The sequence below is a fragment of the Convolutriloba macropyga genome, chromosome 7 (genome assembly GCF_964194025.1).
Source record: "Convolutriloba macropyga chromosome 7, txConMacr16.3, whole genome shotgun sequence".
NCBI classification, from domain to species: Eukaryota; Metazoa; Xenacoelomorpha; order Acoela; family Convolutidae; genus Convolutriloba; species Convolutriloba macropyga.
The window spans coordinates 16,211,106-16,355,284 of record NC_134474.1 but is presented as its reverse complement, the minus strand read 5'-3'; the positions used below and the strand labels follow the sequence as shown (position 1 = coordinate 16,355,284).

At 36.0% G+C, this 144,179-nt stretch overlaps 5 protein-coding genes across 13 annotated transcripts; 4 read left to right on the top strand and 1 right to left on the bottom strand.

Moving 5' to 3' along the window:
- Positions 1-65,109: 65,109 nt before the first annotated feature.
- On the top strand, positions 65,110-69,303 carry LOC142342644 (structural maintenance of chromosomes protein 3-like). Its single transcript, XM_075394088.1, has 3 exons — positions 65,110-65,216; positions 65,331-65,570; positions 65,651-69,303. The coding sequence occupies exons 1-3, from the start codon at positions 65,145-65,147 to the stop codon at positions 69,005-69,007; spliced, it is 3,669 nt and encodes a 1,222-aa protein (XP_075250203.1). The 5' UTR covers positions 65,110-65,144; the 3' UTR covers positions 69,008-69,303.
- Positions 69,304-71,277: 1,974 nt separating this feature from the next.
- LOC142342122 (F-box/LRR-repeat protein 4-like) lies at positions 71,278-75,395 on the top strand. Of its 2 annotated transcripts, XM_075393321.1 has the most exons (4): positions 71,278-71,518; positions 71,828-72,038; positions 73,690-74,006; positions 74,100-75,395. In XM_075393321.1, exons 1-4 carry the CDS (start codon positions 71,455-71,457, stop codon positions 75,293-75,295), a joined length of 1,788 nt encoding a protein of 595 aa, XP_075249436.1. In that variant the 5' UTR covers positions 71,278-71,454; the 3' UTR covers positions 75,296-75,395. The 2 variants fall into 2 exon arrangements, with proteins under 2 accessions (XP_075249436.1, XP_075249435.1); XM_075393320.1 differs by having other exon boundaries at positions 71,279-71,518; positions 73,690-75,395.
- Positions 75,396-77,186: 1,791 nt separating this feature from the next.
- Positions 77,187-77,720, top strand: LOC142342959 (nucleoside diphosphate kinase 6-like). Its single transcript, XM_075394639.1, has one exon. The coding sequence runs from the start codon at positions 77,187-77,189 to the stop codon at positions 77,718-77,720; it is 534 nt and encodes a 177-aa protein (XP_075250754.1).
- LOC142342643 (uncharacterized) lies at positions 77,614-110,524 on the top strand. Of its 5 annotated transcripts, none has more exons than XM_075394082.1 (2): positions 77,614-77,750; positions 108,961-110,523. In XM_075394082.1, the coding sequence occupies exon 2, from the start codon at positions 109,048-109,050 to the stop codon at positions 110,362-110,364; it is 1,317 nt and encodes a 438-aa protein (XP_075250197.1). In that variant the 5' UTR covers positions 77,614-77,750; positions 108,961-109,047; the 3' UTR covers positions 110,365-110,523. The 5 variants fall into 5 exon arrangements, with proteins under 5 accessions (XP_075250197.1, XP_075250202.1, XP_075250201.1 ...); XM_075394087.1 differs by lacking the exon at positions 77,614-77,750 and adding an exon at positions 78,607-78,682 and having other exon boundaries at positions 108,961-110,524; XM_075394086.1 differs by lacking the exon at positions 77,614-77,750 and adding an exon at positions 85,335-85,945 and having other exon boundaries at positions 108,961-110,524.
- A 346-nt stretch (positions 110,525-110,870) lies between these two features.
- Positions 110,871-134,250, bottom strand: LOC142342640 (short transient receptor potential channel 4-like). Of its 4 annotated transcripts, none has more exons than XM_075394076.1 (2): positions 132,536-134,250; positions 110,871-115,538 (listed from the first exon to the last, which is right to left on the bottom strand). In XM_075394076.1, exon 2 carries the CDS (start codon positions 115,091-115,093, stop codon positions 111,251-111,253), a length of 3,843 nt encoding a protein of 1,280 aa, XP_075250191.1. In that variant the 5' UTR covers positions 115,094-115,538; positions 132,536-134,250; the 3' UTR covers positions 110,871-111,250. The 4 variants fall into 4 exon arrangements, with proteins under 4 accessions (XP_075250191.1, XP_075250188.1, XP_075250190.1 ...); XM_075394073.1 differs by lacking the exon at positions 132,536-134,250 and adding an exon at positions 119,235-121,141; XM_075394075.1 differs by lacking the exon at positions 132,536-134,250 and adding an exon at positions 119,235-121,141 and having other exon boundaries at positions 110,871-115,535.
- Positions 134,251-144,179: the final 9,929 nt, after the last annotated feature.

Sequence of the window (144,179 nt, the reverse complement as noted above, 5' to 3'; positions counted from 1 at the left end):
AGTTAATATCTAAGCTTAAATGCACCTAGTAACAAAGTCAAAATCCAATCAGAGAAAACCTTAACTACACAAAATCAATTCTTCTCTACTACATAGCAGATGAGACTTTATTTTATTGAGACTAGGTAACAAGTTGACGAACAAGTAGCAAAAACAAGGCGAAAGTTAAAAATCAACCACTATTTTTTAAACCAAATTTTTACAAAAATCTATAGAACCATTAGCTTTTAACAAAAAGTTTTCATTAAATTTATTAAAATATTTAATTCAAAAATGATAGAATCTGTTTTTGGTTATTCTGAGCTACAAAAAAAACTAAAGATAAAGAAAAATTGAAAAAAAATATGAACAGTTTGCAAAAACACAAACTATTGAAGCCATTAAAGTCTTTCCCTGTTATCTGATCATTATTTTTTTTGTCAAAACGCTAATTCAACTATTTTGACTAAAATTTTTCTGAAAGATTAAGTTTTTTCACTTGGGCCTTAATTGAAAATCATTCGGATCTGTTATTACGGGAATGTGCTTAGAGAAGAGAGAAAGGTACACAAATATTGACCGCTGACAAAACTTTTATGAAGAGGCATATTGTTCAAGAAACAAAAAATGAGTTACGATTTGATATCAATAGCAACTTTAAAATTCAAACTACAAGGAAATTGTCGGGGCCTCTCAATGATGACAATTACATACAAGTTGACAAAAAGGACATTAAAAACTAAAAAGTTTTAAAAAATGTCTGAAAACAAATAATATCAAAATTTAAGACTATTCGCCATAAACTTACTGCATTGATGAAATTAACTCGTTCAACATTGTTAGAACCTCATGAGACCTTTCAGTTCTTTACGACTACATAAAGATTTGAAAACAGGCGAAAACAGCAAACTGAAAAAAAATTGAGAAATCTGTCGAAGCCAATACAAATTGAAGTATTAATCAAAAACTTTTTCATTTTCGAATGATTTTTAAACCAAAATGGGATTACTTTTGGAAAAAAATTAACTTCAAAAAAGCCAAAAAACATAATAAAATACATAATACCACGAAAATTTTTGAGAAAACTAGTAATATCAAAGCAATTAAATACAATCGCTTTCAACGGAATTCCATAAAAATTACATAATAAATTATACTTCGATGAGAAGGCAATAATTGGTTTCACTCTTAAATTATCAAAAATTCCTTATAAAAAGACGTTTGACTGTAAAAACGACAGAAAATACAGGGGAAATCAGTAAAATCAGCAGAAAGCAAAAAAAATCAGTAGAAAAGTGCGAGAAGACAGTGTCTAAATTTTCCAGTGCAAAATTTATTTACGATCTTTTGAATGTATTCAAAATGCCAATGACAATTGGTAATAATAGGATAATGCGATAAGATTACAAAAGGAGCAAAAACTACGAAAAAAAATAAGAAAAAATTTTGAACAAAAAAAATTAATTTTGTGGCATACAAGTCATAAAGACAATACTTAGAACACAAGACCACCAACAATATTAATTTTGTTTGCAGTAGAAAAAAAGCGGGTCCTGTTAACATTGAGACAGATTACCATTCACAGGAACAAGTTTAAGATCAGTTAGTCTTCAAAAAAAAGTTCGAAAAACTAATTTTAAAGCCTTAACAGCCATTAATTCTCCACTCAAATTAATACATAGGTTCGCCTGCTGCTCCTTAAGAAACCTTTTTTACTTTGAATCAACAAGTCTATGTCATGGGAATAGCAATTTTTATTGAAATATTCAATAGAAAATAAAAATTTCAATGAAAATTACGAAAACTCAGAGTCATAACCATAAAAAAGAGCGATTCCATAAAAACGAATTATTTGTTCATTGGGCATCATTTGGCAGTAAACGAAGTTTTTAATAACAGAACCAAGATTTGAAAAGTGACTAGTCTCTAAACGACTTGAAAAAAAAATTAAAAAAATGAAATTGTTTTTACAATATCAGCTGTCAAATAAAAGTCGAATTTTTTTGATGGTAAACATCCCTATGAGACGAAAACTACCCTTTTTATGTCTTTTCGTCTGTTAAAAGCACAAGATTGTTTCACTTGTTGCATACATAATAACTTTGAATTGCTAATTTTATTGAAAAATTCTCAATTTGAACAAAAAAAGGAAATGTGAACAAAGTGAACAAAATCATGTCAAAAAGTGATTGTGAGTACAGGGATTTTGTTTCAATCTTTTTATTGAATTGCATTTTATAATCTGTTTTGTTGCGGGTTGAATAAGTTTCTATAGCTCATTAACTGGTGCCTTTATCACACTCTTTAACAGCATTTAGCAGGATTAAATCAACCGCCTTCTCTAACCTCCATAGTAATGATAACTCTTCACCACCCAATCTGTTTTTGCGGCTATAAATCTGTCAAAATATTAAATTTTTTTATCCAGATTTTTGCAACGTTATATCCGCTAGTTTTTACTGTTACTTTACAAACACAAACTTTAACTATTTTTAAGCTCAATTTTTTTTTCAATATCAATAGCACAAAATGACAATTTTTCACAGGCTTTTTTATTTTCTCTAATCAAAAAAGCCCTAACCATTATTTTCATTTCAGCGTGTTTTCTTAAACGCTTTTGGAATAAAAACTATTCAAAAATCCTGGTTTTTGAGAGGTCGAATTGTAACGAAAAGTCTTCCCCGTCCAACCGTTTTCACCGATAAAACTGAAAGAACCGATTAGAAAGAAAAACCTTTAGAACATATCAAAAAGTCCTCGGATTTTTAAAGGGCCCAGGTGCTTTTTCCATTGCTTCTAATGTCCGTGGTGTTGTCAAAATAGGGACTTATTTGTGTGTTCAAATTTAATTACCACGACGGTCAGAGAGATAATTTTTTGTTTTAACGAGTGCAGTTTTTTTGCCAAAGACCTGAAGTAGCTAGTAATTGGTTTCACGCGAGCTTTCAATATTTTTTTTCTTAATTAATGATTAACATTTTTTAAATTTAAATTCTAGAACATAGTTTTGCTTCTATCAACAAGCTGTAACTGTGTTCGACCCCCATCGTCTACAGCATTGGGATTACTGCTTTACGCAGGGATTGCACTGCCATCTTTTCACTGACTTGCACTTTACATTTGTCCTCGCTGGCATGTTGGTTTAGTGTGACTGTTCGTTATCTGGTGCATTATGTAACTCTCTCTGTAAGACTGACCAGCTTTTTGCCTTCGTTGTCTGTTTCGGCACACCAATTTTAACGGCTGCTCTAACACCTATAGTAATGAAATTTCTACACTGCCCAAATTGTTTCTGCGTTAATTTTTACCGTTGCAATCAAACTTTAACCGTTTGTCACCACCTGGTCAATATCAATAGTTTTTCAATACCAACCATACAAAATGACAACATTTCAGAACTTTTTGCTGTCTTCTATTGAGAAAATGCTATGCTCATTGTTTTCATTTAAGAGTGTTTTTCTGAAACAATTGTGGAAACTATCCTGAATTCCTGGTTTTTTTAGAGTGCAAATTGTAACGACCACAACGGTTCCAACGATAAAATTCTTGTGTCCAGTGAAGTTTTTATTTGAAAGTGATAGGAGAGAGAAAGGTTCACGCCAATATTTTTCAGGTGTAGAGTATTTAATTGCGGCAAATCCATATTAAGTGTCACTGTAGTTTGTTCTCTTCCAAATCTGCACCTAACACATCTGTTTGTTGTTGAATGTGAGACACTTTGCCTTAAATTAGATTTTTATTGTGATAATTTTGCTAGAAAAAATCACATGCGTGAACTTTAAAATTTTTAATATAAGAAGTTTAGACCTGACGCAAACAACTCAAAACCACTTCTTTCCTTTTCTGCATTTGTCAAGCATACTTCACAATTCGTCAAGAGAGAGAGAGAGAGAGAGAGAGAGAGAGAGAGAGAGAGAGAGAGAGAGAGAGAGAGAGATAGAGAGAGAGAGAGAGAGAGAGAGAAGAAACGTGAAATTTAGTTTTTCCGTTTTTAAGCCCCGAAGAACCGATCTTTTGCCAAAAAAAATCTTGTCATGATGACATTTTAGAGGACCAAGGCATACAGCTTCAGAGAATCCGGTCTATTCAGTCCAAAAAAAACCTTTACCATATTGCCATTAGTTGTTGATTCATAGCATAACTGTTGATTCTAATGATCGAGGTAGGCTATCTTAACAATATATCTTCCGCCGGAGCATGGATTAACAGCGTCTATTACATTCTCCGGTCAACTGGAGCACACAAACCAACCATTTTTTAGTAAGGGAAAATTACTAAGATGCTATTAGCTGAGTTGTTGGGAGTAATGATGTTGAAAGCTACAGTGAGTTTGGAATTGAATGGAAGAGAGGAGCAGAACACCCAGAACGTATCGTACACCAACAAGTTTATTAACAACACCACTGCAACCTTAAGAATAAGCAGCTGGATATGAGCGATCAGCGACACGCACAAACCTACAGACATAAAAAAAACAAAATATCAAATTGTTTAATAACGTTAAAATGGCAAAAAAAGTGAAAAGTGGCCATAATCACCAAAAAGAGCAATGCTGCTCATAAAAAGAACAGTCTGAAATGTGGGGAAAATAAGAAAAAGGACAGCTGAGAACAGGCCACTGTAGGCCTGATGCTGTTCCGGTGCGATTACGCAGGAACCACAACAACAACAACAACAACAACAACAACAACAACAAAAACAACAACAACAACAACAACAACGACAACAACAACAACGACAACAACAACAACAACAACAACAACAACAACAACAACAACAACAACCATATTAACAAAAAATGTGGATAAGTCCTCACCGAACACAACTGGTAGGCTTTGCCTGTTTAAGCCTAATTTAGGAACTTTTCAGAATCAACCTGTTTTCAGTAGATATCACATAGTTTGCCTTAATTCATTAAATTTGAGCACTGATCGAACAAAAACTACCAAATTTTGTTGTAGTTGGATTTTTCAAATATCGAAGGCAAAAAAACAAGAATATTTGTCCATCTATTTCAACCAACCGTTAAACAAGTATCCGTTTATGATCGAAGTAAATTTCACAAAGGGATTAACTACTGAAAATTTAAGTCATAAGAGTCAGGAAGAAATATCTTGAGCCAAACGATTTACCCGAAAAAGCCCGAGCGATAAGTTCATTAGCAAATCCACAAAAACTAATTGGAATTATTGCTCTGTAAAAAAAGTTTTCAACCGAGCTAGATGCAGCACAAGGGATGTCCCTCTTCTAATTAGAATTGGTGTTCACAACATTAGAAACGTCATAAAAAGGGAGTGATTCGACAGAGTTGTCAGAGCCAAAATGTTGGACGAAGGGACAGTTGAAGAAACCGAGTCTCTGTAAATCAAGGGGCATTACCACGCTATTTTTAGCCACATTTTTGAGGTCTTTTGCGGACCTTTTTCTGATTTCTGAACGTTCCATTCAGGTGTGACTTAGAAATCCGATTTCGTTTTTGCACACAGGCCGTCTTAGGTGACAAAAGTTTCTGTTGAGTGCCTATTTAACATACCTTCAACCCTGTTTTCATGGGTAGGTTCTTTAAAATTGTGAAATGAGGATTTCAATAATGCAAATGAGAATATTTACCTCGGCGTCTCTTGTTTTGCTCATATTCACCAATTTTTGGAGTGCACTGTTCTTTCTGCAGAAGCAATGAGTGATATCAGAGGAAGTAAACTGAATGTTATGTTGCTCTGCTACGCATGTATAGAATACAGCAACCGCGATAATCTTGTCGGCTGCAGAACTTCTACTAATATGTGATTGACAAACTGAGCAAGAAACCATATTGCTGCAGAAAAAAAACGTGCAAAAAACCTTTGCCACAGTTACGCTACTAAAATGCGGGCTAAAAAAATTAAGATGATTCGGTACGGAAACATTAAAATCGAGAACAGTATTAGCAACATTATCATACTTGATCCAATATCGGTTATTGTCTCCACGACAATATGGCAGCAATTAATAACTTTGATCTTTCGGCGTTAATAACTTTTTATTAGTGCCTTTCTGAGAAAGATTCAGAAAGGCACTAATAAAAAACCAGGATCTTAGAAAAAAGTGCAAACTGATTGATGCGATTATTCAACGAGACCTAATAGAATTTAGAAAGTTAAATTTAATTAATAAGGGATTGAATAGTCCTACTGTTGACTAGGTGATCTGAAAATCTCTCAAGAATGCTTGTTAAAATTTATATGAACCCCTGATATGGTAAATGCAGTTCGTATTCCTCAGTTCATCGGTTCTTGTTCAAAAAAGAGCAATTCTGCTCATAAAAAGATCAGTCTGAAATGTGTGGAATAATAAAAAAAGGACAGTTGAGAACAGGCCGCTCTGGCCTAATGTTGATCCGCTGCGATTACGCAGGAACCACAATTATTATAAGTAGTAGTATAAGACAACTTGTCTCTGCAAAGTTTGGTTGAATGATGAAATCAACTCGTTGCTGCTAACTCTATAAAACTAAACAATTGAACTAAACCATTCAAAAAAATCATTAATGCACTGGACAAATTGACAAACAAAGACTAACATTTAGCAGTGTTGATAGCAATGCAGAGTCAAAAGGGGACAAAAAGATAAAACGAAGCATCAGAAATATTGCAGTCTACGAGCACCGGAGTTGTATTTAGTTTTGTAAAAAAAATTATCAGTATTTCTCCTGTTGTACGAATACTGACAAAAAAAAATAGACAGGAGTCCGGCAAAAGATTTCAGGAGAAAACCAATCTTTCGGCTGTTGTAAGCCAATCGAATCTAACAATCGAGCTGTGATAGTATTCCGCAAGTTTCTTCTGTTTATTGGATAGACAATGTTTATAAAAGTGTAGCAAAATGTTTTTGACATTTTTTATATTCCATTTTGGCTATGTTGATAGCAGCCTTTATTTGACCTCAGCGCATCATTCTGAAAAAAATTGCTTTCTGCGAATTACGAAGTCGACAAAAGGCAGACGAAAAGTTTTCGTTTGCTATACGATTTTTGTGGAGAATTTGCTTATGGGAACATCGTCTTGTTTTTCTTATTCACAGGAAACGACAACACACGATAGTGTAGGAGACATTTTAGAGGTAATTAAGTAGTCAAGTGGAGCTTATGGACGTCACTTCGGGGTCCAATTCTCTCTCTTTTCCTGATCATGCTTCAGCTCTGGTTTTATCATTTCCCAACTTATTCGCTGACGACATAAAGTTTTTGTTTATTGCAATATATTACTGAGATTTGCAAGACAATTCGCATTTAATATGGGTTTGTTTTCTATCAACTAAATTGAGCCTGCTGTGAAAAAAATGTTCCAAAATTACTTTCGAATGGTTACCACAAAACGATTAAACTTTTTGGAAAAAACAACGCAAGACTTTCTAAGACTCAAGAGTTCAGCCATCCGTTATTTTTTTATGTTAAAAGCATATTACAACAAGTTTGAACGCTTTTATTGGATCAAGTTTTTTTCCATTCTGAGATTGAATTTGCAACTAAACGTTAAAACATCTTCAAATTGGGTCTCTACAAATAATTTCCAATTTTCCTCCTACCCTATGGTTTTATGTGCTTGGTGATGTCTAAACGTGACATACTGCTTGTTCAAAATTTACAAATCAACGATATAAAAACGATTACCGATAGCAAAGAAATATTTTACATGAAAAAATTGCGACCGCTTAAACTTCTCGTATCCTTCATGCTTGCACAAATTAACAAACTTTTGTAGCTCACAAAAATATTCGAAGGCAGGAAATGGACGCTAACATTTTTTGTTGCCCAGGTGTACCACAGAAGAACATCATTGGCTGGCTAGGGAATAGAAAAGCAAATAAAAAAACGCCATGTATAAAATTGTTTTTTTTTTTGGAGATGAACTTATATCGCTGCATATTTTGAAAAACTGCATATAAAGGTAATGTGGAACTAAACTAAATTAAGATATTCTAACTACAAAAATCTGCATGTGGAAGGTAAATTGTGACTGCACCTTTGAAGAATAAACTGAATTTACAGCTGACAATACTTTACAAACAACAACAACAACAACAAAATTATGTTCTTTTGAAAAGCTAGAAAGAAGATTTGTTTGCTTCGTGAAAATAATTTTATAATTTTGGTTGCTTACCTCAATATTTCAACCAGCAATAGTTTGCACAAAGCATCTTTTTGCATTCCTCGACTTCTGAAGCAATCAATTGTGACTTTATTTTTCAACTGAATCGAAAAGGTTCAGGCAAAGCTAAAGCAAATTCGGCAAATATCGAATCCAATAAAAACGTAGATGTTTTCTGGTGCACACGAGGAACCCGCAAAATACTTTTGTTCTGCATTTTACCGTTAAAATTTAAAATTTAATTTGGAATGGAATCAGAACAATATTTATCCACAAGCTAGTTGTTTTTGAGCTTGTCAGTCTTCTAATTTTGAAGAATTTTTTGAAATTGCCCAATTTCTCATTTGACATACAATTTTTCTCATTTTATTTTCTATCTTTCAGGCAATTGACAGCATATACCAACCATAATGCACTATTTTCTGGAATCCATTTCAGTCAATATCTTAATAAAATGTTTTAATGATACGCTGAAATTTATCGACGCAAGATCTTTCAATGAAATAGGAAATTAAGCAGCTCTATCCCTTGAGGCACTGGGACATATAGCAGGCGGGAAGTTGTTGATGCTTCAAAGACAATTGATGTTAAAAATGGCGGCTGTCAGTTTGAATTATTCACCTTTGCCATTAGTTCCTTGTTTTCAAGAGTTTCTATCCCTTGTTTTATATCTTTCCCAAATGAGGTTTGTTCGTAAACTTTTCGTTTTTTGATCGACTTGAATTATAAGAAATGCTTTATGAAGATGTAGTGCACGTTGGGCACGTACCATTCAGGAATCACTATTGTTGTGGAAGACTAATTTTATTTTTTATTTAAAAAAAACTTTATATCTAGTTTTCTGGCTGGTTTCGATCTCGTCACTTTGCCACTATTTGAGCATTGACCTTCCATTTTATGAAAAAGGAATTGCCCATAACGTTGTTGTGACCATTACAAATTTAGTAAAACCATAGAAGATCTTTTTATAAGTTGCCCATCCAAAATTGTGTTTTAAAAGATCAGTTTGCACGTTAGTGCTTAAATCTCGGCAAGCACTCACAAATCGTGCTCGAAATTCTTAGACCAAATGTTCAAAACAAAAAATATATTGCTGCGTGTGTTTGTTTGATTTCAAGCTGTACAGCTTGACATAAATACCAGCTGATACCAGCTGTTGCTCAAAAATTCGCAAATTAAAGGAAACATTAATTTCCTGGTACGAAAAAATTGGCATGTCGATTGAACAACAATGTCGACTAGTAGCTTTCGTATAGAGTTTCGAACATTAGTTCACCTGTCCAAGCAACGTCATCTCTTAGTACCGTTCCCGATGAAATTAGAACCCATTGTTATCTTTTTCTGAAAACATACGCAGAGGAGTTCATGTTCCATATAGTGAAATTTAGAAATACTGTGAGAACATACAAAAAACATTGCCTCTGATCTTGTTAAATCTGAGTTCAGCATTAACATACAGTGTTAACAGTGTTTTACCGTCAAATTTGTAGTAGCCAAACCAGTCATGTTTTTCGATCTTTGAGATTATGTGGACACTTTTGAGAGAACCAAAAAAATTGCTTTCGGAAAATTGAACGCCTCATTTTTTTAATGTTGCAAAAATTGTTGATTTTGGCCATAGATCAAGTTGTTGACTAGAAATTACTGTAATTTTTTTAAAAATCCCCTCTGAATCAATAATTTTCAACTTCTTTTCAACTGATTTGGCATTCTATGGAAAACTTTTGCAATCTTAACCGAAATGAAAACCAATACAATTCGGCATTCAGAAAAAGAACTTCCCAAAGTTACGAGAATTTGGAGAATGCAAATTATACTGTGTACTCTTCAGGAATTGTTTGATTCAGAAGAAAGGCAGTTTGGTTTCGTTGTAATTAATTCAGACCAGAGAAAGCACCACAAAAATGTGGTCAATAAGATCTCTAAAATAACCTCATATTGTTCATTTAATGCGTTTTGGCAACAAAAGAGAACGTCAGTAAGATCTAATTTTATTGGGAACCATTTCAGAAGAAAACTTTGAGTGAAATTGTTTAATTAGCATTCTACCAAATTCTTTTGATCGAGAGAATAATTTTCAGTTTTATGTTCAATTTTTGAATGAGTGCTAATATCAATACCTCTATACCTCTATTTTTGGATCACAGAATTTGACGAAGCAAAAACAAACAGCGAAAAAATTGATGTTGTGAAGCTTAAAGCTGATAAATTTAATAATCAGACTTTCGAAGGTAAATTCAAACGTACAATCTATATCGCATCCAACTATATTCTATCAACGCAAAAGGCCAAAGGCCCCTCTCAATGGCCCGGCAAATCTAGCTCGATCTTTTTTAGCAGGTATTTTGTCTGAGTCGATTTTCGACTCAGATTGGTCACCGATACGTTTTCGAAACATAAAAATATTAAGCCTAAAAAGAGCGCAATCGATTCAGTATATTAGTAGGCTCAACGAAAATTATGTTTAACGAACTTTTTCCGAGCTTTCTATGCCAAATAGAACGTATTTTGTGTGCATTTAATCTTTTTGTAAGGCTTACATGGTTAAGAGATTATGACGTAATAAAGTTTCTCGCTGGATAGATTCTCGCTTTATTTAAATAGCTCTTTAAATAGACTGCTCATTTAGTTTACTCGGTAACATCCTCCGGCCCGGAAGAAAATGTTGGGAGGATCGGTACAAGCTTAACGAGTGGGCGGACGAGCGATCCGGATGACGTGCGTAAGACGGCGGAGCGGGCGACGCTGTCGGAGCCGTACCGAAGTTCCTCAATCCGAGCGGTTGGATAGTAACCCCTAGGGTTGCTTTCTTCAACGATCCAAACTAAATCACCGACCTTGAGGTGCTGCTCGGCAGGCGTCTGCCACTTAGATCTACGGTTCAACGCAGGTACATACTCCTTGAGCCAACGTGCCCAAATTGCATTGGCGTATGACTGTGCACGGGCGTATCGCTTACGATGATCGAACTCGTCGACGCCAACGATAGACGGAATTCTGGTTGCTTGGTTACCAAGTAGAAAATGATTAGGTGTTATAGCGCCTAGGTCGGACGGGTCGGCGCTTACGGGCGTTAAGGGACGTGAGTTTAGTGCGTATTCAACCAGACAAAAAGTAGTGTTCAACACCTCATCTGTGAGGCGACGCGTACCGAGGATAGTGTACAGTACTCTTTTAAAACTTCGAACTAGCCTCTCCCAGATGCCACCTTGGTGTGGCGCACTGGGTGGATTGAACCTCCACTTAATGCCCTTATGTGCAAGTTCGGTGGCAATGTTAAGCGTATTCCATTTTTCCACACATTCACGGAGCTCTTTCTCCGCTCCAATGAAGTTCGTACCATTATCCGACCAAATCATAGCAGGAGTACCCCGACGGGAGACGAACCGCTCCACTCCCATTACACAAGAACTAGTGTCCATGGACGGGACAACTTCAACATGGACAGCACGAGTAGTGAGACAAGTGAAGAGAAATCCCCACCTCTTCTCGGTAGTCCGACGAACTGTGACGTAGAATGGGCCGAAGTAATCAACCCCGGTGTTGGTAAAGGGAGGAGACTGGTATGCCAGTCTCTCCTTTGGGAGGTCTGCCATGATAGGTTGAATGGTTGCTGCACGGAACTTTCTACACAACACGCAGTTTGATTTGATGGAACGCAGTGTGGAACGTAGTTTTAGGATGGCATAACGTTCCTGTACCTTTGACCTTAAGTAATCAATGCCCTGATGATGGTTCTTCAAATGAGTATGCCGCAGAAACAGTTTAACAAAAGTATGACGCGCATCCAGCACGATAGGATGCTTAGTGTCAAAGTCAATTTCCACTAGCCGTCGGAGTCGACCAGAAGAACGGATGAGACCATGAGGCCCAATAAACGGAGTAAACTGAGCAATGCGGCTGCTCTTCTTAACAGATTTGTTGTCAAGAAGATCCTTTCTTTCAGTACTAAAGGACTCTTCCTGAACCAAGTACTGGAGATGACGCTCGGCTTCGTCAAGCTCAACAGGATCGGCTATGCTGCCGTCTACGGTACGGTAACTTTCATGAGATGGTAAAAGACGGAGCACATAGGCGGTGACACGCAGTAATTTTTGATAAGAACTGAACTTATCAAACGGGATTAGATTGATACTTTGTTCCTTAGGGGGCTTGGTTACGGATGCGGCTAAAGATGAGATGGAGTCATCATCTTGTTCCTTGGTTACAACGCCGAGTTTGATGTTATCAACGACGTCAGTATTTGGCACAAAAGGGAATTGCTTAGTTCTCAAGAAGTCAGGACCCCTCACCCAGCTACTTGATTGCAAAACTTCAGCGGACATGCCACGCGTGCCAGCATCTGCCGGATTATCACAAGTGGCGACGTGGTTCCATTGGTCAACGCTGGTGTTTTCCAGGATTTCACTAACACGATTTGCAATGAAGATGGGGTGTTTGTTTGTTGAGTTTATCCACTGCAAGACGATGGTACTATCTGTCCACATAAAGACTTTATCCACAGTAACCGTTAATGCTCGACAGATTTCCCTTTTTAAACGGGCAGCGAGGAGAGCGGCTTGTAATTCCAACTTAGGAACTGTCATTACCTTCATAGGTGCAACACGGGCCTTGCCCAAGACAAACGCCAGCTCTGTTTTAATCTCCCCGGAGGTGCAAGTTACTTGAGCCCTGAGAAAACCTACTGCACTGAATACGTCTTGCGAGCTATCACCAAACATGTGGAGTTCAAGATGTTGGAATGGTCCTGAAAAGTAACTTCTCGGTATAGTGATCTCAGCTAACCGCGGCAGTTCAACACACCAGGCAAGGAATCTGTCAACTGTGCCTTTAGGTAACTCGTCATCCCAACTTTGTCCATTGACACGCCAAATGTCTTTCAAGATTAACCGAGCACCAACAGTGAACGGTGCGACAAGACCAATTGGGTCGTAGACCTTTGACACAAGACTTAGGACCAAGCGCTGTGTTAAACTTTTCGTGATGGTGCTGTTAGTACCCCTGCTCACAACCAGAGTATCGTTGTTGTGATCCCACTTAAGCCCAAGCACGTGCATTGATTCCTCCTTGGATGAAACGATGACCTTCGGTTCAGTGGATTGAGCAGACCCATCAATTCGGTCAGCCAGATCTGGTACATTGCTTACAAACTTAGTAAGCTTGAACCCACCTAGATGGAGAAGATGTACCAATTCCTTCGACCTAATGAGGGCCCTCTCGGGGGATTCCACTGAGTCCAAGTAATCGTCCATGTAGAAGTTCTCAAGGACGGCTTTCGCAGCTTCTGGGTACTCCTTAGCATTATCGCGTGCCGTGCGCTGAAGTGCGTAGTTGGCGCAGGTGGGTGAATCTTTTGCCCCAAAGATGTGGCGCGTATACTGGTGTACCACAACATTTGATGTGGGGTCTTCCCGCCACAAAAAGCGCAATGATGGTTGATCACATGGCAACACTCCAACTTGGAGGAACATTCCCTCGATGTCGGCGGATACGGCAAATGGATGTTGTCTGAACCGTAGGAGTACATAGATTAGGTTTTGTAGTAGGTCGGGTCCGGTAAGTAATGACTTATTAAGAGATGCGCCATGGAATTTTGCTGCTCCGTTTAGTACCCTACGAACCTTACCCGGCTTGTTCGGGTTAACAACCGGATGGTGTGGTAGGTACCACTCTCGTTCCGAGCGACTTTCCACCTTATGAGCATCTTTGACCCTTACTACGTAGCCTTTGTCTAAGTCCTCTTTGATGGTATTCGAGTATTTTTCCCTTAATGTCTGATCTTTCGTTAGCCGCTTTTCCAAAGACTTTAATTGAACAAGTGCTGAGAAATAATTGTTGGGCAGTTCGATGTTATCTTCAGCCCATAGCATTCCGACATCGTACCTTTTTCCATTATGCACGGTGGTGTTTTCAAGAATTTCATGCGCACGTGCATCCGATGCGGATCGTGGGTCTACTTGCTTAAGTGCGCCGTACGACTCCATGTCGTACCAAGATTTTACCTGACTAGCGAGTTCAAAATCCTGCTCCAAATTAGCTTTGAAACAAGTCGAGACTAAACCTGAAGACGACGGTAGAGGGCCGCTTAGAACCCAACCTATGGGCAAGCGAACAGCGAAGGGCGAGGACTTCTCGTCGGCAGCGAAGTACTCTAACGGGCGGATGGCATGATACACATCCTGTCCAAGTATCATCTCGATGTTTGCATAGCAATATGTAACTGGGTCTAGAACTGCTAGGTGCGGGTATGTTTCCTGAAGTGCTTTAATGTTAATGACATCGGCGCCTACATTCAAATTTTCCTTTACGTAAGGGCTGACTTTAAATGGTTCAAATGCTTGGTTGTCGCGTGGTGTTACAATTAGTTCAACTAACTCAGTGTCTACGACCTCTTCGGTATTTATACCCTTGACTGTTAGTTTCAATGCTGTACCGTGCAAACCAAGTCTATTTGCAAGATCATTGGACACCCAAGAGTTACTGCAAGCGGTATCGCACTAAACTAAAGCCGTGGTATCTTTACCGGTAGAGCTCTTTAACTGTAATTCAGTCACCTGAAGGAGGCCTTTCACATTACTCACAGATGACAAAGTGGTGGTCTTGCTCGATGATTGGACACTAGGGAGTTTACTTTGATTTGTGCCAGCATTAGAATTACTGTTGTTGTTGTTTGGAGGTAATTTTGGTGGATAAACCCTCTCAGCTCCATGGAGAAGAGTATTATGGGAGCTGTTGCAACCGTCCTTTCTACATTTCCTGGGGTTTGGGCATTGCCTGAACATATGCTTTTCTCTCAAACATGAGAAACACAGTTTTGCTTCAGCCACTACCTTTGCTCGCTGAGTGGGAGACCTTTCTTTAAATACCCTACACTCCCAGATGCGGTGGATACCTTTACAAACAATGCAGCGAGGGGTTGCAGGCGTTGCCGATGTTGAGGCTGGTCTCTGAGTGCCCTTAGTTTGTGTGTTAGCAGCAAAAGTTCTTGAGGCTACTTTGGTCTTTACTACTGAGTTGGTGTTATCCTCAGTTCTTGCCTTCGATGAAGTTTGTTTCATTAAATCATGTGCCTCGGCCTTCTCCTTCAACCAATCGTTGAAGTCAAGGAGTGTTGGCTTAACCCAATGTTTCTTCACTGTGAAGAGTGACCAAGACTCTTTCAGATTGGGCGGCAATTTTTGCACAGCCGTGTTGAGAAGTGAGGCGCTCTTTAGGTCCGCGTCATATGAAAGTGATTTAAAGACCCCAACAAGACTGGAAATTGTTGCAGAATAGTTTATGATGTTGTCACTATTGTGCATCTTTAGTGGTGGAAAAGAGCTGAGTTTTTCTAAGTGTGCACTGACTACTGCCTGTGGTTGGCCAAATTTACGTTCGAGTGTCTTAAGTGCGTCCTTATACATTACACCGCAGTATGCGAACTCAGCGACGGCGGTTTTAGCTTTTCCAGTTACAAGGGTTTTTAAGTATGTTAACTTGACGTCATCAGTCAAGGACTGTGCGTCTATGGCGCTTTTAAATTGCCCGAACCATTCGTGCCACTGCAGGGGATCACCATTGTATTGTGCCAACTTCCACTCGGGCAGTGGATCGTTCTTCTTACAAGTAATTGCGTCCGCCAACTGCTTTATCAAATCCGCAGAGTCCAAAGAAGGAGCCGAAGGTGTGGGATGCGGCGGGCCACCCCAACACAACGGGTTTGGAACGGTAGCTCCATACGTTGGCGGAATGATCGGAGTGACAAAGGTGGGGGCGGTACCTGTGGAAGAACTAAATGGATTCGCTTGCATGAAGTCTGATGTTACGTAATTTTGAGCGCCTGCTGCTGCTGGTGCATGAGGGGAGCGGTGCGATGTAGATATATGAGGGTTGATTAACGGGGCCGGTTGTGCGGTGTATAGATTTGCAGATGTACGTACAAGTGGTAATGCATTTGGTGGGACTGCTGCCGGAAAACGCCAGACATTTGGATCTGGAGGAGCAGGAGGTGCATGGGTTATGGGTACAAAGTTTTGGGGCTGAAAAGTCTTTTGTGGAGGTGGTGGATGAATTAATTGAGGCACGAAATTGTTTGCCGAGGAAATGAATGGTGCAGGCGGAGAATGGGGTGACAGATTGACATTATTCGCCACGGGGTTAGTGGCTTGTAGTGGGAGTGCTTTAGGCGGGGAAGGAGGAAAGCGGAATGCTGGTGGGATTAGCGGAAAATGCGGTGGTGCGGGGTTTAGAACGGGGGATGGAGGGGCTGGTACATTTATGTGTGCTTGTTGCGGATTAAGTGCTAGCGGAGCATTAACAAGTGTGTTTAAAGGTAGTGAACGCGAAGGGCTGACTAAATTCAACTGTCCCGGCATGCTCGACCTGCGAGGGAATTGATGATCTAACTGTAAACCATCGAAGTGCATTGTTGCTTGAGACAGTTGTCTGGCTGTGTTTGGGGCGTTTAGTTGAGTTGGCATACCAAAGTTTATTGGTGGTGATGGAGGCGTATATTGAGGCTGTCGCTGCTCTTGCATGATGTTGTTTGCAACATGTGCATCATTGGTTACATTGGTTCCACTACTTGGTTCATGGACAGGGAGGTTGATGTTGGCCTCAACTTGACCATGTGTATTGAGATTGAAGTGTGAGTTTGGAAGTTGAGCTGAAGAAGGTCGGACAATTGCTTGGTTAGATTGGGCGATGGAACCAGAAAAGTGCAAACTCGGTTCGTTTGCAACATCTGCCATGTTCCCGGCTGGTGACGAATTAACCCAATCTTGAACAAGTTTCTTGCTCTTGACTGAACTTCTTTCCGTAAAGAGCCCACTCATTTTGCCTGTACCAGACCCGTCCGCTGATGATTTTGTCATCAACTCAATTTCCTCAAGGGCTGCAGCAGCTACTTCCTTGCGATGATCTTCCTCAAGCTGTTCAATTTCTAATTCCCGCAATTTCGTTTGTTTTTCAATTTCAAGACGTTGTCTAGCAATGCGGAGTTTTGCCTCATGTTGTTTCTCAAGTTCCTCCCTTTTTAGTCTTGATAATTCTAATTCTCGTTGACGCTGACTTGATCTTTTTGAGGAAGTCATATGTGAACCTGATCTTGATTGGTGAGAGGTATACAGCTCTGCTGTCTCTTTGTCATGGACCGAATTGATATACCCTCGAGCAGCAGCAATGAATTCATCGGTTTTCTTTGTTACAGTCTCTAACCATTTCTCAAGATTCTTACAGGCAGCGTCTGGATCTTCAGTCTTTTGTGCCAGGTCAAAGAGCTCTTCATTCTTATCAACTACTCTAGTAAAAGCGTCTTTGCACTTCACAATCAGACGTTCAATCTTAACTTTCCTGTCTTGCTTATCAACAGCATTGTTAATTTCCCCATAGATGTTATTAAGTTCAGCCTCTAATTTTGCTCTTGCACTATAAAGTCTGTTGAATTTGTCCTGCAAAGTTGTCATGATCTTAAGAAAAACAGGAACCACAAGTTTAATTTAGTACTATTATAAAGTACACAGACATGCAACAGCACAACACAAATGGGTTATACCGAACCCGTGTGACGGTTTGGCTAGCAAACCGCCAAAGAGCAAAAATGTTCGTCGAGTACAATAGTACCCGGCGAAAGAAAGAAAGAACGGTGCGCAGGAAGCGCAAAAAGGGACAGAACGGGAGACGGGAAGAGACGCCGAACGAATAACGCACGACGCGACGGGAAACCGGACGGACAAACGGGAGCGTCGGGCGAATGGCGCGCGACGAAGCGGGAAAACGGCGCGGGCGGGGCGGAAACGTCGGGCGGATGGCGCGCGACGAAACGGGAAAACGGCACGGGCGGGGCGGAAACGTCGGGCGGATGGCGCGCGACGAAACGGGAAAACGGCACGGGCGGGGCGGAAACCACAAGCGAGGAGGCGGGAAGATCGATGCTAGCAGACCACAGCAACAAACTCAACCAAACAAGCTAGCCGTAACTCCAGAATAAACTTAAGTCACACCCTAGAAAGAAGGAGAGGAGCTACTGCCAGGTAAACTAGCACAAAACATTATGGGGCTTTATCAACGGCATCAAAACATGAAACAATTTACGGCAACGGTGTAGTATAACCAAAGTCGAAAAGTCAGGAAATTTACTAGCCGTAACTCCAGAACAAACTTAAGTCACACCCTAGCAAACCACCCTACCCAGACAACAAAAAGGCATACTACGAAAATTAATAAAGCTACAACAAATTGCTAGGAAACAAGTGTGGTGAAAGTCACGAAACAAACCAGCCGTAACTCTAGAATGAACTTAAGTCACACCCTAGCAAGGAACGAGACTAAACAACAGACCAGCATACTAGCAGAACGAAATTTTACTACAGCAAAACTCAACATACTACATCATACAACAAATAAACGGGGAATGGAAAGAAACAAGAAGACACGGAAACAAAGAGGACGGAAATGGAAAATGAACCCAGATAACCTGCGGAAAACGGACGGTAGTGAATAACTCAAAATGGGGAGAGCGAAACGTTTAGTAAAGCGCTATTGGAAGGAATCAACCACAAACTAACCCGCGCAACAACGCAAGACTACTAGACATTTAGGTTATTAAAGGCTTGAGTAAGTTCCGCCTCCTCGTACGCATGGCGGTTGCGGAGCGTTTTTCGACGGCGCTTGGAAAGTTTTTTCGGTCGGGACCGTGTTATCAAGGACCGGAGGTTGTTCTTATGAGTTAAGACTATGGTCAGTGTTTTCAGCTCAAGCGCAGGCCTTTGGTGTAATGCTCTGTACTCTTTGAGTAAACTAAGATCTTTCTGTTTACGTGTAGACACAATGTCTTTCACTAAGTGTATAGTAACTAGAGTACTACGCTTGAGCTGATCAGAAATATCAGGAGTTCCCTCTCTGGGGCAATACAGTATAGCTTCTATGCGCTCCTGATACTTTTCAAGCACTTCAATAAGCTGCGAAGGTGTTAAAGGCTTATTGTTGTTACTGCGATGACGGGACAATGAATTGTTCACCACATCATGCCATATAACTAGCCTCTTTTTATCACGGAAGAAGTGACTCAATTGAAATTGCGCGGTTTTTCGGACTTTCAAAGCGTTAGGATTAAAACTCAGACCCGGTAATGCGTAAATTCCTTTTTTATAATGGTCTTGTAACGCTTGAGGCAAGGTTTTTATGGCGTGATGCAGTGAACTTGCAGCTAATATAAAAACCATATAATGTTTTTTACAACATAATTGACTTGAGCTTTGCTCAAACTCCGAACCTTGATCTTAAAGGCACGATTTTCACGAGTTACGAAGAATAAGCGCTTATTGTGAAAAAAAATCAGTTATCTTTTTTCTCTTTTCAAAATTTGAAAATTTCGACCAAACTCTAAATTCTACCCCTACCCTTTTTTATACAAATGTTCGATCTGCAATTTATCGACGCTCTAAATGAAGTATTGCAAACTTTTCTCAAGTTTGGTCAATTTTTTCAAGTTTTTTTTGCTACGCTTTTAAGTAAAGAACTGTAAAAAAAACCGCAATTTGATTATTTCTTGATTTTGACCAAAATTGTCAAAATCTGTTTTTTGTGAGAGGTGGGTTATCGGTGACCGGTGAACTGAAAAAATTTGTTATATGGGATAGAAAATGGGTTGGGGGGCTAGATTTGCCGGTTAGAACAAAAGTTTTCTATCAATATACAATAATAAACATTTGTGTTCGCAAGTTTTCCTTTGGAAGAGTCTTACAGTTTTTTTTCGATGCTGCGGTTTTGTTCTCTTCTTGCTGCTTCTCTCCTCCCATGTGCATTCGTCATGTTCTACTTCTGGTTGATTGTCCACAGTCAGGTGTACATTTCGAAATCAAATAAATCCACAGCCTCTTCGCTTCTGGTTTTAATTTTCCTCGAAGTAGTCTCTATTTATGAACAACACTCACCCCAATAAAAGCTTCTTCACTATTCGGGTTGAGTAGCGGTTGAAGTGGATTCCCGCCCCCTTTTGCTATAGGTCTCAGTGTGGTGCACAGGCGTGTAGTGTACAAAAGAAATCAAAGTAGGACAGAGCAGAGCTAAAGTAGGGAGGGTTCAGTTGATTTGACATGAATTTCGATCAACCAGGGCAATGGACGGGCATGCGGATAAAGCAGCGAGGTAATAAGAAAGCTAATATTAAGGGTAATAGTAGCGTTTTTAGAATTTCAATTGAACTCCTCCGATTAGAACTGGAATAATTCAGTCACTTTCCCAAGGAGAAAGCAGCTTCTACTCAACTAAAGTGGTCACAAACACGGGTTAAATTTGTACGCATGGATGGAACTATTTCTTCTATTTATCGAATTTATCACAACAATTAGGCTAACATGTTCATGAGTCGTAATGAGGTCGCGGTATCAGAAATAAAGCTGATAAATTTAATAATCAGACTTTCGAAGGTAAATTCAAACGTACAATCTATATCGCATCCAACTATATTCTATCAACGCAAAAGGCCAAAGGCCCCTCTCAATGGCCCGGCAAATCTAGCTCGATCTTTTTTAGCAGGTATTTTGTCTGAGTCGATTTTCGACTCAGATTGGTCACCGATACGTTTTCGAAACATAAAAATATTAAGCCTAAAAAGAGCGCAATCGATTCAGTATATTAGTAGGCTCAACGAAAATTATGTTTAACGAACTTTTTCCGAGCTTTCTATGCCAAATAGAACGTATTTTGTGTGCATTTAATCTTTTTGTAAGGCTTACATGGTTAAGAGATTATGACGTAATAAAGTTTCTCGCTGGATAGATTCTCGCTTTATTTAAATAGCTCTTTAAATAGACTGCTCATTTAGTTTACTCGGTAACAAAGCTCTACTCCCAATAATTGTAAGTAAAATTTTGGGTGCTAGCGATTTTTAATTCGCAAGCACCCAAAATCGAAAACTCCAGGCTTTTCAATTTTTAATTAAATTTGTGCAACTAATTATTTGAATTTTAAATCTCAGTTGTGCTGTTTTCAAAGGATATCTTCTTAGGAGTTACTGTTTTTGCCATATACTCAACAGAAGATTGTGAACAGCATTGTTTTTTTTTAATTTTGAAATAAACGCTCAAACAGAAGTAAATTTAGGAGATTGAGCATAGCAAAAAATCCGTCATCTTATTGTCATTGCGGCTTTTAAAAAGATTGGAAAGATAACATGAACGAAAAAATTTCTGCACACTCCTACATTGACAAACTTTCTGTGTGGCCCTGAGACATCTATCAGATCCTGACAATGTGAGTTGCTGAAAACTTAGAGCAGTAGTCGCCTCTATGAGATGGGAAAAAGTGCAAGCTTATATACGAACTAGGTTGCGCAACTGCGATAAATTCCTCAAAACGGAAGAGAGCAGCATTCTGTCATCCCTAAAATAAGAGACAAAAGGTCGCTGGAGATTTTATATCCGGTTTCAATTCTTAACAACATTAACAGGAATGAGCATTTACCCGATTTTGTTTGAAATTAATCTTTGATAAAAGATGCTGACATTCCTCATAAAGGTTCAAGATGCAATTGTAGAAAACTCATTGCCGTTTTTGTTTTAAAAAAAGGTGACATTTCGAGTAAGCACATTACTGACTAAATGTGCCATGAATTGAACTGCGAGAAAATCAGGCTGGGACCACACCTTGGTGCCTTCTTCAGCGACTGGAAAGATGCTTTCGGTTTCTTGATTTCTTGATCCCTTTTTGTTCAATGATTTGAAGATACGGAAAAAAAGGAAACAGGAAAACTTCACGAATCGCGGTCAGATGTCGACAAAAAATAGAATTATGTAAAATGAAATTAGGTATATTTTTTGAGGCAAACAAGTTCTCAATTTGACAGTAAGAACCTCTATTGATCAACTCGTATCAAAAACTCAAAAAAACTTTTCTTTGTATTAGTTGAAATGTGGCGCGAACAAAGAGACTTTTGTGTTTTTAAAAATATAGATTTAAGAAACGCCTCTCCCAAACACTTGGACAGTTTTGGCTGTTCCGAGTCACTGCCAACGCTAGATCTCTTTAAATCATATCGTATTTATCTAGTCTCATAGTGTATCAACAAAACAATAATATTACACACAAACATCAGTTGAGTAAAGTGTAAGACAAACGATAGTCACTGTTGTTAAAAAAACTGATATCGAATGCAGATGAGTCAAACTAACAACCTCGCTTCTTCAACTAAAACTCCCATTGAGACACCTGAGGTTATGCCCCGCCTAAGTGTCCTCAGGTCACCAATGCAGAAGAAGATGCTTCTTAGGAAAGTTAAGCTGGTTTAGATCCTTAGATATGATATTATGTTGGTGTTGTTTGCCTATAATTACAAAAAAAGCTTCGATGCCAGCAGTTTTTTTTTATTCTAATGTGCCAGCTCCAGCACTGAAGTGAGCAAAGATAAGTGAATAAAGGTAATTTGTTTGACTTCAATGTTTCTTTGTTCGTATATTTTTTTTATAGGTTCAAGATACTTGTAGGCTTCGCCACTATTTCTCAGCAATTTTCGACTAACAGTTCGAAAATTTTGACTGAAAGGTCGTTCCGGTGATCTCGGAGTCCAAAATCCGTTAGATTTCATCTCTTGTATCATCATCAGTAATTGTTGTTTTAAGAGCAAAGGCTTCCCCTATACTCGGCACCATTTCAAGTTCAACTTCGAATTGATTACTGAACTCACGTATCAGATTCACCAAAGGATTGCAAATATCCTAATGTACTAGGTGTCGGTATCTTTCTAGCGGTGAAGGGCGGATATGTGCTACAGTAAAATTTTCATTGCAGCGCATAATTATGTTATTTTCGCTAGGTCAAAACAATACCATTGAGCAATGCAATCACCAAACTACCTTTTGTTTAAGGTCAGAAGAACATTGCTCCAATGACATAGAGTCCAACCAGCTTGGTGCTCTTTTGTCACCAACTAATTCAAATAAGAGATTCTCATTCATATTAAACTCGTTCTTAAGCGTGTCCTTGCAATTGGTATGGGCTCCTTTTTAATTTAAAAATGATTTGTTGTTGCTTTAGTTTGAATTCGAACAAAGGTAGGGATTCAGGAAATGAAATATGAATTGATCGTTTTTTTAGAATGCCCTTCATTTTTAAGGTTGTTTACTTCAACTTCCTCTACACTTACCGAGAAGGTTATCCGTGTTTTTATTGTAAGCTTGATTTTTGTTAGTAGATATGATAACCGCTCATTGTTGCTTGACTTCTACATTAATTTTAATAAATCTTCGCTATCACGCGTTTCGCGAGCTAAGAAGGTCATTTTATGCTGAACCAATTCAATCGAGAATTTATGAACAATGTGAGGCATTTATATGAAAGGCCACCTTACTTTACAACAATTTTTGCTGTCTTTGTGATCTCTCTCACATTTTCTTTTAAGTATAGGAACGTGTTGCACGACCTTAATTCCTAATATTCTCACCTAATTCCATTTGGCCATTAGCGAAATTAAGGTGCGTTGTTTCAAAATTTCTTTAGTAATAACATGACACAATAATATGTCTGAAAGCAGCAAAGTCTTTTTTTATTCATTCAAAAGTCCAAAAGTTTTTTGAAGTTAGCAACAGAGCTAGCAGCCTTACCAACGTCTCCATACCACATTTGAACTGAGAAGCATTCGTTAGGATGCTCAGTTAATGGGATTAGGACAATCTCACACATCGACATTTGAAGTGGGTCAATTTGTGTCAACTTCAATGTACCTCGCTGAGAAACTGTTTTCTGTTTGCTGGCAAACAATTTTTATGGTTGTCGATATGAAATATATATGGAATGATAAGAACGGCAAAATTTCTTATTATTGCATTTTAAAATTTTTTAGACTTTTAATACGCATACGCAAACATACAAATTCGAACTCCGACACCATTAAAAACATTTCGAAAAAAAAACAATTTGGTATCTGAAATTTAGACAGAGTTCCTCGCCGCTCATTTGAATCTTGCTTGTTAAATCTGGACTGCTTGAGTCCTTTTTATTGTGAATCGTAAAAATGGACATTAAAAATTGAAATAATTGTTTTCATTTTTTTTCGAAAAACTTTTAAGGTTTTTGATGTTATATGATCATTAGGGTACGATTTTCGAAATCTGATATCTGATATTCAAATCAGATATCAGCCCAGTTATAAGCAAAAACTTTGCTTGTGGATTTTATAAAATTTGCATTTTGAATCAAATTTTAATTTTTCCTATATTTCAAGATTTCGGACAATTTTTCATTCTGTTTGAGTCTAACAATCGAAGCAATTAATTCTTTCAGTTTTAATTCTTTCTGACAGAGAACCAACACAATAATACACAAAAAACAGCCATATAATCCAAAAGAGGATCATTCAAGTTTATAGTTTTATTCAACGCCCGGCCCGCCAGCGTTCTCTTATTTCCAGGTTGTTTCAACCGGAACACTAGAAGTGGACTGTTTTTATGATTCTACCAGTAATTGAAAAAAAATTGGCGCGCAGATTTTGAAATGACCTATTTGGAGTTTTTCGAAAATTTTTCATTTTTGAAGTTTATGATGAGCAAAATGACCCTATACGTTTTTTGTGAGATCTGAAGAGATAGGCTTAACAAGCACCATTTTAGTTTGAATCTATTGATACCACATTTTGCGGCAAATAATAGGAAACTTGTCTTTTTTAAACTTTCTGATGTTTTTTTGCTGTTTGCCCAAAAATTGTGTAAAGTATATCAAAAAATGTGCCCCAATCTAGTAGAGTCTCGGAACTCAATTTGCAGTAGATTTTAAGATTTTTTGCTGTCCTTCCAATAGTTATGTGTATACTCTAATGAAATCGGAAATTTTAACAGATTTTTTCCGAAATGAGAAACAAATTTCCATAAAAAAATGACTTTTGTCAAATGAAGATTTCGAGTCAATAAAACAATTTGTCTATGTTTTTGCAGAAACGCACAAGGATAGGAAAAGATCGGTTCGAAGAAAAATTTCAAAATATATAAGGAATGAAAACCAAGTCTCTTTTAAAAAAAATTGATTAAAAAAATTTCTAAATTTCAAAAGGAATCTACGAAAATTGGATGAATATATAACAGTAAAGCGATCCACCAACTTTCGGGATTCAAAATAGTTTGTTTGTCTGATGCTAGAGGAGATTAAATTGCATGATATGCTCTGACACCAAAAAAGCTACCAAAAAACATTTATACTCACCCATTTGTACTTGCTGTTGTTTTACACAGTAACTTGCTATATAACAGCATATAATTTTTATTTGGCGGGCTTAAAAAACACTGGAGGGACAGAATAGATCCAGATTTTATCTATGTTTTTCAAAACTAATTTTGCTTGATTTAGTTTTCTTTTCATGAAACTGGTTTCTTACGTCTCCAAGGTTTTGAAAATACTGAAGTGGTTAGTTTTGATGAAATAAAAAAATGTACTTGCGGAGGATACTAGTAGGCTTCGCTAATACTTCTCAGCAATTTTCCGCTAGCAGTTCAAAAATTTTTCAAAACAAATGTCGTTTCGTTGATCTTAGAGTACACAACCCGTTAGTTTTGATATCTTGTATCATCATAAATTATCGTTGGTTTAAGAGCAAAAGCTTCCCCTATATTCGGCACGATTTCAGGTTCAACTTCGAATTGATGACTAAACTCAGTTATCAGATTCGACAAAGGATTGCAAATATTCTAATATACTAGGTCTCTGTATCTTTCTAGCGGTGAATGGCGGGTATGTGCTACAGTAAAATTTTCATTACAGCGCAATGCAATTACCATTGCAGCGCTTTACCATTGAGCAATGCAATCACCAAACTACCTTTTGCTTAAGGTCGGAAAAACATTGCCCCAATGACATAGAGTCCAACCAGCTTGATGCTCTTTTTTCACCAACTAATTCAAATAAGAGATTCTCATTCATATTAAACTCGCTCTTAAGCGTGTCCTTCCAATTGATATGGGCTCCTTTTTAACTTAAAAATGATTTGTTGTTGCTTTAGTTTGACTTCGAACAAAGATAAGGATTCAGGAAATGAAATATGAATTGATCGTTTTATTGTTTAGAATGGCCTTCATTTTTAAGGTTGTTTAGTTCAACTTCCTCTACACGTACCAAAAAGGTTATCTGAGTTTTTATTTTAAGCTTGATTTTTGTTAGTAGGTATGATAAAAGCTCATTGTTGTTTGAGTTCTACATTATTTTTAATAAATCTTCGCTATCAAGCGTTTCGCGAGCTAAGAAGGTCATTTTATGCTGAACCAATTCAATCGAGAATTTATGAACAATGTGAGGCATTTATATGAAAGGCCACTTTACATTACAACAATTTTTGCTGTCTTTGTGATCTCCTCACATTTTCTTTGAAGTTAAGAACTTGTTGCACGACCTTAATTCCTAATATTCTCACCTGTTTCCACTTGGCCATTAGCGAAAAAAGATGTGTTGTTTCAAAAAAATATTCTTTAGTAATAAAATGACACAATAATATGTCTGAAAGCAGCAAACTCTATTTTATTCATTCAAAAGTCCAAATGTTTTTTGAAGTTAGCAACAGAGCTAGCAGCCTTACCAACGTCTCCATACCACATTTGAACTGAGAAGCATTCGTTAGGACGCTCAGTTAATGGGATTAGGACAATCTCACATATCGACAATTGAAGTGGGCCAATTTGTGTCAATTTCAATGTACCTCGCTGAGAAACTGTTTTTTGTTTGCTGGCAAACAATTTTTATGGTTGTCGATATGAAATATATATGGAATGATGCGAACGGTAAAATTTCTCATTATTGCATTTTAAAATTTTTTAGACTTTTAATACGCATACGCAAACATACAAATTCGAACTCCGACACCATTAAAAACATTTCGAAAAAAGCAATTTGGTATCTGAAATTTAGACAGAGTTCCTCGCCGCTCATTTGAATCTTGCTTGATAAATCTGGACTGCTTGAGTCCTTTTTATTGTTAATCGTAAAAATGGACATTAGAAATTGAAAAAATTGTTTTCATTTTTTTCGAAAAATTTTTATAGTTTTTGATGTTTTATGAGCATTAGGGTACGATTCTCTTAAGCTGATATCTGATATTTAAATCGAATATCAGCCCAGTTATAAGCAAAAACTTTGCTTGTGGATTTTGTAAAATTTGCATTTTGTATCAAATTTTAATTTTTCCTATATTTCAAGATTTCGGACAATTTTTCATTCTGTGTGAGTCTAACAATCGAAGCAATTAATTTTTTCAGACTAATTCTTTCTGACAGAGAACCAACACAACAATACACAAAAAACAGCCATATAATCCAAAAGAGGATCATTCAAGTTTATAGTTTTATTCAACGCCCGGCCCGTCAGCGTTCTCTTATTTCCAGGTTGTTTCAGCGGGAACACTAGAAGTGGACTGTTTTTATGATTCTACCAGTAATTGAAAAAAAATTAGCGCGCACAATTTGAAATTACCTTTTTGGAGCTTTTCGAAAGATTTTTCATTTTTGAAGTTTATGATGAGCAATATGACCCTATACGTTTTTTGTAAGATCTTAAGAGATAGGCTTAACAAGCACCATTTTAGTTTGAATCTATTGATACCACATTTTGCGGCAAATAATAGGAAACTTGTCTTTTTTAAATTTTCTGAGTTTTTTTTTTGCAGTTTGCCTAAAAATTGTGTAAAGTATATCAAAAAATGTGCCCCAATCCAGTAGAGTCTCGGAACTCAATTTGCAGTAGATTTTTTGTTGTCCTTCTAAAAGTTAGGTTTATACTCTAATGAAATTGGAAATTCTAACATTTTTTTTCCGAAATGAGAAAAAAATTCCATAAAAAATGTCTTTTGTCAAATGAAGATTTCGAGTCAATAAAACAATTTGTCTATGTTTTTGCAGAAACGCATAAAGATAGGAAAAGATCAGTTCGAACAAAAATTTCAAAAAATATAAGGAAAGGAAACCAAGTCTCTTCTAAGAAAACTGATAAAAATTTTTTTAATTTCAAAAGAAATCTACGAAAATTGGATTAATATATGTCAATAAACCGATCCACCAACTTTCGGGATTCAAAATATTTTTGTTTGTCTGATACTAGAGGAGATTAAATTGCATGATATGCTCTGACATCAAAAAGTCTACCAAAAAATATTTATACGCGCCCATGTGTACTTGCTGTTCTTTTACATAGTGACTTTCTATATAACAGCATATAATTTTTATTTGGCGGGCTTAAAAAAAACTGGGGGGACATAATAGATCCAGGTTTTCATCTATGGTTTTTAAAAATGATTTTTTAAAGTTTCCTTTTCATGAAACTGTTTCTTACGTCATAAAGGTTTTGAAAATACTGAAGCGGTTAGTTTTGATGAAATAAGAATGTACTTGCAGAGAATACTAGTAGGCTTCGCTACTATTTCTCAGCAATTTTCCGCTAGCAGTTCAAAAATTTTTGAAACAAAGGTCGTTTCGCTGATCTCGGAGTACAAAGTCCGTTGGTTTAAGAGCAAAAGCTTCCCCTATACTCGGCATGATTTCAGGTTCAACTTCGAATTGATGACTAAACTCACTTATCAGATTTGCCAAAGGATTGCAAATATCCTAATGTACTAGTCATCTGTATCTTTCTAGCGGTGAATGGCGGGTATGTGCTGCAGTAAAATTTTCATTGCAGCGCATATTTATGTTATTTTTGCTAGGTCAAAACAATACCATTGAGCAATGCAATCACCAAACTACCTTTTCTGTAAGGTCGCTTTAAACATTGCTTCAATGACATACAGTCCAAACAGCTTGATGCTCTTTTTTCAACAACTAATTCAGATAAGTGATTCTCATTCCTATTAAATTCGCTCTTAAGCGTGTCCTTCCAATTGATATGGGCGCCTTTTTAAAATAAAAATGATTTGTTGTTGCTTTAGTTTGACTTCGAACAAAGATAGGGATTCAGGAAATGAAATATGAATTGATCGTTTAATTATTAAATACGGCCTTCATTTTTAAAGTTGGTTAGATCAACCTCCTGTACTCGTACCCAAAAAGGTTATCCGTGTATTAATTTTAGGCTTGAGTTTTGTTACTAGGTATGATAACAGCTCATTGTTGCTTGACTTCTACATTATTTTTAATAAATCTTCGCTATCACGCGTTTCGCGAGCTAAGAAGGTCATTTTATGCTGAACCAATTCAATCGAGAATTTATGAACAATGTGAGGCATTTATATGAAAGGCCGCTTTTTTATACAACAATTTTTGCTGTCTTAGTGGTCTCTCTCACAGTTTCTTTTAAGAAAAAGAACGTGTTGCCCGACCTTAATTTCTAATATTCCCACCTGTTTCCACTGGGCCATTAGCAAAAATAAGGTGTGCTGTTTCAAAAAAATGTTCCTGGGTAATAACATGACACAAAAACATGTCTGAAAGCAGCACCGTCTTTTTGATTGATTCAAAAGTCCAAATTTTTTTTGAAGTTAACAACAGAGCTAGCAGCCTTACAAAGTCTACATACCACATTCGAACTAAGAAGCAATCGTCAAAACGCGCAGTTAATGGGATTAGGGCAATCTCCCACATCGACGTTTCAAGGGTGTCAATTTGTGTCAACTTCAAAGTACCTCGCTGAGAAACTTTTTTTGTTTGTTGGCGAACAATTTTTATGGTTGTCGATATGAAATACATATGGAACGATGCGAACGGCAAAATTTCTCATTTTTGCTTCTTAAAATGTTTGAGACTTCTAATACGAATTCGCAAACACACAAATTCAAACTCCGACGCCATTAAAAAATATTTCGAAAAAAATCAATTTGGTATCTGAAAGTTAGACAGAGTTCCTCGCCGCTCATTCGAATCTTGCTTGTTAAATCTGGACTTCTTGAGTCCATTTTATTGTTAATCGTACAAATGGACATTAAAACTTGAAATAATTGTTTTCATTTTTAATCGAAAAACTTTTATCGTTTTTGATGTTTTATGAGCATAAGAAGACGACTTTTTTAATCTGATATCTGATATTGAAATCAGATATCAGCCCAGTTATAATCAAAAATAATGCTTGTGGATTTTTTTAGAATTTGCATTTTGTAGCAAACTTTAATTATTCCTACATTTCAAGATTTTGGACAATTTTTCATTCTGTTCGAGTCTAACATTCGAAGCAATTAATTATTTCAGATTAATTCTTTCTGACAGAAAACCAACACAATAATACACAAAAAATAACCACATAATCGCACAGACACACACATACACAACAAAAAAGAACCATTCAAAATTATAGTTTTATTCAACGCCCACAGCGTTTTCCTATTCTAGATTATTTCAACGGGAACACTAGAAGTGGACTTTTTTATGATTCTATTAGTAATTGTAAAATTGGCACGAACATTTTGAAATGACCTTTTTGAAGTTTTTCGAAATATTTTTCATTTTTGAAGTCTCATAAAGAAACTGACCCTATACGTTTTTTGTAAGATGTTAAGAGCTAGGCCTATCAAGCAGCGTTTTAGTTTGAATTTATTGATACCACAATTTACGGCAAACAAAAGGAAATTTGTCGTGTTTTTAAATTTTTCTGATATTTTTCTGCATTCTGCCTTAAAATTTGTTTAATGTTTATAAAAAATGTGCCCCTTAAAACTGAATCTTGTAGCGTTTCAGTAATTTGCAGTAAATTTTATGATTTACTGCTCTCCTTCTATGTGTTATGTTTATATTCCAATGAAATTGGAAATTTTAATAATTTTTTCCGAATAGAAAAAAAAGACTTTTTCCATTAAAAAAATTATATTTTGTCATATGAAGATTTCGAGTCAATAAAATAAATTGTCTCTGTTTTTGCAGAAACAAAAAAAGATGGGAAAAGATCTGTTCGAAGAAAATTTTCAATACATATAAGGAACGAGAACCAAGTTTCTTTTCAGAAAAGTGATAAAAACTTTCATAAACACCAAAATAAATTAACGGAAATTGGATTTAAATATGTCAGCAAAGCGGTTCGCCAACATTCTGGATTCAATTTATTTTTGTTTGTCTCATACTAGAGTAGATTAAACTGCACGATATGCTCTGACATCAAAAAGATAACCAAAAAATTTTTTTACGCAACCATGTGCACTTGCTGTTCTTTTACAAAGTAACTTGCTATATAACAGCTTATAAATTGTGTTTGGCCGGCTTAAAAACACTGGATGGACAGAATAGATCCTGATTTTATCTATGTTTTTCAAAACTGATTTTGCTTGATTTAGTTTTCTTCTCATGAAACTGGTTTCTTACGTCTCCATGGTTTTGAAAATACTGAAGCGGTTAGTTTTGATGAAATAAGAATGTACTTGCAGAGAATACTAGTAGGCTTCGCTACTATTTCTCAGCAATTTTCCGCTAGCAGTTCAAAAATTTTTGAAACAAAGGTCGTTTCGCTGATCTCGGAGTACAAAGTCCGTTGGTTTAAGAGCAAAAGCTTCCCCTATACTCGGCATGATTTCAGGTTCAACTTCGAATTGATGACTAAACTCACTTATCAGATTCGCCAAAGGATTGCAAATATCCTAATGCACTAGGTGTCTGTTTCTTTCTAGCGGTGAATGGCGGGTATGTGCCACAGTAAAATTTTCGAATATTTATGTTATTTTTGCTAGGTGAAAACAAAACCATTGGGCAATGCAATCACCAAACTACCTTTTCTGTAAGGTCGGAAAAACATTGCTCCAATGACATAGAGTCCAAACAGCGTGATGCCTTTTTTTCAACAACTAATCAGATAAGTGATTATCATTCCTATTAAACTCGCTCTTAAGCATGTCCTTCCAATTGATATGGGCTCCTTTTTAATTTAAAAATGATTTGTTGTTGCTTTAGTTTGACGTCGAACAAAGATAGAGATTCAGGAAATGAAAAATGAATTGATCGTTTTATTGTTAAATACGGCCTTCATTTTTAAAGTTGGTTAGATCAACCTCCTGTACTCGTACCCAAAAAGTTATCCGTGTTTTTATTTGAGGCTTGATTTTTGTTAGTAGGTATGATAACAGCTAATTGTTGCTTGACTTCTACATTATTTTTAATAAATCTTCGCTATCACGCGTTTCGCGAGCTAAGAAGGTCATTTTATGCTGAACCAATTCAATAAAGAATTTATGAACAATGTGAGGCATTTATATGAAAGGCCGTTTTTTTATACAGCAATTTTTGCTGTCTTAGTGGTCTCTCTCACAGTTTCTTTTAAGAATAAGAACGTGTTGCCCGACCTTAATTTCTAATATTCCCACCTGTTTCCACTGGGTCATTAGCAAAAATAAGGTGTGCTGTTTCAAAAAGTGTTCCTTGGTAATAACATGACACAATAACATGTCTGAAAGCAGCACCGTCTTTTTGATTGATTCAAAAGTCCAAATTTTTTTTGAAGTTAACAACAGAGCTAGCAGCCTTACCAAGTCTACATACCACATTCGAACTAAGAAGCAATCGTCAAGACGCTCAGTTAATGGGATTAGGGCAATCTCCCACATCGACATTTCAAGGGTGTCAATTTGTGTCAACTTCAAAGTACCTCGCTGAAAAACTATTTTTTGTTTGTTGGCAAACAATTTTTATGGTTGTCGATACGAAATACATATGGAATGATTCGAGCGGCAAAATTTCTCATTGTTGCTTCTTAGAGTGTTTTAGACTTTTAATACGCATACGCAAACACACAAATTCAAACTCCGACACCATTAAAAAATATTTCGAGAAAAATCAAATTGGTATCTCAAAGTTAGAGAGTTCCTCGCCGGTCAATCGAATCTTGCTTGTTAAATCTCGACTTCTTGAGTCCATTTCATTGTTAATCGTACAAATGGACTTTGAAACTTGAAATAATTGTTTTCATTTTTTATCGAAAAACTTTTATCGTTTTTGATGTTTTATGAGCATAAGAATACGACTTTTTTTAATCTGATATCTGATATTCAAATCAGATATCAGCCCAGCTTTAAGCAAAAATATTGCTTGTGGATTTTTTTAAAAATTAAATATTGTAGCAAACTTTAATTATTCCTACATTTCAAGGTTTTGGACAATTTTTCATTCTGTTTGAGTCTAACATTCGAAGCAATTAATTTTTTCGTGTTTTTAATTTTTTCTGATATTTTTTTGCAGTCTGACTTAAAATTTGTTTAATGTTTATAAAAATTATGCCCCTTAAAACTGAATCTTGTAGCGTTTCGGATATCAATTTGCAGTAAATTTTATGATTTACTGCTGTCCTTCTATGTGTTAAGTTTATATTCTAATGAAATTGGAAATTTTAATAATTGTTTTCCGAAATGAAAAAAAAACTTTTTCCATCTAAAAAATTTCTCTTTTGTCATATGAAGATTTCGAGTCAATAAAACAATTTGTCTCTGTTTTTGCAGAAACAAAAAAAAGATGGGAAAAGATCTGTTCGAAGAAAATTTTCAATACATATAAGGAACGAAAACCAAGTTTCTTTTCAGAAAAGTGATGAAAACTTTCATAAACACCAAAATAAATTAACGGAAATTGGATTTAAATAAGTCAGCAAAGCGGTTCGCCAACATTCTGGATTCAATTTATTTTTGTTTGTCTCATACTAAAGTAGATTAAACTGCACGATATGCTCTGACATCAAAAAGAAAACCAAAACTTATTTTTACGCAACCATGTGCACTTGCTGTTCTTTTACAAAGTAACTTGCTATATAACAGCTTATAAATTGTGTTTGGCCGGCTTTAAAACACTGGATGGACAGAATAGATCCTGATTTTATCTATGTTTTTCAAAACTGATTTTGCTTGATTTAGTTTTCTTTTCATGAAACTGGTTTCTTACGTCTCCATGGTTTTGAAAATACTGAAGTGGTTAGTTTTGATGAAATAAGAAAGTACTTGCAGTGGATACTGGTCAGGTTCGCTTCTATTTCTCAGCAATTTTCCGCTAGCAGTTCAAAAATTTTTTAAAACGAAGGTCGTTTTGCTGATCTCGGAGTACAACATCCGTTGGTTTAAAAGCAAAAGCTTCCCCTATACTCGGCACGATTTCAAGTTCAACTTCGAATTGATGACTAAACTCACTTATCAGATTCGCCAAAGGATTGCAAATATCCTAATGCACTAGTTTTCTGTATCTTTCTTGCGGTGAATGGTGGGTATGTGCTACATTGCAGCGCATATTTATGTTATTTTTGCTAGGTCAAAACAAAACCATTGAGCAATGCAATCACCAATTTACCTTTTCTGTAAGGTCCGAAAAACATTGCTCCAATGACATAGATTCTCATTCCTGTTAAACTCGCTCTTAAGCGTGTCCTTCCAATTGATATGGGCTCATTTTTAATTTAAAAATGATTTGTTTTTGCTTTAGTTTGACTGCAAACAAAGATAGGGATTCAGGAAATGAAATATGAATTGATCGTTTTATTATTAAATACCCCCTTCATTTTTAAATTTGGTTAGGTCAACCTCCTGTACTCGTACCCAAAAAGATTATCCGTGTTTTTATTTTAGGCTTGATTTTTGTTATTTGGTATGATAACAGCTCATTGTTGCTTGAATTCTACATTATTTTTAATAAATCTTCGCTATCACGCGTTTCGCGAGCTAAAAAGGTCATTTTATGCTAAACCAAAACAATTTTTGCTGTCTTAGTGATCTCTCTCACAATTTCTTTTAAGAATAGGAACGTGTTAAACTACCTTAATTCCCAATATTCTCACCTGTTTCCACTTGGCCATTAGCAAAAATATGGTGTGCTGTTTCAAAAAAATGTTCTTTAGTAACAACATGGCACAATAACATGTCTGAAAGCAGCAAAGTCTTTTTTGACTGGTTCAAAAGTCCTAATAATTTTTGAAGTTAGCTACAGAGCTAGCAGCCTTACCAACGTCTCCATACCGCATTTGAACTAAGAAGCAATCGTTAAGACGCTCAGTTAATGAGATTAGGGCAATCTCACTCATCAACTTTTCAAGGGATCATTTTGTGTCAACTTCAAGGTACCTCGCTGAGAAACTATTTTTTGTTTATTGGCCAACAATTTTGATGCTTTTTGATATGAAATAGATATGGAATGATGCGGACGGCAAAACTTCTCATTGCTGCTTCTTAAAAAATTTTAGACTTTTAATACGCATACGCAAAAACACAAATTCCAACTCCGACACCATTAAAAATTTTTTCAAAAAAATCAATTTGGTATCTGAAATTTAGACAGAGTTCCTTGCCTGGTAGAGTTTGCTACTGTTTCTGGGCAGTTTTTTGCTAGCGGTTGGAAAATTTTCGAATTAAAGGTCGTTTTGGTGATCTTGAAGTGCAAAATCCATTTGCTTTGATCTCTGGTATCATCATCAGTTATTGTTGATTTATTTGCAAAGGCTTCCCTATACTCGACACGATTTCAGAGTCATCATAACTGATGACTAAATTCATTTATCAGATTCGCCAAAAAATTGCAAATATTGTTATGTCTTAGGTGTCTTTATCATTTTAGCGATGAATGGCGGGCATATGTTAAAGTAACGTTTTCATTGCAGCGCTTAATGATGTTATTTTTACTGGGTCAAAACAAAACCGTGGAGCATTGCTTTTGGTAAGGGTGGAAAAAATGCTTCAATGACATAGGGTCCAAACAAATTGATGCTCATTTTTCACTAGCTAAGTCAAATAAATGATTCTCATTCCTATTCAACTCGCTTTAAGCGCTTTCCACCAATTGATATGGGGCACTTATTTAATTCAAAAATGATTTTTTTTGTTGCTTTCGGTTGAGTTCGATCAAAGATAGGAATCAGGAAATGAAATTTGAACTGATCATTTGTATGGTTAAAAGTGGCTTTTGCTTTTAAGATTCTTTAGGCCACACTATTTTATTTGTAACGAAAAGTCTATCCGGGTTTTTTTTGTATGCATGATTTTTGTTAATAGGTAATATAATAGCTCATTGTTGCTTGACTGCTTCATTATTTTGAAAATCTTTGTTAACACTTGTTTTACGAGCTAAAAAGATCAGTTTATGCTGAATCAATTCAATGGAGAGTTTTTAGACAACGTGAAACATTGACATGAAAAGCCAACTTATTTTGAAATAATTTCTGTTGTTTTAGTGATCTCTCTCAAAATGCTTTTAATAATTAGAACGTATTGGACTACTTAAACTCTTAACATCCCCATCTGTTTCCGCTTTGCCATGAGCAAAAATATGCTCTGTTGTTTTGAAAAATATGTGCTTTGGTATTAACATGGCACAATAAAATGTCTGAAAGCAGGGCCAACTTTTTTGATCTAGTCAAAAGTCCAGTCTTTGGCAACTGAACCAGCAGCATTGTCAACGTCTGCCTACAACTTTTGAACTAAGAAGCAATCGTCAAGAAGCTCAGTTAAGGGGATTAGGGCAATCTCATACATCGACATTTCAATGAGGTCTATTTGTGTCAAGTTCAAAGTACATCGCTGAAAAAGTATTTTTTGTTATTTAGCGAATAATTTAGTCGATATGAAATATATATGGAATCATTCAAACAGCAAAATTTCTGAATGTTTTTTTAAAAACCTTTTTAACGTTTTATAAAATGTTTAAGAATCTTGTAAAAGACCTTTTGCTCAATGTCAATTGTTCTAACGGTCCCTTTAATGGAATACACAATTACGCTACGCGGTCCTAATAAAATTGGATTTAATTAATCTAGAAAAGGTTGAGAAGAAACCAATTTGAGAACCGGGCAACAGGAAGCGCACACTAGCTAAGTGAAGCTCTTCTGAAATCTTCCACGGCATTTGTACCTTCAAATCTTAAACCTTATTGAAATCTCATATCTACGTCTTCAGGAGAACAGCACATGCAGTTCACAGTTCGAATTGTGAACTTTTAAGATTCATCTAAATTTTTAATGAGAAAGATTGAAATAAGTTCAGCTTTTAATAAATATTTGCAAATAGAATTAATAACAAACAGATTTCCCTGGCAAACTAATATCTGAAAGTCAAAATTTTTCAAATTGTGAGGAATAACGGTAAAAAACTTCACAAAGGAACTTTCTGTTAATGGCAAGTCTGATAACAGTGCCATAAATTTATAAAAAAAGTGACAATTTTTTGCAAGAACTCATTGAGAAAATCTCTTCGACAACAATGAGAATATTATTTAGAAGACGTCCAGTGCGAGTCCGTGTGCAGCACAAAAGATTTCAAAACACCTCTGAAGGTTGTCAAATCAAATTGCAAACTTAGTCAGAGAAACCGTTGAGAGAATCTGAAAGCGACTTATGGGCATTGGTGGAAATTACTCGTACTGGTTTCAACAAAAATATTGTCTTCATTCGTCGAACAACTTATTCACAAATTCTAGAAAGATACGAATAGATCATTTTGAAAGACGCAGACGCAAAAACTTACACCAGCATAAAAAGCATTTTTTACTTTTTTTCGGCAATGGGCTGATGCGCAAGGTTCGTCGTTGTTCATTTAGGCCGACCTGTCCCTTCAATTTATCCCAGGAAAAAACTAAGTGTTGAGTTTATGAAAAAGTTATGTCGGTAAATTTTTTTGGTTCTAAGTTTTTGAAATTTTCCGAAAACTGTGTAATTTTGTTACTTCAGGAGCATAATGAAGTAACTGATATTCGAAGATCTTACTGACATCCCAACATTGAGATTTTAAAATTCACATTTACGGTCTTGGACTTGTTTAGTGCCACAATTTCTAGCTGCTCGTAAGTAATTTTTCTAATTTTATCATTAGTCCTGACAGTTTTTGCACTCTACTTTTAATTGGGTCTGACTTTTGAAATAACTACAATCTCACATTAAATGTCTCTTTCTTTCATCGTTCACACACAGATTTAAAACACATTACACACACGCATACGCATAGATAAATCTACACAGGCCCCCACACACATACAAACGCGAACACAACAATTTAAACTCTGACACAAAAAAACTCATTAAAAAAATCGATTTGATATAGGGTCTTCTTGAGTCCATTTTATTGTTAATCGTAAAAAGGACATTAAAAATTGGAATAATAGTTTTCAATTTTTTCGAAAAATTTTTATAGTTTTTGACGTTTTATGATCATAAAAAGAACTTTTTAATACGGCAAATCTCATATCAGCATAGTTGTGAGCACATAATATTTGTTGTGGATTTTAGAAAATTTGCATTTGTTGTAGTAGCAAATTTTACGTAATTATTTCTAGTATTTCAATATTTTGGACAGTTTTTCACTCTTTTTGACTCTAATGTTTAAAGCAACTAACCTTTTCAGGATAAAAAAATCTTACAGAGAAAACCAACACAACAATACACAATAAACACCCAAACAACCAGACAGACACACACAAACACAGCATAAATCTGACTCCAAAAGAGAACTTTTTAAGACTTTCTTTTTAATATGTAATTTATTCAACGCCTGTCAGCGTTCTTTCATATCTAGATTGTTTTATGAGGAACAAAAAAAATGGATTTTTTAAATTTTATCCTTAATTGTAAGATCGACACGAAATTGTGGAAATGAACTTTTTGAAGTTTTTCAAAACATTTTTCTTTTTTGTAGTTTCATGAGGAAAATTAGCCTATACGCTTTTTGTAAGATCTTGGGAGCTAGGCTTAAGAAGCACCATTTTGGTTTGAATCTATTGATACCACATTTTGCCGCAAATAATAGGAAATTTGTCTTATTTGTTTTTATTTTCTCACATCTGCTTTGCAGCTTTACTCGAATTTTGTCTGATTTGTTTCAAACTCTTGCGTCCCAAAAAACTAAATTAGTAGCGTATTGGAACACAGTTTGCAGTAAAGTTTTTAATTAGCTGCTGTCTTTGTTTTGGTTATGTTTTTTTCCAAAGAAATGAAAAATTTTAATAATTTCTATCCGAACTGAAAAAAATTTCTTTAGAGAAATAGTCTTTTCTCAAATGAGGATTTTGAAACAATGAAACAATTGTTCTCTCTTCTTGCAGGAAAGAACAAAGATTGGAAAAAATTGGTTCGCAGAACAATTTCAAAGTATATAAGACAAGTCTTTTTTCAGAGAAATGATAAACAGTTTTCTGAATTTCAAAAAAACTATGAAAATAGAATTTAAAAATGGCAACCTAGCGATTCAAACAACTCTCTAGATTCAAACTTTTTCTGTTTGTCTCATACTAGAGGAGATTATATCCAACGATCTGCTGTGAAATGAATATAACAAAAAAATGTGTTTACGCACCCAGATGAACGTGATCTTTTTTGCATAGTAACTTGCTATATAGCAACATATAGTAGTAGTAGTAGTAGTAGTAGTAGTAGTAGTAGTAGTAGTAGAAGTAGTAGTAGTAGTAGTAGTAGTAGTAGTAGTAGTAGTAGTAGTAGTAGTAGTAGCAGTAGTAGTAGTTGTTGTAGTATTAGTAGTAGTGGGGGGGGGGGGCAAAATCCAACCTTTTCTCCACGCGGTGTCCCCTGGGTTAAGTGGTGCAGCAGCTGCCCGTAGGGCGGATGCATAGTACCACCAAGCTAACGAGGCAAGGGTCCTCTAGTTGGTGGCGCGACTAGTTGTATATTAGCCTGAAAACCCAATGCAATGATTTCAAAAAAAATGGTCTCGAGTCCCGGGTAAAGGGTGCGAAAAATTTCCCGTGGAATAGAAATCTCAGAATTGGAACCCTCAATGTCAGGACACTGGCTCAATCAGGTTCACTAGAAAGCCTGAAAATGGACCTGAAGAAGTACAATTTGGACGTTCTGGGAGTGCAAAAAACAAGACTGGAGGAGCAGGAAATAGATCTTGGCGACCACAAGCTCTTCCTCACTGACTCCTGGCTATCGACCGCAAAAGCGAGACAAGGAGGAGTTGGTATTGCAGTGACAAAAAGACTTGCCGGTAGCATAATTGAGCAGGTTGCTGTTAGTGAGCGATTGGCTTATGTGAAGTTTGCAGCTCAGAGACGAGCTAACCTTGTTGTGATTGTGTGGTACGCGCCTACAAATGAAGCTGACGACTTAGCGAAAAACAATTTTTGGAATCAGTTGAGCAGCTTGGTATCCAGTTTCAAACAAAAGGAGAGAGTCTGCCTTGTCGGAGACTTCAATGCGGAAACTGGTCAACAATCTGATCTCAACGTGCTATGCCGAGGCCCCATTGGAATGGGCGAGGAGAATGTTAACTCAGAAAAATTGTTGTCTTTTTGTGTCTCTCATGACCTGTTGATTGGTGGAACCTGGTGTTGACACCGGTTAGTGCACCGGTATACATTTAACCCACCTAATCAACAGATGCGAAAGAAAATGTTAGATCATATCTTATTCGGTTCGAGGCACAGGAGTTGTTTGCATAACGTTAGGACAAGAAGGGGAAAGATCACTCTCACCGATCACGAAATGGTCATTGCTGAAGTGCAATTCAAAGAAGTGGCACAGAAGCCACGCAGTCAACCAAAAGTTTACACTGCCAAGTTGCGCGATGAAGTCACGCGCGAAGCTTTCCGCGCAGAAGTGAAACGCTATTTGGATTAGAGCGATAATGTTGAAGGCGTAGAACAATCTTCAAATTTTCGACCGGCTCTTAATGCAGTGGCAACAGAACTACTCATCCCCGAAAAGCGTGTGCACAAACCCTGGATTACGTTTGAAACGCTGGCTTTGATTAGGAAACGGGCCGAGTTACAGTTGAGGAAGCATAGTAGCGCGGAGGCGATGCTAGTGTTCTCTAATTGCTGCAAAGAAGTATTAAAAGCGTTAAGATCTGACAAAAGACAGTGGCTGAAAGACAAAGGTGAAACAATACAAGATCATTCAGACAAAGGTGACCTGAAAGAAGTGTTTTGGGAGTCAAAACATTTATGCCGGAAGTGGAGTCCTCATATAAGTAAATTAGTTTCAACCACAGGAGAGCCTCTGAAAACAAAAGAAGAAAGTTTGGAACGTTGGACCGAGCACTTTAAGCATCTGTTAAATCCAGCCACGACATGCGCCAATTCTGTATTGAGCATAGTGGAAGCATCCGAGAGTCTTGAAATAGACCTATGTCCAATTCGGTTTGATGAAGTTCTATATGCCGTCCGTAAACTGAAAAACGGTAAAGCAAGTGGACCAGACAATATTTCTGTTGAAATGCTGAAGTCGCATAATGGAATCCCTGAAAGGCTGTGGGACATTGTCAATAAGTGCTGGACTGAAGAACATCTTCCACAAGACTGGAATTTAGCAGAAGTTGTCCCGCTATACAAAAACAGAGGAAGAAGATCTGAGTGGTGGGAACTATCGCGGAATTTTACTGCTCTCGGTACATGGAAAAGTTTTTGCATCAATCATCCTGAATAGATGCAAAGATGCACTTGATCAAGTGCTAAGAGAGGAACAATTCAGATTCCGAAAGAGCAGGGGCTGCACTGACCAATTGTTTGCGTTGAGGCAAATACTAGAGAAATGCATGGCCTTCCAAGTGGATGTAAGTTTTTGTTTCATTGATATCCGCTCGGCATTCGATTCGGTGGACCGCGAGATGATGTACAACACAATGAAAAATTACGGGCTCCCACAAAAAGTTGTGAATGTAATCCGCAACAGTTACGAAGGCTTCAAGTGCTGCATCAAGGCAGAGGGCGAGAAGGGACAGATGTTCGACGTAAAAACTGGTGTTCGCCAGGGTGATGTATGGTCGCCTATTCTCTTTGGCCTTGTGATAAACTATGTGTTGGCTAATTCAGTTCAAGGAGGAATCGACATTGGACGCTGTGTTGCTGATCTTGACTTCGCCGATGATGTTGCACTATTGGGCGTCTCTGATTCCGAAGTTCAAGCAAATCTACATAGAATTGAATATTTAGCCGAGGCTCTTGGCTTAAAGATCAATGTTGGGAAGAAAATGAAAAGAGGTGCTAAATGCGAAAAACCCGGAGCCAGTGTACCCATTGCTCAAAAGAACGTGAAAGTTCTTACAGGAAACAACAAAGGCCGTTTTGGGACTCTCATTGAGGCCGAAAACCAATACCGAATATTCATTGGCAGGGAGGTGCTGGTGGGCAAGAAGAAGAATGCGGGCTAGTTCGAGACACTAGCTGGTGAGAAACTGGAATTGAAGAGTTCAGCGGAGGCTGAGCTTGTGACCGTTAGCAGCGACGAGAGGTCAGTGGTTGCTGATCTAGTGTCTACGGCGAATAACAGATCATCTGCGGTCTCTGATGACGAGAGTTGTGTATGTTCAGGTTGTAAAAGTCGCTTCGACACTGCAAGAGGCTGCAAAGTGCATGAAGCCAGATTCTGCAAGTCTAAGAATTCGAAGAGTGTCAAAGACAGCGCGTCAAAGTTTGTTGGGCTAGAGAAAAGCATCATTTGTCAGAAGTGCACTAGGAAATTCGCGACTGTGAAAAGCCGGCGAATTCACGAGTCAAGATACTGCGGCAGAGAAAAGGCTGGAAGATCTCGCATTTTCTCCTGCAATGTTCACGATCGAAATGGAGTGGAGTTCGAAAATGTAGAAGCTTTCAAGTATCTCGGTTCTTTCGTGAGCTTGCAACATGGTGACCTAAAGGGAATCAGTGTCAAGCTGGCGGAAGGGAGACAGCGATTTGCGAGCTTTCAGAAGCTTTGGAAGAACAAACAACCTAGTATTCCCCTCAAATGCTAGTTATACAGAGCTCTTGTGTTAGCAGGGGTCTTATATAGCTCTGAAACATGGACCATGAAAAAATCAACGCAGCGGAAACTTGAGAGCTTTAACATCAGTTGTCTGCGAAGGATACTATGTCTTTCATATCTGGAGAGGGTGACAGATGAAGAAGTACTGGCTAGATCACGTATGTCGACACTTTCTGCAATGACCATGATTAAACGGTTGAAATGGTTTGGCCATGTCCTGAGGATGAATGACGATCGTGTAGCGTTCCGAGCCTTCACCTGGGAGCCGACAGAAAAATATCGCTAAACGAGCTCCAGGGGGTCAACGCAAGGCGTGGCTGGATCAACTTGAAGAATATTGCTCAAGGAACAACATGAGCTACATCACCTTACGACAGAAAGCGAAAAGAGAGTCTAAATCCCGCTTCAACAGTTTTGTTGAACAGCATATCCTGGCGTCAATAAACGCAAATAATCTCAAACTTATATGCATTTTATTAGCTTGTTTGTACTTATTGTCATTGTTCCTTTATTTTTTAATGGAATTTAAGTGTTCAAACATTAGTAGTAGTAGTAGTAGTAGTAGTAGTAGTAGTAGTAGTAGTAGTAGTAGTAGTAGTAGTAGCAGCAGCAGCAGCAGTAGTAGTGGTAGTAGTAGTAGTAGTAGTAGTAGTAGTAGTAGTAGTAGTAGTGGTAGTAATAGTTGTAGTAGTATTAGTAGTAGTACTAGTAGTAGAAGTAGTAGAAGAAGAAGAAGAAGTAGTAGTAGAAGTAAAAGACTCAATTCTCTATACGAGAAGTAAACGTTAAAAAAAGCGAGCTGGTACGTTAAGATCGGCAAAATTTACACAAAAATTTACACAAACGTAAAAATGTATGTGTTATCAATAGAAAAGGTATACAACTTAGCATTCGGATTTTTAGATACAGCGGTTCTGAAAAATATTAATGACTTGTCGAAGGAAATTATGCTGAGCTTTAAAAGCACATTAGCAAATTTCGGAACGAATGAAGAAATTAATGTGACTCTGAAATTTCCTTGTAGAAGGAAGGTTAAAAAGATAATGATTTGATGAACGTGAGGGTAAACAGTTAAAAGTGAGAGGGTTCTTTATATCAACTTTGCCATTTCACAGTTTTAATAATAAGATGAGATCTGTTTTTGTTAGTTGAAAGCATATACGGAGGAGTTTCAATTGTTTGAGTATCGCGTTGTAGCCATCTGCGCTTTTGATCCATTTCACCAGACAACACGCAGTTGAGTGATTGTGGGTGAAAGGACTTGTGCATAATAGGATTGACTGAATGAGTGTACTATAGAGAAGTTTTTTCCATTTTCTGAAACATTAAAAGAAACATTTCTTCTGAAAAAATGAAAGACATGAATTGATTTGGTTAATTTTTCAAAGATGTGAGTTTCCGCAGATAGATTTGATCTAATAATAAAACCCACGTGAGTAATTTGGCTCATCCAGGTGAGTAAGTCGTTACGCAACGTAAAAGGCGAATCAAATGTATAATTAAAGGACAGTACAGAACACTTGGACGGGAGGAAGGTTAGAATATTGGAAGACGCCCGATTAAAAAGGACATCCAGGCATCCAGATCATCATGCACTAGTTCTGGATTGGCAGATAAAAAAATCTTGAAGTCGTCACTAAAAGGAAAGAAATTGCTGCTTCCAAGGTTGTCGCCAATATCTTTAATGAACAGAGTGAATAGTAATGGCCCAATTACACTGCACTGGGGAACAACAGAGGTTACCTGAATCTCCGAAAAAAAGGAGAATCGAGTTTAACACATTGTCTCCTGTTGAACAAATAGGAATCCATAAGTGTCAGAAAGTCCATTTCAAAACCATACTTCTTTAGTTTTGTCACACGACTGGTGAAGTACAAAACTTGGGATTCCTTTAGAAGCCATTTCAAGGGAATTTTGACGCAGCTGGGATTTAATTTGAGCAGTTGTGAAAATGATGTCGCTTAGAACAATAATATTTGCAGTGTCAAAGTGTTGGTAACACTGTTTGCCGCTATAGACGGAGCCCAAAAATTTATTGAAAAAAGTTTGTTTACCGACAGCGGACGAAGACGATTCGTCGCCTAGATACATTGTGGACGGGTAGTTCTGGGTTGTTCTGAGACTTCTAAGAATCTTGAAAAACTCTTTCGGATTCTGTAAGTCCAATTTCTCAACGAATAAGCATTTATCAAAATCTATGGAATCCGCAACTTGTTTCTGTAGGTCACAGCACCGCAGCGAGCCGAGAATAGTCCATTTTGTCTCTACTTTTCTGATAGCTGTTTTCTGCATAATTAAAAGATGAATAGTATTTGAAGAGTAAAAACAGGTGTAGCTCAAGCGGTGGCAACGTTTGTGAGATAAAGCATGGGATAGGGCGTCCGTAAAAACAGAATATCATGCAAAAGAGTATATTTTCAAAAACAATGAAGTCCAGAAGTTGCTTAATAAAAAATTAAAATTTGCTTGAATGTAACTTGACTTGGAGAAACTTAAATTGGATTGTTAACTGGGGAGGATTGAGCTTCGTTGAGGTAGTAAAGATTAACGGGTAATGGTCAGAGAATGCTATCGCCAGTGTTTTGAAGGACAAATCTTCATGGTTGCTCCATATAAGATCAAGAATACTTCCTTTTGCGTCAGTTAATTTATGAATGAATTGATTATGACCGTGGTCGGATAAAATTTCCAATAAGATAGTTTCGAAGGCAGAAGAACTCGACATGCAACTCCAGTTTACATCATGAACGTTGAAGTCCCCGAGAAAGTAAATGATGTAGTTTTCGTCGAGGTTTCTGATCTTTGAGAAATCTTTGAAACTCTCATAATAGCGATTAACAACGGAGAAAAAAATTAAATATTCAACTCTATATGGAGAATTAGTAGGCTCATGTACATTAAAACAAAAAAGTCACGGTAGAACCGTCGACCAACGCACAACCAAGGGTAAAGTCGAATTCTTTTTCTTGCTATATCGATTACAACAATGGTGGTTGTTCCAATCATGGCATTTAACACACCCCCAAGGGCACCTTCATTCCTATCGCAACATGCAACAAAAGAGACATTTGAACCTAAAAACATGACAGTTTAGTAACAGGCTTTTTATCTCGGTTAGTCAGTTCTCCGAGAGTGGATCAAGTTGTCCCTCATAGAAAAGTTGTAAATTTTTTTATTGTAAACATTTCCCTCGATTTGCCCTCGTTTGTTATCATCTCATACGGTTTGGATAAATGTTTTTCTCGAGTTCTCTGTCGGAGGTAGAGAGGCATTTTTGATGTATAAAAGTATTTTTAACGATTTCAGGAGGTAAGAACGAGCAAAACATCTCTCCATAAAATAGCTGTTACGCCTTGTTACCAAAATGGGTCTGCATTTTCGACTTGCCTATGACATCGTAGGCAATGATTTGCCCACCCGTCTTATGTGTCTTATGTTTCTATTGTTTTTTAACCATATATGTTTACTAATTTGTTCAATGACCCCACTATCAGTATCCACTCTGCCGGCATGAGTATGACCATTGTCAGTAACACCTGTTATGACAAACTGAAACTCGTTTTCTAGTTTGATATTCCTGTTGCAGGTTTCATGTGATCAGTTAGCACTGTAGAAAAAGGATCATTTAAGGTTTTATGAAGCACGTCAGTAATACATGAAGTTATGGTGTCTGCAATTGAAGTTAAAAAAGAGGAAGGTAACTTAGCTCCGGGACTGTAACCAGAGCTCTCCAGGCAAGTGTCGCACGAGCAAAGATTGTTGGGTTTGCTTCGCAACCACTTCACGTCATCCACAGTCAAGGATACACACGCTCTGTGGTACCAGGTGCCACATTTTTCACAACTAATCGCTGTTGTGTCATCGTCCTTCACATTTTTCTTGCAACTCGAGCATTTGGTTGTTGTTATGCCAGCGGTCCGCAAATGTGTATACATTTAAAATATGAAACCACTTAATAATTTGGAAATGGCGGGCTTAAAATACACGGGGACAGAAAAGATCTAGATTTTCATCTCTGTTTTTCAAAAATGAGTAGTTGATTTAGTTCTCATTTTCCAAGAAAGTGGTTTTCTTACTACCCCAAGGTTTTGAAAATACGGAAGTGGTTAGTTTTGATGAAAAAAGAATGTTTGCAAAACTAATCTAACATTAAGAAAATACTTTTTCGCTTTTAGTCTTACATTTTCAAAGTTGATATGAACTTCTTTCGAGAAAATCTATGTTGCCTGAAATCTTTGGCTTAACAAAAAAAATTACGATGCAAATGAAAATGGTCTGTACATTAGTAACTAAGCATCAGAAAGCAGACGGATATAATTTTTTTGGCTCATGTCTTTTATTTAGTAGGCTCACGTACATTCAAAAAAAAGGTCACGCTAGAACCGTCGACCAATGCACAACCAAGGGTAAAGTCTAATTCTTTTTTTTGCTGTATCGATTACAACAATGGTGGTTGTTCCAATCATGGCTTTTAACACACCCCCATGGGCAGCTTCATTCCTATCGCAACGTGCAACAATAGAGACATTTGAACCTAAAAACATCTCCGAGTTATGTATGGCAGCGTGGAGCCTTGTTTCTGTCAAAAAGATCAAAAAGCATTGCTCCGATTTAATGGATTGCTTAAGGTTTAGTCTTTTTTTGCATATTATTGATTGATAGACAGTTTAGCAACAGGCTTTTTATCTCGGTTATTCAGTTCTCCGAGAGTGGATCAAGTTGTCCCTCATAGAAAAGTTGTAAATTTTTTTATTGTAAACGTTTCCCTCGATTTGCCCTCGTTTGTTATCATCTCATACGGTTTGGATAAATGTTTTTCTCGAGTTCTCTGTCGGAGGTAGAGAGGTATTTTTGATGTACAAAAGGATTTTAAACGATTTCAAAAGGTGAGAACGAGCAAAACAACTCTCCATAAAATAGCTGTTACGCCTTGTTACCAAAATGGGTCTGCATTTTCGACTTGCCTATGACATCGTAGGCAATGATTTGCCCAGCCGTCTTATGTGTCTTATGTTTCTATTGTTTTTTAACCATATATGTTCATTAATTTCTTCAATGACCCCACTATCAGTATCCACTTTGCCGGCATGAGTATGCCCATTCTCAGTAACACCTGTTATGACAAACTGAAACTCGTTTTCTAGTTTGATATTCCTGCTTTTCACCAGAGCATCCAGATAAGAAGGAAATGATTCGGTCATTGCAGTTTTAATGTGATCAGTTAGCACTGTAGGAAAAAGATCATTTAAGGTTTTATGAAGCACGTCAGTAATACGTGAAGTTATAGAAGAGTTGTAGAAGTTATAGAAGTTATAGAAGAGTCCCTCATAGAAGAGTTGTAAATTTTTTTATTGTAAACATTTCCCTCGATTTGCCCTCGTTTGTGATCATCTCATACGGTTTGGATAAATGTTTTTCTCGAGTTCTCTGTCGGAGGTAGAGAGGTATTTTTGATGTACAAAATGATTTTAAACGATTTCAAAAGGTGAGAACGAGCAAAACATCTCTCCATAAAATAGCTGTTACGCCTTGTTACCAAAATGGGTCTGCATTTTCGACTTGCCTATGACATCGTAGGCAATGATTTGCCCAGCCGTCTTATGTGTCTTATGTTTCTATTGTTTTTTAACCATATATGTTCACTAATTTCTTCAATGGCCCCACTATCAGTATCCACTTTGCCGGCATGAGTATGCCCATTCTCAGTAACACCTGTTATGACAAACTGAAACTCGTTTTCTAGTTTGATATTCCTGCTTTTCACCAGAGCATCCAGATAAGAAGGAAATGATTCGGTCATTGCAGTTTTCATGTGATCAGTTAGCACTGTAGGAAAAAGATCATTTAAGGTTTTATGAAGCACGTCAGTAATACATGAAGTTATGGTGTCTGCAATTGAAGTTAAAAAAGAGGAAGGTAACTTAGCTCCGGGACTGTAATCAGAGCTCTCCAGGCAAGTGTCGCACAAACAAAGATTGTTGGGTTTGCTTCGCAACCACTTCACGTCATCCACAGTCAAGGTCACACGCTCTGTGGTACCAGGTGCCACATTTTTCACAACCAATCGCTGTTGTGTCATCGTCCTTCACATTTTTCTTGCAACTCGAGCATTTGGTTGTTGATATATCAGCGGTCCGCAAACGTGTATACATTCAAAATATGAAACTACTTAATAATTTGGAAATGGCGGGCTTAAAATACACGGGGACAGAAAAGATCTAGATTTTCATCTCTGTTTTTCAAAAATGAGTAGTTGATTTAATTCTCATTTTTCATGAAACCGGTTTTCTTACTACTCCAAGGCTTTGAAAATACGGAAGTGGTTAGTTTTGATGAAATAAGAATGTTTGCAAAACTAATCTAACATTAAGAGAATACTTTTTTGCTTTTAGTCTTACATTTTCAAAGTTGATATGAACTTCTTTCGAGAAAATCTATGTTGCCTGAAATCTTTGGCTTAACAAAAAAAATTACGATGCAAATGAAAATGGTCTGTACATTAGTAACTAAGCATCAGAAAGCAGACGGACATAGTTTTTTTGGTTCATGTCTTTTATTTAGTAGGCTCATGTACATTCAAAAAAAAGTCACGCTAGAATCGTCGACCAATGCACAACCAAGGGTAAAGTCGAATTCTTTTTTCTGCTGTATCGATTACAACAATGGTGGTTGTTCCAATCATGGCATTTAACACACCCCCATGGGCAGCTTCATTCCTATCGCAACGTGCAACAATAGAGACATTTGAACCTCAAGACATCTCCGAGTTATGTATGGCAGCGTGGAGCCTTGTTTCTGTCAAAAAGATCAAAAAGCATTGCTCCGATTTAATGGATTGCATAAGGTCTAGTCTTTTTTTGCATATTATTGATTGATTGACAGTTTAGCAACAGGCTTTTTATCTCGGTTAGTCAGTTCTCCGAGAGTGGATCAAATTGTCCCTCATAGAAGAGTTGTAAATTTTTTTATTGTAAACTTTTCCCTCGATTTGCCCTCGTTTGTGATCATCTCATACGGTTTGGATAAATGTTTTTCTCGAGTTCTCTGTCGGAGGTAGAGAGGTATTTTTGATGTACAAAAGGATTTTAAACGATTTCAAAAGGTGAGAACGAGCAAAACATCTCTCCATAAAATAGCTGTTACGCCTTGTTACCAAAATGGGTCTGCATTTTCGACTTGCCTATGACATCGTAGGCAATGATTTGCCCAGCCGTCTTATGTGTCTTATGTTTCTATTGTTTTTTAACCATATATGTTCACTAATTTCTTCAATGACCCCACTATCAGTATCCACTTTGCCGGCATGAGTATGCCCATTCTCAGTAACACCTGTTATGACAAACTGAAACTCGTTTTCTAGTTTGATATTCCTGCTTTTCACCAGAGCATCCAGATAAGAAGGAAATGATTCGGTCATTGCAGTTTTCTTGTGATCAGTTAGCACTGTAGGAAAAAGATCATTTAAGGTTTTATGAAGCACGTCAGTAATACATGAAGTTATGGTGTCTGCAATTGAAGTTAAAAAAGAGGAAGGTAACTTAGCTCCGGGACTGTAATCAGAGCTCTCAAGGCAGGTGTCGCACAAACAAAGATTGTTGGGTTTGCTTCGCAACCACTTCACGTCATCCACAGTCAAGGTCACACGCTCTGTGGTACCAGGTGCCACATTTTTCACAACCAATCGCTGTTGTGTCATCGTCCTTCACATTTTTCTTGCAACTCGAGCATTTGGTTGTTGATATACCAGCGGTCCGCAAACGTGTATACATTCAAAATATGAAACTACTTAATAATTTGGAAATGGCGGGCTTAAAATACACGGGGACAGAAAAGATCTAGATTTTCATCTCTGTTTTTCAAAAATGAGTAGTTGATTTAATTCTCATTTTTCATGAAACCGGTTTTCTTACTACTCCAAGGCTTTGAAAATACGGAAGTGGTTAGTTTTGATGAAATAAGAATGTTTGCAAAACTAATCTAACATTAAGAGAATACTTTTTTGCTTTTAGTCTTACATTTTCAAAGTTGATATGAACTTCTTTCGAGAAAATCTATGTTGCCTGAAATCTTTGGCTTAACAAAAAAAATTACGATGCAAATGAAAATGGTCTGTACATTAGTAACTAAGCATCAGAAAGCAGACGGACATAATTTTCTTGGTTCATGTCTTTTATTTAGTAGGCTCATGTACATTCAAAAAAAAGTCACGCTAGAATCGTCGACCAATGCACAACCAAGGGTAAAGTCGAATTCTTTTTTCTGCTGTATCGATTACAACAATGGTGGTTGTTCTAATCATGGCATTTAACACATCCCCATGGGCAGCTTCATTCCTATCGCAACGTGCAACAATAGAGACATTTGAACCTCAAGACATCTCCGAGTTATGTATGGCAGCGTGGAGCCTTGTTTCTGTCAAAAAGATCAAAAAGCATTGCTCCGATTTAATGGATTGCATAAGGTTTAGTCTTTTTTTTGCATATTATTGATTGATTGACAGTTTAGCAACAGGCTTTTTATCTCGGTTAGTCAGTTCTCCGAGAGTGGATCAAGTTGTCCCTCATAGAAGAGTTGTAAATTTTTTTATTGTAAACATTTCCCTCGATTTGCCCTCGTTTGTGATCATCTCATACGGTTTGGATAAATGTTTTTCTCGAGTTCTCTGTCGGAGGTAGAGAGGTATTTTTGATGTACAAAAGGATTTTAAACGATTTCAAAAGGTGAGAACGAGCAAAACATCTCTCCATAAAATAGCTGTTACGCCTTGTTACCAAAATGGGTCTGCATTTTCGACTTGCCTATGACATCGTAGGCAATGATTTGCCCAGCCGTCTTATGTGTCTTATGTTTCTATTGTTTTTTAACCATACATGTTCACTAATTTCTTCAATGACCCCACTATCAGTATCCACTTTGCCGGCATGAGTATGCCCATTCTCAGTAACACCTGTTATGACAAACTGAAACTCGTTTTCTAGTTTGATATTCCTGCTTTTCACCAGAGCATCCAGATAAGAAGGAAATGATTCGGTCATTGCAGTTTTCATGTGATCAGTTAACACTGTAGGAAAAAGATCATTTAAGGTTTTATGAAGCACGTCAGTAATACATGAAGTTATGGTGTCTGCAATTGAAGTTAAAAAAGGAGGAAGGTAACATAGCTCCGGGACTGTAATCAGAGCTCTCCCGGCAAGTGTCGCACAACCAAGGATTGTTGGGTTTGCTTCGCAACCACTTCACGTCATCCACAGTCAAGGATACACACGCTCTGTGGAACCAGGTGCCACATTTTTTACAACCAATCGCTGTTGTGTCATCGTCCTTCACATTTTTCTTGCAACTCGAGCATTTGGTTGTTGATATGCCAGCGGTCCGCAAACGTGTATACATTTAAAATATGAAACTACTTAATAATTTGGAACTGGCGGGCTTAAAATACACGGGGACAGAAAAGATCTAGATTTTCATCTCTGTTTTTCAAAAATGAGAAGTTGATTTAGTTCTCATTTTTCATGAAACTGGTTTTTTCTTACTACTCCAAGGCTTTGAAAATACGGAAGTGGTTATTTTTGGTGAAATAAGAAAGTTTGCAAAACTAATCTAACATTAAGAGAATACTTTTTCGCTTTTAGTCTTACATTTTCAAAGTTGATATGAACTTCTTTCGAGAAAATCTATGTTGCCTGAAATCTTTGGCTTAACAAAAAAAAATTACGATGCGGATATAAATGTTCTCTACAATAGTAACTAAGCATCAGAAAGCAGACGGATATAATTTTCTTCGGCACAATTTTTGCAAATGTTAGTCATGGCACACTTTTGTACAAAGTGCACCATTGAATTAGTACATTTTTATTCCTAATTCTTATTGGATAGGAATGTTGTGAATTTCCTTATCTTTTGAGAATGTGAAACAATGTAATAAATTTTTTGGATAATTGTGAAATTAATGTAAACTAGTTTAATGTTAAAGTATTGAAGTTTGCATGCTGAAGTTTTTATTGGGAAAACTGCTAAAAGAAATTCCACCATCTGAAGTATGCCATACACTTGAAAGAATTGAATAACTTACAAAAAATGACAGAAGTTTTACATAATAAATTTAGACATTACTTGGTGACAGGAAAAGAGCAGTTAAAATGAAAAAGACAAGCAGTAAGGTTTTGAAATTAAAAAAGAATTTTGGAACGATTAACTTTAAGCACAAAAAACTGAAGGTCTCAGTTAATCATAAAATTGGGAACTACAATATTACGTCTAAAATCACTTACAAACAAACATTCATCTTGTCTATGGAAGACGAAACAATTTGCTGATTTACTTCTCAGATTTCAATTGCTCCAATTTTGATTATATTCTGGAAACAATTAAGTAAGAAAAGAAAACAATCATGCTCAATGCTGATCAAAGAATAACATTTTGAATTCCCATTTATTTACTCAAAAACAAAAACCGATTCAAAATTTGCATTAACCTTTTATTGTAATTTTCTAACTCTACTTGAACTAAATTACGTAATTTCAAAAAAAATTTTCAAAAAGAATTTTAGAACGATTAACGTTAAGCACAAAAAAACTGAAGGTGTCAGTTAATCATAAAATTGGAAACTACAATATTACGTCTTAAATCACTGACAAACAAACATTCATCTTGTCTATGGAAGACGAAACAAATTGCTGATTTACTTCTCAGATTTCAATTGCTCCAATTTTGATTATATTCTGGAAACAATTAAGTAAGAAAAGAAAACAATCATGCTCAATGCTGATCAAAGAATAACATTTTGAATTCCCATTTATTTTTTTCAAAAACAAAAACCAATTCAAAGTTTGCAATAACCTTTCATTGTAATTTTCGAACTCTACTTGAACTAAATTACTTAATTTAAAAAAAAAACAGAAAATTCAGTATCTCTTTTATTCAAAATGATTGCAAAACTATCTGATTTACTTCTGAATAACCCAAAATATTTGGATAATGATACCATCTACCCAATGAATTTTGCACTGAAAATTAATCAAGAAACCTGTACTTTATTATCAATTACATTCAACAAGGTTCTTTTTGTCATTACAATTATTTTTTCTCGAGACTTATTCAACAAAGAAATAATCTTTATTCATTCTCTTGATAAATCATCTTTCTTTCTTGCGATGTTTTTTACAAATACAGAAGTAATTCCTATCGATGACCTGGATCTCCAATATCTCCACTTGCAAAACTAAAATCTGACAACGAGCTGACGGACGTAGCGACTATGGCTAACGCCATCACAACAGCAATTCAAACTGGGTTAGCCGCAACACAGTCTTCACAATCTGTGATTCTAAGTCCATTTGAAGGAAAAAATACGGATGAATGATTTCCGTACTTTCAAGGAACAGATTACAAGCTCGGTTGCTCTGGCAAATGTTCCAGACGCATCAAAATTAGACTCTAAAGTTGCATTTGTCAGGTGGTGCCCTTGCCTATTATCTGGAACTCCCACATACGTCCAGAAATACATTTGACAAGGCCAACGGATCCTTGGAAACACGGTAATTGAGTCCAAACCGCATTGAACTTTTCAAACTCACATTCCAAGAACGTAAGTTTAATCAATCTCGAGAGTCAACAGAAGATTATCTTAGGGACATAACGCGTTTAGCCAATATTGCTTTTCCGGATGCAACAGGCGTTAATATATCTGCTGAACGTACCCGCCGAATTCGAGATGCATTCATCAGTGGAATGCCAAATTCAATTAGACTGAAGCTTTTGCTAGAACCTCACAATAAAACCGTGCAAGAATTATCCACATTTGACTCAAAACGACAAGCATTGCAAACTATCTTACCAGATGAGATGCCACAACTAAAGCTTTCAACAACGTCTCTCCGGCTTCATCTCAGATGTCTGATGCATTGAATTCAATAGTAAATACCAATAAGGAATTGATTAGAACACAGAAAAAAATGGGAAATCAAATGCAACATATGAGCTCTGCTTTTGGCAGAAACAAAAAAATCCGTGCTAATTGCTCATTTAATAACAATTGGGGCCAAACGAGAGGGTATCAACGCTCTTCATTCAATCCGCCCAATACAAATAATAATAATTTTGTCCGGGGTAACAATAACAATAACTATGGAGGACAGTTTACAGGCTACGGATATACACGGGGGAGATACAATCAAAATCAAGGAAGAAACAGATGTTACTTCAGAAATGTTTTCTGTAATCACTGCGAACAACCTGGGCAAAAACGAGTTGATTGCTTGTATAAACCACAACCGGAACGAGGGACAAACATACCATTTGACAAGTATATTCCACCAAAAAACTAAATGAGCCACATTATCTATTTTCCTTGGTTACTGCATGTCGCACGCGACTTACTCCATCTTGCGGTGAAAAGCTATTTTGTGTTCCAATCCTAGTCCAAAAATTTATTTTCAACGCTTTATTAGATACTGGAGCTTTTTCTAGCGCTATACATCTATTATTATTAAAAAAAAAATAGAATAAAACTCAAAACACATTTTGAATACAAATGGCCAATTCCCCTGTATCGTAAAAATGGCAGACGGAACAACTGCAAAAGTTATGCGGATGATCAGACTAAAATTTACCATTGGCATATCACAATTTGAAGAATACTTCTTGGTTCTTGAAAACCTGAATTCTCTGTTATTAGGTCTACCTTTCTTCCAAAAAAAGATATTCTCATTCACCCAAATAAGGGTCTATTATATTTACCAGAAATTACCCTATTACTAAACCATTCAGAAAATTTTTCCAAATCTTTGATTTTTCATAATATTTCAAAAGCATTAATTAAACCAAACCAACAGGAAGTAGTAGAATGTGAACTACTTCATCCCGCTCCTTCTTTCTCAAATTTATCAGGGGTTGTTGAACCTTCAACACAGTTTGAGAGCAAATCAGGTTTATGTATTATGTCATCAATCAACGAACTAAACGATAAGTGTCGCACGAAAATCGGTGTCATTAATCTTAACCCTCATAGTGTCACTATTAGTGCTAAAAATCGACCAGCGAAATTCATTATTTTGACACCAAAACAATCAGAATATCTCAAACCAATTCCCCATCAATACTAAATAATTCAAAATGCCCATCGCTCAATACATTTATTACAGATAAAAGCAATAATCATTTCAAAACCTATAATGATGGATATTGGTTTCCTACGCCAGAAAACTGTTCAAATCCGACGAAATTAACGGGCATTGAAAAACGAATCTATGATGCCCTTATAAATCTAAAACAAGACGAACTGTTAGATCCTACACTGAACAAAGACAATCGTGATCAATTCTTACAGAAATTCAATTGGACAAACTCTATTTCTTACAAGGAACAAAAAAAACAAAATGGAAAACTTATTAGTACGTTACCACAAAATTTTTGCACGTCATAGATTTGATTTGGGCAAAAATACAGACTCTAGTGAAACCTACTCCCGAACATGATCGACCAATTTATTCTCCTAATTCCATTACACCAAAACACTTACGAGATGAACTTATCATAGAACTGGCCCTAATGCAATATTATGATATAATCACATTACACAATTCAAAGTATTCTTCTCCGATTTTTGCACAAAGGAAAGGCAGTGAAAAACTGAGAATTTTAATCGACTTGAGAAAAAAAAACCACTTATTACAACATGATTATGTAAATAATAAATTTCCGATTCCAACAATGTACGAAGCAAGCGCACATTTATCAGGAAAAAAGATATTTGCAAAAATGGACTGTAGTCAAGCCTATTTCTCAATGCAAATGGCTGATGAAAGAAGTGTGCAATTATTAGCATTCAATTTCGGAAGACGAACTTTTGCATTCAAAAGATTGGCCCAAGGATTATCACGATCTCCTACAGACTTTAGTGCATATGTAAGCAAACATCTGCACCCGTGTGTTGCGGGCGACAAATGTTTTGTTTATTTCGATAATTTGGGAAACGGGGCCGTATATGGTTATGCACTTATCGAAAACTTAGAGCAAATTTTCCAAAAAATTTCTGAACTAGGATTTGAACTTTCCACTGATAAATGTGAATTTGGAATCCCCGAAATTCAATTTTAAGGCATACAAAAACTGGAGATGGATTGAAACCAAATGTTGAGAAATTGAATAAATTTATCAACTTGGTTAAAATGCCAAAGAATATCAAACAGACGCGACGATTGATTGGTTTTGCACAATATTTCCAAAAATTTATTCCCAGTTTAGCGGTCAAGTTACACCCTTTCTTTAAACTACTTCGTAAAGAAAGCAATTTCAGAATTGAATCCGAACACAAAACAAGTCTTGAATCGCTAAAGAAGGATATGTCTAATGCTTGTCTACTAACCTTGATATGGCAAAACCTAATTGACAATATGCTATAATATGCCACGCAAGCTTCTATGCAGCGGGATATGTTTTAATGACTGAAGACTACCACGAACACGCAGAAGATAATAAAATTAAAACATATGCGCCAGTAGCATTTGGCTTGCATTTATTTTCACCGTCAAAGCTTAAATTTAGCTTTTATGTTCCTTACCGTACAATATGCATTTGAAACATATGAACATTACATTTGGGGAGTATCGTCAAAACCAATTATTGTCCTAACAGATAACAAAAGTGTTACAAGATTCTTTCAAGCAAAGAAATTACCGGGTAACTTATGGAACTCTGTAGATTATGTTCTCAACTTTAGATTTGTTTTGGGTCATATACCAGGCAAAGCCAATGCCGCCGCTGACTACTTATCTCGAGTTCATATAAACCCGAATACAAAAATTTGAATGAAATTAGAAGACCAAATTTCTGTACTCAACATTGACATACAACTTTCCACTGCACCAGTGGATAACCACATTAATGTTACCATAGAAGAACTCTCTGCCTTTAAAGACGTCATGATTTCGTCTATGTCTATGACCAATCCACTTGATAAAATGGATATTAAAGGATGCCTCGATACATTAAACCTTGCAAAAGAACAACAGAAGGGCTCCAATATTTCAACTGCTGTAAATTGGATATACAATCAACTCAAACCAAAATTAATTGAAGGATAATATGATCTGCAAAAATATCTCAAGCATTGGAACAGACTACTACTAGAGAAGATAGTTCTCTATAGAAAAATCTTTGACCACTCTGGTCGAAATTACATTAAGCAGATCATTGTTCCCAAGCATTTTCGTACAAATTTACTTTTTCGCTTGCACAATAGTAAAATGAAAGGACACTTAGGCATTCAGAAAACAGTTAAAGAACTCAGGAGAAAGTATTATTTTCCAGGATTCATTGAATATTTAATATCATATATAAATATTTGCCAGACTTGCCTTCAAGCGAAATCGCCAAATCACAACAAAATACAGCTTCCACTTAACCCAGTCAACTCAAACACAAGCTTTCCGGCAGATATCATGCAAATAGATATAGTTGGGCCTCTACCAAAATCCGGTGGTTTCTCATATATCTTGACCGGAACGGACATTTTCAGTAAATACATGTTTGCCCAAACTGTAAACTCCATTTCTGCAGCAACCGTTACCAAATTTTTGTTTCAGTGGTTCCTTCAACATTGTTATATACCCCTACTAATAATTACAGACCAAGGCTCGCAATTTACTTCACAAATTTTACATGAACTAGCAGATCTGTTAGAAATAAAGTTTGAACATGCCACATTGAAACATGCACTGACCATTGGTGTAGTAGAAAGATCACCTGGGCCTCTGAAACGTTATCTAAGTATTTATGAAAATCAACTACAACATGACTGGCTTAAATATATTGACCTGGCAGTTTTCCAGAATAAAACAAGCTACCATACAACCAATGGCTGTCCGCCAAGTTTAATTTTCCATGGACAAATTCCTATTAATTCGATCGACTTGTGGTTTAACAAAAAATCCATTTACCATAAAAAGTGTAACATTGACTACATTGCCGATATTCAGATCAAAATGGCAACACTATTTTCACAAACTAAGGCATCCCTTGTGAAGTCTTTTCATAAATATCGCGATTATAATGACAAAAAAGCAACAGCAGCTCCGCTGAAATTGTATGAGTACTGTGTACTTTTACACCCAAAACTCTCCAACGAGCACGAAAAAATTAGTAATTTACAATATAAATGGTCAGGACAAAATCGGATTGAAAAAATCTTAACTCGAAGTAATTACTTAATTCGCAAAGTCAATACACTTCATACACAATTATCCACAGGGTTAGGATAAAACCAATTAAACCACAATTCCTAATTTCGGATTTGGAAAACATTGATGAAAAAAAATTGTTGAAGACCCATTTGTCCCAGAAAAACTCAGAGAACCACAACTCTTTGATAGTAGTCTTGATGAAACTTTATTTACTCCATTGGATGCGAGAGAGGTCCGCGTCGAATCTTATATCTACAATAAAACTGCACAGCCAATCGATCAACCTCAGCCTAACCTTCAACCAAAATGGATGCCCCAAATACACCAAATCCCAATGAAATATCCATTGAGAAAACTCCAACTACGATTTCAAGCTCTGACAGCTCACCAAATGAATTCCAAACACCGAAGTCCAAAACACCCAACCCTCTAAACAATGCGCCAACTCCCTCTACACTTCAATCTAGTGTTGCTATTTCGCAAGCAGGACCGAGTAGTTTTATGTTGAGTCCATCACAGATCGCCAGAGAACTAGCAGAACCAGCCGAAAAATCGAAAGTTGCAAAAGTTATCCGAGAAAAGAAGCAGGCTCGTGATCAAGCTCCAGCGCAACCGGTACTAATAACCAAGCCGACAGTACAATAAACAGAAATAAGGCCTACTAGAATACCAAATGTCAGCAATACAACATCAAGTTACATAAAAACAGCGAAAACAAACTCAATTCTTCCAATCGAAATAAAATCTAACAAAAGTTGCGAAACATTCAGAATATTGTTCTCAGTATACTACAAATATGGAAAATAAAACCATTCCAAATTGCCTTGCGGGTGTGGCATTACTTAACAGCATGACACTATTCAACACAACAAAATGAGATTAGAATTAATATAAGAAACATGCATGTTAGTTACTGAACAAAAGAAAATTTTCAATAAATTGCCAATTTCCTCAAAGCTCAAAAAAAATAAAAACTTTTAAAACCATGAATTAATTTGGTTGATTTTGTGATTACTTTGATATAAATTGTATGTAACTGTGATATGTACACGAGTTGGGGAAATTTGAGAATTTCGAGATAGAAATTCTGCGGACAGCCATTGCTGCAAGTGAAATTAGCACAGATGGCTGAAGGATGGTGCATCATTCAGGAGGATAGGCTGCTTTGCAGTTCCTCAACACTTTTGAACGGAATTTCCGTTCGTGACGTTCTAAATAAATAAATTTCTCAAAACCATTTCACTTTATCTTAATTAAATTTCTGTAGTCTTTTACCATTTTTTGCATTCTTTTGGCGTAATATTTTTCTCTCTGATTAGGGAAACTGAAGTTTGCTTCCTTTTCTTACTAGGTCAAGACGGATGGCCAACTTTCCTTGACGTAGAAGGAATTTGAACAGTTTGTTCATTCGCAACGATTGCATTTAAATGCTCTGTTAAACCAGTGTTGCGATTTAACTCATAATGCTACACCATTCATCAGCACCACGTACTCCTTGAATTTCTAACAACCGTTTAAAGGGGTTATTGTGTAAATCATTCCCATAGCAACTCAAGGTTTCATAACTGCGTGTCATGTCAGTACTATCAAATCCTTCAAAGCCCAATACTATAGAAGGACCAATAGAACTGCTTAACACGGCATGCGCGCACAGTGCTGGTTGGAACAGAAAAAGTTCTTCATTTGGAATGTAAAATCGAATGGATTGTGAATTTGGAAATTAAGAATGACGTGAAATCTTTCCGTCATTAACAAACTTCATAAAATTATTCACTCCGCGTAATCTCTTCTCTAACAAAACTGAAAATGAACTGCGTTCAGCAATCAAAAATATTTTACTTCCAATTGGCGTATATGAAATTGAATCATTTCCAGCCAGCTTAATATGATCTTCAGTGAACCAAGCATTAAATTGAACAATAGCGTCAAAAGACGAAAAACTAATGTTTGACGGCACTTCAAACGTGACTAAATTTTGAAGAGACAAACTAACGTTATAAGAATCATTAAAACGATTATCAGAACTTTGATTTACTGAGTTTATCCGACTTTCACTATTTGAGAAATCAGATCTGGGAATACTTGAAGGTAAAAAGAAATACAAAACTTGTAGCTAAAAATTCAGCAAAAATATCAATATTGAAAACTTCATTCAGAAATGACTTGTTAACAATAAATAAATTGTGATTAGTAATTGCAACCGGATAAAAAACTCTTCTTTTAAATAACTGGAGTACTCGTTACTCTGGAAATCGTTTGCGACTTTTTTCCACGTTTTAGCTCCATTAACGTCCACGATTGGAACACTCTTCCATCCAAGTCCTTCTAATTATTCTTTTGTGACAAAATCTTCAAAAAACCGCTCTATCTCGACATAGATGTTGTTCGGGCAAGAACGTGTTATAGACATTACTCGACCTTAAATTTAAATTTTCTCATAATAGATCAGAACTTCATTATTCTAATTGTTCTCTGCTTGAAAAAAAATGGATTATGTTACCAAATTATTTTTTACAAAAGATGCCAATAGTTATGTTGCCAAACATCAACAGCACCACCTACAGGCTCAAAGTCACAACGATATTCGAGTTGTCCTGACTCATAGACGATTGTATCGTCCTCAATATATATATCAATTTCTCATGAAAACAACACTTTTTTGTCAGAGGAAACAAACTTTTCCGTACATGGAGACGCCAAGCCAATTTACTCACAGAACAGATATAAATTCGTTACCAAAACTGAAAATGTACTTACTCTTGAAGGATGACTGTAGAAAATTTTATACTTTACGTGATGACGAGAAGAAACTAAAATTCATCACAAACTGCTAAACCCAATACCTTTTCCTAAAATTGAAAAACCTCTGCGCCCCTTTCTGTTGAGTTCAAATTTTGCTAAATTACAGAAAAGCAACTTAAATGTGTAAATTTTCAACTACCTTAAAATCAAAAACAAACAGATTGTTAGCTTTAGGAAACAAAATAATAAAATTTGCTACTAAATAGCTTTACTCAACCTCAAGATATGAAAACTAGACAAATTTTATTATTCAGCCGCTAGCAGAGAATAAAACAAAACTGATCTATCCGGGAGATGTTATTACAAGAAAAACAACCCCGAGAAAAATAATAAAACTGGTAGGCGTTCATCAACACACGCAGTCCGACCACCTGCAGGTAGTACATTTAAGTCCTGCCCCCTTTAAACAATTAAAGAACAAATATGATTTCCTTCAAAAAACTAGTTTTGATACTCATAATCAATGAAAGTTTTGGGAAGTATAAAAATAACGGAACAGAGTTTACCTACCAGAAAAAGCTATTATTAGCAGAACAATTTGTTAATGTTAAATTTCTTGTTCTTTTTCCACAACTAAATGAAAAACTCGACGCGCAGATAATTAACATGACATCACTATTAAACACGTCATGGCACAAATATCAATTCGAATACGACCTTTCAGATCTCAAGACAAACGAATCTGGACTTTGCTTTGACCTATTAGCAAAACACCTGAGTGGTCAAATACAAGCAGCTAAAGAAGATTTGTTTGAAATGAAGAACGAATTAGCAGAGACAATTGGAAAAAACGAAATAGAACAAATGGACTCAACTCATAAACGAAACAAAAGGGGACTCCCAATTCTTGCCTTTGGAGCACTTACAGCAGCAACAGCTGGCGCTGGAATCGCGTGTTCACTTGTATCGATTTTTGGTATGTGTGGCAAATCGAGCGGCAATCGAGAAGACATCGATTTCGCACTAAATCAGTTAGAACAAAACAAACAAGGGTGGATCGAAGTAACGACAAAAGCTAACGACAAATTCCTTATCGTTGGTTCAAAAATGAAAGAAGTGAGGAAAACACAATATCAGATAAATGAAACACAAAGAAATCACACAACAATCTTTAATGACGCCATAAAATTGATTAATGAGAAGACTAGAAAATTAATGGCATGCTCTCAATATTTTTATGCTCGAGACCAAATGTTACAACTAACAACAACACTTGTTAGCTCCTTACTTGCCATCAATAATGAAATCAAAGCTAACCGAGTAGCAACATATTCATACAAACTGAACTTGCTGAATTCTGTAATGGCAATGGTAAACAAAGTTATACCAATGTCATTTTACCGCGTTCTGTATTACTTGAGATTTTCCAGAAGTTACAGTTTCATCAAGTACAAGAAGCTTATCGTCTCACATTTGCGATACCTACACAAAACATTTCAACATACTATGAGACTAAAATACTTACAAATGTTATTGTTGATCCTGCTGGTCTATTATTTAAATTGGCAATACCATTTGCTACAGGGTCAACAGCATTAAATTTGTACCGGGCCACAGCAATACCAATGCCAAAGCGTGGATCTGATGGTTATGCGTCCTAATACGATCTTGAATCGGAATATATCCCAATTGCAGAAACAAATAATCGCACAGCATTTTTGTCTCAACCTGAAATCGACAACTGTGTTGGATCTAGTAGTTTTCAGTATGTATCAACGGTTTCTCCTTGAAAACAGCCGATGATACGTGCCTGGGATCACTCTTAATCGGAAACCCATTTTCAGCGCTTCAGAATTGTAATATTTTAACAGTTAAGCTGCCACTCAAGGAAAAGGCGAAAAACTTAGGAAATGGCAGATGGCTCATTACATCGGCATCCAAAAATTTTGATATGTTTCTAAAGAATTTGACAAAAGTGGATCACTTAAACAAAAACAAAATGCCAGGTTGTCAAGTAAGCTTAATTGAACTGAAATGCGGAACAAAGGTCTCAACTAGCTTCTTAGAAATTCGAGCAGACATTTTTTCTTGTCATAATGAAACAAATGTAAAATTTGATATTGAGTTGGACGATCCATTGAAACACCTCTTTGACAAGCTACCAGACTTGTCTGAATTGCCTCATATATCAACAATGACTAAAGCAAGACAGCAGATAATTGAACAAGTTCAATTGCAGATTGCATCCATCCCTGAATATCATAGAAAATCGATTAACAAACTTGATGAGATCTCTCTACCTATAGTTCTCGAAATGAAGACTATTAAGCGCAGTCTACTGAAGGAATTCAGCTCGTCATGCACCTGGAAAATGTCAATTGGAACTGAAATGGTTTCGTTTTTGATCTCGTTAACACTACATACTGGACTCTCTTACTTCCTTCATAAGCACAGAGCACGCTACGATCTTATCAAGAAGGCGCTAGTTGGCGAATTCAACCAAAAGCTATACTCGTGGTCTCAGTAGATGAGTATCTGTATTTGCGTCTTCACCCACAATCGGAGCTACTATAGAAAAAAATTGTCATTCATGAAGATCATCTAAGTCAGATTTTCAACAAACCTACAGAAGTGAATGCGCCAATGGAACCCAGATCAAATCTGGCACTAATCTGCAAACAAGTCACCATCAACTCGCAGGAAATCAATTAGATTAACGGAAGAGAACAGAAGAATGAAAAAAATTAAATATAAAAAGCTTTATAAAATTGAATCAGCAAACTAATTTAATACTGCATGGTTTAGTTGAAAAATCAATAGGTAGTGATGTGGTTCTCAAATTAAAGAGTCATGGCGCATTTTTATACAAAGTGCACTATTGAAATAGTACCTTTATTTTCTTAATTCTTATTGGATTGAAATGTTGTGAATTTCCTAATCTTTTGAGAATGTGAAACAATGTAATAATTTTATTGGATAATTTTGAAATTAATGTAAAGTAGTTTAATATTAACTCACTCAAAAGAGAGGAGGAATGAATTGAAGTTTGCATGCTGAAGTTTTTATTGGGAAAACTGCTAAAAGAAATTCCACCATCTGAAGTATGCCATACACCTTAAAGAATTGAATAACTTACAAAAATTGATAGAAGTTTTACATAATAAATTTAGGCATTATTATGGTGCTTTTCTTTTTTCTCTGCGATGCGTAAACAAAAAGTGAAAAATTTGACTGCCAAAAAAGCCAGCCTTGAATATATTCCCCCATTTTGGAAAAGGAACAATAAATTATTTCGGAGAAATTTATAAGCTAATTTGATAAAATTCCAGATTTTATCTCAGCGATAAACCATCGGTGATTATCATTGCGAGTTCGTTTGCTAATGGAAATTGAACTATCTTGGCGTTCTACTTTTCTTCTTGTAGCTGAAAACATTTGACTACTTCGGAATTTATGTGCATATAGGCAGTGACATGGCAGCTCCAAGTAGCCTGACTACGCTTTTTGAGGAAGTACCTTCTTTTATTTGATAGTTATAATAAAGAAAAACATGTTTAGACTAGTGTCAATGAATTTCAGAGTAAATGTATTCCTTTTACAATTGACCATGCACATCAAACAGGTGAGAATTTACAGAGAAGTTTAAAATTGACAATTGTATTTTTAAATCAACTTTGCAGTAAGTCTTTGACGTAATCTGAATTATAATGTTAAAGCCATAGCCTTTATGATTTAGGTGATCATCTCCGGATTCAGGTCTTACAAAGACCAGACTAAAATCGAGCCTTTTAGTAAAAAGGCGAATGTCATTGTGGGCAGAAATGGAAGTGGAAAGAGCAATTTTTTCTATGCTATTCAATTTGTGCTGGCGGACGACTTCTCGAACTTGCGTGCTGAACAGCGATTAGCACTGCTGCACGAAGGCACAGGACAACGTATCATTTCAGCTAATGTGGAGATTATTTTTGACAACAGGGTATACACAATCTAATTTTACAAAAAATCAAATAGGTACTATTTGGAGACATTTTTGCAGTAACATGTTTTTCCGTTTAGGATAACCGCTTGCCGATTGAGCAAGAAGAGATCTCCCTTCAGCGAGTTATTGGCGCCAAAAAAGACCAGTACTTCCTGGACAAGAAGAGTATCACCAAAACTGAAGTCCTGAGTCTTTTAGAAGCTGCTGGCTTTTCGCGAAGCAACCCCTACTATATTGTGAAACAGGGCAAAATTAATCAAATGGCAACTGCCCCGGACTCGCAGCGACTGAAACTACTTCAAGAAATTGCTGGAATTAAGGTGTTCGACGAACGAAGGAATGAAAGTGAACAACTTTTGTTTGAGACGCAATTGAAAAGTGAGAAAATTCTTGAAGTCCTGGAACAAATTGAGAGCAGGCTTAAAGCTCTTGATGAGGAAAAAGAAGAGCTTAAGCAATATCAAAAATGGGATAAGGCACAGAGAATGTTAGAATATACGATTCATGACAATGAACTGAAAGAAACGAAACAAAAGCTGGATGACCTCAGTAAGAAGCGTGACGAAAACTCCACTCAGTCGATTGCTTTACAGGATAAATTGACGGAAATTTTGAAACGCGGCAAACAAATTGGCAAAGATGTCCGAGACTTAAAGAATAAGATTTCTTCTATTGTTGATGAGAAAGAAGCCCTATCCAAGGAAAAATCGGGCTTGATCAAACAAAAAGCAAAGCTTGAACTCACTGTCAAAGATCTTCAAGATGATGTTGACAATGAAGGAACTTTGAAAGAGAATCTACAGCTAGAGTTAAGCAACATTAATGATCAGATATCTGAAAAAGAGGAGGAACTGAAACAGTTTGCGCCACAATACGAAGAAGTAAGGCGCAAAGAAGAAAATATTAGCTCTCGTCTTGACTGGCTGGATCAGCGACGTCGGGAGTTGTATGCAAAGCAAGGCAGAGGAACTCAATTTGAGTCAAAGGAGCAACGTGATAAATGGCTGCAGAGAGAAATTAACCAGCTAGAACGAGCAGTTCACGACAAGCATGATCAAATTAGACGATTAAATCAAGATCTTGCGAACGACCGCAATAAGAGCATTGAACTTGAAGGCCAAATTGGTAGATTGAGTCAAGATTTGGAAGAGGTTAAGGTGTCGATGGATAATCAAGATGTAAAGCTGTATGAAATGCGAAAGACGCGAGAAAGTCTGCAGGCAGATCAGAATAATTTATGGCGCGAAGAAGCAGCGTTGCAACAGGCAATGACCGGTTCCAAAGATGAACACTTGAAGAAAGACCAAGCTTTGAGGTCCATCACTGGCAAGAACGTCCAGAGTGGCATTGACAGTGTCAGAAAGGTCCTCGATTATTTCAGAAATAAAAACATTCACCCCGAAGTATTGGATGGCTACTATGGTTGCGTGATTGAGAACTTCAATGTCTCCGCGAAGTTCTTCACGTGTGTGGAAGTCACAGCAGGTGGTTTGATGTTCCACCATGTTGTAACTACTGATCGTGTTGCAACTACAATTTTGGAAGAAATTAACAAATTTAAAATGCCAGGAATCGTGAATTTTATGCCTCTGAACAAGCTTGAAACTAGCCGACCAGTCGAGTTTGAAAGCAAGGACGCTATTCCAATGTTGAAAAAGCTCAATTTTGATGACCAGCTGAGAAAAGTGTATCAGCACATCTTTGGAAAGACTTTGATCTGTCGAGATATGGAAGTTGCAGGAAGGGTTTCAAAAGAACAGGATTGCGACTGCATCACGATGGAGGGTGACCAAACTAGTCGCAGAGGAACTTTGACGGGCGGATTCTACGATCAAAGACAATCGAAACTGGAGCTCCAAAAGGCGAAACGGGAGCTGACTATTGAAATTGAAGAGCAAGAACAGAAGCGGTACGAATTGCAATCTCGAATGAACGAGATTGAACAGCAAATAACGCACGTTTTGAGCGAAATTCAGAAAGGTGAAACAAAGGCTACGAAAAGCCGTGAAATGATGGAACAGTTCAAAGCTGACTTGAGACTGAAGAAGGAACAGCTGAGTAGTATCCAAAAGAGCTATGACCCAAAGGAGAGATCTCTTGCTAGTTTGCAGTCCAGCTTGGACGCAATGAACGCATCTGTCAACTCTTACAAAGTTGAAATGGGAACGGAACTACTCTCGCAGTTGTCTTCGCAGGACCAAAATGAAGTAGCTAACATTGCTACTGAACGCAAAAAACTTACTAGTGATAGCAAAGCTATCGTGTCCGAGCGGTTTAAACTTGAAGGAAAGAAAAATATGATCGAAAATGAACTCGAAAACAATTTGAAGAGGCGTCAGGACCAGCTCATAAACCAATTGCAGGACTTAGGAGGTGTTGAGAAAACTAACCAATTAGATCACGCGAAAACGGACCTGAGCTCCATGGCCGAGCGATTTGACGGAAACAAAAACCGGTTGGATGAAATTGATAACCAACTGGACGAACTGAATGTTGAGTTCGAAACTCATCAAGAAAATTTGGAAGAGAACAAAAATCAGGAGCGCGAAACTCAAGATAAAATTGACCATGAAACCAAGTCGCTTGAGACAATTACTAACAAGCAGAGCTTGCTTGTGAAGCGGAAAGAGGAGTGTATGAAAAAGATCCGCGACCTCGGGTCCCTGCCTAATGACTCATTTGAAAAGTATCAAAAAATGAACAGCAAGCAATTGTACAAAGAATTGAATAAATGCAACACTGAGCTGAAAAAGTATAGCCACGTGAACAAAAAAGCTCTGGAACAATTTGTTAGCTTTTCCGAAGAGAAGGAAAAATTACTGGAACGGAAAGCTGAAGTTGACAGAGGATCGCAAGCGATTCAAGACATGATGGATGCTCTGGATAACCGTAAATACGAAGCGATCCAGTTCACTTTCAAACAAGTGTCCAAATATTTTTCAGAGGTGTTCCAAAAGTTAGTACCAGGAGGTCGAGCACAGCTTGTAATGCGACGAAAGGAAACCGAATCACAGGAAGGCGGCTCACAAGCCCCGGAAACGCCATTAGTTGAACAGTTTTCTGGTGTATCAATTAAGGTATCGTTTTCTGGTAAAGCGGCGGAAACCAGAGAAATGAGCCAGCTTTCTGGAGGGCAAAAATCGTTGGTCGCTTTGACGTTTATATTTGCAATCCAAAAATGCGACCCGGCACCCTTTTATTTGTTTGATGAAATCGACGCAGCTTTAGACCCGGCTCATCGACAATCGGTTGCGAATATGATCAAAGAGCTGTCAAACAACGCGCAGTTTATCATTACTACTTTCCGTCCTGAATTAATTGAGTCGGCTGAGAAGTTTTATGGAGTTATTTTTCGAAACAAAGTGAGCCACGTTGAGACGATTCCGAAAGAGAAAGCCAAGAATTTTGTCGAAGATGATGAAATCCATAGATAATCTCAGAAAAAATTAATCGTTTTTAAGATAGTTTGAGTTTCTGTTTTGACTATTTTACAATGAAACTGCCTCTAGGCTTGTGATATTTTTTGATCTTATTTACCCTTGTTGTGTTAGTTGAGTTTTTAATTTAGCTACTTTTTATACGTTTCTCTTGTTTCTCATTTTAATTGTTTATTTTTTGTCTGCTTCTATCGTGACTTGGACGGCTGACTGATTTTTATTGATAGTGCAATATTTTGTAATTACTGATGGTTTGATTATTCTAATTTTCATTGAATTTAACTTTCTTGTTAGAGCTTTTTGATTACATTAAGGAAATTTGCGTGATCTATTTAACCACAACGTTTTTTGCAGTTAGCTCGTGGATTTAGTACGAATATGATTGAATCTAAATTTCTGTATTTGTGTTTGTCGTATTTGATAGTTACCTGAATGTTCTTTTGCTCGCTTGAGTTATTGATTTTTCGGCGAAAGTAGCTGGTAAAGCACGAAAGCATCAAGTCTGCAAAACTCTCTTAAAGAGAGTTTTACTAAGCTCTTATGGTTCCACGGGGCTGTTAAGGAACACTTGAGGATGCAGATATTCGCTATTTGAAGGGCGATTTTTGGATCCCTCAATTTTTACACCCCTCCCGCTTTTATTCTCGCCTTCTGAAGTTAGCCTCCCTATGCTCAAGATAGCTACAACCAAAGTCAACCTCTTAACTGTTGTTCGGGGCAATTCGTTTCTGTTTTGTTCTTCAATTTTATGTATTGCTTGGGAATTTAATTTTTAAAATAGCAGTTGTGATTGAAGTAATTGACAAGTTTTTTGATGTAGTTGAAAAGAAAACTAGATTAGTTTGTTTCTTTTAGAAAATAAATGCGCAATGTTTTTTGAATTGTCCAGTAATTTTATTTTGAAAAAAAAAGTTTTGGCAAAAAGTTTAACAACAGTTGGACAGCGTGGATAATATGCCAGCAATTTTTGTGCTCCAAATGCGGAAATTTAGTTGTAGCCGGGGAATATTTTCTCACCCTAACTCTGTTTTTCTTCAATTTTATATAAAATTTTTTCGCCACGTGGTCGGAAGTGCTATTTTCATCTTATCTTATTGACTCAACTAAACAGTGGTTTGTGCCTTATTAATATCCGCGGTCAGCCTCTCAACGGCTTTTATTTATGCCCCAATTTGAATTATATTGGGGCATTGTCTTTTTTTAACATCTGTTCGCACATTTTCGTGATTTTTAAAGTCAAATTGGAGTAGTGAGTTTGGTCACGCCGAAACAGGAAATGGAGCGAAAAGGCGAGTGGTTTTGTGGCGTGAAATTTTGTCGCTCTAAATTTTTAAGTAGTGAGAAAACGGTGTTTGAATAAAAGTTCCTTTTTCTCTAGTATTTTTTTAATAGCCGCACAGCGATAGCTGGGGCTATTATTGGCCTTCTCTTGGTTTTTTTTTTATTTCGTCGTCATGATTTTTGTTGCGACCATATGACGTCACAGCCACTTTTTGTTCATTCGTTCATGCAATTTCAACTGAATTGCATGTGTGACGTCATTTTTCGCTCTTAGTGGAGCGAGTTTTTTTGTTCATGCGCGTGATTAAATTTTTGGTCACACTTGACTTACCTCACTCTCAAAAATGACTTCCTCACTTTGAAATTGACTTTTATTTACTTTAATTCAAAGAGATAAGGTCAAATGGGTGTGTGTCACTCTAAATGAAGGTTATTTGAGATCAGCTAATAGAGGCAGCAATAACTTATACAGATTTTTAATCAAAATATAACAGATCAGCCTTCAATGAAAAGACGAATTTTTTTGGTCTGTCTTTCTTACTGTTTTTTTAGACTGCCGGTCTACAAATCTATTGCGGCTATTTTCTGGCAATCTGCCAGCTATGTTTGTTCACATGCGGCAATTTCACTTTGGTTTTTACTTTTTTGTCAAGTTTTTGGATCGGATTTTTTTCTAAATGGTTTTCTCAATCCGTTTTTCTCAATCCATTTTTCAAAGCCCGGTCATTAAGTCCTTGAGAATTAGGTTATCAAAGTTTATTAGAGTGTTCGCTAGCTGACATTGGGGTTAAGCTTATTAGCTTTCAGCTGAGAAGTATAGTTTTAGAATCCAACTAAAACCACGCCAAATTAGAAGACGTTTTGACACAAAAAAAACAATTTGGTAATTTGGTCAATTACTTTTCTTTTTTTTTCTTCTGTTTCAATCCCGATGTGCATCAAGCGCGGCAACGGCGGCTATTTCCGACAATCTGCTGGCTATGTTATAAATCCTTGACTTAGAATATTTACGGCAACCGAAGTTTAATATGCAATTAAAGAAAAAGGATGTAAGAATTTTTGATATAAAGAATCAAATTTGAGTTTTAATTGGGAAATAGTTGTGTCATTTTAGTTTTAATGTATATGTAGGTCAAGAAAGCCACCGAAAACACAGCAGCATTATGGATGCTTTTCTCCCCTCGAGTGTCCTCAAATGGAGCTCTCAGTACTCGTACAGATCATACAGTGAGTGTTTGATTACTGCTACAAACATATTTACGCAAAGCATGGAACGTTGGATTTAGTTTTCTAACAAACTTTTTCTTCTCGATGAACATTTATAAAGAATCAGATTTTTTTTTCTATTTTGCCCCTGCGAAATTATAGTACGAAATATTGTTATATTTATCGTTATACGCTCTATGACCAGCGAAGTTGAGGATATGTAATTATGATCTTAATTTCAGGATCAAGGGGGTTGACTGCATTCATATAGAACTAAATGAGCATGATGTTTTTACTATCTCCTTTTATATGTCTTTTGTATGTTGGTAGATATGGCTGCCCTCTTAAATGGACGAGAATTCTTCCCAGATTACGGAGACAATTGTTCCTCAGCCGTGTTTCGTTACTTCGGAGATCTCAGACGTCATGCAGTCGTTTATGACTCACAACTCAACCAATTGCGTCACAGAACTCACAGAGAGGGCAAGTGTGAAACTATTGCACCTCATTATGATGACTTTGTCATTCTATACTTCGAACAGTAATGCACATTGACTTAAGTGTATATTAGTCTAATTTTTTGACGGATCGAGTTGTTAATGGATTTTAACGAGTGAAAACATTTAATAACAAGTCTCCATAAGCAGTAGTTAGTCTATTGTTGTGAATTTTTATGTTTTATTGATTTCTGTGTGTTAAGATAGTAATGCTAGTTATGGAGCATGGGGACTAAGACTAAAACAAAACTAAAATAGAATATTTCCCATCTATTATAAGATTTAACTCCATTCTAATTGGACAAAAATGTAAAAAGTATTAGAAATGCATCGCACGAATAGTTATCATTTGTTTCTAATTGATTCCTGTGAGTTGCAGTGCAATTTGTCATCATAGGACTTGCAAAATTTTTTCAGCTTAGCAGAATATCGGACGCTTCAGAACCTGAATAAATATTAGCAGGAAATCTTATAGTAGCTCATTGTAGAGAAAGAGTTACCATACTAGAAAACTAACCTTTAAAGACTGGAACTAACGTCAAATGTCAATAGCACTATTATTGGTTAATTAATAGCCGCACAGCGATAGCTGGGGATATTATTGTCCTTCTCTTGGTTTTTTTACAATTCAAAGAATTTGAATTGTATTGGGGCGCTGTCTTTTTTTTTTAAGATCTGTTCACACATTTTCATGATTTTTGAAGTCAAATTGGAGTAGTGATTTTGGTCACGCCGAAACAGGAAATGGAGCGAAAAAGCGAGTCGTTTTGCGGCGTGAAATTTTTTCGCTCTAATTTTGAAGTAGAGTGAGAAAACGGTGTTTGAACAAAAATTCGCTTTCTCGCTAGTGGTTTTTTGTTTACATGCGGTAATTTCACTTGGATTTTTACTGTTTTTCCAATTTTTTGATCTGATTTTTTTTCTAAATGGTTCTCCCAATTCACTCATAGTCCGTTCTAGGTCTAGTTTTTTATTTAGTCAATGAAAATTCTTTGAATTGTACGTCAGGACTTGTCCTGCTATGTTTTTTTATTTCGTCATGATTTTTGTTACGACCATATGACGTCACAGCCACTTTTTGTTCATTCGTTCATGCAATTTCAACTGAATTGCATGTGTGGCGTCATTTTTCGCTCTTAGTGGAGCGAGTTTTTTTGTTATTTCGCGTGATTAAATTTTTGGTCACACTTGACTTACCTCACTCTCAAAAATGACTTCCTCAATTTGAAATTGACTTTTATTTACTTTAATTCAAAGAGATAAGGTTAAATGGGTGTGTGTCACTCCAAATGAAGGTTATTTGAGATCAAGTAATAGAGGCAGCAATAACTTATACAGGTTTTTAATCAAAATATAACAGAGCAGCCTTCAAAAAACGAATTTTTTTTGGTCTGTCTTTTTTACTATTTTTTTAGACTGCCTATCTACAAATCTATTGCGGCTATTTTCTGGCAATCTGCCAGCTATGTTTGAAATATTGTTCATCATTCTATGGTATCAATGGAATAAAAAAAATCATGAACATCTGTGAATTTTTTGGAAAGGTTTTCTGTCAAACTTTTCAACAAAATTATTAATTGGTGTTTTATGTTTGTATTACGTTGGGTTTCTGATGACATTTTGGGAAATAAACTTTGAAAGTTTGTAATCATTTAGCAGCAATTTCTCTTAATTGTGCATCACTGACATTGTCAGCGCCATTTCAATCAAAGAGGTAATTTTGTACGAAGTCTACAACCCAGGGTGTCTAACTTCCATATCTGGTGCCTTGATTGACAAACCAGCTCTTATTGAAACAGCTGTCTGGACAGAACTCTGGGACCGAAATATGGCGGCATATATCATTGCCTCCGATGAAATGGGATCTGCAATGTTGCCGCGGTCTCTCAAAACTGACTGTTTCGTCGACATGAGTTTGGACTCGAATAAACGTGTGATAAATTGCCTTTGTCTCGAATTTAACTCGGAAAATATCAATTATTACGCAGAAATTGACTGCATCGAAATTAAAGGTGACAAAATTAGCTTGGAGTTGTACAATCCGAGTGCCATTGAATCTTCAGTTGATAATATAACAAACTCGTTTAACCAAATTTTCCTCTCAGGTACAGCTAATGTTGACGATTGCTCGGATACTTCAATTGACGCTCCTGGGATGCTAAATTTGCCCAGCGAACTACTGTTCCAAATATTCAGTAGTTGCTCACTTATGGATTTGGATTGCCTTTCTTCAACATGCATCCGACTTTACGATTTGGCTAATGATTGCAGTTTGTACAGAAGTCTCGACTTCCGACCATTGTGGAAAACTCTGACTGATAGGCAACTTGAGAAGTTAGCCCAAAAATGCAAAATTCACAAATGGGATCCTAAGTCCATATCGTTTGAATGGTGCTCCAAGATATCGGGTGAAGCTATTGAGACGCTCCTTAAAAGTTGCCCTAATCTCAAGTTTCTCAATTTAGCTAATACAGCACATAGTGCTTTAGCATCCTTAAACTTTGGTTCCGTTTCTAAGTTTTGTCCGAATTTGGAAACTTTGATTCTGCGGTTTAACCACGACGAAAAGGTGTTGGCTTCGGGTAAAAAATTAGCTCCTCTGAAAAGTTTACGAATCTTTTCTCTCGAAAGTGGTTTTATAGAAACTGCTCAAATTCCTTCATTTCGTGACTGGATTTGCAGCAATAAATGTTTAACGTTTCTGTCGTTGGATGCTCTACAGCCGCGATTTAGACCAGAACAGACAAACTTTCTGCTGGATATGCTATCTCGAAATTGCCCAAATCTGGAGTCGTTGAACATCTGTCGCCAGTCCATCGATAATCAAAGTTTCATTCATATGTCAACAATGACTTGTCTGAAATCTTTGGACGTTGGATGGTCGTTCAGACCTGAAATCGGTCCGCTAGAATTTAATAGTGCTATTTGCCAAATGCTCAACAGCAAGCGAGGACATTTTACTACTCTTATTTTTACTGCCTGTCGCGGATTCAACTTAGATTCCCTTTCATGCATAGCAACTACCCAACCCAATTTGCAGTGCTTGGATATTTTAGGCGTTTCATCCTTATTACAAGGGTACACGACCTTAGAAAATGTCTTTAAAAAATGTAAAGACCTCAGATATGTTGACCTTTCGTATGTTAAAGGAATTTCGGATCGGGAAGTAGCAGTTTTAGCGGCGCTGTATACAAAAGTTTTAATCAAGCGAGCGCATACTTGTAAATACGACGAAGATTTTTATCAGAATTTACTCCGCGATCCAAAATATGGCTTGACTGAAACTCATCAATCCTATTAATCCCAAATGTATGTGCGTTTTTTAGAGGTCTAATTATCTGTCTTTTAATTTCCATAATATAGATTTATTAGTGTCCGAAATTGTACATATGTTAGTCAGATTTGTTTAGAACAGAGATAATAGCAAGGCTTACTTAAACAAAAAATTTAGAATAACATTTAAAAACTTAGAACTTATGTTCAAGGCTGTTACATCCGATGGTGATTTAAAAGTTGTCTGTAGCAATTCAAAAATGGCTGTGAGGTATGCCACGCTTCGATCATATTGGTATCAATTGTGATGAGTGATTTCCTCATTCTTGGCTACTCTCACTGTTAATGTAAAATAAGTTTTTCGACGGCTAATGAAAACATAGGTTTTGTTGTCAGATCTCATGCATATGCTAGCCAACCCGCGCTTTGAGCATCTGTTTAACCAATAATTTCCAAATGAGATTCTTGATGAGTTTTTTTTGTTAAGGAGTTTTGGTACCATGAGTTTTTGTTTTGACCTGGTTTATAGAATTCCTTTGGCCAGAAATTTTTCTAGCGTTTTTTAATTGAAGAAAATTTCCATTGTCATATTGTGATAATTATTGACTGGTGTAATGAATTGTGAATCAAAATAATTGAAAAGGTGGCGGAGTCTTCGACAATGTGATTTATTTTTTCTGCCTTTCTTAATGTTCAGCTTCTCTTGATTTTTATTGCAAGTTTCTCTTTGAAATCATTTAAATTTCGGGTGGCGTGCATTGTCGTGTGATATTTAGAGTACGAACTTGAGTATTTTGGTACGGTTTCAAAAAAACAGTTGCAGCAGACCTTGAATCTAAAGATATTTAATTGGACTTGCGTTTTTTAACGGCGTTTTCGAATTTTTTTTATATTGCTCTCAAACAAAGTTTGTTGCAATTCCATTTGTTCTTTGGTCCTTCCACCTAAACAGTCTCTTAAGAATTCAATTCAACCAAAACTTTGCTCCTCCAACGCTTGCTCATTCCAAGTAATTTTTTTTCAGTAGACGGCTGCAATCCATTAAAAGAAACTGAGATTTTCGAATGTCTGGCGTCAATTTGTTACCTGCCAGCCATTTTGATATAGCATTAAGGTCATCCATGTATTCTTGTTTTTAGAAATTACCAAACATATTTGTATCCTCTGCTTAAAGAACATTATACTAGTACAAGGTCATTTATATAATTGAGAAAGAGTAGAGGACCCAGTACTGATCCTTGAAGAACTGCAAACTATTTTTCTTTGTAATGAGTTTCTGTAATGAGTTCCTGAATACTGTTGTCTGTTTTTGAGGTATGACTCTAGCAGATTTTTCGTTTTGCCGCTGAAATCATATCTGGAACATTTGTCTATCAGTATCTCGTGATCAACTCTTTCAAAGGTCTTTGGTAGGTCCGACAACGTACAATGAGACATTGCTTTTCTCTATTAATTTGCAGATTTTCTAGCATGTCGATAATCGCATCTACTGCTGATAGTTTGTTAAGAAAATCAAATTGTATGAAGAGAGTTGATAAGTGTTATTTTAGTTATGTCAATTGGTATGATCAGCTTCTTACTTCGAGTCGCTTCCGGAACTCTTTCTGCCGTGTGTTTCGATTCTGAAACTTCTTTCCCGATTAAGCTCTTATAGCTGTTTTTTGTTTCCTATTTAAAATGGTTCGCCAATGAAAATTCAGAATTCGTTGTGGTAATTTATAACAGGACAAGTTTGAAACATTTTCAAATCCATGTTTTGGTTCGATTCCCTCTCTTCATTGGAGGACTGTTATGTCTTTTAGTTTGTTGGTTAGAGCTCAAAGAACTGCTATGTGAACAAAGAAAATGTTGATTTAGTACCCGAAAGATTCTATTTTTCAGGTTTTTGTTGGAGCAAAGAAAAAGCATTATTGGCAGCAATGCTTGGAAAACAGTTCACGCTCGCCATTTTCAAACCAGAACTAGTTGAAAATACCGCAAATTTACTTAAAGCCCTCTCCTTAGTTCAGAAAAATGACTTCATATTTGCAATCAGTAAGAAATTCCAGTTCAGTCGAGCAGAAGCCGAAAGGTTTTACTCGGTGCACGAGGGCAAATACTTCCACGAACGCCTCATGCAAGCAACGAGTCGAGGACCTGTAATTTGTTCAGCTCTTTTTGCGGACAACGCTATTCAGAAGTGGAGACATCTGATTGGTCCAACGGATGTTGAGAAAGCCCGAATTGAGCGACCTGAATGTCTGCGTGCAATATTTGGAATAACAGAGACGCTGAATTGTTTTCACGGAAGTGACTCAGTAGAAAGTGCAGAGCGGGAATTGGGAATTATATTTCCAGATTTTGACCGGAACGGTTGGGTATCACTGTACGGGGACTTAAAGCAGTCAGGAAGAAAGGGTCAGCTGAGCTTTGACGAAGGCGTCTACGCTCATAAGCTTATCGGTGAAGGATGAAGATGGTTTTCGTCACTGACACTGCCTGAGGTGAGCTATCTTCAACGAAATTATTTGTGCTTTGAAAACGATACTGTTCTGACATCGGTGCAAACTTTTTATACTTTGCTTTGAGCCACTTGTTTCGCAACCACCGCTTTTAAAGTGTAGAATTATTCCCATGAAAGTTTTTTCTAACTAGACGCGGTGTGGGAATTGAATGGTTTAAAAATTTAGCATGGGGATTTGTTGATGTAACAACGCATGTAACAATGCCGCTTAATTTTATTTATGTTCATTTTGATTGGCACCTGTTTAAAAAAAATCGAGTGAGAATTTGGTTAAGGCCTGATTAAAATTAAAACAAGGCGTTTGATCAGCCACTTATAATTTCAATTTTATTTGCGCCAACTTTCTTTTTACTGTGTAACATGGATCAAGTTTAAACTTTACATTGGGGTTTCTGGTAAGCGAACTCAGTCCTGTGGTCTTTTTTATGCAATTTTTTGCTCGACCGATTTTTTTGTCTGGCCCATTTGACTTTTCGTCCTCAAAAACGGGATAAACAAGTAGCGCTCGGAGGGCACCAAGTTCTCTTAGAGACCTAAGCCATACTATACTCTAAGAATGAGATTGACCGAAACTGTTTGAGGAGACACTTTGATGGTATGAAGAGTAGTTTTAATCTTAAATGTCATTATGCCGTTAGTCGGTTGTGTTAATAGTGTTGGAGGTTTCCTCAACATTGGAACTTACTAATAGCTGTCCTCATCTTTTCTGCAGGGTATTATTGCGCTCCTATTTTTACAACTCGAAGAGGAGTATTGTTGCAAGGTATTTTTAATCAACGATTTTTGGAGTATGCAGCAAGTAAAAGTCAATGCGGCATGTGTTTAGGTCAAACGGCTGAACGAATTGAAGAGCAGAGAGATGACAGATTGATTTAGTTCATTCAGCGTTCTTGAGAGAGAGAGAGAGAAAAAGTAGGTCCGAGAAAATTTCCGCTAAGCGAGCGAAATTTGTTAGATTACCTTTGGTTTTTTTCTAAGCAGCTGTTTAGTTTTTGTTCAGGTAAAATTGTTGTTCTAAACCATACTAACCCGTAATTGTTTGTATGCAACCTTGATCTATTTTTGTGACTTCACCGTTTTTGAATGTTTTTACTGGTTTTTGCACTCTTTTTCAAGATTTTGGTGTCCCAGGTAATTTTTTGTTTGAAGTTAGTATACATGTGGTTTTTCATGCCCTTTTAATTTTATTGCTATTATTTGAGGTTTGTTTCAGGTTGAAGAACTCAGTCCAAATTAAAAAAAATATTTTGCATTGTTTCATCTTAACTAATTAGTTTTTTGGCCATCCGGCGTATTTTTTTATATTCCTTTATTTGACTAGGGTTGGTTGTAAGGTTTTTGTTACTAAGTGAAAATAAAGGTTTGATAACACATATTTTTGTATAATATATAAATCATGTTCAGTTTTGTGTGCTTCTTAGTTCTTTCTTGTGTGGTAGCTCAAATAATAAGCAGGAACTGCTTCTTAGCGTGTTATTGAAAACATCTGTTGAGACAACAATTTTTTGGAGAATATCAGAAAATTTAACAGGTTTATTAGATTTTGTCCTTAGTTTCTTTTTGCTCGGTTGTTCTCCTTTTTCGAGACGTTTCGCTTATGTTTTTAATATGCTCTCCCATCTTCTGACCCCCGCTATATTAGTGGCCTTATTTTTACTTCGCCGAGTGAACAGTTGTTTCGATTTACCTTAGTTCACAGCTTGTTCAACATTTTGCGTGAAATATGTTTACTTCTCAAGTCTATTTTTTTTAATCTCTCAGTTCCGGCTTATTGGTTGCTCAACTAAAAAGCAGGAACTGCTTCTTAAAGCGTGTTGTTGAAAATATCTGTTGTGACAAATTTTTTTGAGAATATTAGAAAATTTAACAGATTTTTTAGATTTGGGCCTTAGTTTCTTTTTTCTCGGTTGTTCTCCTTTTTCGAGATGTATCGCTTATGTTTTTGAATATGCTTCCCATTCTTCTCACCCCCGCTATATTAGTGGCCTTATTTTTACTTCGCCGAGTGAACAGTTGTTTCGATTTACTTTAGTTCACAGCTTGTTCAACATTTTGCGTGAAATTTTTGTTTACTTAAGTCTATTTTCATTAATCTCTCAGTTCCGGCTTATTGGTTGCTCAACTAAAAAGCAGGAACATTTTGCCCGAAATATGTTTACTTCTCTCAAGTCTATTTTCTTTAATCTCTCAGTTCCGGCTTATTGGTTGCTCAACTAAAAAGCAGGAACTGCTTCTTAAAGCGTGTTGTTGAAAACATCTGTTGTGACAACAAATTTTTTGAGAATATTAGAAAATTTAACCGGTTTTTTAGATTTGGTCCTTAGTTTTTTTTCTCGGTTGTTCTCCTTTTTCGAGATGTATCGCTTATGTTTTTGAATATGCTTCCCATTCTTCTCACCCCCGCTGTATTAGTGGCCCTATATTTACTTCGTCGAGTGAACAGTTGATTCGATTTACCTTAGTTCACAGCTTGTTTAACATTTTGCGTGAAAGATTTGTTTACTTCTCCAGTCCATTTTTATTCTTTCAGTTCCTGCTTATTGGTTGCTCAACTAATATGCAGGAACTGCTTCTTAAAGCGTGTTGTTTAAAACATCTGTTGTGACAAGAAATTTTTTGAGAATATTAGAAAGTTTAACAGGTTTTTTAGATTTGGTCCTTATTTTCCTTTTGCTCGGTTGTTCTCCTTTTTCGAGACGTATCGCTTATAATTTTAATATGCTCTCCCATCTTCTCACCCCCGCTATATTAGTGGCCCTATTTTTACTTCGTCGAGTGAACAGTTGTTTCGATTTACCTTAGTTCACAGCTTGTTCAACATTTTGCGTGAAATATTTGTTTACTTCTCCAGTCCATTTTTATTCTTTCAATTCCTGCTTATTGGTTGCTCAACTAAAAAGCAGGAACTGCTTTTTAAAGCGTGTTGTTGAAAACATCTGCTGAGACTACAATTTTTAGAGAATATTAGAAAATTTAACAGGTTTTTTAGACTTTGTCCTTAGTTTCTTTTTGCTCGGTTGTTCTCCTTTTTCGAGATGTATCGCTTATGTTTTTGAATATGCTCCCCCATCTTCTTACCCCCGCTGTGTTAGTCGCCCTATTTTTACTTCGTCGAGTGAACAGTTGATTCGATTTACCTTAGTTCACAGCTTGTTCAACATTTTGCGCGAAATATTTGTTTACTTCTCCAGTCCATTTTTCTTTCAGTTCCTGCTTATTGGTTGCTCAACTAATATGCAGGAACTGCTTCTTAAAGCGTGTTGTTGAAAACATCTGTTGTGACAACAAATTTTTTGAGAATTATAGAACATTTTTTGTGAAATATTTGTTTAATTCTCAAGTCTGTTTTCATTATTCTGTCATATGCTGCAAAATGATTTTCAGCAGCAGTTCCTAAAAAAAACAATTTTGAGTCAACAGAGTCAGTATAAAAAACCAAATCAAAAATAAGCACTGCTAAAACTAATAAAGCTGAATATTTTAATGCCAGCTACTTGAAACTTTTTCTTGTAAATCTTAGCTACCATCTCTAATGCTCATTGGTTTTGCTACTGGGCTCCATATCCGCTCATTAAGAAACAGTAGTACGTATATCTAACTACGGAATGACATCAACATTTCACAATTCATATTATTTTTTGTACAAAATTCAATTTCTTCATTTTTTTTCAATCTCAATCGGGTTTATGGGAATCAAAGGTTGTTATTTTCCAGCAATCTTTGGGTTGTGGGTTCTCTCATATGCATCTTTTTGAACACAATTTGAGTGTATTAGACAATCTTATTGGAAATTGTTGCTGGAGTCGCAACTCGCGAAAAATTGTCAAGATCATGTTTTCACATTTTTCTTCTGCTTTCTAATTTGCTTCCTGTATTTTTTCTCAAATTGAGTAGTATAATTTAATAAATAGTTTTGCTAGTGTAGTAAGTGATTGGCTAGGGTGTACTAGGTTATGCTTCGAGCCGTTTCCGGAATCTTCCGGCTATAGTTTCTACTTCATTGGTTTAAAATTTGTTTCGATTTACCTCATTTTGCCAATTTTTTTGATATTTTGCATGAAATCTTTTTGACTTCTCTAGTCTAGTTTCATTCTTCGCTCAATCTGCGCAAAGTGTTTTTCTCAGCAAAGCAATCTAAACTGACAGAATTAGTATCAAAATTAAATTATAACGAGAAACGGCATGAACCCTTAAAGCCCAAGTTTAGACGCCCGCTACTTTAACGTTATTCTTAATCTTAGTTAACATCTCAATGTTTATTAATTTTGGTACCAGCCCCTGTTTCCTATCCTTAAGAAGCAGGAGTTTGTTTAACAACGAAATGAAAACAAAATAGTTTGAACTTTATAACTTCAATCATTTTTTTCTGTTCTTTTAATCCTAATCAAGGATATAGGAATCAATGGGGTATATTTTCCGGAATTCTACCGTGTATTTTTTGTTTTCGCCGATATTAAGAAGTCCGTCTTCCGGTGGAAAATTTCCAATGGGTGACGTTGCGGACTTTCTGGTGCTATGGTAGTAAAGGAGTTGATAGTGATCCAGTTAATTTGAACAGAACTATTGGAGCAATATAGCGTCTGTTATATAGCATAAGAATGAAATTAAGATTTAATTTGAACAAATGATTTCCAGCGAAAGAAAAAAACGATCCCTAGGGAAAATTTTTTGCGAATAAACAAAATGTGGCCAATAAATTGATTGGAAACTATTAATTGCGCTCCAATGAAGTTGGAAGCATTTATTGTAAAGGGGTGTCTATTTTTATGCAAAACTTTCCCTTGACCGTTTGGTTCTAGAGTATTCTTTGCTTGACTTAAATTGCTCTTATTCAGAAAATAAGTCTTTTGTTAACTGGGCACTGATGGACGAGTGGTTAGTTACGACGAGTGAGTTAAGGTTATTACGACGGAGGTCAGGGGAGCAGACCACTCCTTGGGCTGAGGTTTTTGCACGCATAAAAAATTATCTAGGCCACAACTACCTCTGAATTAAATTGATCCACATGTAGTTCGAGAGCAATTGGTCCGACGTTAGTCGGTTTAAATTCCATTAAAAGCAACTGATGCTGACAAACTTTCAGGTTTTGCGTACTTTTGCAATTATATTTTTGGCTTTGATTTTTACAAACTGTTTTCTGATGTTAGCCTCTCTCGGTCGTTTGTTGTTGAAAGTTTTTAATTTGTCTTCATCTGAAATTCATTGACATATAGTTAATTGTTTTCAAGGAATTTTTTGGGCTGCGAAGTCAAATGTAATCGAGCTTCGCGACCAAGTTAAGTAAATTTGGTTTCCCATGTTCTCTGGTTTTTCATAGTCACTTTATTTTGTTCTGCAGATTTCTCTAAAGGCTCCGATTGTTCAGAATGAAAGTGACCGTTGTCAGGTTTTTGTCTGTTCGCCGTTCAGATAAAGAAGGCACTGCCTAAATGCGTATAGAAACAGGCAAGAAAGCTGTACATATGGTACGACGTGCAGATTTTTCTGCAAGAAATATTTTTGTTTAGCTTTATTATCCTCCCTTACATTTTCTACATAACTGCTCTTATACGACAGTACATCGCTCTTCGCTGTGTGAAATGACTTCAAAATTGAGAAAAATAAATTCTTGCTGAGGGTAGTCTTTTTTAGGTTTTGAGGGATTTTAAGACCACTCCCATTAATGGAACTCCTGTTAAAACTCTTATAACGAGGCGCTTTGTAGATGGCAAGCTTGCCACATTACTCATTCGAGAACTTTATCTGCTAATTGTTTTGTTGATCTCTACAAATTTTTTTCATTTGTTGAATATTTTGTATGCCATATATGAAAAGATGATTTCGTGTTGTGAAGATTTTTGTTTTTGCCAGTTTTGTGAAAGAATTCTTGAATCAATTTTTTTTGGTCTGTCATGATAGTCTCTTGTTATTGTTATGCCCGTTGTTTGCCCATAATCAGTATTTTGCCCTGTTTGTAAAAATAGAAAAGTAGAGCAATGGCTGTGACTATATAATACTCCTCATTAGGAGACCTTAAATTGGCACATAACCTTGTCTGCTGCTACAGACTTTTCCTCCCTTTTTTATTTAACGCTGACATTCTCCGACCATTCTGTGAGCTTTGAGGTAATTAAAATGCACATGTACGTGGTAAATTGCTAATGACAGGGCGACGTGTATTGTCACTGTAGTTGCTTCTGACTAAGTTCAACTCAAGGTATTCCTATTAATCATCCCCGATGTTCAACGGCGGAAGTTGTTAGATGGGTGACGTAAATGCTTTCGCTCACCCATTTTTACACATACAGATTATCTTTGCACACATTGACACACCACGCGTATGCTGTAAGTGTACTCCTATGTTCGCGTATGTGTGTATGTCCACTACTTGCAATTGGTGTCCCGTTGCGCAATTGTGACCCGCTGTTGACTCCATTTTCAACAATTATCCGCCTGAAAAAGGTCATTATACGAGAGTCTTCTCAGTGCAAATCGACGAAGTGCTAATAAGTTTTTTTTGTTGAAAATTGAACGAAATTTTTAAAAATATTTACCGTATTATATATTTTTTTCAAATATGTAATGTTTATATAGTTATATTTTCCAATCATAATTCATAATGTAATTCTAATGATAATTCAATATTTAATATTGTTAATTTAATATTCTAAAACGCATGTATGCACTAGATATATTTATAGATGTCTGTTATTTGTTTACACTAATTACACTACTCTTGAAATGTATGGATAAAATTGTACTGATGAAATAATTTTCCCCCTTTCAAGTGGCATTCTGTAAAAAAATGTTTAATGATGATTTCTTCGATTTAAGCTGAAAATAGCTTTTTTTGTGTAATTTCGCTGATGGACAAGGTATTGAGTATATTGAAGGTTACAGTTTGTCCTCAAATCTAAATTTATTCAATGCATTTCAAAATTTGCTATTTTTAGTTTTCTTCCTGACTATTGTTAGTGTCTTTCTGCGAGTAATTATAAGGCCTATATTGTTTTTCTATTTAGATGTTTTTGTTTGCATCTTCATGAAACCTGGAGAGTATTGTTTACGCACGTTTAATTTCAAAATTAAGTGTTCAGGACGTTTAATTGCTTTGCAGAAATTTACCAAGTTATCAAGAAAGGTATCGTATTGCACTCTAAATCCTATCCGCTGCTGGGGCATATTACTTTTTCACTTGTAACTGCCCCCTTTCCCTCGGCATCCTATTTAATTTTATGCCCTCTTCTCCATTTCAATTAGCTCATTGCAAATTGCCCCGTGCTGTGTCCTGCATAGATTCCCAATTTTCCACCATGCAATATGTGGTCCGGGAGAAGGTTATCCCCCCATTTTCTCCCAACTTATTGTACCAGTTTTCCTCAGGACTATATTGGTAAGCTTTTGCTTCAAAAAATACTGCAACCTCGGGATATTATTTTTCAGATGGAAATTGAACCCTTTCAAATTCTAGATGCCCTAAGGTTATTTTTATTTTGTCATTGTATTTTGTTCACTGCTTTCGAGGCGTTGCCAATATTTCGATTGCTCAAAATTTAATATTTGAAAATAGTGAACGGTTAAAAATCATTTTTTCGGCTTTTCGCTTAATCGGATATTTCAACTGAGCTGTCGGTACCTTTGCTGAAAAGGGCAATATTTAACGGCAAACTGTTGTTGGCAGTTTGATTTTCGTAAGGATGCGAGGGCAGCAAGCATCAGCACTATTTCGTTTTAGAATGGCAAAATTTCGATTGTCTAAAATGGAATAAAATGATGCGGAGTAACCGAAGCTGTACCTAGGACTAATGTCACCATCCGTTTTTTATCGCTTTCTGAGTGCTAATGGGACATTGGCTATGCATTGCCATAGCACTATAATAGTTTCCTTGCACCAATATCACATTGCCTGCTAAATTTTTTTTCTCTCTCTCTCTCTGCTCTTTAATTCTCGCACTGTAAGCTTTTGCTGACGCATTAACGATGTTTTCGCATTACTTTCTATCTCAGTTTACCTTGTTTGCGAGCAACCATCCTTGAAAATATTTTACGCTATCTTTTCTGCCTCCATTTTGTCGCTTGTTATTTTTTTGTTACTAACAACCAAGTACAAACGTGTTACGCTTCGCTATACTTAATGGCAGTACTGCTGTTACCTCCTCATCTACCCTCGACCGTATTGGCCTTTTATATGGACAGGTTTGCCTAACTTAACTCACTAGTTACCAGTACTAACTAAAACTAAAAGCGGCACAGTTTCCTTTTCGCTTATTTTTTGTCTATTTTAACGCCTTTTACTTATTATATACCTGCTTTTTCATGATTTTGTTGACAAAATGGCGCCCTCCTGACTTTGTTTTCATCCTTTTGTAAATATCCGTTAGTACTGTTATCAGTTATAATGAAGAGTTGCCTGTCGTAATTATAAGTCAGCCAGGTCTCCGATAAATTTTTGAATTCACTGTCACAATGATAGAAGAAAAGCTTCCGATTTTTGTTCCCTTGTGTGTTTGGGCATTTGGTTCGGCTACGAATCGGCGTGAAAAAGGAAAAGTTTCTACGTGTGATGTCTATTTGCGTAATCACTAGTAGGAAAACAACACAACAGTTACTAACAATGAGTGAACTTGGCAGGCAAAAGTAGAAAGTGAATTCGATTTTACATCCCAGAGTGGTTGGTCGCTTTTAATTTTTCGCCCGTTTCTGTACGATTTGTCTTAAATGTTTCCTTTTGACATTTTATTTCCATAACGTCCTAACTTATTCGCCAATTAAAGAACATCAATCAGTCGAGTTACATTTGCTGCTTACTCAGTTGTTGAAACCGGATTTACAGTGAAACAAACAATTACTCTCAATCTTTCAGGTATTTTTGGAATAATTACCATTTAAAGTTTGTTAACATTTTACCCATACTTTTTGATAGAATGCAGAAGCCCACAGGATACCGGTTTGGAATCATCTGAAAGCCTCTAATTTGATCAAAGTAGGTGATACCCAGCCCGTCTCATGTGTGACGTTTTCTGCCGATATTCTTGCCAGTCGAAATTTTATGTTCCTGTTTTTTAGCGAATTCATTTTTGGCTCAACTTTAGTTTTGCATAGATGCTTTCGTGCGCTACGGTACTAGAAATTTAGAATGTCCTAATTAATGACTAAGATTAAGATAGATAACTAAAACGCCAGTTTGTATCCTTAAGATTCTATTTCGCATCTGAAAGAACATTAAACAGAACAAATAGCTTGAATTTCCTGCCATTCGTGTCACTATCTGTTTCCAGTCCAATCCTTTTGAATTCTGTTGTGGTGTTCGTGAAACATCGTGTGAAGTTTGTCATTTTATCTAATTCACGCGTCGACCTGAGTTTGGCTCTTATCATTTGACCTGACAGTCTATTTTTCTGTTTTCTGTTCAGATTAAAGCGTTTCCTAATTGTTTAACGTTTTCGGTCACTTTTGGTAATTTTTTAAGTGCCTTCAAACATTTGCTGTTCTAATTTTTTTCATCATGCCCCTCTTTTTAGCGGTTCTTGTCTGACCGTTTTTTGGTCTGGCCTTTTTGATCTTTGATTTTACTAAATGTCAAGACGTTAACCAGAGATTTGCGATCACTACAACATCATGAAACAAAAACTTTAAAGATGTTTGCTTTTTCCTTTTCTATCGTTTCTCTTATCACAGGTCCATACGCTAATGTTATTTGGCTCAAGTTAGTTTTATCTCAAGGAGCCTGTTCTAGTTAATTGGGAGCACTTCTACGCAATACACTTAAATTTTAACTGTCTCAGAGTAGTTTTTTATCAAAATCAATTGCTGCTCCTCTTCTATTTAGTTTGACATGCTCGCAATGAGCAGGTTTTAAGGTCTTTAATCTTGAATGGCTTTCCGCAGTTGTTTGAAATGCTTACCAATAAATGTTCGTATTTTAAATTTCTCTTGAGTAGTTGGTTGGATATTTGTTAGATACGTTATATTTCTCCGCTCAATCTTGAAATAAGAAAACCAGATTTAAAATCTCAGCACTACTGATTGTTGTTCTCTTTGGCCAGCGCTTCGTAACAATAAAGAATGCAAACTGAATTAAAGATGCTTAAATTTTAGATGCATTTTTTGGAAATAATTTTTGCGGAGAAAATTTTTCAAGAATTATGTAAACTTTCGAAAATTCTTGTGGATTTGGTTCAAGAAATTGTAGAAAGTTTTTAAAAACAAGCTTTAAAACTCGTTGAAAAATTGATTAATAAGTTTTAAAAATAGAAAAAGTTCAACTAATAACTGACCTATTATTTTTTCATTCGCAAATAAAAGAGCGGGACATAAAACCGCATTGAATTTGAATATTAATGATTGAAGTTGTAATAAATTTATACCAAGGGAATGTGCTTAAGATAGAACGAAAAAAAAGCCGATGATAATTTACAGAGACGTTCCAACCAACTGTTAAATGTTATATGTGGATGCGCAAATAGGACATTAGAAAGCTTAAATAATTGTTTAACTTCTTTCTCCAGGCATTTTTCTGAGTCAAACTCTTGTACTTCCATTTTGTGCAACTTAAACAACTGCAATTCAGTATAGGTGAAATGAGCCAATCAATGAGGGGATAGAGACCCCAGTGCCATGACACTTCTGCTTAAACTACTACTACTACATTGACCCAACGAGCGCGCCGTCAAGTTCCAAGAGAATTATCTTAGATTTAGAACCATTTTTGGACACAGAATGAGTTATCTTTCTCTGGTGTAGTAAGTTTCAGAAATTAGGCTTTTGTATTTTTTTGACCTAGAACGATGTTTGAAGCATTCGTAGTAGTTTGCTTTCTGTTTGCCTTCTTAATGTAAAGTTTTTGCTTGACCAAAAAAATAAAACATTCTTTTGCCCGTTTGAGCGATTTAAAATACCTGCCCGTCTTAAAAAAATGATCAACTGGTAATGCTTGAGAGCAATAAGTACCTGAGTGGCTCTGTTGGCGATTTAGTAGGCTATAAGTGCACGGTTTGCTTAAGCTGCTGAATATGCAGAACTTCCTGAAATTGAAAAAAATTTTGGTTAAATTAGGTTTGGAGCCCCTCTTTCTGCAAACTTTGAACAAGTTAATGTAGTCGCATGTACCTTTCTCTATTGCATGGTCCATTTTTGTCTAGAGGGTCTTCCGCTCTCTTGAGTGATTTGACTTTATGACAAAAGAACCTATAAGTTGGTAAAGTTTGAGGGATTTAAGTCAATAAGCAGATGTCTCAGAGCCTTTGAAGGCCCTAGTAAATGTACGGTTTTGCAAAGCTGCTGAGGAAATCTTTAAGCAGAAATTCGAAATGGCGTGAAATGCGATTTCGAGCCGTTTGCTCACAACGCTGACTTTATACACCACCTTTTGTCCTCGAGGGCATTAACCGACGTTTAAGCTAGCTATAATCAAACAATGCTACTACTCGGTTGTCAGTCAAGAGCAATTCTTCTATTAGTCGGTTATGATAGCAAATGTTACTATTTTAAGATCGAAAATGTAAAAACGTTCATAACATAATAATGATAAACTTTGTTGAGTTCGAGAAAACTCAACATTTTCTGATCACCATACTAGAATGTAAAATATTTACATCCCAAAATATAGTTTTTATACATCCCAAAATTAATGATTTTAATACCTTTTTTGATGGTTTCCTTTTAATATTTCCTTTTTCTCATAAAGGATGTGCATCTGCCAAAAGGGGTCTCTCGAAAACTTGATTGCAGCAAAATGCTAAGCGATGATTGATGGATGAACTATAACTGATCAATTCGAGTCTTTCATTGGCATGATGAAAGCGTCGTTATGCCAGTTTGTAGCTTTCAACTCTGCTAGTTGAAGTAATTTTTTGTGTACATGATTTTTAATGTAATTTCAGCAAGTTCTGGGAACAATTTATTCTTTTTTACATTGACTCCTGCATTATCGAACTATTTATTTTTTTTATTAGGATTCAAAAATGACAAATTATTTGTATTTTTAATTGTTATGAAACAAAATTCGTATCATTTATTAATAGCCGCGAAACGATAGCGGCTATTATTTGGGACATGTGGTTTTTTACAAACCAAAGGATTTGGATTGTATTGGTGTGCTGTCTTTTTTTGAGATCTGTTCACGCTTTTTTCGGCCTTTTCACGTCAGTGAGATGTCAAATTAGAGTGGTGATTTTAGTAACGAAGTACTGAAAGGAGCGAATATTAGAGTACGTTTCAGGCCTGATTTTTTAAGACTACCTTTAAAGTGGAGCCAGAAATTGATGTTTGAATAAATTTTTGGTTTTTGAGAGGAAGTGTTTTTTCACGTGCGTCAACACTTTTTTAAAAAACTTTAGGAATATTTGGTTTTGCCCTCTTTCAAAAATTGTTTTGGTTGTGTTATCACTTCATCAATGACAGTTCTCATTGGTTGATAATGAGGCGAAAGAGAACCTAAATAATGGTCTTTCTTTGAGTTATACGCTGCCCGTTTTAAAAAAAAATAAATGAATTTTGCAAGTATTCAGTGAACTTATTGCTGTCATATCACTTAACCTCATTTATGACAGGTTTCATCGGTTGATTTTGAGAAACAATTTAATAATTGGCATACGTTCTTAGAAGCATTTTTTTGTATTTTGAACATGTCTTTAAAAATAGATCTAGTTTTTTAGTCTTGCTTTTTATGATCTTGTAAAATTGCTTAATCTCAATTGTGTCAAACTAATTGTTCTCATTGGACATCTCACACGGCTTATTTTTTGTCAGGTCAAAGCTAATTAAATTCTTTGGATTGTAATTCAGGGCTTGTCCTGCTGTGTTTTTACAATTCAAAGAATTTGAATTGTAATGGCGCGTTGTCCTTTTTGCTAATTTCTGTTCACAAATTGATTTTTGAAGTGAAATTGAAATAGTGATATTGATCACGCCGGAACAGGAAGTGGATCGAAAAAGCAAGTGTTTTTGCGGCGTGACATTTCTTTGCTCTAATTTTAAAGTAGATTGAGAAAATAGCGTTTGAACAAAAATTCGCTTTCTCTTTTAGTGGTTTTTTATTCACACGCGGCAATTTCACTTTGATTTTTTTTGCTGTGTTTTCCATTTTTGGATCGGATTTATTTCGAAATGGTTTTCCCAATCAATTCATAGTTCTTTTTGGGCCTAATTTTTTGTTTGAACCAAACTTCCGTTTCTCGCTAGTGGTTTTTTCACATGCGACATTTTGACCTTGATTTTCTGTTTTTTTTTGTTAATTTTGATCTTTATTTTCTTCAGAAAAATAGTTTTCTTAATTCACTGATGGTTCGTTCTAGGTCAATTTTTTTAAGTTATGAAAATCCTTTGAATTGTACGTCAGGACTTGTCCTGCTATGTTTTTTATTTCGTCGTCTCCATCGATGCGACCCTTGACAGTTTCAATGACTTAATGCTTTGCAGTTAAAATTTGTCAGTGTGACGTCATTAGTTCTGAGTAGTTTAGGTTAATTGCGTGACTTACCTCATTAAAAGTAACTTCTCAACTCAATAAATGAACTTTAATTTTTATGAGATTTTCCTAGTTAAAGATCAATAGTGTGCATCTAAGGAGTGCCAAACGTATTTGCCCTAGAGTCTTGAGTTTTTGATTTTGAATTTTAAATTTGAAGAAACTCTTTGGGCTTTTTCCTTATAGAGCGTATGTGTCTCAAAAAATGACAATCCGAATCTAACGCTAAAATTCAGTGGTCTATTAAAGGACTGATGGTCAATCTTTCTATCTTATTTCTTTAGTTGTTTCAGCTCCATGGAAGGCCACAAGCATCTATCGTGGCTATTTTCGACAATCTATCGGATATGTTTGTTGTTTTTGTTTTGATGGATTTTTTGCGCTTCATTTCAAACTTTGCACCATAATAAGATCATTTGAAGCTTGTCGGTTATATTTAAGTGCTGTCAAACGAGATTTTTAGCAATTTGTTTGTCCTGTTGGTCTTTTTGACTTCTGTTTTCAGAGTTTCTTTTCCGTGAGTGCTTTTTGTAAGATAAATTGTGTTCTAAGTGCGCCTAGTTGAAGTCGCTCAAATTCATCAAGGGGCAGCTGAAACTGTTTATGGCCTGAACACTTTCAAAAAACTTTAGGAATATTTAATTTTGACCTCTTTCAAAAAATTGTTGGTTGTCTTATCACTTCATCAATGACAGTTCTCATTGGTTGATAATGAGGCGAAAAAGAACCTTAATAATGGTATTTGGCTACCTGTTTTTTTATAAACTATATATGAATTTTGCAGTATTTTTTGAACTTATTGCTGTCTGATCACTTAACCTCATTAATGATAGGTTTCATCGGATGATATTGAGAAACACTTTAGTTATTGTCATGAGTTCTTAGAAGTAGTTTTTTATTTTTCCTTATCTTTAAAAATAGATCTAAATATCTAGTTTTGCCTGTTTTTTTTCTGTTCTTGTGGTAAAACTGCTTTTTCTCAGTTGTGCCAAACTAATTGTTCTCTTTGGACATCTAACACGCCTTTTTTGACAGGTCAAAGCAAAATCAATTTTTTGGATTGTAATTCAGAACTTGTCCTATGTTTTTACAATCCAAAGAATTTTAATTGTTATGGGGCGCTGTTTTTTTTTAAGTTCTGTTCACACGTTTTCATGAGTTTTGAAGTGAAATTGAAGTAGTGATTTTGATCACGCCGAAACATGAAGTGGATCGAAAAAAGGAGTGGTTTTGCGGCGTGAATGTTTTTTGCTCTATTTTTAACGTAGTGAGAAAATAGTGTTCGAACAAAATTTTGCTTTCTCGCTAGTGGTTTTTTGTTCACATGCGGCAATTTCTCTTTGATTTTCTTGTTTTTTATCGAATCGGTTTTCCCATTTCACTAATAGTCCGTTACAGGTCTAGTCTTTTATTTTAGTCAATGAAAATTCTTTGAATTGTACGTCATGACTTGTCCTGCTGTTTTTTAATGCGTCGTCTCCGTCGATGCGACCATTGACAATTTCAGTGACTTCTACTGCTTTGCAGTTAAAATTTTTCTGCGTGACATCATTAGTTCTGATTTTAGGCTAATTGCGTGACTTACCTCATTAAAAGTGACTTCTCAACTCAATAAATGAACTTAAATTTTTATGAGATTTTCCTAGTTAAAGATCAATAGTGTGCATCTAAGTAGTGCCAAACGTATTTGCCCTAGAGTCTGGAGTTTTTGATTTCGAATTTTAAAGTTGAAAAAAACTCTTTGGGCTTTTTCCTTATAGAGCGTATGTGTCTCAAAAAATGACAATCCGAATCTAACGCAAAAATCCAGTAGTCTATTAAAGGACTGATGGTCAATCTGTCTATCTTATTTCTTTAGTTGTCTCAGCTCCATGGAAGGCCACAAGCATCTATCGTGGCTATCTTCGACAATCTATCGGATATGTTTCTGTTGTTTGTCTTGAGTAAATGTTTTTGACGGATTTTTTGCGCTTCATTTCAAACTTTGCACCATGATAAGATCATTTGAAGCTCCTTAGACGATTTGAATGGGAGTATTGGTTTTCTATCGGTCTTTTCTTTCATGATTTTTTCATGCGGCATTTTGACCTAAACGCGAAGGTGAACAAATTTTTGCTGAGCATTTCTTCTGATCATTCGCTGCTTGCAGGGAATGACTTTTTGACTTTGTTTTTGAGAGGATTGTTTTTAAGAGAAAGGCGCTTATAGATAGCCGTATTTAGCTTAGCTGTTTTTCGTCCGTTTGGCTCATTTTTTTATAAAATTGTAATTTGGTTTTTAATAGAAATAATTTTGATCGACGCCGCAGTTGTGTATGACTTTTTTAAATTGCTACCAAAACGTTTTCAGAGCCTAGTGATGCGTTTCAAGTGTAAAACGGGCACATTTCTTTAAAATTTATATTTCTGTTCAATTTTGAACCTTTCAGCAGTTTTTCGAAAAAATAACTACATATGGCAACGTTTTTTTGACAATTCGTACTTTGAACACCTGTTTTTGTTATGATACCCTGTTTTTTTAATATCATACACATACTTATCCGATTTTTTTCGACCAATTTTTTTTGTTATTCTGGTTGTTTTTGATTTTAGTTAGTAGAAAAATTCTTAGTGCGCAGCCAGGGTTTTATTTTCTTGTTAATGAATCTGATTTAGTTATTGAAGTTATATTTTTGATTTTCAGAGAAAGCTTGATCTTCAATTACAACTCTGACAATCTTTGACATTTTTTTTGCAAATTAAAAAAAATCTTTGAATCTAATTGTTTTTCAATTTTTTTTAAACAGAAAGACGACTGTGAAGTTTTTGAGCCTTGGTAGGGTTGCAGAAGTCGTCCTTCTGTTTAAAAAGGTACTTGTTTTATATATCTTTTTGAATCAATTTGGTCTATTATTTGCCGATTTTATGAAGTTATCTTTTCGTTTCCTTGTTTTTGACAATGTGCTCATTTGCTCCACATTTTAGTATTTGTTCCAGCCTTCGCCTTCTGTCTGTAGTTTTTTCTCTTTGTTTTTTATTTTGTCAAGCACGATTGATTTTTTTAATTTGTTATTTTGAAGATTTTTTTTGGTTTAAAGTTGTATGTAGTCTGTCAAGTTATTGTAGTCTAACGCTATTTTGACGGTTTTCCAGCGTTTTTGGTAGTTTTAAGTCTATTTCTGGCCCATTTTGTATCGTTTTATTCAATATATTGGCAAAAAATTCAAGACTTATGCATGTAGGCGTTTTTTTGCTACAAAGTTTATATTTGCACCAAGTTGTGTTTTTCCATGAAATTCGACAAAATTAAATTGATACAGTTATTCTCATTATTTTCGTTTCTCTTATTTTTTCTCCTTTTAAAAACCTTTTTTCGGAAATAAAAATGTTTTTGAGATTATTAAGGCTGAGCTTTTATTTTGTGTTTATATTAATAGTTTACTGCTTGAAACAACGTGTTTTGTTTTTGTGTGCTTGTACTATTTGAAAAAGGAACTAATTTTTCGCAATTTTAGTTCAATATAACTATTTTTTTTACTAATTTGACTTCAGGTTGTTTTCTCTGCTTTTATGCGTTTATTGAGGAAGTAGCTATTTGAAAACGAGTTTTGTCGGGGAGTTGTTTCCAGAATTCATCCGGCTATGTTTTTAATGCCATTTTTCGCTTGACCGATTTTTCGTCTGACCCATTTGACTTTTCGTCCTCAAAAACGGGGTAAACAGGTGACACCCAGCGGGTATTAAGTTCTCTTATAGCCCTTCAGTTTACTAATCTCAAGTTTGCGATTCACAGAAACTGTTTTTGAGACCTATACTTACGGTGCGAAGGGTGGTTTTTCGAGGTTGAGCCTTCCCCTCCATTTGAGAGCAATTCGCCCGACGTTAGTCGGTTATGTTTGAAATCGGAGTTTTACGCTATCGTGATTTTATTAAATTGGATGCTTTTTGCACCCCTGCACCTCCTTAGAGATGTTTCTATTGGATAACTGTTTTGAGTACACACAAAGCCTTTTTCATTTGTAAAAGTGAAAATGATTTTCAAGGCGATGATGTTTCAATCATCGAACATCTTTTGTTGGTGCTGAATATTGGCTCTTATTTGTTTGTTGAATAAGAGGATTGCTCCCGTTGTTGTTGTCTGTGCGCTAATTGACAAACCGTTTTGGCCTCAATTGAAATTTTGTTCAGACGTCTTGGCTGTCTGCTAGAACTCTTGATAGTTGTCAATTTTTCACCTTTGGGATCGTTAATTGTTTGTTTTCCCCCAGCATATTTGAACAATTTAATAGCTGAGCACAACCTCCATTCAAATGCTAAAGGTAGTGTATAGATGAGTAGATTTGTTTTCTGTGACACGTTTTAAAAAACTTCATTCGTTTGCTTCAACCGTTTTATTATATAATTATCTGTTACAGCAATTATAAATTTCCAGGTAAATGCAGTTGTTTGAAAATGTGCGCTCTTTAAGTGAGCAAAAATTTTGAGGCCGTGTTTTCTACTTTTTGTTATTTTGGTAACATGAATTGTTTTTTTTCTGAGAACAGAATGCAAAAACCCGCAGTTTGTGGCAATAATATTAGTCCTGTGGTCTTTTTTATGCGATTTTTTGCTTGACTGATATTCCGTCTGACCATTTGAATTTTCGTCCTCAAAACTGGATAACAGGTAACGCCCGGAGGTGTCCTTTTTTAATCTAAAGTTTTAGCTTGAAATGTCAAGCTATTTTTTTCCGGCTATTTTAGTTGACATAGTATAAAAGACACCAGTGATTATTTTTCTAACTTTTGAGAACAAATTCTGTCAAGAGTTGTTCAGGAATGTTGTCGTTAATTGGAATTGATTTGATGCGTTTATTATTGGCACTTGTTGTAAACCTGATTTTTGATGGGAGATTCATAAAAATTCATAACTCCCATTACGAGTTTCTCTTTTTCAGATATTTCGAGCATGCGTTTCTTAGAAAATTATTTGTTTTGTTTAAATTTTTATGTTTGTTCTATTCTTTGTTCCTTTGTGAATTAGTAATACTTTTTTACCATTTGAGAATAACATACGTATTATGGAAAATCAACAGTTATTATACCACTACCAAATTTGTTGAAGCTTTCGACAAATAGAGCAATTCTGCTTCGTTTCATGTGATAATCGCTTCAACTGCAGTTTTCTGTTGTCGATTAAAACACTTTTTCGCATAAAAAAGGTTGCATTGATCGCATAGCTGCTCAAGTGCTATAAAGGGAGAAGGCTTTCTAGTTTGGGTCAAATAAAGTTCACAGCTTTGCAGAGCCTTTTGTGAATTATTAAATTTTCTTCTTTGAAACATTTCCCTGAAGACTTCATTTTTTTCAAACATCTGTTTGGCTTCTGTTTCATCGATTGAGGCAAACTGAGCCACTCTGTTTGCCATACTTTTCCCTCAAAATGCTAAATGGCCATAAAAGGTGTTCTTTTATTAAATGAGTTTGAATTTAATGAGCATCTAGTGTTTTTAACGGAACGCTTTTTCCGCAACCTGTTCTTATTTGAAGCTGCATTTTTTTCGTTGTTTAGCCAGTTATAGTTTTTTTGTAGTAGCATGTCTCGGAATACATTTGTCTGATAAGCAAGACAGCTTGTGCGAGACTGCGTAGCATATAATGTTCTAACATAAGTCCCAAGTTTGTAAAACGCTTTTCCTTGTTCTGTAGTTCTCTGTTTTGAAAAACTAAAATTGAAGCGATTTTTTCAGTTCAATCTTAATTACAATTTTCTTTAATTGAAAAAATTACATCAACTTTTGATATAACTTTAACAGATCTAAAACAATACATATTGTCTTGATTTGCAATAAATTTTTCAGAAAGTTAAAATTCAACTAGAGCAATCAGTCGCAATCGACATTTTGTCTAAATTAAATTACATTAGTCGGTTTCCACAATGGCAGTAGCCAGCAAATAAGTAATGTGGAAGTATGTTTTGTCTGAATATTTTTCTAACGTACTCGAAGTAACAAATCTACCACGCAATGTGTTTCAAGATCGATTTCAAATTTTATCTCAAGAAATTGTTAACGAAAAACAAATCAAAAATATAGATGTTTCCATCTACTTTCATCAGTCAATTTTAGAAAGCGTGTTTTGAAGTCAGCCAAAGATAAGTTGTGAAGAACGTTGCAGTGTTGAAAAACATTCTTCTCTGTTTTTTTGTTCTTGTTGGAAATTCCCTGTATTTGATCATTTCAGCTAAATATAGTCATAAATGAACCTAAGTTAACTTAAGGACTTGCTTTCGGTTATTATTTTACAGCAATTAAGAAAAATTTTTTTTCTACCTCACGAATAGAAGTTTTTTTTTAAGTGAAAACTATAAATCAGTCCTATTGAATTCTTGTCAAATAAGTTTGATAATAATTATAAAACCGTTTAATCCATGCAAGTATCAAAGATAATTCAATATTGAAGTGATTAAATCTGAAAACGAAAAATATTTTTGTTATTTCTTCGTGGTTGCTTTTGTTAATAGCCGCCGTCAGCCTCTCAAACGGCTATTATTTAGGCGCTCTTTTTATTCGCTTTACCCTTTAATCACGTTTTTCGTTATACATAAGTAACGATTTTCACCTTAACGATTTTCACGTTTGACGTTTGTCACTGTTTCATTTGATTGGTTCTGAATTTTGTCAATATAGTGAAGATGATCAATATCAAAAGAGCAAAATCAAAAGAAACGGGATAAACCGATAAAGCCCGGTTAATTCATAGTGTGTTAGGCTATCGAAGTTCATTGGAGCGACTGCTAGCTGATATTAGTATTAAGCTTTATACCCTTCAGTTTAGAAGCCGACGTAAAGAAAGGTTTAGAATCTAACTGCACACTGAGTTAGAACAATTTTTTAAACTTTGGAAAAATTTTTGTCAATTTCAATCTTTCTTATTTAATGGCCGCCCTCATCTTCTCAGCCGGCTATTATAGCGCTCCTATTTTTACAATTCAAAGAATTTGAATTGTATTGGGGCGCTGTCTTTTTTTTTAAGATCTGTTCACACATTTTCATGATTTTTGAAGTCAAATTGGAGTAGTGATTTTGGTCACGCCGAATCAGGAAATGGAGCGAAAAAGCGAGTGGTTTTGCGGCGTGAAATTTTTTCGCTCTAATTTTAAAGTAGAGTGAGAATACGGTGTTTGAACAAAAATTCGTTTTATCGGTAGTGGTTTTTTGTTCACATGCGGCAATTTCACTTTGATTTTTTCTGTTTTTTCGATTTTTTGGATCGGATTTTTTTCTAAATGATTTTCCCAATCCATTCATAGTCCGTTCTAGGTCTAGTTTTCTGTTTAGTCAATGAAAATTCTTTGAATTGTACGTCAGGACTTGTCCTGCTATGTTTTTTTACTTCGTCGAACTTTTTATTCGCTTTACCCATTTTGCCGCTTTTTCGACATTTTGCGTGAAATCTTTTTGACTTTTCTAGGCTAGTTTCACTCTTCTGTCATTCTGCTCAAAGTCCTTTTAGACAGCAGCTGCTCAGCAATTCAAAATTAAGAGAGTCAGTATTAAAAAGTCAAAGTCATAAATAGAAATGGGATAAACCCATAAAGCCCATTTTTATATGCCCGGTACTTGCACATTGTTCTCATAAGTTTTAGTTACTATCTATAATGCTTATTGGTATTGATACTAGACCCTGTAGCCTCTCACGAAAAGACGGGAGTATGTTTAATTACGAAATGACATCAAAATAAATTGCACATAAATTTTTTTTATACAAAAATCCATTTTTGTTGATATTTTCTTTTCTTTCAATCCCAATAGAGTTATGGGAATCAACGGCGGCTATTTTCCGGCAATCTGTCGGCATGTTTTTTTATTTGTCCCTCAAAGAACCAATTCAGCCATTTTACTGCCATAATTGCATCTGAAATTTGTGGAGGAGTAACAATGCGTAGGTGAGCGCAAAAATCTAACTTTCTACATCAAAAATTTTTGAAACAAAGTATACTTATGGCTTCCCCTTTTTTACTGATTTATTTTGATGGCTAACTGGAGGCACACGAGCTTAAAATGGAAGCATCTGGAAAACAGAATGTAGATTTGAGAACAGAACAACTTTTCTTTTTTTTACGAAATGTTTTGATCTCAAGAATCTCAAATTTGGTCAATTACGAGAATTTTCAATCAAATTAGTTTTTGTTTTTGTTTAATATTATCAGGTTTAGAGTTTCTATTTCGTGTAGTGCCCACAGACTATTTCGTGTAGTGTCCACAAATTTCGATCTTTCTTTTAATTCAGAAAAGTTTTAATGTTCTACGTTTTTCGTTGAATCAAGTCATTGAGTCCATATTAGAGAACCACCAAGAAGATACATACAATTCCAAATCGTTTGGTCATTTCCTCTTTCGTTAGAAGAAGCGTTTAGCTCCCTTTTTTAAGGTGCCGCAAATGTTGTAATTTTTGAAATTGAAAATTGACTCCAGGGGTTAGAAAAATTATGTCTTCTGTAATTTTTTTTTGGAAATTTTCTCTTTGTTTTCGTTTTCAAAAAGATTTGTTTAATCAAATATAATGTTGGTAATGGAATATAATATCACCTCCCACCACATTTCCTTTCAATCTTTCTATTTTTAAACATCTCCCTTTTTCAACCTGCAAAAAAAATTGTGGAGTTTTGTATAAAAAATCAAAACTAGCCTCGAATGTTTTTTTTCTCAACGATACGTTGGCAAAAAGAGAAATCTTGTATGAAGAAAAAGCCGGACTTGCATATATATTCTCAAATTTTGTGAATTGATTCTTACTTCTTTGGTGATTGATGTTTGAGAAATTTAAATGGTGTCCTCTCTATATAGCCTGAACTAAATTGTGTTTTGCTTTCCAACATCCGAAGTTTTTGAGTGAAGCTAGACCCCCCCCCCTTTGTTTGAGATTATCGAGCTCTGAGAGATGAAAATCTTAATGTTAATGAAAATTTCAAATTTAGTCTCAGTTATCCTTCTTTGATGTAGATCTTAGTTTCAAGCGTATTTCTAGCAAGCCGCCTAAGAAATATAGATGAACAAATGTTTTTTTGCGAACTGGTTGATACAATATTTTTTTTACCAATCTGCACCCAAATGATTTTTTAAAATTTTATATGAGCAACTGGTCCGAAGGTAAGCCGTTTTTTTATGAATTCTTCGACTAAATTCATAATCACCAGAGTTGTAATAATTGTAGTTGAGGAGTTTCTCGGACTAGTATCTAAAGAAATTGTTTGTATAGGTTGACACGTCAGAAAATGAGAAAAAAATGTAGCGTCTATGTTCCGTCTCTATTCAAGTCTTTTCGCGACTCAAGCGAATTAGCGATTTCAATAAGTTCCCCTAATTTAGTTTCTCTTGTTCAAACGTTTTTTATAATAATTATGAAGACTTGATTACCTTTTTTTTCTTCCTGTGAGATTACGTTTATTTCCTTTTTGTCTATAGGCAAAAGTTGTTTTTAGCGAGTGATAATTATGGAGAGATATTTGAGAAGCTATTTTCTGGTGAACTGTCTCTCGTTTGTCTAATTCCTTTTGTTCATCCGGCAGCTTAGATTGCGATTCTTTTGACATTAACAAAGATGTAGTCTTCCACAATAATTTTTCTAAGCGGTGTACTGAATGCGTGCATTGTTTTACTACAGTGCCTGCGTTGACATCAAATTGAGTTACTCAAATAAAAAGGAGGCTCGGTAATGTGCGTTCGCACATAAAGTTCCGACCCCGCTCATCCACATTTTTGGCATAAGTGTCTACCAAATGAAGTTTTTTTTAAGAAATCTGTCTGAACAAAAAAAATCCCCTGCAACGCAAATGACTAAGTGTAGTAAAAAATGTCACATAAGATTGATGAGATCAACCATTATTAAGAAAACAAGTGAAGACGAACACAAAATTAAACAACAATAACAACATTAATTACATCCAAAATTTTGTGTCCCATTTTTTTTACAAAGAAAAACTTAATAACAAAGTAAAAATAGCTTCAGATAAAACTGAAAATTAACCAAAATAACTTGTACTCACAAGAAAAGATATGGGACCACTCCATAATAAGGCTCGGCAATTATTAGACAAAACAGAAAAAAACAGCAATAAAAAGTTGGCTTATATTTTTAAAAACAATTAATTTCTGAGTAATGAAAACCATTAGATAGCAATTGAACACTTCCAAGATGTTTATGATCACATATGGTTTTATAGGAGGGCAGTAAGACCTGTTATCAACCAATTTTATTGCGGTTCAAAAAAGAACAACTAATGGAGACAACAAACAAAAATTCAATTAAACTTTGCGAGAAAATCCTGTGGAAGCCGTAAAGTCAGATTTTCGCCACAAGATTTGTTCAATTGAGCCTTCCTCGAACGCCAATAACGTGGTATGCAACCTCTTTTTAACTCATTAATGAGAATCTGAAACAAGTAAACAAAAAAAGAAACAACAAAATTAAGTAATATTTTTGTGTTTTTCGAAAACAATTATTTTTAAAGTCATGAAAGCCATCAGGTGCAAAAAGAAAGATTTAAATAGGTCTTTTGTTCGCCCAAAAGAAGTGCTTGAGACCTGCATTTATTCAGCATATGTCAAAAAAACGCCAATTATAGACAAACATCAAAATTTAGTTTACTTTTTTTTCCAAAAACCCGTGTCGAAGCGAGAAACATTAAATTTTGTACACTTGCACCTTCCCCAGAGGACAAAATTGTTATATGTGACATGTAATTAACGAGACTAGGTGACAAATAAAAGAGAGCCAAAATGCGAAGTTAAAAAGTTTTTTTTTCATTTTTTGAAAACAATTGTTTTCAAAGTCATGAAAACCATCAGCTGTCTACTCAAATCAGAATCTCGGCTCAATTTTTTCACCGTGAAAAGTCAAGCAAACCGGTCATTATCCAGGAGTTTTCATACGACTTAAAAGGCAAAGTAAAATCTACAGTTAAAGACCAATGTGAAAAATTCAATTAAATTCTTCGAGAAAGGGGTGTTGAAGCCATTAAAACCATAATCTATGACTTTTCTATGTTCAATTGTGTGCTTTCTTGTACGCCAATATTGTAATAAGAGAACTGTCATTATTTGATAATGTGACAAAACGAAATAAAAACGTGAAAAAGGGGCCAATGCCTTAAAATCGAAAACAAACTGTGAAATCTCGTAGTATTAGCGCCAGAAAATCATAACTTAACGCGTAAAACCGCGAAACATAATAAGTTTTAGTTCAGTAGAACTAAGAGGCTGAAAAATTCTTTCTTTGCTGACAGTAAGCTACAAAATGAACAAATTAAAAGAAAAAGAGTGGGACTGTTCAATATGCCATTGTTAATTTAAAAATCAAACATCTTTAAAAGTCAAAAGGACCGTAATCTTTCCATTAAAAAGACTAAATACATTAATTGAGAACTAATTAGGAGGTCAACTGTAGCTATCAACGGTAAGCTTTGATTTGAATTGTTCTGTTCTTTAATTAACATAAAAAAGATCGATTTAAAAAAACCGACCTATTACAATCTGTATTATATTTGGTGGACTGTAACAGTCCAAGATTGGACCAAAAACTGCCATGTTATTGCTGTTCTTTCATTGAGAACACTCGATTGTTTCGAATGTGTTAGATCTAGATAATTATTATTTAAAAGATCAGAAATAGATGCTGTTTTTTGATAATCCTAGAGTTAAAAGTTAGCAAAACGTAAAATTTTAATTCCAGACTACTCTCAATAGAAGTGAAAGTAGGACTAGTTTCCTTTTGTAGTTTAAAAGGATTGTGTTAGTTGTTTTGGGTGTGAAATTCCGGGAAATTTTGTCTAAGTGGACTAAAGAAGCTTATTTCGGGCAATTTTTGATCAAAAAGGCTGAATTTTGAAACATTTACCCAAATTATTAGCCAAAAAAATCAAATCAAAATAGTCAACAAGACGTTTTGTCTCTAAAAACAAATTCAAAAGTGTTATTGTTAACAATTTTTACATATTTTAGCAAAATTGACAAACCTTTAGGCAAAAATTCCGAAAAATAACGCAAACGGTCTAATATTCACAAAAATTGAAACCACGATAACCAAAAGACTCGGATAAAACCAATCGGCAAGCCTCGGCTATACTGAAAAGTAAGCCCAACAAAATTTTCGTTATAAAAATTAACAAATTTTAGCAAAATTGATGAAAATTTGGTCTAAAGTCCGGAAAATGTGAATAAAAACAACGGATTTCCGTCTACTATTCACAAAACTTCAAGTCTCGATAACTCTCTGTAGAAAACGAAATTCAAAAAAATCTTTTTAATTCCATATTCTACGCTGGACAGGCTTTTTAATGATACCACTCACAACTCTCTACGATGAATATATCGATCGGTGAAAATTTCATAGTCCCCCCCCCCCCCCCCCTCAGGAGGGGTCGGAACAATTAATTCGATGCTATATTAATAGTTTTTGAAGTCAAGATACGTTGATGAATTTTGTTTCGTTGACTTAACCTGAGATCCATCAGCTGTTTCAAATTTCTTGAAGTGTTCGGATTGCGGCTGTGATAACCTTTGAACTAATATTATGATTGTTATGAGGGTGTTTGTCTTTTTCGTTGTTTATTTATTCTGATCAATTTTTGACGTGCTATTACTGACGTTGATCACATTTTGGAAATAATTTTTACACCATTGATCCACAGCACTAGTGGTCTTGCATCCCTATAAAATTTTGATAATAAGTAATGGTAACTTACCAGATACTCCAATGTCAAGTTGATGAACTTCATCCAGGTTTCCCATGTAAAAAGCTCTCTCAAATTTGATGCTTTCACGTTCTGTCAATTATGATTGAATTTGCTTTTGCGTTAGATATCCGAGTCCGAAAAGTTCTGAAGAAGTTGTGATTGTGACAATTTTTTTTCTATGAAACTTGGAAGTAGTTCATTAACGTTACATTGGGGGTGGGGTATCTGGTGAGTCACAATCTCAATATAATTGGGACGCAAGAGTGCTTTGTATTTGCACCCCAGACACACGTACCATATTTTTACAGAATGATTTATTGTGTAATGACACGGGCTGTGCTGTGTAACTGGTGGGCTTGGGTAATTTGACTTTTTGGCCCCCGACTTTTTGAACTTTGCCTGAAGTGTTTCACTCAAAATGTTGAGCTAAGAGTTTCCTTCACAATTTTTAGCAGCTAAACTCAATTCGGCGGGGAAACTTATTGGTAGACAGGCGTTGAATGAATACATTTTTCTCAGAAAACAAAATCGTGGAAACATGGCTGACTTCTGACAATTTTTTGAAAAAGTTTTCTTCTCTGGCCAAATGAAAAGTACTTTGAGATATATTTGCACTGTAAAAACATATTGCAGTTGCTCTTATTCTGTCACGGTAAAAGAATTCCATTTCTTAAACTTTGTTCCTGGCTTCCAAATTTTACTGATGATCCAAATTTTGTCCTTCTGATACCTCATCTGATTTTGTTTTTTTTTTGTGTGTGATTTGGTAAGTCATTACTGTGCACTGCAACGAATAAGGGCATGAAAGCGTTCTCGCTTGAAATGTTGAGATGGAATATGCATACAAAATTGGAAGGTGCGTCATCGCGAGAAATCGAAGCTATTTTTTCTGAAATCAGGCAATTAGTGAGAAGCGACAAAGAGCAATTAATTAAAGCACTTCTTCGATTGGACTTGCACACGCGTCTTGTCCGATTTAGACTGAGTTTGCTAGAAAACACAACAGGCGTGTATGCGTATTTTGTGGCTTGAGCTTCCACGCAACAATCGCGTATTGGCTTAAATGTTATTTCCGTGTTTGAAGTACAACTTTTGCTGCTTGGAAAGCCAAATTGTCGACCGATTGCGAATTTCTATGATGTTCGCCTTCTTTCACCATAAATGAATCTTAAAAATTTTATGGGGGACTAGGTAGGTTGAACGAAAGCAATTTTTGTCGTGGAAAGAAACTTTGTGGAAATTAGGTGAACGTTAATTGAAAGACTTAAAATTGCATTTGAGAATGAAAAGTAGTCAATTTTACTAACATTTCAACATGCAAATGAGTGTAAAATGACATGTCGAATGACTATTACTCAAGAGATTGTTCTATTTGCAACAGAAAATTTACTATTCAGTATTCAAATCTGTCAAATTCATGTGTTTTAATTGTCAATCGCCTAATTTTGCAATGTCTGCGTTGAAAACTATTAAAAATGAAACTACTGATTTTTTAAAGTTAATCTATCGTTTAAAAAAATTCTGGATTTTTAAATTCTATTTGATACTTCAATTTTCCATTCAGTGCAAAAATTATTTGAAATGGCAGTTTCTGTCGAGCCGTGTCAGGAGTTCCTTGAAACAAGGCTCGCTTCAAAAGAAAAAGAATTTCTCCATGTACACAATATAAAGAAACTTTAACATACATCAATCTATAAAGAGACTCGGAGGGAACAGACCACAGACAAATTGTCCTTAAAACTCTGCCCTTCTAAACTTCATTTATGAGATTTTTTCAGGATTAAATGAATGCATACGTCAAGGAAATACATTAAAAAATAAATTTTTCCCCATTTAAATTTCAATAAGGAAAATTTGTGCCAGAAAATTCAAACTGGTATTCAAAGTTCATTTTCCTTCACAAGCCAGGCTTTTGCTGATAGTGCTGCAGCATGTACGTAAATGGTTTTATAGATTTAACCCTTACAGAACAAACATGCGTTTTACAAGCTCTGTTATTAAGTATGTAAGTGTCTTTCAATTTGTGATAAAATTTACTTATGCCATTAACAGTGCAGTTATCAAAAGTAGTAATGAGATTCTGTTTTGCTAACAGATTATAAAGTTTTGCGGCGGGAAATCGCACTGTCATTCTTCCAGCTTTTTTTACAAAGAGGTTCATGCAAAATAAATCTTTTCTCAAAACGATCAAATCATTACTGTATTTTTCAGAATGCAATTAGTGTATAGATCTCAGGACAAACTTGAGCATTTCGTAGATATGTAGTTCGAATACTGATAATATTTTGTGTCTCTGAAGTATATCTTCACAATGATCACGGCGTTTAGGAAAATAAATGAACTTTAATTTTTCTGTAGATAAATTTTTTCCAAATTTGAAAATTTTGTGCAACCGTAACATAATTTGCTGTATTGTATTATTAGATTTACATTGCTTCTGTTGTAGGGAATTAGCAACTGCCTTGGTACGTAATGACTTATCTTACAAATAATACCACACTGTTTACCGAATCACTTTTTAACATAGTCAATATGTAACTTGAACTTCAGTTTAGAATCTAAATTAAAACCAAGGTACTTGCACCGTTGTTTAATAGTAACCGGACATTATTCATGCTATAATGTTGATTGCAAGCATTAGCACTTAGATTTAATTAAACTTTTATCTTAAGGGACCATTTGGTTGGGAAGTTTAAGTGACAATTTGTTTGCTAATAGCCAACTGGCAATTTCATTGAGATCCATCTCAATATCCTCAGGTTTACATCCAACCGATATATTTTTGTCAACGTCATACAGATTTATGTTTGAATTTGCAGCTTGTTGTAATATCATTATTATAATTAATTAATCATAGAGGTCCGAATATGATCCTTGATGCGTCACAATTTAACTTTCTCCAGGTTGATAAGCATCCGTTGACTTGAACTCTTTGGTATCTATTCGATAAATGGGATGCAAACCATTTGTGACAGTTACCGCGAATACCATAGCATTCTAACTTGTGCATCAAAGTTTGTTGATCTATCTTATCAAACGCCTCATTTAGATCAAGAAAAAAACTTAGTATTAACTTATTTGTGCGATTTCGATTCCTTCAATATTTTTGACCATGGAATCAGCCGTACATTGTCTCCGCCTGAAAACAAAATGTTTATTCGTAAACAACATGTTATGCTCGACAAAGTTATACAATCGATTATACATAGTTCTTTCAAAAACTTTAATCCAAGTATTAAGCAGCGTTATTGGCCTTAAATTGTTTGCATCGGTCTTATCACCCTCCTTATGCAATGCAATAACTTTGGCTTTTGCTAAATCTCTTGGGAATTTTCGTTAATGAGGATATTAAATGCGGGCAAAACAGCAAATTATATCGATTGTTGCGTCAATATGAAAAAACACAAGTACATTTTGAATTCGTTCAACAGGAAAAAATGTGAAAAATCGAAAAGCAGCAACATTTAGCCATGTAACAAACTTTCGACAAATTTGAATATTTGACAGGTATTCGAAGCTGTACTCAAACTTTACAAACACTTTTGAGAAAAATGCATCAAAGAAGTTCAACCTGTAAAGACAGTCCATTTAAAATTAATTAATTCTACATTGTTACAGAGAGTGCCTTTTGGGTCGAAATATGTAGCAGGCTTAATAAAGTAACCTAATCTGTTGCTCGCTTTACTTTTATAATCATAAACCTCCACCAAAAGAGTTAAATGAAACAGTGGATGAAAACATCCACTGCGTTACATTAAGTGAAGCCTTGCTACTACATTATACTTAAACCCCCTAAGTTTTCCCAACTTGCATCATTACTGTAGACCGAAGCAATTCCTTTTATTATTTTTTCGATACTGGCTGCAGAAACTTAGAAGCTAACAATTTAGAAAAAGCAGTAACAGGTCAACTGATCTCGTAAAATATTTTATATATTTGAGTTCTGGTTGTGTCAAATCCATGGGTAAAACTATAAGAAAATGTAGTGCAATTAAGGGACATCAAATGAGGGAAAAAATACGTAAATCAATAAGATTTTTGCAAAAGATGAGTCAACTACAATGTTGACTATTTCAACGGGACAAGACACAACTACAATGCTCGACGAGACACAACTACAATGTTGACTATTTCAACGGAACAAACTGTCTTTCATCTAATTCAAAACTTCCCGAACATTTTTGAATACATCAGTAGAAACGTTTTTAGAAGCTTTGGCTATGGAAAAATGGGAACCAAATATATTTTATATAAACAAACTGTACCGCAGGTCTTCCAGCTATCTTGCTCTCAGACAAAAGAAGGAACACAAAAAATCTGGAATCTTCATGTTTAAAATGTTGAACGAGACTGAAGACTCGACATTTGAATTGATTCGGATTCTTATCATTATAAAACCAACAGAGTTTTCGACAATGCAGCGAAGTAACAGTGAAAATTGAGAGACAGCTAATCAGATCAGAAATCGGTATCTTAAAACAGCAAATTTCGTGTACTTATCAAACGGAACCAAAGTAAAAAATATCACAATCAAGCAAAAAAATTCGTGCATTTGGAATGAGAAAACGACAAAGTTCAAATTCATTGATCACTTTTCAAGAGATCCTTTTATGGTGTTTTGCTGGCTGGAAACAAAACAATTTTGTCAAAAAAAAACAGTCGAGTGAATTGTGATCAAATTGAAAAAAAACTATTAATTTGTAATTTCTTGTAATCTCAACGTTTTTAATTTCAAGGTTGCACCAAATAAGCAACCAGCGATGGAAGGAAAATATGTTGAAAAGACTTTCATCACTGCTTTGCTCTTAAGGGTGGCAAAAGTGGGAATATTCAAAAATGGCAATCTTCGTAAACTAACGTGCCTTATCACTATTGTCTAGTTTCTTTCCATTGCTCTACTGTGGATTGTTGTACTATGCTGTGTCAGGCATAGACTAAAGGGACCCGTCTTGTCTCTTACCAATAATTGTATGGGCTATGCGCATTCACTGTTTGTTCAGAAATTATCATAGCCTTTGTCGATATTTCTAGAAATGATCTTGTTTGTTTAGGTGTAAATAAACTTTGATTAATCGCCACTGCTAACCTCTTCTACAGCACGCTTTGAATGTACCTTCGAATATTTGAATAATAAAACAATGGAAGAGCCGGCGGTCACTGAAGGGAGCTATTTTCTCGGCGACAGTGACGATGTTTACTCTTTTGATGAGGAAAAATTGCATCGTATGGCTATGCGATACCGAAAAATTTCATCTCAAATGATCCAAATCTACCTGGACAGCTGCCATTTTGGCGAACAGCATATCATACAAAGTATGATTCAAGAAAACGCTTTGACCGATCACGTGGTCAACTATCGCGACTCCAATGGTCGTACTGGACTATCTTATGCATGTGAGTATGGTTATGATGACATTGTAAAGACTTTAGCGAGATGTGGTGACCACATGATTGATCCAAACATTGCGGATAAAGACGGTAATACGCCTTTAATGTACGCATCACAAGCGGGTCACGAATTGGTCGTATCAATTCTCCTCAACTATTTCCCATCCCTCGATGTTGATCATATCAATGATTTTGGTCTCAACTCTTTAATGAAGGCCGCCATTCAAGGCAATTCCGAATGCGCACGACTACTTATCTTATCTGGAGCTTCGCCTTTTATTACCGATGGTCAAAAACAATTAACAGCAGATGCTTGGGCAACGTATTGTGGTCGAACGGGAACAGCGGATTTGATCAAACGTCTAAAAATAACACTTGGGCCAAAACTATGTTCTCTGTGTGGATATACAAAACCTATGGATAATTGCCCTGGGCATTCGGCTGGTCTGTGCAAAACTCACACCCCAAATGCTTCACGCCTCGACATTGCAGCTCAATGTAATGCCTCTCAGTCTATGGTGAAACTCGCGCAATCGGGTGTGCAAAGCAGTCAGTGCAAAGTTTACGTGCAATGTCCCTCAGGAAGTATCATCGACATACATTCGCCAGAACCACCGGAGCCTGCATTAACAACCATGGACCCGGGAAGTAGTTTAAATGAGACCTACGAAGCTAAATTGGAAGCCCAAATTCAGTTGCTCAAAACAGAAGAACCTCAAATTGCGGCTAGTTGTCCATCTATACCTAATCAACACGCATCGGTGAAGAGTTTAACCGCGACCTCGAAGGAAGTTCTCCCCGAACAGCAAAACTTACTGCTGAACAACAAAAGTCAAATTAAACGGAAGCCACGGAAGAGGAAAGGATTACGGGGCAGGTTGTTGAATCTATTCACGTGTTTTGTATCTCAAGAAATCGGAAGCAAAGAGCTGTCGCCGAAATTCGGCTCCAATAAACGTGGCAGCGTTTCGAGCCACAAGAAACAACACAGTGGCAGTTCTATCAAGCGAAGTGGGTCATATTCGAGGCAAGCGCAGGTGTCACGAAGAATAAGTTTCTCTGCGTAGTAGATGCTATTTACATTGCAAAGACAGCTAACTAAATCCTCATTGCTGATTTTTAGAATTTGCTGACGTCATCAATGGTCCTCGGACCAATATAGCTAGCTGTCTTTGCTTTTCCTTATACTCTGTACTGTTCCGTTTGCTTCCTGCTTCCCTCGTCCGACTACTTGTTTTGGTCCTGCTTCCTTTTCCTGTGATCCTATCTTTTTTTTCATGTCTTCTTCGGAAAACATATCTGGTTAAATTATAACTGGCTGATGTTAAACCCAAAAAGTATATCACTTTGATAAATTCGAAGTGGTTGAAAAATGTCAAAACAATTTTATTTTGTCAATCTTTACTGGAAAAGGAAGCAGGTTTGGTATTTAAAAGCCTAAAGCTATTTACGTTAAACTAAACTATCGCTTGACGGGTTGATTGATTGTATTTACAACGGTTATAAATTCATTTCGAGGGAAGAGAAAACCGGATCCATAAATACAACAGGATGAAATTGTATTTTGTGAAAATTGAGCTCTAAAATTGTTAATTATCGATGTTACAATTAAATAAATAGTCTCAGAACACAAAATGAATTAAAATAAATAGTTGATTTGTATTTCTAATTTATAGCCGCGTTCTTCTTGATAGATATTTGTTGGTAAATAATCGATCGTATTTTTGTCGTCTTTCGTTTATCAATTGACCATCAAGTTTTCATGCTTCATTGTCAGCGCAATTGTACAGGCCGCTAAAGTAACTGTAATCTTTCGAGCGTTCTTGTTGTTTTTGGTAGTTATTAAGCGCTATTTTTTATCTATTACAAAAGAAAGCTTAAAGCTTGCAACACAAAGTAAGCTGCGACGTTCATATTTGCGGCAACGCGTTTTAGTGAACACATTTGGCTGGATCACGACCATTTTGATCCAGATCTGTCGAGACCCATTGAGAATTTAGCACTAGCTCTGGCCATAGCATTGGTGGAATGTTTTCTAATTGCACTGCTAACTGCAGAAGGAGCCTGTCGATCGTTTCCAAATCCATGACCACTGAGAGAACCAACACCTCCGCCTTTCGGGTCATCTGGACTCGTTGCGGAGTTTGTATGATCATAGGACCCGACAAGGTTCCCAACATAGCCTTGGTATACTGCAGGAGGAGCGGGCGGTTTCCGCGTCAAGGTCGGAATCTTGGAACCGAGAATCTGGCTTCGTGGTTTGTCGTGGTCACCACCGCTTCCCAATGACAAGTTGCTTCCAAACGCGCTTTCGTCACCGCTGAACAAACTCGGGATGTTTGTCGTTGAGGTGCCTGTACCAATTATCCGTTCGGATTCGTTTTTGGTACATTGAATGATGGTATTTTGTGCTTCGTATAACATGCTTTTGATGAATTCGTTCTGAGTCTCGACCAAGCTTCTGTGCTGGTTCATCATAACCTCAATTCTTTGCTCGTAACTGTTACGCATTTGCTCCATTTCGTGGAAAAATTTCTCATTCAAATCTTTCTGTAATTTTTGGGTTGCATCAAGTTGCTTTTTCTGGTTTTGATGTAAAATTTCTGCTTGGGACGAATAGAGTTTCGTGCTTTCGTCTTTCAGTTGTTCAAATCTTTTCTCTTGCTTTTGGTTCATTTCGTGAATTAAACTATCATTGTGTGTCTCTAAGTGGGTAAAGTGTGTTTTGCCCTGTAATTCTACCTCGTCAAGTCTTTTTTCGTGACGTTGCAATTTATTCAAAATATTCTGGAACTGTTGATAGTAATTTTGCGACTCAATTGCTTGTCTGGCCATTATGTTGTCCTGGTCGATTTTCAACTGGGTGAAATAAGCTTCCTGTTTTTGGTAAATTAACTCTACCTTGACAAGTTGCTCCTCTTTGGCTTGTATGATGCGTTCCTTTGCTGATTGTGTATTAAGATTGGCTTGTTCTGTCTGATAATCGGTAGCTTCTTTAATTCGTTTCTGGTTGTCCAGTATGACTTTGTGAAATTCATTCTGTTGAGACTTATCCAAATCGTTTAATTTGCCCATTTGCAATTCGTGAAAAGCGTCAAGTTGTTTGCTGTGCCCATGTAGTTGATTCTCATGATCGTTTTGTTTGTTTTTTACCCGCGATAGATCTTTCAAAATATCGTGCTGTCGGTCTGTCATGTCGACCAGGGTTTGAGGAACGTGACGTACGTAACCCAAAATCTCAAATTTTAAACCTGAAACGTCGTTACGTAACCCGTCCACGTGTTCAATTGTAACTTCCTCCTTCTCGGCTTCCTTTTGTTCATTTCGTAAATACTGATCTTTCATTGACTGTACAATTTCCTCAAGCTTACCCTCTTGTTTACGTTTCCGGTTCAGATTCTCTAACTTGTGAGGCTTGGCGTAGTATAACCACCGATCGTTTGATGAAGCGCAACAACATTGGCTGATTTTCGCGAGCAGTTTTAACAAGTGATGCATTGTTGGTACGATGTTAAATGGAGGCGGTAAACAGTATGAATCGTTTATAAACTGCGCATAGATTGAAGAACGAGCGTATTTCCATTCTACATCAATATTGTCCTCAATTTTGTCGAGGACTTTGGTAATCATGCCAATCAGTACGTTCAACAATACAACAACCGCTAGAAAATTAAACATGATGAAAAGACAGGAACCGACTAACGTATGCAAAGTCCAGTGTCTGTAAACTTTAGATGCGAATACGATGTCGGAGTATCCGAACAAGGTCCAGTACAGTTGATAAAGACATCCTCCGATTGTCTGGAACTGAAATTCTTCCTGTTGGTACCGTTTGCGCAGATAGAACGGACATTTTTCATTGACTTTTGTGACGTTTTTACTCATTGGTTTCACAAGTATTGAATTCGGATTCAAAGTAAGCTGTTCTGCAGACCCTAATTCTTCGTAACATGCGTCTACTGCAGTAAATTGATCTTTCCAGTAGAGAGCGTTGATAGCGGCTGCGAAGGATAAATACATAACGACAAAAAGCGCCATAAATTTGGTAATCTCTCCAAAAGATGAACCCAAACTCATTTGCAATTTCCCAAGTTGTCTGTGCGCGCGAAAGTAGTTGAGAATTCGATTAACGGATAGAAGGGTACCAATGCAAACTGCAGCTTCGTAAACTAAGAGAGGGTCAAAAATTCCCCATTGCTGCCGATCGGTTATATTTTTCAAATTCCACAAATCCATAGCATCAACGCTTCGAGAAATAAACGCGACACTGAACACAATGCATATCAACATATCCATCATTTTCCAGGTGCTAGTTAAGTACCGATAAGTTCCCAATTCGAGAACTGAGCGGATTTCTTCAACTATTTGCCCGAGTAACCAGAGCAAGCAAATTACTTCACGCCAACGAAACGGCGACCCGTGATTGAACTCCGGCGACGTAAAAACTGCCTTTTTAGGCTGGAAAATTTGAACTTGCTCCGATACGATAATAAGTATAACAATTAAGTATGTAGTAATATTGGCTATAAATTTCATAAATGGAATTTTCAAATATTTTGCGATTCGGCAGTGGGGAGGAAGCACAATACAAAAAAGAGCCCAAATTGGAGTTAAGAGAATCATAAGAAGAATTGATCGAAATTTTCTACTGCTGTCCAAATGCCGCCATTGTTTCATGCCTTTTATGAATTCATCAGCCAGAGCTAGCTGACAATGTGAGTGTGCGATGAACTTTTTATGATTGCCAGTCAAGGCTTCTTTCAGACGACACAAGGGTTCTCCAAGACCACATCGTCCAGTGTCCAAGTCAGTTGTCATTGACAAAAGTGTCATAATGTCAAAACTGTCCTCGACGGCGTTTACGAACTCAGCCGCTAATGTTTCGCAATGCTCGGAGATTGCAAAATATTCCTCAGCTAACTCGTTTTCACAACTTCCCAGCCATCGCGAAAGTTTTGATAGTTGGAAGCAAGTACTAACGGGGTCGTCACAGGTTAGAGCAATGTAGGCTGGACTCGAAAGAGCCTGTAACAGCTTGATTCGTTTACGACAATCGTACAAAGTTGTTCCTCGAATCTCGGGTTCCATATACAGACGTTCAGCATTTTTATCTAATAGTAATCGAATCAGCTCTACGTGGTTTATGATGCAAGCTAGAATCAATGGTGTTGCTCCATGCCCAAAAACCGGAGATTTTGCTTCCTGATTTGGGTCTATTCCGTACTCGATCAAAAAGCGGGTGATGTTATAGTTCCCGCTATCGACTGCCGCTAGTAGGCAATCGTCCTGTCGGATTCTTGGATCTGAGAGCAAAGCTTTCACTAGTTCTTCTTGACCATTTTTGATGGCATGCATTAGAGGAGTGAAGCCTCTTGCGTCGTGAAAATCAAAGTGTTCAATTTCGTATTTCAGCACATTTTCCACTGTGATAACATCTCCTTTCATACACGCTGTCATAAATTGGTCCTCAATTTCTTTGGAAGGTGGAGTTCGTCTGGAGCTTTTGCTCTCTGACATTTCCAAAGTGTCATTTGTCAAATTGTCGCTTGTTGATGATTCATACTCGTCTTCTTGGAAATTGTTCAAGTAACTTTCTTCAGATTCTAAGATGGCTTTTGGAGGTGTTTTGCTCATCTTTCGTAATTTGGAGCGATAGTTCTTCTTGAGAATCTTGCTCGCGTGGTTTGGGTTCAGTAACGCTGCTTGGACGGCATCCGCGGATTCCCTCGACGGATTCTGACGTGCTTGGAAGTGGATCCAATCCGAAAGTTCCTCCATTTTTGGATTGTCTACCATTTTTGGAAGTTTGGAATGACTTGGGAAGTTAGTTCAGCTTTGTAATTCTGTTTGTTCAAGTGCCTACCTTGAAAGCAAGGCAATGATAATAAGTTTCGAGGAAACTGTTTGTTGTTTGAATTCGGCCGAATTAAGCCAGCTTGTGTTGATTTGTAATCTCAAGATAGCTGGTACAAATGTGTAAATTGTCAGTAATTTGAGAATCCGTTAACGATAGTATGTCGAAATTTCATGAATGCGGGCGGTAAAAGGGTCAAATAGTACTTATAACAAAAGAAATATCTAAACTGACGTACTGGAACCATTTAACTTTTTTTAACGAAGTGTGAAAATGGGAAACAATAATTCAAATCACTTGTTTGGATAATATCGCGTTGAAGAATGATTATCTCGTGCTTAAAGTTGTTTCCGTGGTGTTTTTTCATTTGGCATTGGGTCCAGGCTGCTGAAAAGATATATTTTTTGTTGTGCGTTTTTGAACAGCCAATGAACAGATTAGCCTCAGAAAAATGGAAAATTGTTCTATTATTAAGCAGATGTTCCTTAATCGAAACAAGGGTTTGAAGTTGCTTATTTTGTTACGGCTACAAGAGTTGCGGTTTCGATCAATGCCCTAACCTAAGGGCTACAAATTATGGGTGTTTAAATGATAAATTATGTAATCTTAAGTAACTGAAAATGTGATAAAAATTTGCGAATGAAAAACCATATTCACCGCCAAGCACAATATAAGTTAGTCAGATGAAAAATATCCGGCCTTATCATTTTGTTTTTGTTTTACGAAAATAAGTGCATGCTCGATTTACCGGCAAATTGCATTGATGCGTAAAATGCGACTAAACAAAAATCATTGATGCGCTGAATCGAACAAATTTTGTAAATTCTCTCAATTTCTTACGCATCAATGAAAATTATTTCCTGCTTCGTATTTCCATCGTTCTCTAAGCTGGTAATGCTCTCGTTTTGCGATTTAATATGTGAGGGCATCTTGATGTAAAATTGTTACCTTTTGAGTTATAACTATGCTTATAACAAGACAGGTCTGTTCAGCCAGCCTTGGATATTTCAAAGAAAAGATGTTTCATGGTATGATGTATGTCTGCAAACCTCTTGTATTGCTTAAGAAAGTACTTTTAAATATTTTGTTCAAACAGTTAAAAGTAATTTTTAAAAACACTTGCTCAGATCCTTAAAGTTTCAAGTACCGTGTATTTTTAAAAATCCATTTTGGAAAGAATTTAATTTCCGTGCTTTTTTCTATATTGTTTTGTAAATTTCTAGTTGCAAAATGTATAGTTTGTTTATTACCCATAAAATGCAATGTCTTGCTGGTATTCGAGCATTTAGTGTGAACTTTTATGTGAAAGTTAAATTTATTGAAATTGACCTATTAAGTTTCACTTGTTCCTATTTATGGTTCGACTCAAGGCTCCTCTAATTGAGTTTTAGTGTTTAAGAATAATCAATCGAACTTTTATTGGAGACTCTTTTTTTTAGCGTTTGCTTTTTTATCTTATAATTTCTTTTGCCTCATTATAAATGTCTTGTGTCCATTTTCAACCCGTGTAGTGGTCGCTATTTCGTCCACCTGTATAGGAATTTCTGGCAAAGCACTGATGTAACCTTGGTGTCTTTACTATTATTTCAGTGAAATGAAGTTTTTGTTTTTGAGAAAGAGAAGCCAATGGAGAAAAAATATTGAAATAGAAGTAAATAAATTAAGATTTTGTCTCATTGTTTGTTGTTAGGCTCTCGCGTCGTTGTGGCTGCTGAAAGGATGAACAATGTAACTTTAGTTTTCAAATATCAATTTATTGCTTTGAAATGATAGCTCATTATTAAATTTAGAGAGTCTAACTTTTTTCCCATTTGACGATTTTCACCAAATTTTTGTGGTTGCTGCAAATTAGTTAATTACATGGCCAATGTGCAAAAAAAATCACGGAATAGAGTTGCGTTTTGTGGAAACGAGTGTTAATACTTTGTAACCATTTTTCATTTTCTGTAACCATTTTACGAATGGAAATAAGTTTCCCAATTCAAATGCATGTAGTTAGCCAAAACTTTGTGGCCCAAAATTTATTATTAATTATGTAAAACCAAATTCAAAGACTTAATTGTTCTTGTGAACAGTGATATAGGTAACTGCAGAACTGCTAATTTTCTTAATCAACAATTTCTTACACAAGGCACATCTCTGAAATTAATTAACAATTAGGCTTTCTTTTGTTTTGGTCCAATTGACACTCTGTGTTGGATTTATCCAAACTTATGAAAATTTGAATAGACTTTGCTTACTGCAACTAGTTTCAACACACCTTTATAACCCTAATCATAAAACACGAGTTTGGAAATTGTAACAAAATGGATTAAATTTGCTCGGTAAATCCGACTTTGGCCACGTAATGTTGTGTTAAATAATAAAAAGCCGAAATTTTTACAACTGTTTAATTTTGAAGGAAGATTTGAAATGATCGACTGACGTAAAGTTTTGTAGAATTTGAGAGCCAGAAATACTGATTGTAAAATTTTTGAAACAAGATCTGAAACATATTTTAAATTGGGAGAGCCTCAAATGGGGAAATTATTTGAGATGTGCTGGTTGGCATTGGTTACTCTTTTTCCAATTTAAATCTTGTTTTGTTTTTCTGTTTTATCTTTAATTCGTGACACTAACACCTTAAACCTCTTGTTTTTGAGTTAATTTGATCGAGTGTTACTCGGCTATGGTGGCCTTAGCTTTACAGATTTCTTGTAAATTTTGAAAATATTTCATTGTCTCAAAATTTTCCCATATGCGAATTCTATCAAAGTGAGGTGATGATGACTTTATTGCCTTTCGATGTAGGATTTTAAATCATGTGCACGACCTGTGTCTGTTCTATATCAGGTGTTGTCCTGCTATTTGTTTCCTTTTTGGTGCATTTTTTTGACGTTTTTATTTTGAATGCTCAGTATTCAAAATTTCAGTCTTCAAAGTTTTTTTTAGCTCAAGCACATTTGTTGACAACTTAGTCCCATACCCTTACTGCGAAACTACATATATCTCCACTACTCAAACTCGCAACTTATATCTATCAATTTTAATTTTTATACTAGTTCTGTACCCATAACCACTCCCGGCCATTGCTTTTCAAAAGTGAGAAAAGTTTTCGTTTTTATGACCTCTCCGTTATCCCTAGTTATGGCGGGGGCACTTACTGGAAACATCCTTTGTTCCATCTTAAGATTAGGCACTATAATTGTGTTTTTTTTGTTTAAATTTGGTGTTTGTGTTCATTGTTGTCGGTTATAGAATTCAATTTGCACGAGTCCTTAATATTGATCAGTAACCTCTCACGCTCAGTACCCATTGATCAGTACCCCCCCCCCCCAGCCCTCTTTTAGACTACATGAGTGCTCCCTCTTTCAGTTCAGCATAAGATAGTCTGCATAAGCTCATACCTAAGTCAAATGAGTCTGATTTTACCTATGTTAAAGCCATGAAATAGCTTTGTGATAAAATTTACTGCCTTCAGTTGAATTTTGCAGCAGCTCAGCAAAATAAAGGAAAAAGTTTTCAGTTATTGTGTTGTTTCAATTGAGTTGAGCTCGACGTTTCGCATAACTGTTGGATGAGAATATTAATTTAATTTTTCATTAAAAGAGGAAATAGGTTATGGAGAAAATGCTGAAGAGCGGTGGTGAAATTTTCGGATCAGGTGTTTTGCTAAATTCGAATATTGTAAATTACGCCCAGGGCTGATTTGGGTAGAAGCTAATTAAATTCAACTAATGATTTGGTTTGAACAAGCCGGTTGATTCCAAAATTTCATAAAGCGTGCGATGTTTGAAATGTAACCGTGGCGGTAATAACTTTTTTGAACTTGGCTGATCTGAAATACGATTAATAATTGACTTTTGATTGATCATTATGATAAGCCACAACCCCAGATTGTTCAATTTCACCCTTTAATGTCAATATTTTTCTATTTCATAGAGTATGGCTCAGTGTTTATATTAGGATTTTACCAGAAGTTGAGAGAAATTATCATTTTGAATTCGAAATTAATGTCTCTCGAGGGATTAATTTCCATACTGGAAAAGTTTTCAAAGTTCATAAAAGGCAATAAAATGTATTAGAGTTAAGAAGCGTACTAACTTGATATTAATAGTGTAAAAATGAAATAAAGGTAAACCTGCTAACAATAAACTGCTGTTTTTGTTACCTTTTATTTTTTTTCCGTTTGAATTATTTCTTTTTCCCCATTGGGGATAAAACGTACAGATAAAATTGACGGAAAGCACCACTCAAATTTTTGGTTGAAGATTTCTCAAGATTTGGTTTCAGACAAAGACTGTATATAACATAGCGTGTATAATGGATAATGTAGTGGTAAGTCAGACTGGAATGCAAGCCAAATAACCGTCCAGTTATATCAAATAGACATGCTGCTATTTTGGGACTTGGAATTTTATTGGATCTACGATTCCGTGAAGCCTCTCTCGGTGTAAATTGTAGTTGAATATTTCCGCAAAATTTATAAGTTTTATTGCAATTTTTGAAGTAAATTTGCTCAAAAGGATCAACAAGTTTAAATTTTATATCGCACGATTAAATATAAATATATAAACTAGATTGACGGTTTACCCTAAAAAGTGTAGCGACTTGATATGAAAATTTTATGGCGTTTTAGGGACAGCTTTTGAAGAAGAGGAAAGAAAAACATAAAAATTGAGACATAGTTCAGTGGAATTGAGATGTTTAAATTAAAGCCTTGTCTTTTGGCTGTAACAGAGCAGGATTTAAGTAGAAATGTAAATACACAGCGTGTTTAGTTTGGTATTTAAAAGGACCGAGGTTTAGTTTGAGGTTTAAAAGATGAATGGGACATAAGCCGCAGCCGCTTAATATTTGCTCTACTGGAATTCAAATTAACGTAAATTGGATTTAAATTCAAAATTGCATCGTCCTTAGAAGCGTTCCCTTTTGCGCTATGTTGTTCGAGTTCAAAATTTGCATATTAAATACCAAATCGTATAAACATTCAATAACTATGTGTTAAAAATATTGCCAACATTTTTAGATCATTTTTCCGTTCAGAATTAACAATGAATATGTGGAGATTGCTCTTTTGGGAATACGTGAATTTTCGATGTTTTTGGTTAGAATGTTGCGAGTGACCCTAATCAATAAAACCTAACTATTGAACATGTTTGATTAATACAGGTATTATTATCCTTTCCAATATATTGCATGTATTAATACACGGGACGCGTTACTGCGATGGAACAGCATAAATAGGTCGCTTGTCCGATTGACTCAAATATCTTTTTTGAATTTTGAAAATTGATATTTATGAAAAGCTAAAGTTCGAAAAAACTGAGATAGTCCGAAGCCCGAAATTAACCGCAATATCTGAAAGGGCCGTGGAACATAAAAAGTTTGAACAGTTGCGTTGAAGACATTGATTACATTTACAAACAAACTGACACCTGACATTTGTTTTTACTAACAATCTTATGTTTTCGTTTTAATTTTCGTAAAATCTGAAATGAACTAAATGAAGATTGACGATTCGTTCAACCTCGATATAGACTAGTTTTCTTTGTTTGAGTGCTTCAAGTTTGTACGAGTTCAAATTACGTGATCAGTTGATATCTATTGAAGCATGCAAATGGCCGTTTTTCTCAAACTAAGTTGAGTTTCGCTTCTCATTCGTGAAATAGATCTTTTGACTTCGTGTAAGAGGTGCCTTGCCATTGTTTGGGTTCGGTTGTGTCTTCGTGCAACTTTTTCCGCGTCAGTGAATTGGGGTTCTAATTCTTCAAAAGCTAAATTAATTTCTCTTAAACCTGTCTTTCAGTTCGATTTAAATGCCCTATTTTGCAGGAAATTTAAATGTAGTTGTTGGAAGTAACAACTGAAAAACAATTGAAATTGACTATTGTTTGATTTTTAGCTTCATCAGGAAAGATAGGTTTTCCACCTATTTTGTTTGTGTGCACAACTTAGCTGTAGATTCGCTCAGTGTGCTTATGGATATTTTATTACCGTTTAATTGATCTCAAGAAAAGTTTGCAGCACTTTTGTACAATGATATCGTTTGGCCGATCTGAGAGTTTTTTGCACGTTCCCGTTCCTGGTTTTGAGTTTATCTAGTCACCTTTCTAGGTAGACTTAGTTGTGCTAATCAATTTATATAATTTATAAGGTCTTTAACTAAAACTTTGAGACAATTTTATGTAGAAAAGCGTGCCGGGACTTTCCATTAGTTTTTAGAAATTTCCCTCTCCGCTGATTTTCGGTGGCTATCGGGTTTAAAGTGCCCATATTTAATTGATATCAAAAATGCATAGCAATTTAAAAAGGTGTCAGTAGATAAATTACGAAGTGTAGTTTGATAGTAATGCCTGAATTAGTCTATATCTCATCGTTTTGCTTTTAAAGAGGATTTAATGATGGATCTTTTCAAAGTTATTGCATAATCTTTGTTTTTGACCACTTGATTTTTTCGTTTTTAGTGCAATGGATGACCTCTTTTTCGAGCATTCAAACCAAATCAAGTGCACGACGTTCCCCGCTGATCAATTTACAAAATTTAAATGATCTCTTCTGAAAAGTAGGAGAATACTTATTTCTCTTCACGGTTATCGGAATACCTTTCAATTGCTTTCAAGCAAAGTAACTCGAAATTTTTATATAATGATATTGTATCACGATTAGAGAGGCTTCGTGTACGCTTCACATCTTAGTTTTGTGTCTATATAGTTATTTTTTTGTTTGTATCCGATTGCGAGCGCTAATTGGTGACAGTTTACAGGAGTGAGTTAAATAAAATGCTCGACTATTTTAATTCTGCTACTCATTAATTGCTATCGAAGTGTTTAGCAATTATATTAGTAATATGGGTACTTTTTAATGCGATTTTTTGCTTGACAGATTTTTGTCTGACCCTTTTGACTTTTCGTCCTCAACGAGCGGATAAACAGGTAACGCCCTGAGGGCATTGAGTTCTCTTAGAGAATTTTGGCTTACTAGACTCTAAGTATGCGAATCATCAAAAGTGTTTTGGAGACATTGTGTGAAGGGTGGTTCAGTGTATGATGCAGTGGAACCCCGACGGTACTTGAGACAAATTTCTGTAGAATATCATGTTGGGACTTTCCATTGGTTTTTAGAGAAAGTTTTTTTACTACGCTGATTTTCGGTGACTGTGTGGTATCAGGAGTACAAATTAATTTGATATTTGAACACTTGTAGAACTTTAAGCGGCGGCAGGTAAGTTGGGATTTTCTGTTTTTGATGATGGCAGTGGAAGGCTGGATTAATTTCCATTTCATCTTTCGTCTTTATGAATAGATTTGCTCCAAAAATAAATTTCGCAGAAGTCTCACATTTTTCATGGGAACTTCACTATTAATTGCTCTCAAACGAAGTTTGTAGCAATTATATAAGTCCTGTCGGTCTTATGCAATTTTTTGCTAGACCGATTTTTCGTCTGACCCATTTGACTTTTCGTCCTCAAAAATGAGATAAAAAGGTAACGCGCAGTGGGCATCAAATTCTCTTAGATCCTCTCAGCTCACTAGTCTCCAAGTGTGCGATTCACACCCCCCCTAAATTCACCCCCCCAATCCCCGCGACTGCACATCGTTCAGGCCGTAAAGGCCCCGTGCAGCCAACGACCTCCCATCGTTGCCTCCACCTCAGGTGCACCCAGCCCCCGCCCGCCCTCAGTTAACGCCCCCTTCAATTAAGCTAAAGCTAGCTTCACTAAAACCTTGGCTAGCTACTGACGAAGCCAACCGCTCGCTGGTCATTTGAAAGCAATTCGCCCGACGTTCGTCGGTTATCTTTGTATTGTGGAAATAGCAGAACAACCTAATAACTGAATTGAAATGTTTGGATCCAAATGCAGATGGTCAAACTACTGAAAACTTTTTAAATCGTCCCCCGAAATTGGTCATTTGCTTTTGTATGCATTAGTCCTATATTTTAACGGAAAAAAAGAGTGATCTGAATTATTACATATTGGTTGCTTTTTGTAACTTGTCAGTATCGAGTTCTTTTCTCAATAGTTCATCGATAGATTGTGAGTCCGATGATAATCTTAATTTTTTTCCGGCAGTTCAACTGAGGGCACCGGATATATCAATTGCTGACAATTGGTAGTAGTTGGTAACTGTTAATTCATTTTCGGTGATGAGGTGTCCCTTTTCAGACTAAAGATGTAGACTGCCATCTGCTACAAAAACTTATTTTTAAGGAACGAATAATGAAATTTAGGTTGCTTGAGTTTTGTCGGCTTTTAGATATTGAGTTTTGCAGAAAACTATTTGCTGTCTTTTGATGACGCACCGATGTAAAGAATTCCAAATCTGACAATAGTTTGTTTTCTATTAAGCAATAAATTTGTTTTGTATTTATTGGTCTCTTCGAAGTTATTTTTGGTGGAGTTTTGTTTGGCAATAAGCTTAAACTAATAGAAGATGAAGTTGTGGTGTTTATTGTTGGACGGATTAAGGAGATTTTTAATGTTCACTGTTTCGGAAAACAATATTGAACCGATTGGATTGGATTTGATAATTCCCAAAGCTGTTCAAACTCGAGTTCTAATCTATTTTGCGAATAATTAATAATTGATGAAATAATATAATGGACGATGAGTATAAGCAAAAATGCTTATAGTTGTCTGCCCTATTTCAACAGAGATACAGCCAAATAGCCCAAAACTAGAGAAAAGGATATAAAAATTCGAAAACATAGCTCGACAAGTCATTAATTACAGCTCAAAGAATTGAATGTCGCTGAAATCGGTGAGCTGACCAGCAGATAATTTGAGCATTAGTAGACAACAAAATAGTTTCACAAATTTAAAGAAAATTAATACCTATAGCATTTAAGATGTAGATACTTTTGCTGTTAAGGTTTTTGCAAGGCAATGTTTGCTATAAAAAACAAGCGATGAAGGAATGAAACCTTTCTTACTGAGATAAATTTTGTTCAACGTATGAGTTAGACAAGTACCGTATGAGAATCAGGCACAAACAAAATACCTGGCAAAACATGAATATAGCTAAAAGCCAAAATAGTTCGGGATGCTAATTTCTTCAACATGAAGGAAATGCTAAAACCTGGGCAAAAAACCAGAGCGTGATAAAAAAAGTGTCAATTATCACTTGAAGTGTCATGCTAAAACCTGGGCAAGAAACCAGAGCGTGATAAAAAAAAGTGTCAATAATCACAAAATAAAAAATGAATTTTTTAAAGAATGAAAAAATTGCTGGAACCATTGCTAAGCTGTGTGGTTTTTGATGCTGATGTTTTCAAAACAACGTTGCAAACGATGTTTTTGATGCTGATGTTTTCTTTTTCCGGCCAAAATTGGCAAAAAATAGGCAGGCTAACAGTAACCTGGCTGAGAATTTTAGAGAAGCAGAAGAAAACACTGCAAGAAAACCTTCACAATCTTGAAATAAATATGGAGGATTGACAAAAATGTTCTTTAAAACTTCGAAATTAGCAAATTAAGATTGCGGAATGAATAGATATGCAGCAAAATTTTAACCTCAAAGTAAGTTCCTTTTTAGCAAATAACACATGACCTTCATCAAGAACTAATTTGATTTAAAAAACCATTCTGGGCTCAAAAGCTCGTACGGCATTCTGCATGAACCCGATTTTTGCATGAATCTTGAAGCGTGATTTTCGAAGTTTTAAAAAATTTGCTGTTGTACTCAAAAACCCGAGTTTCAAAAATTCTGTAATTTACTTTTGTGATATGATGTTTTCTCAGCCAGTGATTTCCTGCCAAAAGCTACAAAGGACTACTGGCTAAAACAAGCCATGATGAACATATAGGAGACAAATCGAGGCAGAAGGTACAAAATGGTTGCTAAAGTTATTACGTTCAAAAATTTTTTCGTTTTATTTGCCCCTAAAAGTTGCAAAACTCGGAAAAGTTTTCATCAAAACAGCAGTAGTTTTTCAATAAAAGACGTAGTTTTCAATAAAAAGTTCGTATTACCTTTAAAGGACAGACATAAGTCAAAATTTTTGCTTTCACAAGACATTTTGAACTGAGGCCCACGTCAATTGAAGACCCATTCTGTAATATTCAAAAATTTAAAAACTGGACGAAATCAAGAAATTGTACCACTTTGGGAATCAAGAAAAGATTTTATGAATCCGGGCCTTTCTAGCACAGTAAGTTTATCATTTGAAGACTAGCAAAGCCAGCCCAGGGCTTCTAATGCTGCTTCATGCCATCTGGGTTTTACCTGTTTATCCTGTTTCGAAATCAAAGTCATCCAAAAATGTGTTATCACATTTTACAAAAAAAGAACGCTTTTTTGGTTTGTCGAACTCTTTGCCGAACATTTCATGCTAAACATCACAGATATCTGAAGAAACTACGGCACAACTTAATGCTGCCAATATCTGAAGACAACGATCAATGAAAGGTGTTGGAATTTGAAACTATATTTCGACAGTTAATTCATACTTCTCTTCAGTTCGCTGGCAAATGGCAACATGGATTCTTTTTGGCTATAAAATGCGGGGGCTACCAACTGTGACTTTAAACCATGGAAATAGGCACCAGAGAATGGAGTTTGAAGCAATTATTTTAGTCATTTTGTCTTTTTATGCGATTTTTTGCTTGACAGATTTTTCGTCCAACTTATTTGACTCTTCGTCCTCAAAAACGGGATAAACAGGTAGAGTTCGGATTTCATCAAGTGACCGAGCAGCTCTCCTAGAGCCTTATTAGTCTCTAAGTATGTGATTCATCGAAACTGTTTTGAGGAGACAGTTTCAAGGTGTGAAGGGTGGTTCTTAGTCTGAAATGTGGGAGTCACCCTCAGTCACCCTCAACCCCCCTGCCGATTTGGACCCCTCTCTCCTTCAGCTCTCCCACAACCCTACCCCCATGACCTGACCCCTCCCCTCCTCTCACTCCGCTCACCCACCTGATACATTCTACGCCCTAGCTGGCTACTACCGACGTCCACCGTTCCGTTCTACAGTCGTTTGAGCGCAAATAGCCCTCGGAAGTCGGTTATGTTTAGTTATAGACAATTTCAAATATATCTCCATCGATAATACCCAGTCTTGAGATAAAGTACAAAGAATTTGAATCTGGTTGTCATTGCTCAAAGTGGAATCGTATACCCCTTATGTGCTCCTCGTGTACTGCATGAATAGCATGCGAGGAATACCATTGTCCTTGTGCAGAGAATCTTAAATCATAATAGTTTTAGTGGGTTTTGAAGGGCATTGAGTCTGTCTGATTGTTATATTGATAGCCTCGGAATATTTTTAGGTTCACTTTAGGCTGAGGTGTTCACTTATTCGATCGAAATGACCATCTTTTTTCTTGTTGAATGATTAAACATGCTTGTATCTAGCTTGCATAATTAGAGTTAGCTTAAGGAATTTTAATTAGAGTCGACTGAAGGATTTTTTGGTAATTCAAGGACAATGAAATCAGGCGTTTTAGAAAACTAACGAGTAGGTTCAATTGTGTCAATTGAGTTTGTATGACAATGAAGGAATATCAACTTGATCTAATTCCTGTAATTCGTGAACTGAATGTATGCAGAATGTATCCTGTTAATATTATACATCGGAACTTACGCAGTATACAAAAACTGTAGATTTAGGTTTTGCATCAATATGCCTACAAGCTCTAGTGGATGATGAGCAGATTTGAGGACTTCGTAACTCTTTATGGTCACGTTTTTGATTGCGGCTAATTTTGTAGAGTTATGGTCGAGTATTTAAAAGTAATTTTCTGTTGCATGCATAAATGACAAGATGAAATACTGAAAATGATGGCTAACTGTAAATTTCAGATAACTGGATCATGCATTTTGACGGATGATTTTTGAGGTTACCTGTAACAAAGTCCTGTAACATTTTTGTGCACGTCATTTATTACCTTTGGAAATTTCATTGCGGGATAGTTTGAGTCCCCCTCAATTGTTAAAAAATTTTCGGTATTAAGCTAGCGTAAAAATGCGAATAGAGTATTTTTACGCTAAAGATAGCGTAAAGATTATTTTTTGTTCAGTTAATAGCGTTCATTTTTGATGCTTGGTTTAAAAAAATGTATTTCGTTTCCTTTTTTTCAATTTAAAAAAGCGTATTTATTGATCAATTTTGCAGCCTCGCGGGAAATACGATTGGTAGTGAAAAACAGTCGTGTCGGTAAGCCTAATAGCGTTTGGTTGACTTATGAGAGTTTGTGTTAAATCGTCGCCACTTTCCGCTCCAGAAGTGTTGGCAGGTTTTGTCTTAATTGGTTTCGATGTTTAATAATATAGGTTTAAAAGTAAAGACTACAATTTTCCACCTTGAGACAAAAGTTCTCTCTCAAATATCAACTTCCTGTCCTAATCTGAGTGATTGCATTCTTAACGCCATGTTAATTATTGTGTAAAGAATTCAAATGGTAGTTTTTGCTCACCTAATTCACGTTCGTTCCTTGTTAAACTGCTGCAGTTCTTGTTTCAACTTAACACGTGAATTTTAAGCATTCTTTTGTGTCGAATAAAACAGTTTTTTTAAGTCTTCACCAATTAATGGTATATTTAAGTTACTCAATTGATGCTGCGCCATTTTTCTGACTGAAGAGCCATTGTTTTCAGAACAAAATACAGGCTGGCATTTAGTGGTAGGTTTGGAGGGCTAAAAGACTTAATTTAAATGTTATTAAAATTGTTGTTGATCCCAAATTTTGTATTTCCGTGTTTTTGCGGGTACGGTCATTTATAATGTAAACTAGTTCGACCGAATGAAATCAATATGTGGCGTATGAAGACTGCTAGGAATAAGTATCTATAATTCAATGCAGTTTTGGAGAGCTTTGAAGTTTGGAGAACTTTGAAATTGTAAAGCGAGTATTGCTTTTGTTCCAAAGGGAGTAGGAACAGGCCTCGATTATTCATGAACTCTGTCCTTCGAGTGGCTCACTCTTTTCAGTGAGCAGCTCTTCCACAGTCGTATCCGTTGTTCTTCCCACCTCTTGAAAAAGAATAAGATCCAGTTTCCATTGCTACTTGAGAAGCATTTGGAAATTGATTGAATATTGCCAGTAGATGAACTCGTGGCGACGCAAGAGGAGGCTATATATAAATGAAGGGGCCAATTTTGGGGAGATTTCTGACAGAACAGTATGAAGATTGAAAGGCGATTGAATGAAAGTGAAATTTTCAAGTGATATTAATGGCGTATGATTTACCATCATGTCTTTGAGATAATATGTGGGGAAATTTGCAAGATGCAAAATAAAAATTAACTGACTATATTGTACTGGTTATCTAAACAGTCAAATTTTTGATAAAAACAGCTTTGCCTTTACTCTTTGTCAAACACCAAATTTCCTAGATTTTGCCTGTAAACTGCAACATTGGAATAAGTTGATTCTTTTGCTTCGTTTTTCATCATATATTGCCTCCTCGGCTTTTTTCCCGTAATTTTGAATCCCCTAATTTTGAATTTGACTATAATGCTAGTTGTATTTAAAATCATACCTTCAAATCTTGATATTTGATCAAGTTCGATCTCTTCATAGATTTTGTAGATCTCGCCAAGTTTTCAGCATACAAAAAAAGAATATTAGTGCTTAAAACAAGATTTCCGGCGTTTGTCAATTATCTGCAAAAGCCGAGCGGAGCGAGCTATTATTGGCCTTCTGTTGGTTATATACGATTCAAAGAATTTGAGTTATATTGCGGTACTATATTTTTTACGAGATCTGGTCTCACATTGTTTATTTTTGAAGTCTTTTATGGTGATTTTGGTCACGCCAAATAAGGAAGTGGAAAGAAAATGGCTGAGACTTCAGGTGGGAAGTTTTTCCGGTCTAATTTAAAGAAAAGTGAGAAAAGAGTGTTTAAACAAAATGTGTTTTTCTTTATAGTATGGTGATCTTTAAATGTGTTTTTCTTTATAGTTCATATGCGGCAAGATGACCTCCGCTTTTACTGTCTATTGAAGTTTTTCGAGCGCGTTTTCTAAATGACTGTCGAATTCCACTCCTAGGTATTTGGTTTTTATTCCTTCGTTTTTATAACTTTTTAAAGGACCTGTGACGTCAATTTTTGTTCATTTATAAAAGTCAATTTTTCTACTAAGTTGCGTTGTTTTCCAAGGTATTGGATCGAGTTATTTGTTCATCTTCATGAGTATGTTTTTGATCACAATTGAATTGCTTGTGTTTTAAATGTCAATTCATCACTCTATAACTGACTCTTCGTTATTTTGGTTTGAGGAGTCAAATTCAAGTAGGAATGTTTGAATTTAGAAGTTAAAATCAATCAGTTACCTCACAATTTATAGAGCAACTATTTCTATTTTTTTAAATTGCTCTCAAACAAAGTTTATTGCAGTTTTATTAGTCATGTGGTCTTTTATGCAATTTGTCGCTTGACCGATTTTTCGTCTGACGAATTTGGCTTTTCGTCCTCAAAAACGGGATAAACAAGTAGCGCTCTGAGGGCATTAAGTAATCTAGCAGCTCTCTTAGAGCCTTACTAGTCACTCAGTATCCGATTCACCAATAGTTTTGAGGAGACAATTTAGGGTGTCATGGGCAGCTCTTAGTCTTCTTAAGCTTAAGTGCTTGACCCCCCACTCCACCTCTCTCTCACCCTAACCCCAACCCCCCCTCCCCCCCCCCAATGCTAGCATTCCTAAACCCCAGCTGGCTACTACAGAAGCCAACCGCTAGTCGGTCATATGAGAGCAATTATTTCGACGTTCGTCGGTTATGTTTCCTTGTTTAGAACTTTTCACATCGCTAGTCTACGATAGTGATCTCTGCTAAGTTGGGCTTACGTTTACTTATCAAACAGAGAAGTTATCGGATTATTTTCTGTTTTTGAGAGTAATTCGCGCGACGTTAGGCGGTTATGTTTAGTTTTTTCATTGTATTTTGATTCTAAAGACCGAAGAAGCTGGCGCAGCAGTTTTCTGCCAACCTATCGGCTACGTTTTTTTCAGAAATTTCATTTTCCTTTAGACAGCTTAGTTTGATCATTTTTGCTCCTTTGCTAATCTTGCTCGTATTGCTACCAAATAACGGATGACGAACTGGTCTACATCAATGAAGTATTGATCATTTCACCTTGCAGTTGAAGTTTGGCAGAAAGTCATATTCGATTTTACTGGCGGCTGACCGCGTGAAACGGAAAGATAAATTAGTTTCTTTACTCAATTATAGAATTAGGAAAATTATGCATTAAAGTAATCCTAAAATGCAAATAATTTTTTTCCTTCTCAAGAAAGGTAAAGTTTGGACAATTTTATTTAGAAAGTCAATTAGTACATTGGTGAAACAATTCCAACTGCATAATATTTCAGTCGCAAATCTTAAGGAGTCCATAGTTCTTCCTGAATTATATAGAAAAAGAAAATACCAAATTTCAGTTTGATTAGTTTGATTTTTCGTAAGGTTTTTGTCTTTTCTTCAGTAGAATACGCAATTGTGTCATTGATTTTTGATAATCAATTTTTGACATGCCTTGGAAGTTCTTCTTGACTAATAAGCAAATTGCGTAGTTAAAAACTGTTTATTTTCCAAATTTTCAAATTTTACGATTTCACGGTCTGATATAGTTAGCTTTTTCTGAAAATTTTCTACTCCCAGACTTAACTTTTAAGAATGTGCTTAATCGATTTGATTTGACTCGCGTTTTTTTTTGCTGGGCTTAAAGTTCATTGCTGATTTTCAGCAATGAAATAAAGTGTAAGCTGTGAAAGTATAAGCTCATAAGATGTGAAGTAGCATCCGAAAATAATGGTTTTTAATGGTAAAATTATTGCCAACGATCGGGAAAACTTAACCAAAGATTGACTCACTATTCAAAAAATTATACAAGCGAACTGATTATAAACAGACATTCTGAAATACAAAATTTTGGAAAGTGACAGATAAATCTAAATATATACCTCGACCACTCTGCGACGAAATTGAGGCCTGATTAGCTTTCTGATTAGCTTATATTAGTTGTGTGCCAGAAGCTTTTGTATAAAATTTTAAGCGAGACGGAGATAACTATACCTGATATTGGATAAAATCTGTTGGATAAAAAAACCTTAAATCAGTCCTAACAAAGACTAAATTAACTCAAAACGGTCAAAAATTTATTCCAATACTTGCTATGAACACTCGCTAGATTTTGTTTCGAACGCATTGCTAAATCGCTTTTCAAATTATTGGAAAATAGATTGATTTGTTTCCATGAACGCAAAGAATAAGTGAATTTTTTTACTCGTGATTCACGAATAGTTTTTCATGCTAAAATTGATTGCATCAGAGAGTTTGAAAATCGTCGGAAATGCACAAAAGGACATACATAAGGTGATCAATGTTCAAATTTGCGCCTCAGTTTTTATAAATTCAGACATCCGAACCGTTTTTCTACGATTAATTGACTTTCTAATGATGATGTTCTCTGCTATAAATGATGCACTTTCCGCTACTGGTTACGATAAATATATGGGCCGCATACAATTGAGTGAACAAACGTAACAGTTGAGTGTATATCCTCCCTCTGGCTAAAGTGGGACTGGAACTGAGTTTTCCAGCTCAAACAATTTTTGAACATAATACGATTTTGTAAATTGGTTGTTTACTGGGGATTGATAAATCTCACCATTGTTAAATGGGTTTAGCTAATGCAATTTGCTATGGGTGTTAAATATAGACGAGACTGGTGACCCAGACGCCAAGGAACCAAGCAAAGTCAAAGCTGGAATTTTACGCTGGTGATCTACAGGAAGGAAAGCCTTGAAGAAGAGTTTTTGAAGTTCTCAAACGAGTTGGGGGGTTGTTGTTGTTGATGTCATGCGGATGGAGACATATCAATAATTCATATGTCTTTTGGTGTTGCTTAGACGGATGTAATTCATCATAGAGTGATGACGTTTGCATTTATTGAGCCATTGGAATTGGGGATTGTGTCATAGTGATAAGGCAAAAAATCTTTCGGGATGTAGTCATGGCTGCTATTTTAATGGGCTACAAGCACGCAAGGTTAATATGGTTACAGCTAGTAAGTACATGGAGCACTATTCAATTCAAATTGCCTTTCACTTATGCCTGTATTATAATAAATTTTTGAATATCTTGGGCTCCTAATTGTTATATCGAGCGGAAACATATCTCTAATGGCATTGCTAAGTAAATTATCTCCTCAAGGACGGCTTGTTTAGGATTATAGTATCTATTTTACAATATATGTTTATGTCATTTTATGTTAATGATGGGAATACTTGGGCGAAAGCTCTAAAGAGGGCTTGATTTTCAGATTGGGTGTTGAAGAGGTTCATGTTTGAGGTCAAAAAATGTCGAACATGGTTCGAACTTCGACAGCTAGGGTGCTAATTGTTTACAGACGGCTACCCCTTGAGGACCTTTTAACCATTTCCAGCTGTTCCTAAATGTCTCTAACCTTGTATAGTGTCTTCTGAGGTAAGTTAGTTAGTTGAGGTCTAGTTGGAATGCCTTGTCGGTTGCCACGAGTTATTGACTGATCTTGATCATAAGCGGCAATAAGTACTTGCCAGTTGGAGAAATAAAAGTTTTGCCAAAGATTAATTGTTCGTTATTATTATGTTAGCCCGCCAGTAGTGACTTTTAGGTCGGTGGTTTTGTGTACATTATGGGACGCTAATTTGATCCCAAGTGTACAAATTTGTTCACGGGTCTCTTTGCCTGTTGGGCAATTATTTCAATGTTCGAACGGAGAGCAAGTTAAAGTTTTGGAATGGTAGTGGGGAATATTGGGCTGAAAATAATTGTTCACAAATAGCAGAGTGGCGCGAGACATCTAAAAAATTTCTTTAACCAACTCTTCACATTTTTGTTTTCAAATTTTAAGAGACAGATATTGTTGTTATCCCTTTTCTGGGACTTTCATGACGTCAGTGCTATAATCATTCAAGTTCATTTTTCTCTTGAGCAACTTGCTTTTTGTCTAAAGGAAGATATTGTATTAATTTCTCTTCCAACTTAAAGACAGCGGAAAACAGTCATATTGATCCACGATGTTCTTTTGGAAAGCATTTGATTTTAGTTAAGTGCCAGAGGCAGTATAAATACTTTATTTTTGGGTTTAAAATATGACATATACTGATTTCATATGTTTGTGTTGCACATAAATAAAAAGATCTGCGTTATCTAAACAATGGATCAAATGTAAGTTATTCCGAGAAAACCAAATTGATGATTGTGTTCAAAAATTTATTCAGATGTGGCTGATGAAACTGTCGGCTTTGCAATTTTTTGTCTTTTATTTTGAGTTTGAATGTTTGTTTGATTGTATACATGGCAGACCGATATTGAAAGCGTAAGAAGAAAGGCAGAGGAGGGGATAGGAGTGAACAAGTAGTGGTGGTTATTAGCTGAATTATACGTCTGTTAGAACGATTGTTGAATTGTTTATTGTCTGCTGCAGTTTGTCCTTCTGCTCGATTTGATAACTTGTTCTAAGAATAGACACAGTAGGAGAACACGGATATAAACCGCCCGCTCGTCCGCTAACCAGAATCAGAATTTGTCTTGTATTATAGCTGCCTGTTTTGCGCTCGTTTGCCTTGTACACAGGGGTACTGTCGGTAAAGTCCACAAACCCACTCTTGCTAGAGAGTTAGACTAATTTTCTTCAAAACTTTTCGTGAGACATAAATAAAATTATGCCCAATCTGCAGAAGATCTAACGGGCTATAAAAATTTAACCATTAAATTTGTGCAATTGTATCATTTAGTATGCCTTAAGGTTTCCTAGTCGCAGTTTATGCATGTCTTTTTGTAAACACCAATCGTCTCGACTTCCTGTGAAACTATCAAGATGGTTTCACAATTTATGGTTGGCGGGGTGGCTACACCCATTCCGTTTTCCACATATTTCCCCGGAACTGAGAGAGTGGGAGGGAGGGAGGAAACATTTCCACATTTTTAAACATTATCTATCTAAAACCAAGACATTCATGCACCTGATTTAGCTTAACATTCAAAGAAGAGCGTAAATGTGAACTACGACATCAGAGTGCAGTCTGGCGGGTTATAGTGGGCTTGGCTCACGTCGAATTCGGATCTTTTTATGAGCGTTAATAAAAGCCCTCTAAAGTAACTTTTGTATCCAATTGATTGTCTTCCTTGTTATAAAGGAGCTAACGGCCAATAATTAAACATTGGGCTATTTTTAGAGTAATATTTTATAGTTTATAAGTTTTATTCAAACTAGTGGGACAATAAAGTTTAAAACAGTTTTGGTATTTTTTCGGCTGTCATTACTGAACGTAGGGTAAATATCATATATAAATTTGGGTGTTACAGTGGTGACTATAATTGGGATGTTATGAAATTTAGGCATTCCTGCTCCAACCAAAGGTCAAATGGGGGTCGGCTAAAGAATCTCTCGGCCACATGGCTAGTAAACTTTGAAGTCAGTTGCGGAAAGGAGGGTTAAATATTAGGGGTGATAAGTGGGGCACTCCAAATTGGAAACAAATCCGGTTCCTTGTTCAAATTTTGATATTATATTCTTGTTTTTCCTTCCCGACTCAGATCAACCAACGCATTAACGTATTATGCTTCCTAGCTGCGCGTGTATCATACGTAGCGTGCAACTAGCTACTGCCGGAATAATTCTGGAGAGAGGGGAAGAAATGAGGCGACTGGGTTAACTGTCCAGACCAAATATCTGTTAGGTAAAAATAAGGTAAACAGGAACTATTTTTGCCTCAATTGGTTTGCCCGGTTGACTGCCCATGTTGCTGATAAATCTAATTTGAAGCCTCGCTCTAAATGCAATTTGGCACAGGTGCGCTAGAATAGAAAACGCCTGTCTCAGACGCGGTGTCTTAGTGGGCTGCGTAGTGGGTAAGCGTGCGATCGGGGTGACATGATTAATGCTGGATTAAGGCAGTTAGAATTAGAGGCTAATTTGTTCCTGAAGCCCGTTGGAATCCCTAACTGTGATTAAGGTGGGTATTATTGGGGATAGGGGAGGCTTTGTTTGTGATTATGACATTGATATAGCCACGAGTGAATGAGATACGGTGGCGCATGAGTTTTTGATGGGAAAGCTTTCAACTTCGTGATAAGTATGCCTAATTTATCGCTCCTTGTGGCAGTGTTGGTAAATAGTCGAAGCTACAAATCCCACAGCTGTAAATCTTTGCAGACGTTTCGTGGCACAATTGAGCTCACCTTGTGTATTCCGGCTGCGTTTCTGCAAAATTGAGGTGCACACGCCCAACCTTCGTGTACGTTGTTTTTTGGGTAATTAAAAGTTTGGGTTAAGTTCCTGGAGTTTTTGCTACCAGTTGTCAGTTTCGAAAGTTTTTATTTTAAGATCAACCAAAGATAAATTCTGAATGACACGAACTTGACAGAGCGGGGCTAGAAACTCTAGCTGTTCAAAGTGCACTAGTTTGGAAAGCAGAATTATTGAGGAATGAGAAAAAATTGAAGACGAAGCATAAGAGATGAACCATGTTGGAGAAGAGCAATTGAGTTACTTAGCTCACAAAGTTTCAAGTTAAGAGAATCTTATGGGAATCCAGTTCAATTTAGTTGTCTGTTTTCACCGTATAGTTGCACCTTCTTAGACTCTCCAGCAGGCTATGAGCCCCCTGCTGGGCTCGGCGATGGTTCAGCTGCAATAATTTACGTTGTAATGTGAAATTTGAGACGCACTATTTAAGGGGAAGTATTTGAAACTTAAATATTACAACCTAGCGTCAGTTTCGTTACGACAAATAGCTAGAAACAGCTCAGAGAGATTATAGGTTTACGATTGTAATACATATTAAGTTTTTTTCTGAAACGCCTAATATAAAAATAAGATATATGCATTGAGTACGTAGTTGCTTTGCCCATGATTGCCTCTGCGTTTGGGTGCAACTTCTGACGTTTATGGATATGTGTAGTTTTTCATTTGTCCCTTTGTGGCGTGATAGCCGAGAGGTAAGGTGTGTGGTTCACACGCCAATGATTGAGAGTTCAATCCCCTGCCCCCGTGAAGCTGTCTGTGTAAGGATGAGCTCTTACTTAACCATAGCTTCAGGTTGACCATAGCCTGACCAATGTTGGCTGCAATGATGGTACCACGTGAAAGTTTCAGACGCAAAAAAAGTGGCCAAAGTCACCAAAAAAGAGCAATGCTGCTCATGAAAAGATCAGTCTGAAATGTGGGGAATAATTAGAAAAAAGGCAGCTGAAAACATGCTACTGTAGGCCTATTGCTTTTCCACTGCGATTACGCAGAAACCACAATTATTATTATTATTATTATTATTATTATTATTATTATTATTATTATTATTATTATTATTATTATTATTATTATTATTATTATTATTATTATTATTATTATTATTATTATTATTATTATTATTATTATTATTATTATTATTATTATTATTATTATTATTATTATTATTATTATTATTATTATTATTATTATTATTATTATTATTATTATTATTATTATTATTATTATTATTATTATTATTATTATTATTATTATTATTATTATTATTATTATTATTATTATTATTATTATTATTATTAATATTATTATGTTGAATGGTTCCTTCGGGGCCTTATTTTTCAAGCAAGTTTATTATCACTTGCTAATTTTGTTTAATTGACGTTTAGGTGTAGGTATGCATGAAATTAATGTACTAATAAGCTGTTGATGGGTCAGAAGTTTCAAGTTTCCTGCGATAAAATGCATGCGATGTTCCCTGAATTGAGAAAGCTGTTTGAGTGCAATTTCTTTTACACCCGATTGTCAATTTTTGTACTTGTTTTTTAACACTCATATCTTAAGGTTGTTTACTATATAGTGCTTTGATGTTCAATATAGTTTTTGTTTTTTGTTACATTTTTAAAAATCAATTTGTGGGAGTTGTTAGATTTGCATGAGATTTTGGTTTCTATTTTTTTCTTTTTCGGTAAAAAATATCGAAACACAGTTTCAGAATGCACGTCACTACATAGTAAATCGTCGTTACAAATTAGTACGTGCATTGCTTTCTAATTTTGACGCAATTATTGTAGTTGTGTGTGTTTGTGTGTGTGTGTGTGTGTGCGTGCGTGCGTGTGTGTGTGTATGTGTGTGTGTGTGTGTATGTGTGTGTGCATGTGTGTGTGTGTGTGTATGCCTGTGTGGTGTGTATTTGTGCGTGTGGTTGTGTTTGTGTGTGTGTGTGTGTGTGTGTGTGTGTGTGTGTGTGTGTGTGTGTGTGTGTGCCTGTATATGTGTAAATATGTGAAGCACAAGGGCACTAATTAGCTGTCTTGTTTTCTTGGAGCACAGAGAGGCTCTTTTTGTACGGCTCATTAAAGCTGCTGTGGAAGCAGAATTTCATCAAGTGAAGAGCAATTTTGAGTTTGGGACAGGCTCACTTTCTGCCCTGTATTTTCTACCTTTCACTGACCGATCTACAACTAAAACCAACCCCTCGCCGGTCATTTGAGAGCAATCAATCTGGTGGTTGTCCGCTTTGGTTTTGTTTTTAATTGATGTTACCCGTAGCATATGAATTCTTTTAGCTCTAGAGATATATCTAGAGCATGTTTGAGGTTATGTTTTCACTTATGTGTTCATGTGTATGCCGTCCTTGATGCCATCGACGCTTTTAAGAATCTTTTAATGATCAAAGTGAGTCATTTCTCTATAGCCAATGACATAATGATAATAGCTCATCTGACAACTTTATTAAATGCTCTATATATGAGGCATGAGCAAAATATTAATTGTCCATTATCAAATTAAAAGAACCAGAAAATTGATTCATAGCGTGTCATAATGGATGTCAAACTTGACATGATGGATGCAGTTGTGCGCTGTTTGCTTCTTTCCAGCAATTGCAAATTAACGTACGCCTACTTTTTCAACGTCGTTTAGTGTAGTGAGTTTGCAGGAAGGAAGAAGTTGAGTATAATGATGAAATAAATATCTGTCTGATGATACTTTGATTATAAATAGGTTAAATGTACAACGTGCAATGTATGCCTTCCGTTGTGATCGAATTTCAAGAGAGATAGACGCAAAAATAGACTTCAGTTTTCAAAGAAAATGCTTTTCATATTCGCGTATTCCTGTGCATAATTGAAAGTAATTATTGTTGATAGCTTTATAAGGGGTGGCAATAAGCCTTCTACCTGACCTAGTTTGAACCAACGCTTTCAAATTTTGTACCTGCCCTATTGTATAAAATGAGTTAAACTTAAGTTTTAGAGGGGCTTATAAATACATTGATTAGGTTTTGATTCGAAGAAATTTAAATGGTTTTTGGGAGTGAATAAAAACGTTTAAGCTTGCGTTGTTCAAGCTTTATTGTGACTTTCCTGTCTGATAAGAATGGAAGCACCTGCTGTTTTATGATGCTAGATTTCGGCCATTCTAATCCTATTTTCTCATGTTACCTTGACAGAAAGGCTTCTTAGGTGGCGAACATTGTCGCTTCACTGAATAGATTTGCTGTATTTAATCTGACTTATAAAATTGAATAGTTTATTTTATCACACGCAGATTAATTTGTACGCACTTTGTTGAGAGGAACCGTTCAATGGATTCCGAGGTTGTAAATAACAATTCATTCGCCTCTAGTGTAGTTAAGTAAAAAATGGATCCTTTAGATAATGCAGAATTTTATTAGATGCGAAATTATGAAAGATAAGGGGGAGGGAAAATTGGTCACAGTGGATGATCGGTTTTTCAAGCACATCTATTTTTGCTGTCAGATTTTGATTTTTGCTTTTGTTTTGGGTGTCTTCTGAGTGTTGGGAAGCAAAGAATTTGTCTCTTCACCTTGGACCCTTGGACGAACTTGTGTCTGAACTGACATAAATTCGATGTGAACAAAAATGACGGCTGTAACATTAAAGTGAAATTTGTCCGTCCCGCCTGTGTCAATTTCGATTAAAGAGCAGAAATTTTAACATCGAAAAATAGAGTGATATGAAAGCAGCTCTGAATGCTATAATATCACGTCATTTATTGTTCCGGGATAAGTTTCTGAAAAACAGAACTGTTTAATGCTCTCAAACAAAGTTCTTAGCAACTATTTTATCAATATAAATTAATATCAATATTTTGCTTGTTTGTTATAATTATAATTATGGTTTCTGCGTAATCGCAGTGGAACAGCATTAGGCCTACAGTAGCCTGTTTTCAGCTGCCCTTTTTCTTATTATTCCCCACATTTCAGACTGTTCTTTTCATGAGCAGCATTGCTCTTTTTTGGTGACTATAGCCACTTTTTTTTGCGTCTGAAACTTTCATGTGGTACCATCATTGCAGCCAACATTGGTCAGGCTATGGTCAACCTGAAGCTATGGTTAAGTAAGAGCTCATCCTCACACAGACAGCTTCACGGAGGCAGGGGATTGAACTCTCAATAATTGGTGTGTGAACCACACACCTTACCTCTCGGCTATCACGCTTGTTTGTTATCTGACCAAGTTGACTTGTCCTTAATAGCGTGAAAAACTAACTTGTCCGTTTTCATTCTATTTGCGGTTCTCTTAGAGCCTTTCTGGTCTCAATGTCTACGATTGATCCCGAAAATGCCCCCTTATAAGGGTGGCAATTTTAGGTGTAAGATAGTTACAACAAAAGCCAGTGACATGTCAGTCGTAGAGAGCAATTTGTCCGACGCTTCTTCGTCTTGCATCGTGGTTTTCCATAGTTGTCAATATAATGACAATCCAATTCTGAAAAATGATTGATATTATAAGAAGTCGCACCAAACGTTTTTGTGCATATTCATTAAGACAAAATGACAGAGAAGCTTTATTTTAAAATGCAGATGTCTCTGGAGTTTTAATGATATTTGAGTGCAAGTGTTTGAAGAGCTTTATTCGGCTATTCCTGCTGCAAAATCTGGCTTATATCAAATGTATAAATCAAGTGCATTAATAAGACAGCAAAGGGGTAATATTTCGTATCTTAGGTCGACAATTAGGTCCAGTTGATTTGAAGACAAATAAGACTCTGTGTCTGCATTTGATGACACTAAGTAACAAAAAGAAACCTCGTATATCACCATTTCCAATAAAGGATTTTTAAGAAAGTTTTGATTACTTTAGGTGTCGTTATGTTTGTATTGAATACGGCGAGACTCAACCTGAGTATTCGTGATTCACTAGTAGTGTTCTGTTTTTTAAGAGCTAATTGAAGAGTTTATCAGTTATGGGTTCATCAGAAAAAGAACAAATTGAGAGTTCAGATTACTTTTTTTCACGGCTCTGTCAAAGAAAAGAATAATTTGTGAGACCACTTAATACCACCAAGCCAGAGAATGGTGAAGCAGTCTAAAGCAAATGATATCTTAGTTATTTTTACTGGAACTGGAATAGATATTGTTTTATACAGGGTGAAAAAGGCTGTCCATGCTTCTGCTTTAAACATCATTTATGCATTAAGTTTGATTAATTAGATTATAACAAACAGCTCATTGTAGCTCGTGCTTATTTTTACATTCATTCTTTATATCCAGAGGCTGCGTTTTAATCCATTACGGAACCGATAAGATATAAGTTCAATTAGTGTTCATGTATATAGAATTTTGTCCAGTGACGTTTTGGATTTCGGCTGGAAATCACAAATATTGCGAAATATTTTCAGCTTAGAATCAGCTGCGCAACAAAACACTGATCATCCGGTTTTTCTAGTCGCCTATTGTTGGTTTTTACGGTCAGTTTGTGTATCTAGTATCCGTTGCAAAAGCCAAAATTGGAAATAGTAGTCTTTTTGGGGTAATAAGTGACATTTTGATAGGAACATGACAAAACTATAAACCACATCGTACTGAGTATATATACTAAACATGATCGCTGTTTTCTGCACACATGTATTGAGATCAGGAAAGTAAGCAAGTACAAAAAAGGCTGACACGCTCGTCGGTGCATAAAATCTTTCCCATACTAAGTGTGCGTAAAAATGGTGACGAGTCTATTGATTCCTGTCTTTGATCTCGTCACCGAGTCGAATGTAGTCCTTTGATTTGGAGAATTAGTCGCCAAATTACTCATTGCTATTGTCGCTAAAGTTAGCATCAACGATTTAGCTTCGATTTATTCACATTTTGTCTGCAATGTTCGCTTTGTCACTGATTTCAGCAAATATGGTTTTCAGAACGTAATGAATGTATAGGAAAGATATTGCAGCCGAGTTGATGAAATTATTTTTTAAAGCAATAATTAACTTGTTTCTTGGTATTTGTGGTCGGTCATTTTTGCTGGACCGGTTGCTTCTTCTTGAACCAGAAAACTGTTTTATACTGATGATTATTAAAAACCAATTGAGAATTTTTTGAAATATTAAGGTTTTTTTATTATTTGCTAGATCAGCTGCCTGTCACTAAAGTGATGTGGTTAGTTAACAGCTTTTGTTGTCAATACAACGTGAGACTTACACTCTGAAAAGGTAGTCATTGAGAACAATTTTTGACAGCTGATATTTTTTTCAGTGTACTTTTATCAGCTGTTTTAAAATAGACGTCCCTTTTCAATTGAAATAACGAGCCCGAATTTGCTAAAGGATTTTTATTGTTCATAAAATGGCTCTGTGTTTCAATAATATTGTTTCTTTGTCCTGATTAATAGCCGCCCTCATCTTCTCAGCCGACTATTATAGCGCTCCTATTTTTTTTACTTCGTCGAACTTTTTTTCGCTTTACCATTTTGCCGCTTTTTCGACATTTTGCCTGAAATCTTTTTGACTTCTCTAGGCTAGTTTCTCTCTTCTCTCATTCTGCTAAAAGTGAATCTGAACATCAGTTGCTCAGCAAAGCAATTCAAAATGAGCAGAGTCAGTATAAAAAATTGAAGTCAGAAATAGAAACGGGATAAACCCATAAAGCCCAATTTTAGATACCCGCTATTTGAGCGTCGTTCCTATAAGTCTTAGTTACCATCTCTTATGCTTATTGGTATTGATTGTAGCCCCTGTAGCCTCTCTCTCTAAGAAACAGAAGTATGTTCAACTACGCAATGCCATCAAAATAAATCGGACTTAAAAAATTCTTTTGTTCAAAAATCTTTTTTTTTTTCAATATCTTCTATGCGTTCAATCCCAATCATGCTTATTGGAATCAACGGCGGCTATTTTCCGGCAATCTGCCGGGTATGTTTATTCTTCTATTGCAGTGCGCAATATAATTTATACTATTTGCTCAGATTTTACGCTTTTCGAAAATATAATTAGTCTGTTACCGATATATATGCTCCGCCAAAATGAAGTCTTTCTCAAAAAAGTATCTTCAGTAGTTTTCGGTTGAAAGTCATGCAAATCTATTTCGATAGAAATTATATATCAAATTTCAGTGAAGGAAATGTGTTGATTGTCTTCTTCTACGTTTGAAAAGAAACATTTCAGCGGTAACCTCAACTCCGGATAATTCACTGTATAATATTTCAGTTTCCAGTATTTTACAAATATCTAATTGGAACAAACCGGACATTTTATCAGTTGACAATTTTGTTTAGCTAATTCAATCGAATGTTACTGTATGTTATGACAGAGCGACATGACTATTTATCCCTCCCGGTTGTATTGATAACTTGATCAAACTTAGACTGTTTAATGTGTCTGAATGCGACTGTTTATCAATTATTAGGTCAGTTGAAAACTCAATATTTTCACAACTGTTTATGTTTGGTCTTAATCAGTTCATCAAAATTCGGCGTCAATTGAGGTTTTAGGTACGAACTCAATCTTTGCAAAGCGACTACTGAACAAGCCCCCCCCCCCACCCCCCCCCCCCCCCCACCGTCTGCATCTACCCACCATGGCCTCGCGGTTTTATTCTCTGGCCTCATAGTTAGCGTGCGAAATGCAAGTTAAATGGAGGCTCGTTTATCGTGTTTGTTTATACAGTTAGTTATGCCTGTTTATTAAAAGTATCAAATGTTGATTTACAGCTGGTCGGCGGCCGAATGACGTTCAAAAGGGCGCTGTATTGCTTTGATTTGCAAGGCTGTTAGTGCCTATCTGATCTGTTAATGGTAAACTGCGAACTGGTATGTAGAAGAGGGACAGCCCTCTCTCAAATTGGGAATTTGAGCCTCAGAATTAATGTTTTTATAGCCACCAATCACGACTTCAAAGGAATCCTGTCATGTTTGGATTGGAGTGCGTGTTTGTATGTTTTATGATATGAACTCTTAAAAGGGTACATTGGGGCGTCCTCTTGTACTTGGAAAGTATGTCATGGTAATTGTCACGCAGTCATGATCAATCAGACAAAATATAGATCATCTTAAGAATTATAGCCATCTAAGTTTCCACTTCGAAGAACGTAATTTTCAAACTCGTCTCAGGTGCAAAAGCGTTCCACTTAAATCAACATTTGGATTTGCATTCAGTAAGGTGATGCAGAATGGTTGCTTAAAATCTTGATTGAAAACTCTCTAGAAATAGAGAAAATTGAAAAAGAAATAGAAATTGTGGAACAAGAACTTGATTTCTGGCAGACACCGAAGGGGTATCAACGGGATTTTAATTAAGGTTGAAAAGTTGTACCCTAGCAGTTTCAAGCGAAAGGATGCCATTTGAAGCTGAGATTCCGTCGGTCGAACTGAAAATTTGATGAGGACTAACTGGATTGATAGAGATTGAAGTTTAATCCCTTAAGAGATTCTGATGTTTTACATTAATCTTAGAGACTCTAGAAATTTATATTTTCCATCACTTCATTAACATCTGCTTTTTAAAACATTGATTGCCTAAAATGAAGAGAATCGAGTTGTGTTAAATTTGTGGTCGTCATACAGTGGCGAGAAAAGGTTATAGCGTTTATTTAAAACTTTTGAACATTCAATGGTTAGATTCGGTGATAAACAAAATAGTCATAGTTTTTGCAGTTATTTTAATCTTTAAATTGTTTCTCGCCACAACTAACTATATTTATTAGTGAGATTTAGTAAGTTTCATCGTTTCTTCATTTTCTCTAAACGGCTTGTGAATAGAAATCTGTTCACAAAGTGACTATAATAGTTGTGTTGACTGTTCAGTTTATTATTATCCGTTAATCAAATCAGTGACGAAATCGCGTACCTAGAAATAAGGAATTTTT

Bases quoted from the DNA above. Each gene is read 5' to 3' on its own strand.
- LOC142342644 (XM_075394088.1), top strand. From the start codon at position 65,145: ATGTTTAGACTAGTGTCAATGAATTTCAGAGTAAATGTATTCCTTTTA. The intron at 65,217-65,330 runs GTGAGAATTTAC...TTTATGATTTAG, and splicing joins TGACCATGCACATCAAACAG to GTGATCATCTCCGGATTCAG. The intron at 65,571-65,650 runs GTATACACAATC...TTTTCCGTTTAG, and splicing joins AGATTATTTTTGACAACAGG to GATAACCGCTTGCCGATTGA.
- LOC142342122 (XM_075393320.1), top strand. From the start codon at position 71,455: ATGGATGCTTTTCTCCCCTCGAGTGTCCTCAAATGGAGCTCTCAGTAC. The intron at 71,519-71,827 runs GTGAGTGTTTGA...GTATGTTGGTAG, and splicing joins GTACTCGTACAGATCATACA to ATATGGCTGCCCTCTTAAAT. The intron at 72,039-73,689 runs GTAATGCACATT...TGACATTGTCAG, and splicing joins GTCATTCTATACTTCGAACA to CGCCATTTCAATCAAAGAGG.
- LOC142342959 (XM_075394639.1), top strand. From the start codon at position 77,187: ATGCTTGGAAAACAGTTCACGCTCGCCATTTTCAAACCAGAACTAGTT.
- LOC142342643 (XM_075394087.1), top strand. From the start codon at position 109,048: ATGGAAGAGCCGGCGGTCACTGAAGGGAGCTATTTTCTCGGCGACAGT.
- LOC142342640 (XM_075394076.1), bottom strand. From the start codon at position 115,093: ATGGTAGACAATCCAAAAATGGAGGAACTTTCGGATTGGATCCACTTC.